Consider the following 144,179-nt stretch of genomic DNA (forward strand, 5'->3'; position numbering starts at 1 on the left):
GACTTTAGTGCAGTGGTATTCAAACTGTGGGTCGCGACCCCCTAGGGGTCCGCGGGTGCATCCCAGGGGGGCCCTGAGAGCTCAGCATGAAAAAAGATTTTTTTTTTTTTTTTTTTTTAGATTGGAAGAAATGGGCAGGGGTGGCCCACATGGGCGGGCTGAAGCATGAAACTGTCTCAGGCAACAATGAAAAAGTGGCCCACAGTTGTAAATGGATATTCATTCCTTTAGTCACAGACTGGGCCTCATTACTACTATGGCGGACCAGTAACAACGGTGCTGGTAAGCTACCGGCACCGTTGCTACCGTTCCGCCATAGTAAGAGTTGTGCTCGTGGGTGCTTGACAGCCCCCGCCAGGTCTGACCTCAGCTCGTCGGATGCACCGGCACCGTTATTAACGGTGCCGGTGCATCCGAGCTCCCCATTCCCATTTGAGCCATATGGGGCTCAAATGGGAATGGGGATCTACCGGCACCTTCGAAAGGGCAATTATCATGTCCGCCTAACTCGGCATGACCTAGTAATTGCCCATTCGCGGGTGCCAGACCCGGATGCAACTCCAGTGGCAGCCGTGCCGGTTTTACCGGCACAGCCACCGCCAGAGTAGTTATGAAGCCCACTGTTTCAATAGTACCCAAAGGGGTGCTTTGTGTTAAAATGTAAGTAAATTGTGATATATTCAGCAACAATGGTCAACATTACTAACTGCATAGTTAAGTAACTCATCAAAATGGTCCACATTTGCCGAAATGGTGGCCCATTTTGATTGGCCCAAACTAGCATTTTACATTTTTGGTACAGGCATTGCCCTATAGGCCTGTCCGAGCCTGGCGGCTCATCCATAATGGCAAGAGGCACCCACCCAGTGGCCCCTCACCCATTATGGAGGAGCTAAGGAGCCAGCCCAGTGAAACAGTGAGCACTCCCTCAGCTAATGGAGTGCTCCTGGGCTGGCTGAACAGTCAAAGGGAAACACTGTTTCCCTTTGACAGTTCAGTTTAGTTCCCCAGCCGCACATGCTCACTGAGCCATGCAAGTGCTGGGGCGTTTTGCTTCGCCAGCATTGCATAGCTCATTGGAAATGCTGGCTGGGGCACTGCATGTCTGTATGTCCGAGGGGGAGCTCCTGCGCCTCCTCGCACATACGGACAGAGCAGCTGGAGCAGGCCGTTTCAGCACCCACACACAGGCCAATGCAGAAGGTACGTTTATGTTCATTGTTTTTATTTAAACATGTGTATGGATGCGTTATGAGTGAGTGTATCGTGATGGATGCTCATGTGAATGATAGAGTGATTGCTGTATGAATGTGCAGCGCCTTGCATATACACATAATCATGTTCATTGTGTTAGGACCAGTGGGGCCCAGGGGACAGGGATGGTATCTTTTTACCGGACATCTATCATTCAAAACCCTCTGCCTTGTCCACAAGGCTTTCTGGGGCCTGGGTCCAAAATACCTTCAGCTATTCCTCCGCAAATACCTCCCCTCTCGAGCTCTTCACTCCTCTACCTCCAACTCCCTCAGGGTCAGTCGTTTATCAAAGAAACGAGCTGGGGGTAGATCTCCGTCTTCGGCTGGGGCCTCCCTCTGGAACAGCGCCCTGCCACTCTAAAACTTGAGGAGAACCATCTTTCTTCCTGCACTTATCAGACCTACCCTGTCTGCTGCCTTAAACGTAGCACTTGCAAATTGCTGGCTGCACTACCACTGTTTGTTGCCTTTATTATTTATTTATTGTTATTTATCTGTTTCTCCTCTGCTTCGCACTTTCCACTTCTCCCCCCTTCCATGCACTTTTCCCCTCACACTTGCGCGTTCTCAATGTCACTGGGCCTAGTAAGATCGCTGTTTTATTCTCCTCTGTTCCCCTCCCTTGCCTTGTCACGCTCTGAAACACTTGTGTACGAGCGCGATAGAAATAAAATATCAATGCCTGCCCCCTGGACTCCCAGCAACAATTGCAAACTGTTTGGCTATTTACCCATTTTTTGTTAAAAGTATGCTCTACAATGCAACATTTTAACCTATTATTTAAAAAAAAATTCACAGGGGGAACCCCCCCCGAACCTCCCCTTAATGCCCCTCCACTTAAAAAAGATTCACCAGCCGCCACTGGCCCTCAGACTGTGTTGGGAACGGGATGGGGGAACCGAGGGACTATGGTGGGAGCACAATGGGCGGGAACCATGGGATAGTGATGGGAGCAGAGTGGGGAGAGCCCTGGGTGCGTGATGGGGTGGGGAGAGACCAGCGACTGGGTAGGAGTGGGATGAGGGAGCCCAGCGACTTTGATGGGAGCAGGTGACGGCGCGAAATATATACTGTCCATTTGGCATTTCTGGGGGGTCCCGACCTGCCCAAATTTTGCTCAGGGGGGCCCTGCCCAAAAAAGTTTGAAGACCACTGCTTTAGTGGGTTCGTGGTACATAAGTCACAGGTAATAGGTTACAAGCAGGATGAGTGCATAAGGGAGGGAAGCATCCACCGGTCCCCCCTCTGTTCAGCTCATTTTCCAACTGAACAGGGAGAACCTTGGCACTCACACCAAAACATACTAGATGGAACACTATAATACAAGCATTCCAGGCACAGGCTCACATATACTTAGGAAACAGCTAATGAACCAGGATAGGTAAGACATAACACATCTCCCCCCTTACATGACAATACAATGAAGGAAGGAAACAGAGGGAAAAGTCATAAATGGACAATATATCTAAAAAAAACTATCCTTCCATATCCCATCCAGCAAACCACTAATAGTCATATGCTATTCCCTTCCAATTCCATGATATAGCTAAAAATAGCTAATCCACTACAAGACACTCGCCAGAACCATAATGGCCATTTATTGAACTCAGCTACAGGGAACCAGCCCACAATCTAATAAACAAACCTGACCACCTACATCATATCATTAACCCTGTTACAACATTCCCCAACATCAAAAGCTTCTTGAAAGAAACTACAGGGTTAATACCCTCTATCTGCTTGATGCATATCATTTAGAGACACAAATTGCCTCCACATAACATCCTGCTGAGCACCAACCACATTAACGGTGACAAATAGCACCAATGTTGATACCCAACCAAATGATCAATCATTAACTAACTAACACATTGACACAAAAATGTGCCAACATAAAACCAGGTCTGTAACCTAGCTACTAACCTTGAAACACCAATGCTCACCACTGAGCACATTAACATTTGAACCTATGTAAGTTCACTACCTGAACAAGAGAATGCTCACCACAACTAAGCATATTAAACATAGGCATGCTTAAAGGTCAAAGAACTAACCTATTACTAGACAATGAGCAAACCATGCTCTCATACTGGCAAGCAGACGTTCACACAACCACAATCACACAGCTGACTTATTAATAACCTACACAGTTTGTTAAATAAACTAATGAACGAATTCCGCTTGAAAAATTTGGGAATATAAAACGTCTTAAGTTACACCACCATAGCGAGTCCCAAAAATCATGCTTGCAAAGTTCAGTTTTGACATATACCTGTGGAAAAATTGTTAGGTTAATAAAAACATTGTCAAGGTGAACATATCAAAGAAATGCAGTAGTTCTATGACACTCACAATATCCACACAAAAACAACAAGACAAATTCAGCATAACAAATTTTGATAATCCGAAAATTAGGTGCGCCGCAATAAAAGTTCAAAATGTTATGCCTGCAGAGTCTTTGTTGATATGTAACTGTGGGTTAGTTACTGCAAACTACACTATACATTTTATTACCTGCCATTTCTTTTGGTTGCATTAATTCCATTCCATTACCACTTAAAACCTGCTAAAAACATTGGTGCCATAGCCATTTCCAATTAAAACTTGCCAATAACCAACATTGGCACCATAACTTTAGGTCCAATGCAATTACTAAAACACTTGCCAAACAAAACACATTGGCACCATAATAAAACACTGCTTATTGGCACATAGCCACCATATGGCTCCAAAAAATAATTCAATTGCCCACCCTTGGGTAACACTCATGCTTACAGTTTGGCACACACCAATAACTATATTCACACCAATAAAGAGACCCACAGCACATGGCCACTGTAAATCAACACTCCTGCCAACGCTATTGGCACAAAAAACAGGAAACTCCTTTCCCAGAAGCATGTTATAGAATGCCATATAGCAAACCATAAAAACTACACCACAATGCCTACAAAATGTGACCCATGTTTTCATATATCACATTCCCAAAGTGATGCATTGCCTTCATTTTCATTTTCCAAACAACATTTTAGCATGTGATGGCCTTTGCATTTACAATATAAAGAAACGTTGCATGGGTACATTGCATGTTGCTTTTTAACTCTTAAATATCAGCTCAATAAAATGGCAATGTCACAAAAAAAAATTGCAATGTACATAAGGCAAAACATTTTGAGTTTGCACATTACACTTTCAAGAAAATCGAAAGGCAGAAACACTTTCCTGAAGATCCGATCAGACAAAATGGAAATGCTAATAGAAAATAAATGCCTGCCGCTTTCATTTTGATAGCCTTGAAATGCATCCTCCAGTCATTGCAGTACATGTAACGTTCCAGTAATGCCGAAGGTAATGAACAGTCAATCCAGCTGCGCCTTTAACTCCTACTCAGTGTTAATATGACTTGCAGCCGCTCCTTTTTACAGCATGTTCAAGCGCAGCTTGTAAAAGTCTTATGAACGTGGGCGTGCTGTCAAATGCCCGGCTACTTCTATGTGCTCTCTCGCTGGAGCCATTTGCACTGCTGATAAGCAGAGTCTCTCTTTTGTTCCCCCGACCCCTTGCTCTGCCAATAACACGCCATTGACTTCTTGTGAAGCGCCAAACTAAAATGCGCCTATGCCTTCATATATTAAGAAGCCATTGCTGTGGCAGATGCAGAACAAATGAAAGTGAGCAGCGCTGCCCCCCCAAAATCACTATAAATGTCCCTCACTGATCAGTCATGCAGGACATGGGGCGCGCTCACCTTGGGTCTGGGGGGACGGGGGGACGGTGGATGCTTCTGGTTCCTCACTCCTTTTTGGTGGGCAACTTCCTGTGCACCATATTCCTTCTGGCACAAGTTTGCTTCTTTTCTGTCCTTTCTTGCTGCTTTTCAGCCCCAGGTACACCTCAATCACCAAAATCCTCGTTGCCAGTGTTACAACGCAAGTTGAGGGGTTGCAATGATGAGCCAGGAGACCAGGTTGGGTTAAGAGACTTTAGTGGGTTTGTGGTACATAAGTCACAGGTAATAAGTTACAAGCAGGATAAGTGCATAAGGGAGGGAAGCATCCACCGGTCCCCCCGCTGTTCAGCTCATTTTCCAACTGAACAGGGAGAACCTAGGCACTCACACCAAAACATTCTAGATGGAACACTATAATACAAGCATTCCAGGCACAGGCTCACATATACTTAGGAAACAGCTAATAAACCAGGATAGGTAAGCCATAACACAAGTCTGTCAGCGAGAATGACACCAAAGACGTAGGCCAGTCCTTGGCGTAGAGCATTGTAGTGATAAGCAGTACCCGCACCTCCCTGGGATCCAGCCCTTTGTGCAAAGTAAATCAGTCCTAATTACCTTCCCACACAAATAAGGTTTAAGACGCACGATGATCTCAGTCTGTAAAAAAGCCAATCACACAGAATATATGATGCTTGCATTTATTATCTACAGTGGCTAATGAAAACTAAGCAGCAATTTATAATAATGTGGAAATAGAAAGTGCAAGCTATATAATGCCAATTATCAATCACAGATGAATATGCAATTATTTGGTCTTACGCTCCCAATGAAATGTAGATGAAGGTACGATCTGATCACACCCAGGACCCTCGCCGCTACAGGTGCCCGGCACTCCTCAGAAGAGGAGGGGAGGACTGGCCAAGCCCCCACAGTCCTACACCAGAGCGGGGATGTGATGTTAGGAGTCTCGGCCCTGATAGTGCACAGCTGGTCGTCCAGGCACTGTTCTTCTTGATACGCGCGTCTTTCCAACAGCCCAGGATGAGTTCCCCCTTCCCTGGTCCAAGTATAGTTCTCTTATTAGGAGCTGCACGTCAATCATCATGACGTGTCAGCTCTTCGAGAAGCATCTAGGCTCTCCCTTCCCGGCAGTAAACATGTTTTTTGCTTGGAAAGTTACAAGACTGGAAACAGCCAGTCTTGGCTCCCAGGCTTCGGGCACTATGTTTTGAAAAGATCAGACATTCTTGCCTTATCAGTGCACCTGACTCGCAGAGCGAAGACGAGCAAAGCTGTGCATGGCTCCCAAGGGCTGCATAGAGCCTCTTGCAAATGCTAGATGTTTTATGTCTTCAGAAAAGGCCTTTGCAATTAACCCCTTGCAAGCATGCAGGCTCACCCAGTTTGAGAGTCCTGGTTGATGTCAGCATTTTCCTCCACGCTTCGAATAGGCTCTAATACACACAAGATAGCACAGTGGGTTAGTGCAAATGCAGGTTACTGCAAGCGCCTAGCAGCTTATCACGACATTCCACCCCTTTCGAAGTGAGGCCTGAAAATGCTGACTCAGTTCCATGATCTGGAAGCATGCACAGTGTGCTGTAGGCCAATTAAGCGTTTCTCTAGCGCAGTCATTCTAGTATAAAGGAAAGACATTCTGCGCAAGAGCCCAATGAAGACGATAAGTATGAATATTAGGGAAATCAGCAACCACAGCAATGGGTGCAGTATTATATTAAGCAGCTTAGTGGAGGAGGGAGACCATCCAGTGAATATATCCCACCAGTGGTGAGTAGTAACTGATTGCAGCTGGTCAGCAGTTTTGATCAATTGGTTTCTGTCTATTATTAGCTTGTACTCTGCAGAAATAACTGAGGTAGCTAGCGTCTGGAAATCTTTCCAAGCAGTTTGAGCAAACTGTCTAATAGCTTGAAGCCGGGCAGTAATCACTCCATAGGATAGAGTCCAGTTAAGCAAATGCGTGAGCTCAGCATGCATAGTAGTGTGAGACCACTGGGTTAAAGAATATAGGGTATGAGTAACAATGTCTAAGATAGTCACAACTTGATCTACGCAAAATACTTGAGGATTCCCTAATAACCTATAATTGTTAATAAGCAAGGAATGATTAGTAACTATGCAAGCTTTATGCTGATCTATCTGGAAGATGTCAGTCCCATTTATGTGGTATTGTATCCAGGTGCACTCCCCTGCTACGGGATGTATGCATGGGTCCGGAACCCTCCCAGTTAGGGGACACACCCACCCCTGATCCCAGGGCATGCAGGTGTGACTGTGGATGGTGTAGTTTTGGCTGTCTAACCATTCCCCTCGTATTTGCGGAACCCACCAGGAACCATTGATTTTCATAGGCAATACTATAAAAGGGCACCATATTTCTAGAGCATAAGCGGTCCTACTAACTTGCATTAACGCATGGCAGGTGTTATTCATGCAATCAAAAGCAAGCGGCTTAATACATATGTTTGCTGGTAACTGTAGCTCTGTGTGCCAGTGGGTTGAAGATAGTCGCCCCCATTCGGAGCGGAAAGCCAACACCTGCTGATTTAGCAAAGTTTGCCATAAAATGCATCGTGTGTCTTTAGCAGTTTTGTTGACCTGTCCTATGGCAGAGAAAATGTCTTCATAGCTGAAATTCTGCCACTTCCAATGGTTGCCAATACTTGTAGCAGTGTTGCACAGGGTAGGACTAATCAATGGGCCCCACTGGGCCAGAAGTTTTATAGCGCCGCTGGCATCAGAACCCATAGTGGCTAACTTGTTACGCACAGTTTCTAAGTCAAAAGCATTTAAAGCCCCCGTTCCCACTCCCGCTGCACCCGCAATCAATGAATCTAAACCCCTAGCTACGCGCAATTTGGTGATGGGCCATAGAAATCGACTCCATTTATAGCAGCTTGGTAGTACTAAGGAGACATTGCCCCGTGACAAGTCTATGTCTAAGTGTACCTCTGAAATGATGGAAGCGTGCATCACATGTCTGCAATTTAAATGTTGTCTTACTACTGGAAAATCTAGCATGTTCACAGTTTCTACTTTGTGTGATTTGAAAAACACCATCCTCCAAGTGGGATGCCTACCATGTACAATATTGGTTTTTGATACAAACACCATACTACCATCTGGTAGAGGCTGTTTCAACATACAATTGTATAAAAGGCATTTGGTCAAGTTATAGTCCAGAAAATCTTGGCGAGTACACTCATTGCAGTTCTTGGGGCAAAAGAAACATGAAACATCAAACAAATTATTTGATCCATTCACTGAAACCTTTGGACCTAAGATTTCATAAGCGCCAGTCATATGAGTTAGTGATAAAAGGTGTCCATCAATGTGCCAATCTAGAACTCTTGCAGTTCCATGTGGATACTCATTTGTAACGCTTTTCTCACAGTTTACGGTGCGGTTGTAGTTATCAAGCAGGACTGGAGCATCAGGTGTAGTGCATGCGATTCTGAGTCCATGTAGTGTCTTGCAATAACCCACTCTTTACAGAGAAAGCGTTGGTTTGGCAGGCCAGGAGCACCCACAGCAAGGCAAGTCCCATCCCCTTCATACTGCTCTACATTTGTGGTGTGAGCCTAGTAGCGGGAATATAAACAGGCACATCAGAATTATGCAAAAGTACAACATAAGTACTTCCAACACCTTGTCTTAACACTTCCCCAGCCTCAGGCTTTTTGTTAGGATGGTGCACCCACACCTTTTTTCCCGTGCTACCGAAGCCCCCTTTCCCCCTCAATGTAGTGTCTGGGGATTGCTTGCTTTCTACTACTAGGGGGACAACTGCTCGTTCACAAATCAATTGTGCAATTCGGTCATATTTGGTTAATGGTACTGCAGATGCACCAGCATTATGTAAAAGTACCGAAACAGTCCCTCTATAATCAGGATCAATCACACCTCCCAATATGTCAATGCCTTGTTTTGCCAGGCTGGATCGTGCAGCAATGCGTCCATCAGTGCCAGCCGGCAATTTGATGCCAATACCCAGCGAGATGGATTTGGTTTGCCCCGCCGGTATAACATCATCTTCACAGGGAGATAGATCAAGTCCAATGCTGCCTGCAGTCGCTTGCACAGGCAGCTTAGCTTCTTTGTCGGTTTTCCACACAACAAGAGTCTTTGTAGATTCCACTTTCGCACTTGTCAGTCTCACAAAGGGTGTCTGGCGATTTCCCAGTGGACGATTGTTCAGTTCAAACAGTGCTTGTGCCAGATGTTTGGACCACCCCTTGAGAGTGTGAGTCTTAGTCAGCTTCTTTATTTGTTGCTTGAGCAGCCCATTGCTACGTTCCACCAGAGCAGAGGATTCTGGGTATCGGCTGATGTGCAGTGTCCATTTTATGCCTTGCTCTAGTGCCCAGTCTTGCACATTGTGTCCAGCAAAATGGCTGCCTTGGTCTGATTGGATTTCATCCGGGATGCCATAGTGTCTGATGAGGTATTCCATGCCTTGCAAGGTAGCCCGTTGATATGCATGGGCGACTGGATAAGCTAACAGCAGTCCAGAGTATGTGTCTACCATGGTCAACACATAATGCTTTCCATTCTCGGGCGGTAAAGGGCCAATGTAGTCAACTTGCCATACGCCAGCAGCTCTTTCACCTCTTCTCAAAGGGCCTTGAGGCTTCCTCTCCAGAGGGTAGTGCTTCCCTTCACTGCACACGGAACATTGGGAGGCAGCTTGTATGGCTTGATCCATGGTAATGGGCAATTGTCTCTTTTTTGCCCATTGATAAGTTCCTGTTTGCCCTAGATGCCCTGAGGTTTGGTGTGCCCAATCCGCCATCCCTTGCAGCACCTCAGCTTCTTGCGGTGTTGTCACTGGGCGAATCTTTGCCATTTGGTCCACTTCATTGTTGAACAGGGCAGCCAGTGGGGTGTCAGGGGGCATGTGTGCATCGACATGCCCAATGCAGATTTTGCACCTCTCACCTTTGCACCACATCTCTTCCCAGATGTCTGGCCCTCCCCAGATCGGTGTGTTCTTGATCTGCCAACCATCTCTTCTCCATGCCGGTGCCCAATGTGTCAGGCCTTGATATGTGGCCCAACTGTCTGTGTATATGTATGCAGTCTCTGTTTCCTTCACCTGTTCAATCACGGAGGCCACTGCCTGCAGTTCAGCATACTGACTTGATCCTCCCACACCTTCTCTCATTAGCAGTGTTTCTCGGTGGGGCTGGAATGCGACAGCTTGCCAGTGTCTTTGCCCTTTATCATACTTTGCGGTGCTGTCCGTGAACCATGCAGACTTTTGTTCTTCTTCTGCCAATGTATCATAGGCGGGTGCGACTTTGAAGGGAGATTCTGGCAACGCCACAGGGGTGTTTGGTTCAGGCATCGCTTCCAGATCTACCGCCTCCAGCATTTGTTCTTGCAGTCTGGAAATCCCTGTGCGGCCAGCTTTCGCACGTTGCTGTAAATACCATTTCCATTTGACATGAGTGGCGTCTTGTGCTCTGCCACTTTTCCCATTTGCAGCAGTGTCACGCACCCAGCCCATGATTGGAATTTCTGTGCAAATTGTCACGGGTTGCTCGCCTGTGATTCTTTCAGTTTCAACTAGAGCCCAGTACACTGCAGCAACTTGTTTCTCAAGCGGAGTGTATCTTGTCATAGGATCTGTGAGTTTCCTTGACCAGAACCCCTGTGGCACTCTTTTCTGTCCTTGCTTTTGCCATAAGCTCCACACAGCCACGTCATTGTAGACAAGAATTTCCAATTCAAAAGGATCAGTTTTTGTCAGGGGCCCCAGCGTGATGTAATTTTGCAATGCGTCTTTAGCCTGTTGGAAGGAAGTCTGTTGCTCTAGGCCCCATGTAAAGTCATGTTTCTTTCTGGTGACTTTGTAAATGGGTTTCAATATCAGGCTTAAATGAGGTATGTGATTTCTCCAAAACCCCATTAACCCAATGAATCTTTGTGCCTCTTTTTTATCTGCTGGTGGAGCCATCTGCTGAACCATATCAATTACCGGGTCAGGAATGTTCTTAACTGACCCAGACCAGATTGCACCTAGAAATTTCACCTCTTGAGCAGGCCCCTGTACCTTTTTGGGATTTATGGCCCACCCCCGATTTTGCATGTGTGTGATCAACTTTTCAGCAGCGTTTTCTACATGTTCTTTCTCAACACTGGTCAGCATGATGTCATCAATGTAATGAGCAATAAATACATTATCCAATTGCACCATCTTTAAGTCTCTGGCAATTAATCCATGACACAGAGTGGGACTATGCACATACCCCTGGGGCAATTTAGTAAAGGTAAATTGTCTGTCTCCCCAAGTGATAGCAAATTGGTCTTGTGATTCAGTGTCAATATCAATGGAGAAAAATGCATTGGCCAGGTCAAGGACCACATGCCATTCACCCACTTCTCTCGTAAGGTTTTCAATCAGGGTGATGATGTCTGGCACCGCCGCAGCTAAGGGCGACACCTTCTTGTCCAAAATGCGGTAATCAATTGTCAGACGCCATGCCCCATCCGGGCGGCGGACAGGCCAGATCGGCGAGTTGAATGGACTGACTGCCGGCCTCATTATGCCAGCTTTCACCAATGACTCAATAGTTTCACCAATCTCTTTATGTCCTCCTGGCAACCGGTACTGTTTCACGCACACTGGGTCAGCAGGAGGAGGTAAATGCAAGGGGGACCATTTGGCATGCCCAACCACAACGGGGTTAATAACTCTCACATGGATTTTTCGATTGCCAAAAACAAATTTGCCTAAATCTGTAGTCACACTTTTGCCCAACAACACATCCATGTCAAGGACGTACTCTGGTATATCTGCAATCAAAACATTTGCTGTGAAAGGCAATCCCTCGCCAATTGACATTTTTACATTAAAGGCTTTTGCAACAGTTTCTGCTCCCCCATAACCATTGACCAAAACTCTGGGACCAGATAATTTACTGGGATTGCCATTCAGAATGGTTACCTCAGCTCCTGTGTCTAGTAGAGCCAAAACATGTTTTACTTTCTCATCCAAGTACAAGGTAAGTGGCACAAAAGGGCGTCTGTCTCTGGGACTAGTTCTCTTTATTAACTGTACCTCAAAGACAGAGCCAGCCCTTCAATCAAAAATGGGGTCTGGGACCTCGCACTTGTCCTTTGCCAAATCAGGGTAACCTTTTGCTCGCACTTTGGGCTTCAACACCTCCTCTTCAGAGGGTGCAGAGGGCTTAGTTTTTTCCAATCCCTGTCTTTTTAATTTTTTCTATTTCTCAAGCAGCACAGATGTGGGTTTACCATCTATCTCTTCCCTTGGAATTCCTGCTTTTAGCAGGTCCACCCACATTTGTCTGCGTGTGATCTCGACAGTATCAGCTTTCTCTTTAGACTTTACATTTTTACCACGCTTTTTCTCTGAATCATTGTTTGCAGCCACTAGGCGCGCTGCTTTACGCACATCCAGCCCTTCTAATTGCCCTAACAGAAGTGCCACTTCACCAATGGCTTTGCCCTGCGCTGGACCCAGCAATGAAAGCAATGCACCCTTCATGTGACTCGGTGCATTTCTTAGCAAACGTGCGCGCATGCCAGCTGTAAACAACTCCATGTCAGGCCCTGCAAAATTTGCACTGTACAGTGCACACTGCAAACCCATCTCTCTAAGCTGATCTGTTGCTTCAGTTAGTGATTGCCAACCGCCCCAACTCTCTTCCATATCCATTGGACTCCCATACAGAGTCATTAAGGCAGTCTGAAGCCAATTAAACAAGGAATGAGAACCTTGCTGTCCGAGCGCGCCGTGCACTATCTGTCCCAACATCACATTAGTAGTGAGTGAACCCATCTTTAACAGTTCCTCTGGGGTTAAGAAGATACTATTGGCACCCCTGTCCCAGAGGCGAAGGAACCATCTCAGAAGTGCTTCACCTGGCTTCTGTCTAAATAACTTAGCAATCTCTAAAAGCTCTGTCTGTGTATAATCGCGGACAATCCTTGTATTCTGAATATTTGCACCGCCAGCTTGGCCTTTTGACTTGTTAGTGATTAACGGGCGCGCTGGATAAACACATTTCTTTGGAGCACATTCCAGCTCCTCTTCATCAGAACAATTTAATTCAGCAAGTCTAATTTCAACAGACTCATTCCAGTCATATGCTTGCTCAGTTTCGCTATCACTGACTTCACCCGACCATAAATTTGGGTCCCAGTTATCTTTCCTAATTAGCGCGCGAATCCTTATCTTTGACGGATTGCCCCGCCGCTGTCTGCGCTTGTGCGTGGCTACACGCACAGCTAAAGAGGCACACCTGTCCTCCATCTGATCAGCCCGTTTAACGGACGATTCAAGGGTCTCTCTCATAATAATTTGTTGCTCTTGGAGCAGGGAAATCTCATCTGTTAATTTGCGAATCTGCGCATCTTTAAGCAATTCATTCTCATGCACCTTTCTGGGCGCCTGCAGGAATAACCAGCCTATGTTTCCTGCTGCCTTTAGCTCCCTACTGCATCTCTCAAGCGGTAAACTCTCCAAGCACTTACTAATTACCGCCGGGGAAACATCATTTTCAAGCATGTCCCATGCCCTCGGTGCCGAGTACCGATGCAAAATATCTGCCACACCCGACCAAGCATTTGATGCAGGCCATCCTGGAATGTGACAGAGTGCACTATCTTCCCCATTGCATTCATCTTTTGCATGTTTTTTCCAGAATGGCATCGTGCTCGTAAGCCCTGCTCACAGCGCCAAATGTAGTGATAAGCAGTACCCGCACCTCCCTGGGATCCAGCCCTTTGTGCAAAGTAAATCACTCCTAATTACCTTCCCACACAAATAAGGTTTAAGACGCACGATGATCTCAGTCTGGAAAAAAGCCAATCACACAGAATATACGATGCTTGCATTTATTATCTACAATGGCTAATGAAAACTAAGCAGCAATTTATAATAATGTGGAAATAGAAAGTGCAAGCTATATAATGGCAATTATCAATCACAGATGAATATGCAATTATTTGGTCTTACGCTCCTAATGAAATGTAGATGAAGGTACGATCTGATCACACCCAGGACCCTCGCCGCTACAGGTGCCTGGCACTCCTCGGAAGAGGAGGGGAGGACTGGCCAAGCCCCCACAGCCCTACACCAGAGCGGGGATGTGATGTTAGGAGTCTCGGCCCTGATAGTGCACAGCCGGTCGTCCAGGCACTGTTCTTCTTGATACGCCCGTCTTTCCAACAGCCCAGGATGAGTCCCCCCTTCCCTGGTCCAAGTATAGTTCTCTTATTAGGAGCTGCACGTCAATCATCAGGACGTGTCAGCTCTTCGAGAAGCTTCTAGGCTCTCCCTTCCCGGCAGTAAACATGTTTTTTGCTTGGAAAGTTACAAGACTGGAAACAGCCAGTCTTGGCTCCCAGGCTTCGGGCACTATGTTTTGAAAAGATCAGACATTCTTGCCTTATCAGTGCACCTGACTCGCAGAGCGAAGACGAGCAAAGCTGTGCCTGGCTCCCAAGGGCTGCATAGAGCCTCTTGCAAATGCTAGATGTTTTATGTCTTCAGAAAAGGCCTTCGCAATTAACCCCTTGCAAGCATGCAGGCTCACCCAGTTTGAGAGTCCTGGTTGATGTCAGCATTTTCCTCCACGCTTCGAATAGGCTCTAATACACACAAGATAGCTCAGTGGGTTAGTGCAAATGCAGGTTACTGCAAGCGCCTAGCAGCTTATCACGACAAGCATCATGACCTCTTCCAACTCAAGACATAGGGACTGGCGATGAGAAGTTGGAAGGCTGACAGAAGAGAGTCCGAATGAGTGGAGAATAGTAGAGGAAGAAGCAGGCACAAGTCGGAGACCAAGGATAATACTGCAAAGATCCCCAGAGACTATTGGAAGGAATATCAACCCCACGAAAGATGTCAAGCAGAGGGGAGATGTTGTATGTGGAATGTCAGAGGACTACCTTAAGGAAGAGACGACCTTAAGGTTAAGATGGAAAGGAGCAGTACGGGGGAGAAGGGAGGAAGAGGAGGGGCTACTAGAACCCAGACAGAGAATGTTAGAGGAAGATTAAAGAGAAGCTATCTTTCTCTGTGTCTCCGTTCGTGTTCCTTTGTTTCAGTATTATTGGCTCCCAGAGCCTCCGCTTTGTTCCTCTTTTCCAGTCCGTACACCCTAACAATATGGATAAAACAGTCATTAAACCATAAGTGAGGATTTTTTTAATAATTGCTTATTATAACATAACATAAGCTATGCACTGAGTCCCTTACAGGGACTGTACAAAAGACAGTGAGATTAAGTGATTGGCCAAGTATCACCCGCTTCAGTTAGGGCAGCAGTATTCAAACTGTGGGGCGCACCCATCTGTTGGGCCGCAGCCTTATGCCCAGGGGCGTGTGCATCCACAGCCTGAAAAGCTGCCGGACAACAGATTGAGAAGCCTGCTGTGCCGACGAGCGCTGCTCTGCGATTTGCGGACGCTGCTCTCTGCCGACTTGTAGATGGCACTGATGCGTTTGGAATATGCAAACAAAGGAATGCATACATATTCCAAACGCAGCGTGTGAGATGCTCTGGAGTCACACAACCTGCGCCCCTCATTCTTTGTGTTGACAGCCTTTGAAGTGGGGCAATGTATAAGTAAGGGCTCACTTAACAAGCCATTGTTTTTACACAGTATGTGCTTAACATTTCAGTGTTAAGAACTGAACATGGGGCATTTTTATTCACCAGGCCAGAACAAGTATCAGTTAGATGACCAAACCTATGCATTCTTCAAATAGAATTTAAAATGCCATACAGAAAATGTTTTAAACTATTTTCTTTATTTTCATGTCTCTTTATTTGACACACAAAAACTTTTCTTCTTTATATTACTTTTTAGTTGCATTTGGCACATCCCTGGAAAGTTTAACTGTCATTTTCTTGCTTAAGTATTCTAGTGGCTGCTTTGGGACATGGACTAAATGCATCCTCCAACATCAAAAGTCTTTTAATTGTCTAAACAAGCCAGCCACTACCTAGCGAGCACACCAGATGGCAACTCAATGTCATTTGGCACCTTGATTAGGAAAGTGGAGTTCATTGTGTGGCACCATGCAGACAGTAGTCCATGGCAAATCAATGCAGTGATGTGTGCAGCAATGATTTGTGCACTGCACACGTCGCCACCCTGTTGGTTAATGGTGTCCATGTGGTTCTCCCTTATGTAACAGCACATATACCTGTTTTTGTCTGATGTGCCCAATGTCCATACAAGAGCACACTGGACTGGTTTGTGTATGTGACTCTGACGAACATGCCATACTGTGCCCACACTTAAACACATAAAGCACATTTTAATGTTAGGGTGAGGATTGTGAACCATGATGTGAGCACCAAGCTATGCATCAGTTATGCATTTAGAGATTCACACTTACAATCCTTTTATCACATACTTGTTTATCAAATGTAGAGATCTCTGATCACTGTTATAGTCCTGAAATGCTGTGATGTAATGCACAGTATAAAGGAATCCTCATTGGTGCTATTTGTCCCCTTTCCCACTCACAGAGGGGTATTTTGAAAGAGTACAATAAGAGTGTACCAGACAGACCATTTTGGAACGATAACCTTCTATCAGAAAATAATTCATATGGTTAGTCTAGTATTGCCACTCGCGAAATACAAGTGAGGTGGTACGAACACAACACCTGCAAAACAGGACCAGGTCAGTAGGCCGTCAGACCCCGATAGGCTGTTCACACCGAGGTGTGCCAGTACGGACAGTTTGAAACTGCATTCAGACAAGGCCTTCCCTAAGAGCAGGTGACAGAAAAACCATGCACTTGGGTAGCAACAGCTGTGTTTTCACATTAGAATGCTTCTGTAAAGTACTTGCATTACAATGTAACGAAACCAGCTTCATTTATATAGCAATTATTTATTAATATTGAGGCAGGGTTTGGTCGCACGACAGAGGTGTAGTTTGGAGTGACTTGTGCCAGTCAGTGGGGCACATTCTGATGTTTCGCCCTGGCCACAGAGTTGGCTAGAAACTGCCATGATTACAGCACACACCTTCCTTTGCAGGGATGACCCAGCTCCTCCCATCTGAATGCAGAGCAGGAAATCACTAATGAGGCCTCATTAGTGACATACTGCCCTACTTTCAGATGGGAGGAGGTTGCAGGGGGGGAGCAACTGCCCCCATGTTGCCAGTCAGAATTCATTTAGCTTAGCAATGTAGTCAATTCTCTCTTTTTTTGTCCTGGTGCTTACAATGTGCGCTTTGCATTACAAGCTGTGTGCCGCAGACTGGTTCCACTCTAAACGGGGGAGAAATGAGGACGGTGGGGACTCTGTACAAGTGAATAGAACAAAGACCCCATGGTCCTCATTTCTGCTGCAGCAGCAGTGGCCAGGGCATTTCATCCTTTTCAAATTAGAGGCACAAGGGCATTTCAGGGGCCTTCACTGTACCTGATAATCCCAAAATTCTCTTTAATTTTATGCAAAGCTGCATTTTATTTTTACAAGGTTATTTTACTCACTGAATACTGATCAAGTCACCTAACAACATTAAGGTCCAGCTTTGATTAATACTTCCCTGAAGAAAATGCTGGCATTAATGACTGGGTGATGCAGCATTTTCTGGCAGAGGAGGTGGTGCATCTTCCATTTGATGTCCAGGAGGAGCTGATTGAGATTCAGTCAGACACTACTCTGCAATCTGAATTAAGGAACATTGCAGTGGGTGACTTTTGGCTGAGGGTAATCCTGGAGTATCCCACATTGGCACGGTTTGCTATATAGTCTCTCTTACCCTGTGGGTCTTTGTACTTGTGCGAAACAGGCTTTTTAGCTTTGGCTGTACTGAAAACGAAATACTGCACAAGGCTGGAAATGGAGGACAAACTCAGAGTGGCGGTCTCCAAAATAAAGCCACAGATTGACTCACTTTCTGCAGAGAGACAGGCCCACCCTTCCCATTAGTACTTGCTCTGTAAAATCAAATTGCCTTCTGTTGAATATAATATAACACTTGTTAAATTGGCAGATTGAGGGGACACCCTTAAAGATGGTACCACATTACGTCTATTTGGGCCTTATCTTTGAGGGTGGTCCAACATTAGACTCACATCTAAATAAAATTAAGCAGAAGGTAACCACGGCAATCTGTCAGACAAGAGTAATTGTTTCTAAATATGGCAAATTCTCCATCAAAGCTGCCATCACTTATTGGGACCAGAATGTTGTAGCAACCATTCTTTATGGTTTGGAAACACTAATTGTCCCCCCAGGGTTTCTCAATTTACTAGAAGCCAAGTTTTGGCGTGCAATCTTAAATCTACCACAATGTATTCCTGGTGTGTTAATACGATATGAATTGGGACTCATTTCTTTAACTGCATTATATAACTGGCGCCTATGCGCCTTATTTCGCAAATGCTTATTATCTACACATGATAATTCTACATTATCAAACATCTCAAGTTACTTGCTCAACTCTACAGATGTATTTCCGAAATGTTGGTCTACGGAAATATTAACAATCATGGTGCATGCAGACATATCACTTAATCTTCTTACGGTTCATCCGGAGCAAGCAAAGAAGGTGGTGTATATGATGGACTGGATTGATACCAGAACTCAGTGTTTAAATTATAAAGACTTTGATTCTACAATCTTTGGTCCAAAGAGTTTTTAAAAACATTGCCTCTTGTCTATGCTTGGCACCATCTGCTGCCTTAAGAACTGCCATTCTTCGCTTGAGGCTTAACATCGGGCCCACCCGTGAGGTTAAAACAAGAAGAAAACAAATCTCTTCTGACCTCAACTGGTGTAGGTTTTGTAAAAATGTACTGATTGTAGAAACTCTTCAACACCTAATATTGGAGTGTTCAGCACTTAGCACTTTAAGAAAATTGCACTTTGTTAATCACTTTGCATATTTTGCACAACTTGATCCGAGAAATAGATGGGTCGCCTTGGCAGCCACTGAATGTATGAGTATAAGAATTGCAACGATTAATTTTCTACAGGCCTTTAACTTAGAATGATGGTTTTACAGTATTCTGTGAATTTACATGGTTTTTTCTTATGTGGATTGTATGTTTATGAACTTTTCTATTCTATATAAATTGAAAAAGTTGATGTAATTTCAACTATATTCAATAAATAAAAAATAAAAAAAATATATATAATAGGAATGTATTTTGAGCAGAAAAAAGCCCTATCAGAGAATTTTGTGTTTGCTTGCACGGTTTCTATGTTTGAATTGGAAGTGATTGTCCTATTGTCTTGGAATGTCACCCCAACAACGAATCCCTTCAAAAATATTGCACCACACATTCTGGAGCCATCTCTATAAAAAAAAACACCAAAACAGAGGGGCGGGGCAAGATGGTCCCGAACAATTTATTTTTTGCTCAGGGGGCCTTGGCATAAAAAGTTTGAAGACAACTGAGTTAGGGGGTAAAACTGGATGTGGGCAATTTAAGCAGTGGACCACATATCTTTCCAGGTTTAGGTGATCTAAATATTTATTAAGGCTGGTTTAAAGAAATGCCTTGAAAATAACACACACAATATCATAAACTAGCATATATTAAAGTAAACTTGCACTATGTATGTGTAATGTATGTAGATATGTCCTGCGCTTTAAATGAAAGCGCTAAATTGTCATAGAAACATGTTGAGCAGTATGGCTTTAGTTCTATTTTCTCCGTCCTGCATTTAAGGTGACAGCAGCACCAGGCAAAGTAATGTGAGGCAAAACAAATCTCACTTTGGTTTAAAAAAAAAAAAAAAGTCTTATTTCACACAGCATGCTGTGCACCCTTCCCATTTCTCATCACCGCCATTCACATTCCCTAAGGGACAAAAGTCCCTGCTAATTAACAGTCCCCCCAACCCCATCTTTCCTTCTCACCAGTGACTAATTGCTCCCATTGTAATGCTCTATTGACATAGAGCAATGTGTTAAGGTGCTGTACGTACTGGGGAGGAGATATCACACTGAATGAAGTGGCAGCCCAGTGCAGAAAAGGTTTTCAGCAATACGGGCAAGTCCTGCAAAATACGGGACGGTTCTCCAAACTTGGCCAATGTGGACTACTCGCTGTTAAAAGAAAACCCAGTGAGCATTTAGTGGCTCTGCTCGCTGTTTCCAGGGGCTGCATTTGTCTCTATATAACGCATACAGCCCGTGGGTGTCCCAGGCTGTTTTCTGCTCTGAGCAAAGAGGGTGGGGGGGGTTAGGGTGAGAGAGAGGGGGGGGGATATCATATTGAAATTGGACACCACACTTCTTCAGGCGGGCCTGAGTGCAGCCTTCAGTGTACGTAAAGTGACGTATATAGATCATGTGGTATGGTAGGACGTACATTTCATAAAACGTAACGCGTAGGTCACGTGAAAAGAACGTATTGGAAGGACTCTTCCTTGATGGGAATTAGTGACTCTTTGGCTCCAGCATGGTAGTTTGCAACTGACTTTGGGGAGGTGGGTGTGTGAAATCTAAGACCTGCCCAAAGGGGCACCGAGATAAGCTTTCCGCAGCATCAACTAATGGCTGAGCAGGTAATGGCATGCAGTTCTTGGAGTAGCATTTGTCTGCCAGGGCTGGTGCTTGAATCCGTATGAAGCAGTCCCCTTTCTGCAGTAGAGTGCAAGTACTGCACTGTTTGTAGTATACGCGCATGGTCTGCCCTCCTTTGTGAATTACCAGTACTAGTCGTTATACGTGTGTTGGCGAACCTGATCTGGACCGTATGCTTTGAATGTACTCCTAATACCGATCAATATAAGAGCACGAGCTTCCACGACTGATCTCTATTTGCAGAGACGCAAACGAGTCCAATGTCGTTCGGTAGATGTTCTTCCAGTCCTGTTTTTTCTTTGTATTCTGGGAGGTCTGTCCTGGATTTAAAATGGGACAAGCAAAACTATAAGGCCCAGAGTTCAAAGAAAAACATGTAACTGGTTGTGGTTAAGCTAAACTTTCTTGCTAGGGTGGGCTGGCACGTATGGCATTGGGTTTGATATAAGTGGACCTAGAGCAGGGGGTTTCTGCGCTTAATCAAATGTATATCATGTAGCTGGTCGTTTTCTTTAGCGTACACTATTAACTAGTTAAGACGGAGTTAACTAAATAACCACTTTAATTGTACCTGAAAGCAAAGTGATGTAAGCACATCAAAATGTGTGACCAGGCAGGGCTTTTGCGTGTAGTTATTGTTCAACAAAGGGATGTGACTCGTGATGCGGGAAAAGACTTGAGGTACTGGAAAAAGCCAGCCGTTTTTGGATTTCTTAACAAGCGCAAATTAATCAAATAAACTAGTCTGCATAAAAAGAAATGATTTTTTCTTTGTGATTCATTTTATCTTAAAAGTTTCGATTGTCAACTGTGGTGTGTAGCTGCTTTGAGGCCAGATGCACCCATTGCAGTGTGAATCATTGAAAGATTAACATTTACTGGCAATACTTTGTCACTGTTCTGCGGTGAGTACCAGTACTTTTATGACATTTTAATTATGGTGATATTACCCGAGAAGTTGTCTTGAAGAGACGCAGGGCTAGGGAAATGCGCACATCACACCGTAAGTAATGTATACAGACATCTACTCAGGAACCAAGAAACATGCATGCTAACACTAGGATGTGCAAGTAGAACATGATACAACTATATGGAAATGTATATGGGGTAAGCATATAGAAGCTTCTTATGATTTCAAAGATAGATTGCAAGCTCCCCATCCACAATTGCTGTTACAGCTACTGTCAGTGCTAAGCTCTCATACCAGTCAAGCAGTGACTGGCTCTGTGACCTGACACTGGATGGCATGATATGAGATAACTTAAAGACAATACTCACAAGGACTGGAAACCCCACCTCTAATGTGAGCAAAGCCCACAAGCCCTGCTGATCAAACGGTACCAAAAAAGGCTATAACTGAAGAGGGAGGATGACTTAATAAATTAGACTCCTGACCAGTAGTACTTGCAGAATAGTGAGGACAATCTAAGTAGTCACACAGGAGCTGGACACAACTGGACACCAGGCCTAACAATTAGTTAACCAATGGAGAAGTGCAAGGGAAACCCCCATCCCAGGTAGGGAAAGGAAAAGGGTACAACAATAGAAATTATCTCAACGATCGGTGTCTAAAGGATAAATTTTACATTGCAGAACAGAGCAAGGCCAAAGAAATTTAGAGCACAGGCAAACTGGGCTGCACAGGGAACCTAAAGCACTGGGAAGTGCTGACTGCAAATCGGAGGCAGCAAGAAAAAGGGCATTGTGGAAGCTGAAAATACTCCTAGGCCCACTAATTCGAAAACCAGGAGCTACACATTAAGAATCGGGATTGGCTAAACACCTAGCCAATGACCAACATTGGACAGAAGGAAACTTTAAAGCTGCCAAATAATCCTGTGCCTCGGGTGTGTTTCTTGCTAGCGCCTTGCAGCCACAGGTGTTCCTTATTTTCCACCCAAAGCAGTGGGCAACAAGGAATGCTGTGAATCAGTCTTTTGAAAAGAAGCATACTGACTGTAGAAAACCTGGAAGGGAAGTCAAAAGGAAAATATGATTTTTAGAGCACCACAGTACTGTGGTGTAATGTTCGGAAGCATAGTCCAATAGGAAATGAACCCCCAAATCATGGCCCAAAGAAGTTGGAATGAGAGTGCAAGGAGCCCATTTTGACAATAGGATTTGTGCAGCTGCATAAAGATGAATAAAAAGATGTGCCTGTCATATTTCGAGCATATGCATGTTTTTTTCTGCAGCACAGCAGTATACATTCATGCAGAGTAGCTTGATTATGAATGTTCTAAAATATGCAAAAGTAGTAATGCAGAATACTCTCTGCTTTTCCTACCTAACCTCTCCACTTCATGCAGAATTCTGTTTCTTAATCTTATACCGAAAGAGAGCTCTAGAATTTCTAACGCATTTATAGCATGACATTTTGCATTCATGTACTTTATAAATGCAGGACAACGTACACGAATGCAGGTTGATGTCAGTCATCCTAAAAACCGGGCCTGGTTTCCTTAAATCTTTGTGAACTATTAAAGGTGTTAAACGCCTTTCAACCGAAGACCAGCAAAGAATACTGTTTGGGTCTGACTTGGGAATGTTCAATTGTTATCAGGTTTTTTGTGTTTGTTTTAACAGCCGAGCCTCTTTGTGGAGCCTCCCGGCGCTTTTCTTTGTGGCAGCAGGCTCTTAGCATTGGTATAGGCGCTTGACCATTGTAGAATGAACATGCTGCTGTAAGATGGCAAATGCTGCCCCGGTTCCATTTGCATCGACTGAAGTCGGTGCTAGATGCAATCATTACATTTTATGAAATGTAGGAAAGCAATCTGCAGACATAGCCATGTGGCTGTTGGGGCTCTAGTGTGTTTTTCCCTCTTTGTATTGCCCTCTGCAACCTGTGAGATGGTCTCCGACCTTTTAAGTGTGCTCTCTTAACACACTGACCAATATTTCAGGCACTCATGAACTGCAGCTGCACACTTGGCTCTCATCCCCTCCCCTACGCAAAATATGGTAGGTTGTGCCCTCGCAAAGAGCCTTGCTCCTCCGGCCACTGCCTTTCATGTCACTGGCACATGATAAACATATTCCAAATCAAATTACATCGGGCGTGTTGGCATATATGCATAGAGTAGCCAATACTGATACTTTATATGAATATGACAGCCTGCAATGGTGATCACTTATCAATGGGTTTGCTAACACCAGTCACATTGTGAATGGGATTGCTGGGTCTCCTCACTTGTGTGTGGGACTCCCAGCAGTGGTCTAGTCGTGAAACTGCTAGGGCTGCCAGCACCAGTTACCGCCAGCACCAGTTACCGTTATCTGTACCCGAAACAAACAGCAATTGTTACTGTCTGCATGAAAGAGCCAGGACTGAACATGCTCTTTGGGAGCACAGCTTCACTGAGGAGGCCCAACAGAGCCGAAACACGTGTCTGGGGTTGCTGTTGGTACTCTTGTTCAGAGGATAATTGCCTAGCATTTCGGTGCTGGACTGCCCAGTTTGGTGGGACTAGACAGATATGCAAATAGATACTTCTGTGAATGGTACAGTGAGCTAAAAAGTGTCTGTAGAACCTCCTTAGTGGGGACCTACCCATAGGACAGGCTATTTGGCTGTGTTTGTTTTCGGTAGAGGAGCTCCAAGACCTTTTGTTAAGCGACTTGGGGTTTCACCCCAAGTTACCCAGGGTAATCCAGACGTGGACCCCGTCACAATCACTGTGCTTAGAGAGGCACAGGCCCAACAAGACCAAAACACATGTCTGTGGTTGCTGTTGGTACTCTTCTCAGAAGAGAATTGCTTACTGTTTTGGTGATGGACTGGCCAGGTGGGTGGGACCAGACTGATATGCAAATGGTTATTTCTTCTCTGTGAAAGGTACACTGAGCTAAAACATGGTTGTAGACCCTCCCGAGTGGGAACCTGCCCATAGTTCAGGTTATTAGGCTGTGTTCATTTTCAGTAGAGGGGCTCACAGATCTATGTTGAAATCTTTGCATGGTTCAATTGTTAGAGATCATAGGGTGGGCAGCTTTACAAAATTATTTCTCAGTAGTACACTTTACAATGGGGGAGGTGCATCAGAAGCAGTCTGCGGTGCGTGCAGTCCCATATAGTGTTGTTTAACCCGCCCTCCCCACCACAGTAATCGACTGTTATTGCATTATAAGCGGCAAATGGCATTTTAACACACCAAGAGCAACAACAAATGTTATATTTTGCATTTATATAGCGCCTTATGTACCATTGGTATGTTCTCAAGGCGCTGGTAGGTTGAACGCCCTCGGGATACAAAGTTCAGGTCATTAGAGAGAGAGAGAGAGCCCCATAAGGTGCGTGTGAGCACCGGATATGTGTGCGCAGCAGGTGTGCCATTCGTGTGATGGCTGCTTCTTAGCGGTAGGTGTGGTGGTTGGGAGATCAAGAGTATGTGTTTGTTCTGGCAGGTTGTTATCCAGACCGATTCTGGCTGCGTTAGGCCTGAGGAGAACGCCTAGGCTGGAGGGTGTGTAACCAGCTGTGTTTATTAGGATGATGGGGAGTATGAGGCTAGTGATGGTATGAGAACAGCTATACCGAATGGTGTCATAGTATCGCTATGTTCTAGTTGTGTGATGGTGTAAAGAAGAGAGTAAGTGTGGAGATGTGATATGGTTGTTTACCTTTGTGCTTGAGATCGAGCACACTCCTATAGTTCCGTGCACCCCGACCGTTTCTGCACTTCGATTATTTATGCTCTATCTTCGGTTCCACCCACTTCATCTAGCTTCGTCATCCCTTCAACCCACTTCACCTGTTTCATCCACACATTCTTCCGTTCTACCCACTTTGCCCATACTTTGCCTGTTCCACCCCCATACTTTGCCCGTTCCACCCCCATACTTTGCCTGTTCCATTCTACACCCGAAACCCGCTCCAGACCCTACATATGCTCCACACCCTAATCTGCTCAACATCCGCTCACCACCCTACATCCGCTCCACGCTATCATCCGCATCACACCCTACATCCGCTCCACGCTCTCATCTGCTCCACCCACATTCATCCGCTCCACCGACTTCATCCATTCGTCATGTATTATCGGTTCAACTCATGTCATTTGACACACGCACTCGATCCGTCCCATGTTCTCTATCTGTCCCAAGCACTACACCCGTCTCATGCACTTGAATAGTCTATTCATTTCGTTCCATTTATACCATGCACTCTTACATTCCATGCCATCTGTTTCATGCGCTCTACCAGTTCTTTGTACTCTATGCACTCAACCGTATCATGTAATCATCTTTCCATCCTCTCCACTTTATTCCTCTCGTTCATTTTGTTCCTCTCGTCCATTACATTAATTTAATTGATTTCAAGCACTTTGATCCACTTCTATTCAGTTTGTCCTTTTAGTTTACATTAGAGGTTATTAGTTCTCGATTTCTCGCTAGAAATCATGGTGTTGGATTATTATTTGTTATTTATGATCTAGTAGTTCTGGCTAATTGAATTGCTGTTATGCACTTTATTCCTCTCATCCACTTTGATCCTCTTGTCCATTACATTTGTTTAATCTATTTCATTGCTTTCAACCACTTTATTCCTCTCATCCAACTTATCCTTTTTTATCCACTTCACTGCTTTGATCCTTTTTGCTCATTCTATTTTGTTTGTCCTTTTTAGTTTACCTTAGAGGTTATTAGTTTTCGATTTCTTGCTCTGATCCATTTTGGGCAAATGTCATTGAGTTGCTGTTATCCAGTTCGAATTAGGGGTCAGTTTTAGAAGAGCCATGTTTTCAGAAATTTGCGGAAAGACATGAGGTCCTCGGTGAGTCGGATGTGGGGTGGGAGTGCGTTCCACACAGTGGGGGCCAAGGCTGAGAATGATGATCCACCTAACCTGACTAAGTTTGTTTTTGGTATGACTAGGAGGCCGGCTGAGCTTGATCTTAGAGTACGTGCAGGGTGATGGTGGTTTTAGTTTGTCTTGAAGATATTGAGGTCCGGTTTTATGCAGTGCTCGGTGAGAAATGCATAAGGTTTTGAAGGTCACCCTTCGGGCAACTGGAAGCCAGTGCAGAGTTTTGAGGGCTGGGGAGACGTGGTCTCTCGGGCCAAGCTCTAGTAGCAGTTTGGCTGCAGCGTTTTGTGCTCTTTTGTAGTTAGTTGGTATGCGTGCACTCCGAGGTAGAGGGAGTTAGCATAGTCCAGCCATGATATAAAAATTGATTGGACCGCGGAGAGTCTGTTGGGAAAGGAGAGGTATGGAAAAATGCGCCTAAGAGTTTTAAGGTGGTAGTGGCAGGATTTTGAGACGTTGGCGTGAAAGGGATAGGTCTGAGTCTAGGGTGCATCCAAGGTTTTTTACTGAATTGGAGGGTGTCGGTGAGTTGCCCATTGTAGATGGCCAGGGTTGTGGGTGTGGAAGAAGTTCGGTGTTGCCACATTACATGATTTCGGTTTTGGAGGGGTTTAGCAAGAGTTGGTTTGTGGTCATCCAGAGATCTATGTCGAGGAGGCAGGATGCAAGGTCAGGTCGGAAGTTGGGTTTTGAGTTCAGGAGTTTTAGAATTAGTTGAGTGTCATCGGCGTAGTTGTAGCACAGGATGTTGTGCGAGCGAATTATTCATGGGAGGGTGGCCATGTAGAGGTTAGAGGGCTGATAGGCATGCTCCTTGTGGAACTCCAGTGTCGACTGGTCGACTGGTCGGGCTTGGGAGGAGTAGGTGGAGAGTAGGGTTATTTGGTTCCTATTATTGAGGAAGGATGCTATCCATTTGAGAGCGGTTCCACAAATTCCTAGGGAATGGAGGCGGTCAAGGAGGATTGAGTGGTTGATTGTGTCGAAGGCGGCGGATAGGTCAAGAAGGATTAATGCGGCGCATCCCGCAGAGTCTGCCGTGTTTTTAAGGTCATGCCAGATTGAGGTTAGGGTGGTTTCGGTTGTGTGTCGGGCTCTGAAACCTCATTGAGTGGGGTCTAGGAGATTGTTGGCTTCGACAAAGGTATTTAGTTGGGAGTAGGCGGTTCGGTCAATGAGTTTGGTAAGGAATCTGGTGTTTGAGATGTGGCGGTAGTTTTTGGGCTCAAGAGGGTCGAGGGAAGTTTTTTTTTTTTTTTTTTTTTTTTTTTTGTAAGAGGTTTGACATGAACAGTTTTGAATGCGTCGGGAAAGATTCCATAGGAAAGGGAGTCATTTATGATGGTTCTTGCGTGTTCTCCCACGCAGGTAGATGCAAACATTTCTTTAAGGGTTGTGGCTGGGCAAGGGTCCAGCGGAGAACCGGATGGTTTGCGGGAAGAGAGAAGTGTGAGAAATTGGTCGGTTGATATTGGACTGGAGGAGTCGAATGTTGGTTGGGTAGTGGTCGCAGGCAGTGGTTTGGCTGGTATGGACGGTGGATTGTTTGCACAAAAAGTTGGGCAACACACAACTGTGTAGAAGCTACTAGCAGCTATCTAAAAACCCAAGACTAGGTCCAGTTCGTAAAACCAAACCCAAAAAGTTTTTTTTACTGTGGGGTAGACTCAATTCTATTCATAAAGAGAAGGAATAGACCAAGGTTGTGGCTGAGGACAGAAGGATAGAGCGAAATAGGAGTGCTACCCCTGCCTAAAGTGCACTGTTAGCTAGGTTGCAGTGTTACAACGCCTGTCTGTCTAATAGTGATAGAATAAAAATAAAATTACCACTTCTATGATATGTAATACGTTCAACCTTGCGAGTCCCAACCCACTCTTCCAGATTACTATGATCGGGAGGGACTACCAGTAAAAACAAGGGAAAGGAAAAGAGGGTAAGCCCAGGAAAGCGAAGAGAATCAATTTATCTCTTCAAAACCAACCATGTGTCATCTAATGGGGTAAACAGTTTTTTAATAGCCCACTAATTGTCACACTGCTCCTGGGGTACTCAATTTTAAAATTGACACAACTTAGGGAAATAGGATAAATTCCCATTCCCAAAAAACACAAACAAAGACAATACAATCACCGCTTCCCATGTGGAATCAACTATTTACTCATGGAAAGTGGGACAATGTAAAAAGGTTTGCTCAAACTAAAATGGAGGCAGATTGGAGCCCTTTTAGATGTAACAAACACCGTCGACCGGTTTCAGTGGCCTGAATTTAGTTACGCCACATTCATCAGGACAGTCTAAGCTCCTCAACAGCTGGTGTATTTCATTGTTCAACAACCAGTTTTATGAGGAAAAGGTTAAAAACGGTAGATGGCATAGTACATTACCACCCTGTCGTAGGTGTCATTGATCTGAAACAGTCTGGCAAGGAACCTGTGGGATCAAAAAAAAAGGATGAACCACAGTTACTAGGTAGCTGCTAAATTCCACATATTGGATTTAGGATGGCGCAACACTAGTGTGCCATCCAAAACAATCACATGGCTATCTCAAGACACCACCTCATGTCCCAATCTCGATATCAAAATCACATCTCCTTGGTGTCAAACGCCACCTGTATTAGTTAACCACAATGTTATCCAAAAATTCAACACACCATATGTGGTAATTTTAACATTGGTATGGGGTGCTCTTACAATGCTCTTAAAATTGTGTTGGAAAATGGATGACACATGGTTGGTTTTGAAGAGATACATTGATTCTCTTCGCTTTCCTGGGCTTACCCTCTTTTCATTTCCCTTGTTTTTCCTGGTAGTCCCTCCCGATCAAAGTAATCTGGAAGAGAGTGGGTTGGGACTCGCAAGGTTGAAGGTATTACATGGCATAGAAGTGGTAATTTTATTCTTATTCTATCACTATTAGACAGGCGTTGTAACACTGCAACCTAGCTAACAGTGCACTTTAGGCAGGGATAGCACTCCTATTTCGCTCTATCCTTCTGTCCTCAGCCACAACCTTGTTCTATTCCTTCTCTTTATGAATAGAATTGAGTCCACCCCACAGTAAAAAAAAAAAACTTTTTCGTGTTTGGAACTGGACCTAGTCTTGGGTTTTTAGATAGCTGCTAGTAGCTTCTACACAGTTTTGTGTTGCCCAACTTTTTGTGTGAACATTACTTACTTGGGGAAATACCCTGTCAATTTATAGAAATTGCCCCATTGTTTGTTAATGGAGGGTGGATTGCCTGGTGGGTGTAAGAGAGCTAGTTTGTTGGTTAGAGCATTTGTTCTTTCGAGAGCTATGGTGTAAAAGTGGAGTGAGAGTGAGTCGCACAGCGATTGTGAGGGGGTCGGGAGGGTGGTGATGCATGATGGTTTGTTTTGCTTTCTGGATTTCAGCCTTGTACTGACGAAGGTTCCGGGCCAAAAGCAGTCTGCTCAGGGGGGGTTTGTCTTTTCGCCATTTGCGTTCTAGGGATTTATATAGTTGTTTAGTGGTCCTCAGTTTAGGTGTGAACCATCTAGGGAAAAGGCCCCAGCGGGCTGATGGTTTGCAAGAGGGTGTGAGCCGCATTAGTGAGGTGTTGAGCCATGAGTCAAAGGCTTCGGAGGTTAGCTGTTCATTGAGTAGGCAGGTAAGTGGAGGAGACTGAAGGAGTGCGTCGGCTAGGTCAGGAAGGATTATTAGTTTCTTCCAGCATTTGCGTAGATTCAGAGGTTCAGGTTTGGGTAAGGGGAGCGGTTTGGGTGAGCGAATGGCGAAAGACACAATGAAGTGATCGGACCAGATGATAGGGGTGGGGGGGTTTAGATGTATCAGGTTGTGGGAGCTGAAGATGGCATCAAGTGTGTGTCCTTTATAGTGAGTCGGGCTGTTTATGTGGGGTAGGAGGTTAGTCGCGTCTAGGCCGTCAACCAGACAGTGTGTCATAGGGTTGGTGGTCAAGCCATGTTGAAATCTCCTAGAAGGGTGAGGTTGGGATGGTTTAGAGGGTGGCAATAGTCGCAGAGGTTGTTTGAGAATTGTCTATCGTAGCCAGGGGGTCTGTAGATTATTAGGAAGCTGTGGGAGAACGAAGGGAGGAGGGGAGAGTTTTACTAGGAGCGATTCGCAGGAAGGAATGGATGGCTGGTTGTCGATGATTGAGGTGTAGAAGTGAGACTTGAAGGCGATTGCTATTCCTCCTCCTCTAGAGGGATGGTTCAGTGGGATGAGGGAGTAGTCTGGGGGGAAGGCTTTGTTGGCGATCGGGGCAAAGTCGTCGGAGAACCAGGTTTCCGTGATAAAGACCAGGTCCGGTTTGTCAGAGGCGAGGAGGTCAAAGATGCTGTGTCTGCTTTTTGCTACTGATTGGGTATTAAAAAGGATGCAATTTACTTTGGTACAGGAGGGTGATGAGGGAGTTGCAGGGGTTGGGGGAGGGGGTGGAGATTGGGGAGGTAGAGGGGTGCATGGTGGTCGATGGGAAGAGTAGGCGGGCGGTTGAGTTGGTGGGTTTGGGGGGGAAGGGTTGGACTGGTGTGACGGGTTGGCTGGATTTGGGTCGGAGGAGTTGAGGGTGGGGTGTGAGGGGTTAGGAGTTTTGGTTGTGGTCGGTGAGAATTCGAGGGAGAGGGGTTTCAGGTAGGGTGAGGCAGGGGGGGAGGGTGGTGATGATCGAGATTGGGAGGATGAGGATGTGGGTCTAGACAGGAGTGTCGATGAGTACTTGAGACAGACCAAGTATGTTTTCTCTTCAGTGTTTTTGTTGTGGTTGGAGTGTGAGAGAGGGTAGGGGGGGCCGGAGGGGGAAAGGGAAGCGGCTACTGTTCTTGCCAGCGCGAGGCATGCAATTTTTAGGGAGGGGAAGGAGTGGGCTCGGTGGCGGATGATGGTGGGAGTTGATGAGGGAAGTGGGGGGTGGATGGTAGCAGGGATGGGAGTGCTTGGGAGGTGTTAGGCTGGCCGTTGGTCGGGGGTGGAGGAAGCGGGTATGATAGTAGGTGGCTGGGAGGAGGGGACAGGAGGAGGAGTGGACTTAGGATGGTTGGCTCGCCATCTTGCTCCTCTGGCTTGGTGTTTGGATAGGGGATGGGTAGGGGATGTGGTGGAGGGCTGGATGGGTTGCTGAAGGGGGGGTATGGACGGTAGAGTGGGTGAGAAGGGAGGCGGGCGCGAGGGCGTAATTTTCGGTAGACTTTGGTGGGTTGGGAAGACTCATGATTTTAGTTAGTTTGTGTTGTTATAGTTGGCATTGGATGGTTTCGTTCACAACTTCCCACTACAACTATACCACCGGCTGTTAGTTGTACACACTCTCAATGGTTAGCTGTACTACCGCTGTACCACAGCAATAATTTGCACTTTCTAAATTCAACTATACTGCCGGGTGAGATTATTCTCAGTTTCTAAGTTTGACAAACCACAGGGTGATATTATTCACACATTCTAAATTCAACTATACCATAGGGTGATGATATTCACATTTCTAGGTTGAGCTATACCACAGGGTGAGATTATTCACCGTTTCAGAATTCGACTATACCACAGGGTAGGATTATTTACAGTTTCTCAATTCACCTATACTACAGGGTGAGACTATTCACAGTTTCTAACTTCAACTATGCCACAGGGATATATTATTCAGTTTCTAGGTACAGCTATACCACAAGTGGGATTATTCACTGCTTCTACGTACAACTGTATCACAGTTTCTATTTAGATTTTCAGAATGCAACCTGACCAGATATGCTAATAGGCCGACTTACTAAATGCAATTACACTGCGGATATGCTATTAGGCAGACTTTCTAAGTTGAACTAAACCATGGACCTGCTATTCAGCAGATTTTCTGAGTGTAACCAAACCACTGCTATGCTATTAGTAGACTTTCTGAATGCAACTAGACCACAGATATGCTACTAGACCACAGATATGCTACTAGGTGGACTTTCCAGATGCAGCCACATCACAGATGTGCTATTAGGCAGACTTTCTAGAAGTAGACTACACCGCAGGTATGCTATTGGGCGGACTTTCTGAATGCAATTATACCACAGATATGCTGCTAGGGACACTTTCAAATGTAGATTACACCACAGATAAGTTATTGGTGGGACTTTCTAAATGCAATTACACCCCAGATTTGCTTATTAGGCATACTTTCTAAATGCATTTATACCACAGATGTCAGCACTGGATCTTCTCCAAACGTCCATGCCAGGGACTTCCATTAACTTCTTCTGTGCAGCCCAAGCATACAGCTCCACCCTGGCTTTCCGACTTGCTAGCGCTGCTTATAAGAAGCCACACCCTCAGCCTTCCGGTTCTTTCCTTGAATTCTTAACATTGTGAAGCTCAGACCAATTTGGAATCGCTGCCTTGCTGCCCATTCTGAATTGTGCTTTGTCTGTGGCTCTTCCCTGCTCCTCTGCTGCCTTGCTCCAATTCCTACAGCCCTGCCTTGCAGTCTCAGTCCTATCCCTTCTGCCCGCCGTCAGCGTGTTCACTTCTTCCCTTTGTGTGGGGTCCCGGCAGCCATTTACTTGTTTCTTGTGCCAATTTCCTGCAGCTTCCAGCCCTTGCTTATTGTGCCGGGTCCATACAGCCTACTGTCCACCACTTGCAGTTTTCCTTAAGTCTACTACACTGCTCTGCTCCCTCAGGTTTATTCAGTCTCAAGCTTTACCCAGTTTAGTCAGTCCCCTGTTTCGGGTCTGTACCTTTTCCCTTAGTTATAGTCCAGTGTTCCATAGCCTTGTATAGTGTGTGTGTATCCAGACCATATTCCCGGCCTGCTTTGGTCACCAGAGCACTGTTCAGTTACCTTATATTAGTTCTGTGCTACATCTTTCTGCATTCATAGTCTCCTGTTCTGAATTTTTGTTTTCCTTTCGGGGTCTTAACAGTCTGGTTTTCTATGGTGTCTGCACCCATGCCTCTGTGTATTCCTTTGTACAGAGATTGGGTTGTGAACCTTAGGAGTGGATCTCTGCCATTTCCATCGTCCTACCTGTAGGTCATAGTGTATTTCATCTAACGGTGTGTTTGCAGTTCCCACAGTAGGCACCCACTGTATGTTCCAGCTGTAACCACAGTCTTGTATCCTATAAGTGTACTCCTGGCTTGTTCCTTAAGGTCCAGACACAGACGTCACTCTTGCTGTCCTTCCCACATGGGTCTGCATTGTGAAAGTCTGTTACAGAACCTTTCACAGAGGCATTGAACTTTTCTTATTATTGGGGTAGTCTAGATCAATCAGTGTACACTCGTAATGGGATTCCTCATTGTTTGTCCAGTACATGATTACCATCCGTTCCAGTTAGTGGCCTGGCTTTTCTTCTAGTTCCGTTAATATTCACCTGTTCTTCCTTTTGTTTGCTCTCCTGCTGTATGCACTTGCCTGTCCCTTTTATATAATCGGCATAGCAGCCCCTAAATTTACATAGGTTGCCTTGTGCACATCCTCAACCATAAACGTTTTTTTCCCAATGCAAGACCTACACCACACGTGGGATGTGTTTCAGGATCGCTCAACCCCCGGCACTCCCATTCCCGTCACACAGCAGCAGTAAATTTGAAAGCACAATTAAATACTTCTACACTTCCGCTATTGAATATCAACTTGAGAAGCTCACGGTCTCCAGGGCTCTGGTTCTCTCTAGGCTGGATTACTGCAACAGCCTCTTTCTAAATCTGCCTGCCTCTACTCTCTGTCCTCTACAACTCCTCCGGAACAGGACTGCAAGACTTGTCCTTGTCCTCAAGCCCGGGATTGTATCTATCGAACCCTGAAGATCTCTCCATTGACTCCCAGTGCCTGCAAGGATCAAGTTCAAGACCTCTGCATTGTCCACAAGGCCTTCTGGGGCCGGGGACTGAATTACCTCCAACTCTCTCTTCAGAAATATCTTCTTACTCAAGCTCTTTGCTCCTCCAACTCCTTGAGGGTTAGTCGTTTCTCCAAGCAACGAGTTGGGGGCAGATGGATCTCCTTCGGCTGGCACCTTCTTCTGGAACTGCGTTTCTGAAAATTGAGCAGAACCATCTCGGGTTCTGGAAGCACCTCCAGACCTTCCTCTTTGCTTCTGCATTCTCTCTTCCTCTCCCCTTCTGATCTCCTGTCTGAAACTGCACTGGTCACCTGGTTTCCCTCTGAACTCTGGCCCAGGTCCCTGCCCACCCAGCTGCACATCTGTACTGCCTCCTGGCAACCCCTGCACTTGTGGTTTGTATCTGCAACCCTACAATCCCCTTACCTGCACTTATTGTTGTCTGCACTCTTTAACACTTGCACTTGCCACCTGTTGGCCACACTACTTGTTTGTTTTGATCCCATGTCCTGCACTTGCCCTCCTCCCGTCCCCTGCACTTGCGTGATCTCAATGTCACTAGGCCTAGTAAGATCGTTTCTTTGTCCTCTCTCTGTTTCCCCTCCCTTGCCTTGAAATACTTGTGTATAGGCGCATTATGAATGCCATATCATATATGCGAAGGCATGGAAAGTGACGTTACAAGAAGGTGCCAAGAGGCAATTAACTTTGGAATGCAAACTATGTATGGTCTCTATTGGTAAGCAATACCATAGTAAACCATAATTGAGGATTTTGTAATAGCATAAGTTGGGAAATTAATTCCTTATAGGGCGATAGGGAGATAGTGGGCTATCTAATGGCTAATTCCGTTTTCTAAACGCTACTCGTTTAGAGAAATGTCAGAGTAAATATGTGTTCATGAAGGAACAGTACACAAATGCTCCAGTACAACATGTGATATTTCTATACCTGTTGAATCTGACCGCCATCTGGGTGAGTGGATTATGGCTGTGCTGCATTTGGATTTCCAACATGAACCTGCACCTTGGGGTGGGCTGTTATAGAAAATGTCTAGAGTTGTTTGTCATTGTGGGACTGTTGCTTCAGGGGTCGAGTTTGGTAACCTTTTATGAGACCGGAGTGTGATCGGTCAGTGTTGTATGCGTGCATGGAGAAGGATAGGATAGGGTTTTCGGGTGTTTGAGGGTATATGGAACTGTCAGCGCTAGGTTACCCTATCAGCCTGATCCTCATGGAGGTGTTATGCACCCTTCTGCAATACGTTCTTGTGTGGTTTTTCAGAGTCTGCCGGCTCCCTCAGTGCAGTCTGTTTCAATGATGTTCCAAGACGCCCGAGTGCGGGTTGTCTGTGTCTTTGATCTCAAGGTGGTTATAGTGTACCCCTACGGTGGCACCACAGCGTGAAAGGTCCGTGTGGTCTTTTCTACACTATATTGTTGGTTAATGCAAATATGTGGACTTCAATAGTGATTTGTCAAGGAAGGGGTGTACCACGTTTCACAATGCATGATCATTTGTTGGAATTGATCTCTTCCCACTTGGAGGTTGTGAAGTGCCACATGAGAACAATCTTTCACTGCCATCCACTTGGAAGAGGATGAAGGGTGCTGTTGCCACTGATTGGCTTTACAACCTGTTTTGTGATGCTTGAGTGTTGAACTCATTTAACAGTGTATGAGTGTTTTGTCAATCTGGAGCTCTTCCCACTTGGAGGTTATGGAGCCACCCAGGGGAGTCTGGCTTATTTTGTGGGACATGGTTTGAAATTGCAGGTATGTTTTTAGCCCCTGGTCGTAGCCTAGAAGGGCCTGGTCAGCTTGACACAATTTGCTACCAGGAGCTACTTTTGACTCAGCAAGCCAACTGGTGCCATACAAACATACCAATGTGACATTAACTCTGTGTTTTTGGGAATGTGAACAAAAGAGCATTTGAACACACATAAAAGACAGTTAAAGTAGGGTGCAAATTGTGCACTCTGCAGTATCCATTGGCTAGTGATATTTGACTCTTGGTGAGTAAACAAATGGTGTGCTGTGTGTACGTATAGAATTGAGGTAGCAAGTGACTTCTTTATGGCTGACTAGGAGTTTGCAACTGGATTCTTTGCTCAATGTTCGTATAGAGGGGTAACTATGTCAAGTTGTAGCCAGGGATAAACATCACTTGCCCCGAGCATGAAAGCCAGCCCTCTCTCTAAATGCAAACTACACAATTTCTTACTCAAAAGCGAATTACAACATGCCAATGGCTAGTTGCAAGGGCATATTTTATGGCCTGTATAATCGGTGCCAAGTATCCATGTGCATGTTTAATTTGCGGCAGACTGTTTACTGGCTTCTTTTTCACCTGCGGTCGTCCATGCTTGCTTGGTGATGCCTTCTGCCCACGAACATCTTTAAGCTCCTACTCATCAAATCTAATTTCTATTTTTGTGCAGTGCTGTTCTTGTTGGTCGGCTGAAATTCATCTCAACAGTGGGTTTATGTGGTGGTGTTTGGCATGTGATGGATGTTTCTTGTGCGCAAAGTGGGTTTTATGTCATTATTTCGATTTTAGGCGGCCTACAAAAATAGAAATTTTGAAATTTGTTTGCCCCCCCACCCTCTCTTCCCGGGCACGCACGCACGCACGCACGCACGCACACACCCGCCCCCCCCCCCCTCCCTCCTGTGTGCGTTGCAGGTGCGGACAGTTAGAATTTCTTTTCTTGCTTTGAAAATAAATCTTGATCTAATACCACATAGTGACTCCTCAGTGTGTCTCTGTACCGCATACTTTTACTCTAGCATTTGGCCACACCCACGGGTCAAATGTGGTGTGGTTGGCTGGATTTCCTAGTGTGTCAGCATAAGGAGTTGGAGGGCAAATGTAATTTAAGTGATGGATACAATATTGCTTGTTTGCCACGTGTTTTGTCTGATTCTCTGCAGTATGTGCTTGGGTGAAGTGCCTCGGGAGGTGTGCTTGTTCAGTGGGTTGTGTACAGTTTTTGGAGCCGATATTGTGTTGCTGGATTTCATCTAAGTGGTGCATGCAGGGGTATGCTGTTTGGTGTGATTTGGAAATGCCTAAAGATGATATTGGTATCTTGTGGTGTCATTGGTCAACTCTGGACTTGGTAAATCTGCTTAATGTCATATAAGCATCCCTGTCTTTCCCCCTTTAAAAAAGGTTTTAATTTCCTGGTAAGTTGGATTGGGGAATATCTCAGAGAAACCAGAGGAGTCCTATAGGTTCTAGCCCAGTGTGAAAGTACCCGTGCTCCCGTGCGAATGGTCAAATCCCTCACAGGGGAGTGTGCGCTCGCCTATGCTCTTCTATCTTTTTATTTATTTATTTTTTTATTTTATTTTTTAGGAAATGGAATGATGGGAGATCAACCTCTGAAAATGTGTGGGGCTAATCTGCACACATTTCCTAATGTTCACCGCACAACAAACACAAACCCATAGTCCAGTGTACTCTGGGGGACACAGCATACAGGCGCAGTCCTCCCTGTCACATTTACTTGACAAATGACGGCAAGGGGTGCACTAAAACATCCAGAGGAGAAGGGCAACACCTTCCTCCTCCCATGGCCAGCCTAATTAAATATCAAAGGCTCCACGGATCCGCCCTAGTCTATTGCTGCGCAAACTGATGCTTTAATTGAAGCAGGCCTGCAAATAGGCTTGGTCACAGAACTTAACAATGAGCAGGAAAACTAACACTGCTGACTAGTTCCCACTCCTCTGTATGAAGGACAGTGTCTGGTCTGGGTCCACGATTTACAATGGGCAATCCCTGAAGTGAGGGCACCTTTCAAAGGGAGAAGTATGTGATTTAAGAGAGATAAGTTGCCTGTTCTCATCACAAACTGCAAGGGAGACCTGCGCTTTGATTTTTTTTTTTTTTTAGTATAAAGGATTCAGTTAAATCTGAAACCATGACCGGTTTTACTTTTCTTCCTCTTTTCTTGGTAGCTTTTCAGGACTCTTCTTTAAGTTATTTATTTTTGTTCTTCCCTGTTGTGTGCCCCGATTTGCTTTTGTCTGTTCAGACTGTTGGCATAACCTAAACGGGTGATAATGTGACAAGAAATTGACCTTTAGCGCCGACAGGCCTTAGCCCCATCAAACCTTACCTGTTATGGTTCCATGTATCTTGCCCTGACCAACTATCATGCACACCAACTCGGGGCCCATTCCAAACTGTGCTGCTAGACACTTCATTGGTGTTAATGTGTTGGACGCCATCTCACCTGCTCTCAAGGTTGGCTCCCATTTGAATCAGGGGTCCAAGTACATTAGAGCCCTGCTAACCCAACACTCGCCAGTGTGGAACTTCAGGTCATCGGGTGAAACTCTTGAACTACCCCAACTACAAAAGGCTAAGACGTGACAGGGAGGGGGAGACTTCACCCATAACCTGACCACTTTCTTCTACAAAAATCAGTCTTGCTGAAGGCAGCCTTCCCAGGTGCTTTGCTTTTCCACCTGAAACTTCACATCCAGCCCTCTCCTCCTGAGAGTCCCCACCACTTGGCCCCAGAGAATCACACATTTAAGATTCCCCTAAACCACAAGCTACCGTGTGATGAGGCGCTGTCCGTTCATGTCAGATATGATTTGTCAAATAGGAATTCACTGCGCTACGTATGGTACCTGGATTGTTTGATTGCACTACTCTATTATTGTTTTCGGTCATGTGATGTGAAACACTTCTATTGTAAGTTGTCACTATGCGAAACGCCAATAAAGTACAATGTGATTCCTTTCTCTACTTAACCGTTTTATGACGTGCTGGTAAGTACCCCAAACCGGAATGAGGGACGGAGGACCGGGCATCTCGAGTAAGGAGTGGAAATATGAAGGGCCTGTCTGAGCGGGCATATGTAGTTTTAGACTTGTTAAAGAAGAATAGGGCTTCTATCAGTAACATTGTACAGGAGTATAATAACAGCAAGCTGAGCAATCCCACTGATGGGTGCTTTACTAAGATAAACATATTGAAGCTGTCGCTTGGCCAGTTAGTTTCAGAATAGGCAAATGCTGAAGACCTTTCTGAGGGCAGGGCCATCTTGTGTGCCCATATATTGAACGGTAGCCATTTAGAGTATTGCAACCTTAACCAAAAACGAACACAGGGATTATCAATTCCAAGCCTAAGGATTTACATCTCCAGCACCAAAAATATACAAGGTTCGTCGCACACCAAGGGACCTAGAGAAAAAGCTGCTCGCCACTTGGATTACTCCTCTAACGATAAACTAGTGCTGTCCCTAAATCTGAAACACTAGCTTTAGGCAAACGGTGGCTCAAACCCAGTCTAAAAGAAAAGAAGAAAATCTCCCTCCACTAACCTACAACTAACAAAACTGTGATCGCAGTAAGTGCCCATACTAATGAAACAAGGGGAGGAGGAGGAGGAGGAGGAGGAGGAGGAGGGGGGGGGGATATATAAAACAATGTACTATTAAAAGCACCTTGCATTGTTTGTGCATTCCAATACGGATTTTCGTATTTATTCACCCAGGCTGCAAGACTGCAATATGCTCAATGAGCCTGGTGCATATTTAAAAAATAAAATAAAAATAAAATGTAAACCCTCACTGTCGGACACCATGCATCAAAACACAACAATCCTATTGGTATGCTAACTTAATAAAAGGATATCCACTGTAACTAACAAAGGATGACCATTTCTATGACATATGTCTCAATCCGCCATCTTCTGCAGATCCAGGGGAAAAGTACTGTCGACTTTGAGAAGGGATTTCACTGTCCTTATTGATTTAGCATAATGGCATCCTGTGACCTATACAGAGGACAAAAGGGCAAAAAAGCATTGGCTTCTCTGCTGATCACTTGCAACAACCTTTTTAAAGAAATTACTATTCAAATACATCATACTGGGTCCCCAACCCTTAGTATACCCTGAAGGTGATGTTCAGTTTGTGGCTAAACATGTCAAAGTGCTTCAGTAGACATTGGCTGGGCGACACCATGGGTCCAGGGGAGTTTTACCAATTCTTGCGTCATATACTTGATAACTTGTCCATGCGCATTGAGATATATATTGGCATGCCCGCGGTCAATCATTAAACACACATCCTGCATTCGTTCTCCCAAGCTGACCACCCTTGTGGTGGTGCGCTTTGTGGAATTTGAGTATAGGATTTGAAATGGACAATACTGGAGAAAGTACATCTTCCAAGATGTGGAGGAGATTTTGAGGCCAGCAGTGGATTATTCGATTGGGCACACACAAGTTGTCTCAACGAGGACATCCAGTGGCATGAGGTGGCAAAATTATAGCCAGTATTGTCATGCAGTTGAGATTGTCCTCTTGGTCTGGTTTGTGGAGGGCACACAGTGCTTGATTTGCCAGCAGGAACTCTGAATCCGATAAAGTACCACCAGGACAATCTTGTTATGTTGATTATGCAACATTATTATAATAGATTTGAGGAAACCATGATTCAGGTTAGTCGCTATAATTTGATGTATTAGACACCGTCACTGATGGGCCCGCAGGGTCCTTACCTTTATTAGGAACATGTGTGATTTCTTAATGACAGTGGCCGTATACTATAGTGTTTAAAATTGTGGGAGAGTTTTATGTATGGAAACACATTTTTTGAGCCTGCTGCTCGCCATAATTAAAGTGAACAGCCACACGATTGTGTGTTTCATTATATTGTTACCTTCAGCTGAAAACCATTTCAACATGGTGGTCGACAATGCAAGCTCGGCAGGGATTTGTGACGATCACATCACGTTTCTCTGTTAATAAAAACGCCCTGAATATTTGCTGCGGCTCAGTCTGACTGATTTTGCAAACGAGCAGGCATCCCAAAATTGAATAAGTAGTTGTTACCGAAAAGGTATGAATAATGGCCAATCGCATGGGACATGTGTTTTTAGGTGCCATATATTACGTTTTAGAGCAGAATATATACCCAAAACGGACTATAGTACATAATTTTATTCTCATTGGTTGTCTGTGTAGGTAGAATGTTGGGACTTCTCGGAAAAAATGGACATGCTCAAGTATGGTACATAAGTGGAAGATCTGCAAAAGGTATCCAGGGTACACTAGCGGTTGGGGACCCTGTCCAATTGTTTTTAAATACTCCTTTTGATAAAAAAAAAGGTTGTTGCAAGTGATCAGCAGACAAGCCAATTTTGGGCTCCGTTATGGACATTTGCTTTTTTTGCTCTTTTGTCCTCTCTATATGTCACGGGATGCTATTGCGCTTAAATCTATAAGGAGAGCGAGTTCCCTTCTCCAAGGCAGTACTTTTTTCCTTGGTCCTGAAGACGATGACAGATTGACACGTCATTGAAAATCAGTCGACCTTTGTTACAGTGGATATCCTTTTTATTAGGTTAGGATACCAATAGGATTGTGTGTTGTTTTGATGTGTGTTGTCCGACACTGGGTGGTTACATGTTGGTATTTAATATGCACCAGGCTCATTCGTTGTAGCATATTGCAGTGTGGGTGAATAAATATGATAATCCCAATCGGAATGCTCCAATGCTGAGCAACGCAAGGTGCTTTTATTAGTACATTGTACAATAATACATCTGCAGGAGCATTCAGCCATTTGGGTGGGCAGGAGCCCAACCCCTGACTTCTGCGTGCAATATTACAGATCACTTGATATGCCCGATGCAACTTTGATGCACCATTAGCAGTGATCAGGGTAAACTGACCCATACTGCCTGATGCTTGCAGCCTGATATGATTTTATTTTAATGAATCAGCGTCCCGTTTCTTTGCCAGTGCAGATCCGCCACGCGACAAGGCCCAAAATGGCAGCCGGACCAGTTGTTTACTGGTTGCCTAGCAACCACAGCCAGTGTATGCTGCACCCCATTGGCTGCCAATAGAACTTCCTGCTTGTGACGACGCCGGAAGACGTGAGCCGGTACCTATTCGAAGGCACTCATTACAAGGCACAATCCTGTCTGTGCCCATCATGGCCTGCGGAGCCTTGTGCCAGTGATGCTGCTGGTCCACTTATCCTCACAGAAGGTAAGAGATTGCCGATCTGCCAAGTGACTACCACTGCTCTAAAGGCCTAATCGTTCCCATTGAACACACTTGATCTAAATATCCGTTGAGTAGCCATCGCTGAGCCAGCCCACTCCATGCCACTTTACGTCCAATGCCTGCAGGTCCTGATTTAACCCACCCTTGCCAATACTACGGGACCCATACGGCTAAAAACACTTACTCTGCCGACTGATGCAGTTTGAGCTGTACCCTAATGTTAATTTGTATTAGACTAGCCTACTATGGTAATTGCATTTTTGAAGTAGCCTATTGTGGTAATTGCAGTAGCCTACTGGGCATATCACTTCTAAACCCGGCCACACTAAGAAGAGTGACACTCACTATGGCCACCATCCTCCCCCTCTTCCACAATATATCACACTCCAACCTCCCACCCAATACGTAGTACAAATCACCTCCCTTGACACTGACTGTATCCCCCCCCCCCTCCTCGAACCGCTCTGTCACCAACTGAATGGAACTCCAAATTCGCCACGCTCCCTACACCTCTCATCCAATGCCCCATACAGCTAAGAAATGCAAGACTAGGCTCTCGCTTTAGCACGCCCAATGACACTAATCCCTACGTCACATGTCCCACACTCTTGAGAAATGCAAGACCAGGCTCCCACACAGTCCACATCAAGCCCAAATCTCCTAGAATTCCCACACCGCACACAGGGGATAACAAATCGCTGCCCCCTCTCCTCTAGTAGCACTTACTGACACTCTTAACAACCATAGTCTCCCCACGCCATCTGAGCGCCCACTAGATGATTCAGCGACTCCTGCCTCCACTACACGGACCCCTACTACTATCAAGGGCATCCTTATCAATGCACGATCACTAGTTGCTCACACTCCTGATATTGCAGATGTGATCACTAGGGTGCCCTTATCAATGCACGATCACTAGTTGCTCACACTCCTGATATTGCAGACGTGATCACTTCCAATAATTTGGACTTCCTTGCAGTCACAGAAACATGGCCACCCCGCTGCCGGCCCCTCACTCTCAGTTGCCATCCCAGAGAACTACTGTATCATCCGAGCAGACAGAAAATCCGGGATAGGGGCTGGTGTGGCCATCATTGCAAAATCCAACCTAAACATCAGAGAAGTCGCCAATATAGATATGTAATCTGCAGAACTCCTATCTTTTAAACTCCCACTGTCCAACTCGCAAACCATTCTATTACACCTCATATACAGACCCGCAGGTGCTATTACCTCCTTTTGAGGAAGACATTTCACATCTACTGACAGCTAATACTAGACCAGGCTTGCAAATCATCCTAATGGGTGACTTTAACTATATGACCCTAAGGATGTAAATGCTGCTGTGCTCAATGATACTATCACGCAACTAGGTCTCACACAACGCATTAACAAACCTACACACGCTAAAGGTAGAACGCTTGGCTGGCCGAAGTCAACTGTGACATCTCCTTGAAGGACATCACACCACAATGTAAAATCTGGCACGAAAGAGCTATTCTCTATTCTAAGAGAATTGGAGTCACCAGTGCCCCCTACTGACGACTGCGTCAAGGACAAAGTATGGTGTAACAACATCCAACAAGCTCTCTCAAATAAAATAGCTCTCTTGCAAGCCAAGATGGAATCTAAAAGCCAATCTCGCCACCAAAGACCATCCTGGCAATTCACAAAGCTCACCCCATCCCAACTGCCCCCTCTTCCACTTCTCTCCTGTCACAGAAGACAAAGTAGTTAACATAATTACTAGCCTAAAGCCATCTAACTGTTAAGGCGACGTGTGTCCAGCCACAGTTATCAAGGATGGGGCCAAAGACCTAGCTCCCTTCATCAACGCTCTGATCAACTCATGTGTCCCATATAACCTCAAAGAGGCATGGGATCTACCTCTTTGCCATAAACCTAAATTAGATCCCAATACCCCGCCCAACTATAGGCCCATCGCGACTGTCCCCTTTCTCCTGAAAATACTGGATAGAGTAGCTTACCTCCAAATACAGCAACGTTTGGAAGATAACCTTCTAGGCCTGCAACAGTCCGGCTTTAGATCCATGCACGGGACAGAAACAGCCCTGCTGGACATAAAAATCCAAATGGATGAAGCCAAAGATAAGGGCAATCTGGCCATCTTGCTCCTGTTGGATCTGTCTGCATCCTTCGACCTAGTCGACCACCAAATACTGACCAAGCACCTCTCCTTGGCTGCCGCATTCTCCCAGAATACCACCAATTGGATTCAGTCTTTCTTGTCTGACAGAACGACCAGGGTCTTCGCCCTCTCTGCGGCGGCGGACCCTGTCCCTATCCAATGTGGGGTCCCGCAAGGCTCTTGTGTTTCTCTGAAGCTTTACAACATCTTCACCAAGCTCCTCTTTGACTGCCTTGATGACTTTGGTGTCACCCTCACAAATTATGCTGACTACACCCAGGTCCACATCACGCTCACAGGGAGTTATGAAGAAGATGTTGCAAAACTAAATTAAATCTACCTCGAAATCCAAGCATGGATGGCCACCCATAGCCTCTGCTTAAATGATGACAAGACGAAACTACTCCTCGTCGATTCACAGGCCCGTCTCATCAAACTCGACCCTAGATACCAGTCTTTCACCATTGATGGTAACATTATAAAAGTCTCAAAAGAAGTCAAAACACTGGGTGTGTATCTCGACTCCACACTCTCGCTCAAAAAACTATTTAACGCAAATATCTCATCCACGGCCTATACCAATAAACTTATTAATGCCTGTAGACCTTTCCTATCTACCAATAGCTGCCTTACACTGGCCAGGGCCCTGATATTATCCAAACTGGACTATTGCAACACACCTTTCCTTGGCTCCACCAACCTCAATCTGAATAAACTACAGATTCTCCAAAACTACTCCCTCAGGTGTGCCCTCAACCTCCCCCACAAGGCCCTCATCTCCACCATCAGAAAGGAAATTCACTGGCTTCCTATCCGCAAGAGAATCAAACTACGCTCACTCGTCATCACATACAAATGCCTCTCTCTGACAGCCCCACGTTACTTATCAGACAAATTTACTAGACAAAACACGTCCAGACCTACTAGATCCCCATATCTGCACCAACTTAACATCACAAAGTTTAACTTGAAAATGGCAGGAGGAGCAAGATTCCCTGTGTTAGTAGCAAAATGCTAGAACGCACTTCACGTGGTAATTGGAGCCGACACTTCGTTCTGGTCCTTCAGAGCTAAAGTGAAGGAGCTGCTCACTACTGAACAATAGATTACTACCTGCTCTTAGCTCGCTCCTACATCCGGTTAACCATTGCTCCCCATAAACTGTGGACCAATTTGTAACCCGGTCCTTTATAGAACTGTCCTATGCCGCGTTATCATGGACTACTATGTAACCTGGTCCCTCACGTTATTTATTGTACTGTATCATAATTGACTCTGTCTGGCATGTGCAACTGTCTGTAACTTTAATGTTGTTCTCAAGGACTAAGCGCCCAGTTACCCCAGGGTTTGGCTGCGCGATACAAATAAACAAAATAAACTAAAAATTGTTGTGCAGATTGTTATATATATATATTTTGTCCCCCTTTGTTTCATTAGTGTGGCTACTTATTGGCATCACAGTTTGTTAGCGGTAGTAGAGTGGAGGGAGATTTTTTTTTTTCTCCTTTCCCTTCCCAGGTCACAAATAGCTAATTGTTGCACTTTATATGTCCTTGCTCAGAATTGATAAACCAATAGCCAGACTGGGCTGTGGTTGTTGTTTACTAGGGGCAGTCGGAACATATATGTATCTGTCCATAACACTGTAGTTAAAAAAAAAAAAAAAAATATATATATATATATATATATATATATATATATATATATATATATATATATATATATATATATATATATATATATATTTTTTTTTTTAAAAGCCTGGTCTGTTCTACCTCCTATTGCCTCTGCCGATGCTTATAAAGCTGCACAGTTGGATAGTGTTTTCAGATTAAGGTTAAAGGTTGATTGACGGTCTTCCTTTTTTGTTTTACTTTTTTTAAATTAATTTATTTGTGCAAAAGTGGTTTTAAACAGACTGTACACAAAATTGCTTACATACAACACATTCATAAATCCACCCAAAGATAAAAGCTACACATTACAACAGTCTAATATAAAATGCACAATGAGCGCTTATGAATGTTCAATAAGATGAATGTCTTTCACAAAGTGCAATAATCAAAGCTACTGAAGTTTTAAAAAATCGATCCCAAAGGTACTAAACGAGTGGAATTCTCAAAACGACCGCTCAAAATTATTTTCTCGTATAAACATCTGCAGTCGAGGAGCACATGGTTTTATACAAATCTTTTTTATTATCTTCGGCAGCAGCAGCCAACACACAAACTGTAGTTTCCTCATAATTGAGTGATCTATGCATTTTTTTCTTGCAGTTGTTGCTGGATAAACGATCTCTGCAAATGGTTGTCGCTTTATGCCTCTCAAGCCGCTCCCTCTGTCTTGTTCATCCAAGAAAATATGTTTGATTGATATGCAATTTGATCGTTTTACTTCCATTACTCATCCGGCAGAAGAATGCAGGTAGACCTACAGGAGGTTTGGCAATTTTAATCGGCAACAATATGCGATTCGTAGTTAAACATACCTACGCGTCTAACTTGTTTCTCATTATAGAATTGGGTCTTGATATACAATACTGCAGAAATCTGATGCTTATTTTGCTCTATTGGACTCTTATTTCCTTCTCTATTACTCGGGCTATTCAAGCACTGAACACTGCTCTTCTTGAAGCATTTATCCGCAGTCCAAATGCTGAAATTATAATTGGTGGTGACTTTAACGCCACAATTTCCTCATCGTCAATGCTCGTTTCTAAACCCATCTTGTCTGCATATAACAAGCTTTCGTTTAAGCATGGGCACTCTTGGACTCGTTTTTTTGAAAGAGTGGGATATTCATGTATTGCTCCCTAACACACCTTTAACCTTTTATACATGGCAGAGAGGGTCAGTATATTTCACCATTGAGTAAATCGCTGCTTCAAGGGGTTTATCGGGGCTCCTTCTGCCGACGGTCACTCACAATTCTCAGCTCAGTGACCACTTGCCGATTTGTTCATTTTTGAGAGTTATTGTTAAGGAGTTTTCGTCATCTACAGCTTTGTCTCTTGTACAAGTAGATCCCTTTATGCTTTCCATTAATTGGAACGCAGCGACATGTAGAAGACTAACGTTTCTAGTCAATCGTGACCTATGGGCCCCTACAAGTGTATATGCTCATTTCCCTGAGAAAATCATGCAGTGGAACTTACAAATGATAAAATCTCATCTTAGCACCATTGCGCTCTCTGCTAGAGCTCCTTTGCCTCTCTCTACACCTACTTTTTCTTTCTCTTTTTTCATAGCTCGCTTAAAACAAAGGAAAAATTACAAGCTCTGACTTAAAAAAAAAAAGTATACAGAGTGTAGATTTAGATGTATACATTTGTGCTAAAAAATGAATGAATTATTTTGCGCCAAAAATCGGAGGCTAAAAGAATGCGCTATCAGATATTGTTAGAAGGCAATCAAAAAATGGTGCTTAATTTGTGTAAACATAACGAGACATTTGGAAACAATTACAAACTCCTTGTAAACCAGCGAATGCTTCACTGGATTCCTCCATTGACGGCTCTACTTGGTTTACCTTTTTTGAGAATAAATACTCTCTCCCTCCATCCTTTATTTCCTTTGATGTTTCTTCTGTACTTCATCACATTCCTGATTTGTGTCCATGGTCATACACAGATATTGTCCACGCTATTCACAAGCTAAAACACTCTAAATGTGCAGGCCCGGACAGTCTTACACCTTACGTAATTAAGGATGATCCACTCTTCTGGGCAAAAATATTCTTGGAACTTTTTCATTCCATCTTTAGTTCCAAAATTGTTCCTGTTTTGTGGCTAACCTCTGTTATTCTATTACGTAAAAAAGGTCCTCTTAACGACCCCAATAATTTTCGTCCGATTGCGTTAATCGATGTTGCCGCAAAGATTTTTGCCTTATTAATCCTTAGTGAAGTGGAAACCTTCATTACAGCAAACTCTTTGTAAAGCACAAGTGGGTTTTCGAAAATCAATGGGGACACAATTAAATGCAAGCATCTTAGCTCTCGTCGTCTCGTCACTCTGCCATTGGTCCTATTTATATAGCCTCTTTAAATCTTTTGTCAGCTTTTGACAGTGTGGTAAGAGGTGTGCTTTGGCAGAATTATTTTTATTACAAATTCCCACCATATTTAGTTGCACTCATTGCTTTGCTCCACCACAATACCAACTTCAAGGTGCGGATTACTCGTGATCCGGATCAGTGTCAAACAAGGGTGTAACCTTGCTGCGGTTTTGTTCAATCTGTACCTCGCTGACATCGATCGCATCTGGGATTCATTAAAGTCAAATGCGACTTGCCTGGGTACCTCGCATATTTCTTGGTTTACTTGCGTGGACGTTGCGTGGACGATGTCCTTCTGTTTGATCGTACACAATCAGGTCTTCAAAATAAGCTTGAGAGTTTCATTTTGTATTTTAACCAAAATAATCTTTCTATCAACCCCCTAAAGTCTAATATTTTCATCTTTTCCTTCCGCCAAAAGTTGCTTAAATTTAGATGGTCAATTAATCTAAACGAATTCAATCTTCTCCCTAACACCTCTTATTGAATTCTACTTAAGAAAGTAGAAGCAGTTATCCTTTATGTCTTGTTGGAATTGACACCCATTTAAATAAGCTTCAAGGTAAAACCTGGAAAGCCTTGCCTGGTCTTCCCAATTATCTTCCAAATGCGATGGTGAGGCATGAACTTGGGCTTAATTCTTTGGCCTCTCGATTCAATTGGAGACTGCTTACTAACTTTACGAAAATGCTATTTCCTCCGTTGAATTCTCTGAGGATTTTTCCATAATGCTCGCCAAGTCTCAGCCTGTTTCAATTGTGCATTTTCAAAAACGTATGCTTAATTTATTGGAACAGATTAATTTGCAGCCTGATGACCTTAAATTGCAGATGGGTCTTGCCAAAAAGACATTTTTTGAATGACTGGGCTGCTACTTGTGATCTAATTTCTGCGTATGCTTCTTTTTCTGAGTATGCGCAATTTAGACACGCTCAATATCCCCGTCTTTCATACTCGACCTTATTTCCCTGCAATGAATCACGTAAAAGATACATGAGGTTTCGTTTTGATTTATTGCACACAAAGATGCGGACCAAGCATTGGTTTTCTAATGACAAGTTTATTCATGATACGATATGTCGATTCTCTTGTTGTACAGATGCCAACGAAACACAAAACGTCTTTCTTTTCTGTCCACATTTTGAGCAAATCAGATTATATATGTTGAAAGATTTTAAAAATGCAAACACAGCTTCAGCTAGACATCTCATTTGGATCGGATGCATGTGGGGCAGGAGCAATGCCATCATTCTAGCTGTCAGTTTATTACGTCATATTGAAGCCGAATTAGATGCTTCTACCTTTTTATCTTCTTGAAAACTATAATGAAATAGAAGAATCTCATAATCTGAGCTGATGTAGAACCTGGGAAAATTCCATCTTGTGTTTATAGGAGTTTTATTAAGATGTTATGCGAGTAATGTCTCATGTTTTATTCTTTTTATGGTGATTGTTTTTTTACTGTTATTTATTTTGTTTGTATATTTTCTTTTTTTACTAAGTAGAAATAGTTTTTTATACTTTTTAGATGAACTGTTTTTTCTCTTTTTGTCATATGTATTGTGTTGTAAAAACGTTTAATTCTTTTTTGTAAACTATTTAATTTGTAAAGGTGCGTAAGCACTACACACAAATGTTGCATCTTAAATTATCTTCCCCTCCTTTCCCCACTCCTCCTTGTATTCCTCATTCCCTTTATTTTGTTAGTCTAAATCTTTTTTTATTCCCCCAATTGTTCTGTTCTGTTCCTCCTTTTTCTTATCTTCATCTCACTCCCTCTCCTCTCTCCCTTTTTTATTTCAAGGATGTCTGTATCTGAAGAGAAGCAGTAAAACAACAAAGTAAAAATAATGGTGGAGGCCAAGAGCAAGGTCAAAGAGTGAGGGAGGAAGAGGGGGAACAATGATTATTTTTTTTTAAATGTCTCAATTTCGAACAAACAACCTGCAATAGGCCAGCACCCCTGGGTCATTTATTTTCATTATTGGATTATCCCTCGTTTTCAGCAAATTCGGGCGAAATAGCATGTACACCGCTCTCCCAGCAGGCAAAAGGAATTGTTACAAATGGGGTGAAAGCACTTCCATTTTTATTTTATGTGGACCCGGGCAAGATTTTCCAGTGGTTTATAACTAGCCATGGTCTACCGTATCGCACCAGTCCTGAGAATGCAACTTTTTTACAATGCTAGGGATCAGATAAACCCTTAATCAAATGTAGGCTCCCCTTAGAGCTTTTACACACACCACAACAAAAGGGTTCTTTTCACCAGATGCCCCATTGCCAAAGGAACGGGCAGGAGGGGGGTCACACATTCACCACATATTAGCATACACTTATGTTAGGACAGTTTAGTACAAAGACTTCATAAAACCATACATCTGAGGCAGTACTTAAGCTCCACAAGTATAGGGCTGCACCACCTGAGCATGAGATTGCATGGGCAGATCAGCCATGCTTATCTTAGGAGGGAGAGAGTTCTGTAGCTTGGCACAAAGACATTGGCGCATACATCTGGTCCAAAGAAACTCTGAAACACTATGTATTGTAAGAATAAATGGTTTATAGATGAATCTTGGGTAAATGAGTACTATCACATTATCAATAGACAAAATTATAAAAACGAACTCAATACTTAGGGGCTACAACCCAAAGTATCACCTTGTTAAGAATGGCCGTCAGCAGTTCAAGGTTAGGTAAACCTATAACACATTTAGAATGCAATTGCCTATTCTTGGGGTAAAACCAGGTTACATATTCCTTTTTTAATACAGTCAGTAATTCAAGGGTAGTAGACCCTGTCATTCATGCAGTGACACTCGGTTAAGGAATCGCTTGGTAAACCTACCCTGTTTCCAGGATACCTTTCTGAATAGTGGAACACAAATTCATGGAACATTATGAACCTAATACTACATTCAGGATAACCATCGCTTATACTGGGTGAATAAGACCTAATGTTGCAATAAACGATCACAGTTGCTTTTCAGATCAGTGGAACACAGACTAAGGTAAGCAAGAACTCTTTACACCATTTTAGGACTGCACTAGGCAGACCAAGGTCAGCGAAACCACAGTACACTTTTTCAGAATGGCACACAGCTATTCAAGGAGAGAAAGACCTATCTACTTTTTTAAAGGCTCTAGCAGCAACTTAAAGGTATGTATAAACCGAAGACTGATTTAGAATCTGTATAAAGCAGTCCGGGGACTTCAGAGAAAACACCCTAGAAGGATTCCAGCAGTGGGCCTGGGTGAATTGGATGAGAGGACACCCAATCAAAGGAAACGCCCCAAAATCTGTACAGGAATCGCACAAAGCTATAATACCCAGCCAAAACAGTACCTCGGCACAGAAGAAGTTTGCAGCAGGACGTCTTCAGGATCTGCAACCAAAAGCCTGGTTGATGAATTCCTTGTTGTGAAGACTGAAGACCGGATTCTGGAAGGGGTTTTGCAGCAGTGATCAACAGAGAAGGCCCCAAGCAAGAGTTTCTTTGTAGCTGGATGTGGCTGTGTGGTTTTGGCGACCCTTTTCAGGAGCCAGGAGAAAACAGAATATCGCTGGTTGGATTCTCGTCATTTATCGGGTTCAGCACTCTGGTGATGGGACTTTTTGTACTCCAATCCAGTCTCTGGAGTACAGTCTCTGAGTTCAGCAGGATGCCACCAAGTTTCAGCGTGATTCGGAAGACCGTGCACTGCACAATGGCTCGAGGTATTATGGTATTGCAGCCCCGCAAGGTCACAGCACGCTGTGGGATGGCTCAAAATGCAGGTCGTCTTCAGTCTAGTGGATGTCCCCAGGCTCTGGGTCATCGTTTTCGGGACCTCCAGATCGATTTAGAAAGGAAGGGTTACAGCAGCTCCTGTTACACAGCAGGCTCTCCCAGTTGAAATCTCTACCGCGGTCTTCTCTTCATCTTCCTCTTCAGTTTCCGCTCCAGTGGTCAACTTGCAGCTTCCAGGTTCAGAGTTTTTATCCTGAACTACAGCACAACTTCTGCAATCTCCCCCTACATTTTACAGAAGGGTCCGGTTTGGCTGTCCAATTAGGACAGCCAGCCCTCCACTGGGAGTTGGTTCCTTTCAGGCAAGGCGAAGGACAAAGGGCTGCAGAGGTTTGGACTCCTCTCTCGCTTCCTGCCTTTCCAGACACTCTGGTGCCTGGTTGGTAAATACCAAGGATTCCAGCTGAAAACAAAACATCCGCTGAGGTTGTTCCTGCCTAGAATAGCAGGGGAAAACCTCAGAAGCAAGCACACAAGAAAGGGAGAAAAAAGGAGGAGCCACCATTTTAGCAAAATGGTGTCCTTTCCATGCATTACGGTGGCTGAATTAACAGCCTGTGAGTAATGGAGACTAAACAATCATAAAAAAAAGTAAAACTGCCACCAGCCATTCAAGTAAACTTGCAACTGTAACAAAATGTTACCAGGTAAGTAGGAAAAGGGGATCATTGTATCTCCCCAGCACTCGCCATTAGGTTGGGGTGCTAGCTCACTTATATGCAAAATGTAAAGGTGATGGAAATCCCTCTATACTACTTGGGAACAGTAGTTCATCCAAGTATATGAAAGTGAAATTAACAGGGGAGCTCAAAGGGGCAACCCAGCCTAAGCCCAAAAGATATAGGAAACTATAACTTCAACCATACTCTATGGAGAGACATAAAAAGGTCACCCCTAAAGAGTAAAAGTCCAAGTGAGAGGGCAAAAAGATGCCCACTCACCTAGGGACAAGGTAAAATAATTACCAAATCCAACCAAAACGTTCTTGGGTTGACACAGGTCAGGAAGATTTATCATAATTCTGAAAATCATCATAAAATCTTCATTTCGGCAGAAAAAACCATAAAAGTACATATAAATGATGACGCACACACATTATAAAATGTCACCTTTGCTAGTACAATTTGATCAGACAAGAAAAATTGGTTGTTGTTGGGGGGGGAGGGGGGAATATTGGTTAGGCGGCCCTATATCAAAATACATGATTTTAGTTAGACTATATACATATAAAAAAAAATATACATATAATAAAAAATCAAGGTAGGTCTATAATACAGTAATCTAAAAATCTACTGATGCATTATGAAAACGTGAACCCATTAAAATCCTCAGGGCTGCTTCATGTAAATAACGAGGTATAGCATGTGGACGAGGAGAGAAAGTCTTGCAGCCTCGCCCACATCACTATACTTCAATACGATCTCCCGTCAGCCCCATAAACTTCATTCGTAGTAACTAAGCCCTATATATAGATTGAGCATTCACAAGAAGGAAAGGATATTAAACGGGCCCTTTTAGAAGTGCATGAATTTTAGTTACACAATGTACATGTCAGTCACAAGAATAGAAATTCGAGGCAAGATCTGGACACGTTTATGACCCAGTGGCATAGTAAAATCTACTGATGCATTAGATGAAAAACGTAGACCCGTCTAGAATCATCTGGGCTGTAGCACATACACGATGAAGTATGGTAATGTAGGGCGAGGAGAGAAAGTCTCGCAGCCTCGTCTGCATCAATCTAATACCTCCCGTCGGCACCAAGCACTTTCTTCATAGTAGCCAATCCCTGTGCATAAATCGGGCAGTTGCAAAGATTACATGCATGTTGTCACATTGGCTCAGGAATCCTTCAGCCACTGCTTTTTTGTGAATCCCCATCTCTCTCAAAATTGCCTTTTTTATATAGTTCTTTCTTAAATTAATAGATCCAACACAAATTAACAACAAAGTGTATGGTCGTCTCATTTGCAGCCGCACACATGGGACACACACTTGTTTTGGATACTCGCCAATTTTTTGTGAAGGACGCGACTGGTAGGGTGCCCGGTCTGAATCTTAAATATAAAGATCTTTCAAAAGGGGGTGAAATAATATCCAGATAGGATTTAAAGCTTGAACACAGCCTATGCTCAAGATAGTCTGAAACAATAAATCAGCAGCATCAAGCACAAGAATTTCACTGATGTTCGACTTCAATGTGTGTTTCATATACAATATATCAGTAGTAGTTTGCGCTATCGGGATTGGCCATAAAGCAGCTGCATCCAGATCCTTGAGGACAGGCTTAACATTTACAACCCACACTCGCTCTAATGCAAGAATGCAGTAATGCTGCCCGGTAAGATTCTAGGCCAGGCTGTTTCCATAGCTTGGCCCAAAAAAATGCTGATCTTGCCCGATCAATTGGACAGCCGGAGTGATATTGAGTTCTAAATAGACCAATGCTAACGGCTTCTTTAGAAACGTATGTGCGCGTTTGTGTTTATTTTGGAAATATCGCAGTGACCCCAAAGCTCTGAACCATATGTGGTGACTGGAAGGGCCTGTTTCTGGAAGAGGCCCAGTGCTTGGGAAATGGCCCCACTGCCATGTTTCACATGTAACGATAGTATGGCCCCACTGACCTTTTCCAAAACAGTAGCAGAGTTTTTTTATTTGTTCAGACCATCCACCATTTTCTTGAAATCTCATCCTTAAATAATCATAATACTTGACCTGATCAAGCACCTGCCAACTTGCTTCCAAGCTTATTCGATATGGGTTCGCATAGGGGGATTTCAACACCATGGTCTTTGATTTATCAATATTTAACTCAAGGTGGAGCTCATTGCACTTGTTTAGAAAAATGGAAAGGGCTTTCTTTAGACCTTTTGGGGCGGGTGGTAGAAATGAGGACAGCATCGTCTGCATAGAAAAGAGCTGGGTATATATCAAAGGGGTGTGTTAGTTCACCTCCCAGCCCGAATCGAACACTGGCCCCACTATAAGTGTAAAGCTGGCAAATTATATAGATTAGATTTTGGAGTGCCATGTACATTGTGAGGATTTGCACACTTGTTCTGCAGACCGAATCGAACGCCATTCTCCAGTCTAAAAAGGCTACATATAAGGGCTTTTTATTTTAAAGTGTATTTCTGAATCAATAAAAAAACATAAAACATTGATCAATTTTGCCTCGATTTTTCTCTAAAATCTGCCTGCAAATCATGGATTCTATATTCCCTATTGGCCCAGTCTTGATGGTGTTTTAAAATAACTTTGCCAAATAATTTCCCTATAATGTCTAAAAGAGAAATCGGGCGGTAGTTACCCAGACAGTCTCCACCACATTTCCTATATATTGGTAAAATGATGGCTCTTTGCCATGATGGAGGGCTGACGCCAGTGTTAAGTATTGCATTCAATACTTTTGCTATGACGGGTGCCCAGATCGCCACGTCCTCCTTTAGCAAATTGTTCGGGATGAAGTCGCAGGGGGGCAAGCGGGAATTCAAGGCTATTACCACCTCAACAGACCCCAACAGTGTTCCTGTTTCGGAAGAGAAGGGCTGGGCTGGCAAGATAGAAAATGGGGTCGAGGCCTGATGCAATTTATAGAAATGTGACCACCAAACGTCCTCACGGTCACAACATTGTAACTCTTTGACCACCACTCGAGGCTCTTATTGGAAACCAATTTCCAAAATGGTCTCCTGATTTGAGGTTGTTCAAAAGCTCAGACCATTTCCCCTGGACAAACTCCTTCTTAGTTGCAAGCAATCTCTTCTACTCCGCACGAAGAGTCTGGTGTTTTGGCCTATCTATTCCTTGCACGGTTTTTGAGCATTCAATAATTCTGGTTTTGGCACTATGGCAGTCTCGATCATACCAACTAGGACTAGTTAAGATAGATTTTATTTTCTACACTGCGACAAATGAAATCGATTTAGTGACCAATTTCTCGTATTCACTGAGAATTTGTGGTTTGTTAGCGTCAATATTGCAAATAGCTTGGACATTTTCTAGAACTGAAGAAAAAGCTTTATTTATTTTTTCCTTTTTTTAAAACCGGCTTTTTTGAAGTTTTACATGTTACTACACCATATTATACAGTCATATACATATTGTTTGTACAATCACATTTGGTAATTATAAAGGTGCTGCCCACCCGCCCCTCCCTCAACCTCCCACCTCCCTTTAATTGCCATGGTATCTGTTATCACGAAATTGCCCTTAACCGTCTACTGTGGTGGGTAAGTTTCAGTGTCTGTAAGGGTTCCTATACCGCCATCGGCACTGATTTGGGTAGAGCTAAACAGAGTCTGTATCAGTGTTCCATCCAGTTATGTCTGCACTTGCTTCAGAGAGGCTCATGTGTGCTGCGCGGCTCCAGACTGTTTCTGCCAGAGTCCATTTATTTAAGGTCTTGCCAGCAGTCTGCGACATTGGGGCCATTTTGGGACTTGCACGTCATTTCTATCCTGCGCTTAGCTAATATAAATGCTAAGTCCTTCATCTTGGCTAAGTAGAGTGTGCGTGTTAGGGGCCATGCGTCTTTGGCATAATCAGAACATACATATCCGCTTCTGTGTTTGGGCATGTGGGGCATTGTTGTTGGGTCGCCCCTGGGAATTTTGGATATCCTAAGAGAAGTTAGGTATGCCATATGTGTCAAACAATTCAATTGTAGCCTAGCGCTCCAGGATACTTGCTTATGATAGCGCAATATCTCCGACCAGTTTTTATCTTGGAACGGATCACCTAGGTTTTTTCCCCATTTGGTCCTCATGGCCATGTATGTGGGGGGGGGGGGTTGGTTGACTAGGAGAACATTATATAGTCTAGAGATCTTCTGCATACTTTCGGCTAGGTCGGATCAGCTCCTTCCTGGACAACAGACACATGAGTATTCTCACCCACCTCATCTGCAGATCCAACTCCGGTCTCCTGTGGAGTGCCACAAGGGTCCTGTGTATCTCCTACACTTTACAATGTATTTACCAAACCTTTGTTTTATGTGCTTGACTATCTGGGTGTTACCTACACCAACTACACTGATGACACCCAGATACTCATTCCTTTCACTGGTGACTACATGGCCGATTCCAAAGCTCTGAATGATATCTACCAAGTCATCCAAGCTTGGATGGCCCAACATGAGCTCTGTCTCAATGATGACAAGACAGAGCTTCTCATCTTGGGCACCCAACAGAGACTCAACAAGCTTGACCCTTCTTTCAACACCTTCAACACTGATGGCAATTCCATCGAAGTGTCCAAAGATAAAAAAAACTCTGTGAATCTATCTCAATTCCACACTCTCCATTAATAGACAAACCAATGCGGTGGTCGCTGCCTCTGCTTACACATATAAGCTTATCACAGCCGGCCGCCCATTCCTTTCCCCACAGAATTGCATCATTCTAGCCAGGACACTGGTCATGTCCAAACTTGATTACTCCAATGCACTTTATCAAGGTACTAACCAACGCAAACAAACTCCAGGTCATTCAAAATAATGCTATTAGAGTGGCCCTTAATATTCCCAGATCTGCACACATCTCTGAAACAAGGAAGAGTCTACATTGGCTTCCAGTGGTCCAAAAGATATCGCTGAAATCCCTGGCCCTCACACACAAATGTGTAAACAACCAGGCCCTCATCTACTTAGCCTCTCGGTTCTCTCAGTACATACCTTCACGGTCACTCGGATCCACCCAAGCACACTGCCTCACCGTTCCCAGATACACCTCCGGCTTTCTGAAGTTTGTAAGCTTCCCACTTCTAGCCGCTAAACTCTGGAACTCGCTGCCACTCGCCATTAGATGATCCTTGCTGTCTCCAATTCTATTCAAACAAAAAGCTAAGATCTGGCTATCCGCCACGTTTGACTAAACTGCCACCACTACTTGCCATTCTGACTCTTGTCGCCTTATCACTTGACGACAACCACCTTGCCATGCACTGCTATGTACTTTACTTAACTTGTCCTTTGTATGATTGTAACTGTAACCATTGCCTTTATATGTACCTGTTGTTCTAAGATACGTGCCCGGTTGCCTTCGGGTCTGGTGTGCTATACAAATAAATAAAATACAAATGTCATATAGGGTATAGATTATGGCGTGTGTCTATATTAGTTCACCGTACGTAGGCCATCTCTGTACAATCGCGTTCCTAATGGTGCCATACAGCAAATACTGGCCCTGGTGAAGGCCTGTGTTGTCCACCATTTCTTGGAAGGGTATAAAGGTAGTATCACAAAGCAAATCCCCAATCGTGGCCATGCTCTTTGATTCCCAGTGTGTTCGAATCCCCATTTGGACTTGGGTTGCAGATGGAAATAGTGACGGTAAAGGGATTTGCATAGATGGTGGGGGGGAGGGGCAGCAGGGTCTTTTATCCTAATGAGTGTTAACGCCTGGTCCCATACTTGCAACCCCAGCCATATGAGGTATGTGTGCTGTCCAAGGTAAGGCCTTTTATACCATAATTCCTTAAGGAAGAAGCGCAGTTCTGTGGGTTGAAATCGCTGTCTGAATTAGGTTAATCTGCCAGCCCGTGCACTATATGCAGTGTTTGCCCCACCAGGTAGTAACGTTCATAGCAAGGTACCCTAATGCCACCCTCTTCATATGGTCTTTGCAATGAGGTCAATGCTGATCTTCATCTGCCACTTTTCCACAAGAATTCTCTACATCGGGAGTCCATAGTTTTGAAAAGGGACTTGGGTATATTATATGGTATGTGTGCGAAATAATGTAAAGGCCTCGGGCGGGCCACCATTTTTAGTAGCACTGCTCTGCCCATTAGTGAGAGGGGTAGTTTGTTCCAGAACCTCGATGAGCACTGTATGCCATCAAGGCCCTTTAGGGTATTATGTTCCTGAGAGGACTCATGGTATACATTGATCCCTAGGTAGTGGAATGTGGAGATGGACCATTTCAAGGCTGGTGTTGGGATTTTGTGTAGTTGTATCGTGGCCAGTCCCGCTATTGGAAACAGGGATGATTTTTCCAAACTAATCCTAATGCCTGAAAGGTGTGAGAAATGCATTAGGGTCTCTAGTATAAGCTTGAGGTTATCTTCCGGGGTTTGCACCTATACAAGCATATCATCTGTGTACATGGAGAGCAGGTGGTGCGTTCCAAGAACCAGTATGCCTGTTTCCCTATAATCTGTCCTCATATATGTTGCCACCGGTTCCATAGCCAGTGTATATATAGCAGCGGGGTTAAGGGGCAGCCTTGCCCAGTGCCCTTCTCCATTACCCAGGAACTTATTTACCCGTCTTAACTCTGGCTGTGGGTTTAGTATATATTAATTCGACCGATCTTGGGTAATTTGGGCCCAATCCAAACCTGCAAAGCATAGCATGTAACCAATCCCATTTGATAGAATTGAATGCTTTCACTGCATCCAGGAAGTGGTGCTATATATGATATGGTGTAGGCGTTTTAGGTTCCACTACCTGGTACATAAATGGTTTGATCCGGGTGCACCAGGGTATGCACAACTCTTTTCAACCTATTGGCCAGTGTCGCCGTGAGGATTTTGAAGTCCTGATTAAGCATGGACAGGGGCCTGTTAGAACTATACTCTTGTGGATATTTTTTGGGTTTCAGAAGAGGTATAATTAGCGATTCTCTTAGGCTTGGTGGGAGGAAACCAGATTCGTAAGCGTTGTGCAACATGTTTAGAAGGTGTGGGGCCAATTCAGTGGCGAATTCTTTATAAAATTCACTGGGCAAGCCGTCGGTTACCATTTCATCTACTGTGATTGGGCATTCTATTTCACTTATCTCCTAATGTAGGAAGGTGTACATCCCCTAGCACTTCCCCGATTTCCTCTCTGTTGGGTTTGAAGTGTTCATGATAAAGATTGCAGTAGAAGTTTTGGAACATCTCGTTGATGCCCTGCTGTGTATTACATGGGGTGCCCTGCTGTATAAGAATTGAATAGATTGGTGTTCGATGTTCTTCGCTCTTGTATAGCCAAGCTAGTAATCTTCCTGGCTTATCTCCCTCTGCATGCTGTCTCTCTGTATTTGTTATAATTGTACTTGCCCAGTCTGCCCCAATTGTCTAGGCATTGTTGGCGTAGTGTTATTTCTTCCCCATTCCTTTTTTTTTTCCTTGTCTAAATGGGATTGTGAGTCTCTGCAGAGCCTCCTCCATAGATTTAAGTTCCCTGCAGATTGTGGCTTGGACACTCCCTGAACGGCTTTAGCAGTACCACTATTTACTACTTTTAAAGCTTCCCGTAATGTACTTGCTCTGGCCACACTACCCTCATTGTGTTGGAAGTACTCGGTAATACTTTTCTTAATGTGATCACAAAAAGGATGTCTTGTAGGGCTTTTCTCCTCAACTTCCACATCGGAATTAGGGGCCTAGGGGATGCATATTGCCATGCCTGCAACAAGGGGGAATGGTTCCGACAGTACAGTATTTTTATATTCTACCCATGATGGCTCGTTCAGTAGTTCCCTACTTCCAAAAAAATAATCCAACCTGGTTTGGACTTTATGCGGAGCAGGTGTAGTGCCTAGAGTGCGGGTGTAAGGTTCTTGGGGTTCATGACCCAATTGAAATCTCTCCCAACCCCCCTCCCCCATATGATCCCGTTTCGATACGGGTCTAGCCTCGGGTAGAGTGTTTGGAAGAAGGCTGCTGTGCCTTGATTGGGGGCATCTGTGTTTATTAAACAGGTTTCCACATTCTTCAAGAATCCCTGTGTGAGTATCATTCTACCATCATCGTCTGTTTTACACTTAGTTACCCTAAAAGGTACTGGTGGGGTGATCCACGTCAATACTCCCCTTGCATACGCTGAATATGTGGAACCCCAGGTTTGCCCTTTCCATTTTTCTGTAATTAGTGCTTGCTTCTCCTTAGTGAGGTGAGTCTCTTGTAACAGCCCTATATCAATTTTGTCTGCGTAGCTACGTGTAAACTCTGTTACTTTTGACATCATTATTCAAGCCCCAGACATTCCAGGTCAATAATGTTTTTGTTAGCCATTACTATCAACTGCAGAATAAAATTTAGCTTTCAGATCTGGGTTTAGAAGGTTTGACCGTTTTGCAGATTTCCGGGCATTACCGCAGACCTCCACTATTTATTAGCGAGTTTGTCCTCATTCTGGAGTCCTCTAATTGCAAATTGTTCCAGCAAAACTCATAGTAAGCAGAAGGTGGTCACTTTTAACTACTGCAAAGTCAACCGCTTGCTCCCAGTTGGGTCCTGAGATGAGAATCGTCAGTTGCATGGTCTTCAATTTAAATTGAAGTCCATGCAGGCCGTGTCAATGACCCCTGGATGTGCTGTAAGAGGATTATCAACCCTTGATTGCGGGATTCCCTGGCCTGGTTCTGAATCTCAGAGCCCTGATATATCTAAGTGGTTCCAACTGAAGGTTGCAATCGCCTGCCACAATAATGGGGCAGGCCATTAAGGCTCATGGAGATATGCTAAGGTTATAGTGGCTATGCCATGGGGTGCTGAGGGGTCTATTGTAAATGTTGTATAATCGCAGTGCGTCGTTCCCACCCAGCCAAATGACCAATGCTTGGAGGTCTGGGGAGCCAGTGAAGCTCTCCTCAATCCTTCTACGTAGAGAAATGTCGATCCATATCAGGAGACCACCACTGGGTCGCCCCCTGGGTCCTTTAACTGCTGGAATACCGAGTGTCTGGAACCCTTGTAGCAGCGATGGGTCAACTGCCCATGTCTCTTGCAACAGTATTATATGGAAGCTGCGCACATATTCACATCAATTGTTGGTATTTGGCAATCTATTTACTCCTGCAATATTCCATGACCATAATCTAATGGCTCCACTATTGTGAGGGTCCCATCAAAATTGCCAGATTCTGCAGTACTGTTCAAAATGAAGCTTGATGCTTGTTTTATTAGTCTGGCTGGGATGGGTGGGGGTGGGGGGGTGATGTTCCAAAAAAGGAATTGGTAGACCTAAATTGATCAGGACTGCATCAGTGTGGGATACGTTCTGCGATCGACAATGAAAAGACCTTCAACCAGCATCCATGAAGAGAAGAAAACCTGTATGCAGTCAGTTAGTACTGGATAGAGAAACCCTACACAATGTGTGCTATCGTCCCTGTTGATAAACAGCCCTTAGTATAAAGGAACCAATGGGTACATTTTGTTCTTTAGTGACTGTTTCTTCTTAAGAGTGGGGACTGAGTTTAGGCACACCAGTCAAAATTGCTGATGGTCTACACTCGCCCATTTTTAAGATTGGCATTTTCTCTAATTTGCCTGGTGTTAATAGAAATGTGGCCGCCAAGGGGGAGAATGTTGGGGCCTGTTGCAGGTGAAATCCAAACCCCGGGGCAGTGTGCCCTCCGAGTATGGGTCCCCTCCGTTTGCTTCAGGACAGGGGGGGGGGATTGAGTTACATTGCTGTGTTGAGCGAGCCCCCCATCTCTGCACGTTCCATATTTCCAGGCGATCTAGGCAAAAGCGAGCCCGGGGCACGAAAGACATTAGCATTACATGTATTCACTACACCAGAGCTGATGGTAGGGTCTGCTACATAATGGGCCGACACACTTGGTTTCAGGGATTCAACTTTTTCCCCAAATGATCTTGATTTCTTCCATCATCTCCCTCCCCAACATATCCATGCTCCAAGCAATAGATTCCTTCAGAACCAAAAATATTTCATCTACATTCACGACGGGCTGATTTCCCTGATTACCCTCTTTACCTATGTTAAAATCGTTACTATCAAACAAGTCTGTGAGCCTCCATCATTGTAGGATTTAGCTATAGCAGGTTGCGGCCCTCCCTGTATTTTGAGCACCATGTTGGTCTCCACCCAGGATCTTACAACCCATTAGCGGACAGGGGGTGGGGTAGGCTAACTTAGTAATAAGGGGATCAAAACGATTTCTTATAGGTATTGCGGGGGACTCGCAAATAAATGCTAGGTAAGAGCCAGGGGGCTGCAGAACTTTCTCATCGGAGGCACTTGTTGGCAGGTATAACTGTGGAGGGAAAGGAGGTACAAGGTTGTGTTGAAAGGTAAAGGTGATGAGTCTGGCATGGCTTTAGCGTGACGAGCCTCGGTCTGTGGGTGAAGTTCGATAATGGTGGGACCTTTTTCCAAAATGTCTCTTGTGGTATCACTAGAAATATCAAATACAAAATGTCTGCCTCCAGTCTGTGTGGGTTTATGAGCAGTTTCAAATTAGCCCAAAATGTCGTCTTTAGAGATGTTGCGAGGCCCAGCGCACTTAGGAACAACCTCTTCGTTAGTGTCTCAGGATATCAAATCCACACTGTCCCTCTGTGCCACACAATTAAAACCTGGGGCCTTCCAAGACATCGTAACGAGCTTCTTAGTATGGTTTTCCTTGGGCAGGGTCCTTCTGCCCCTGATTAGCTTTTTGTGGCGTTAAAAGGGTCTTGTGCTGTAGAACACAAGATTCTAAGGGTGTCATGGTCCCGACTGGGCCAACTGAGCCATCGCATCCACCTATGTCGGAAAGTAAGTCCTGGATCTCTTATCAGGATGTTAACATCTTTAATTGGCTTAAGTAGCCTAAAAATCGTTTGCTGGCTGGCCCCGGGAGAGCCGGCACCCTCTGCTTTTCTTTTAACCATTATTTGGCTATGGGGTGCATCAGACTGTGTCAAGTGTCTGGTGTCATCAGGGGTCAACAACCACAAAGCCACGCAAGCTCTGTTACTCTTATGCCCTTTCTCCAATCCTTCCAAGCTTCACTGCCTCCCCCCCCGCCCCCCACCTCCTCTGGCGTGCCCCTCCTCCCAGCACTGGTTGCAGGGATATGAAAATAACAGATTACCGTCTGATAAGGATTAGCAGTTAATCCAAGGAAAGTAAACCGCGTTTAGCGTGCGTGAGGGATCTCCACCACAATGGGTGGAATAATAACAAGCCACTTAACTGCAATATCCTCGGTAGCTTGAACAGAGCTCCCAACCGCTTTCAGAAAGCGGTAGGCCGCGCCCTTCCAGCAGTGGGTTTACGCCGCAAGGGTCTCCCCAGTCTGCTTTTAAACTGCCTCGCTTCCTTCCTCTTCCTCGGAAAAGTGGGCAGAACCAAGTCCCTCGTTGTGAACTGGGGAGCGGGCAGCACAGCAGTAGACGGTGCCCTTCCAGCAGCTTCCACAAGATGTTCATGTTTAGGGAACTAAACCAAATTCAAATTTCAAAGTGACCATCGGCATACACTTGGAAAGAGATGAGGCTAGCGACCATCGGCATACACTTGGGAAGAGATGAGGCTAGCGACCATCGGCATACACTTGGGAAGAGATGAGGCTATTTCCCACACCAGTCCTTCAATAATAGTAGAATTGAACTGAGATAAAGACTGGTATGTCAACAAACAGTATGTGAATGTCGGGACGACTTTTGCCAAATATTACCTCACAGAGGTGACTGTAAATTTCCCAAACTTCGTCAGAAAATGCCTCCTCTGAAAACCAAATGCTCTGGCTTTAACCTTGATCATATATACCAAGGTTTGACAATTCGGACGGGTCAAGAGTTTAAATCCAAGATATGTTAGATCTTCTACACATTCAGTGTCACCGGCCCTTGCCTTCCCCTCCTTGCCTGTGACCCCTCCCCTTCACTCACTGTTCCCTCCCGCCCTGCCTTGGGTCCCCAACTGACTCCCGCTCCCTTTGTTTCCTTGACTCCTGCCCCGCCCCATGGGCTCTCAAGCCCCCACCCCTGTTTGCCAATCACTGCCTCAATCCCCCCTCCTCAACACCTCCACACATCTGACCTCTCCTACGCCCTCAACGTTCCCTTCTACAATAATCCCAAAGTGATACATTTAGAGTGAAAATTACCTATACAGAATTTGACTCGCTATATTTTCAGCTGACGAAAACCTGGTGTTTGAGACCACAAACAACCTTTCATCAGCGTCTGAAAAGAAATACAAAACCATTTGCCAGAAGCGCGTTGGCTTCATACCCTTCGACTCTATGAATGTAATATTGCATCTTTCCAAGATGAAGGCAGCGTTTATTTTTTTCTAAAAGTGTTGTAGGGATCAGTGTATTCAGCGTCTGCTCTGGAGATCTGGCACAGAGGGCTAGCGTTGCTTGAACTTTGGGGCAGGTGGTCCAGGGTGGCATCTATTAATGCATGTGCAATCTGTAGAATCTAAATTGTCATTGCTATGCCAACCTGTCTTGTGTGAGGTATGAGTAGCAGCACCTTTTCCTCTATGCTAACCAATTCAATTTTTAAGGGTGTCCTATTTGTACAGTTTTTATATGGGAGGGGCTTTGGTGCTGTGTGGTTGAGGTAGATCATAAGGTGCTTAAGGACTTCTTTAAAGCAGCTCTTGAACGTCTTCCCTATTTTGATTAGGAAAGCATGGCAAGAGATGGGCACTAATGTGCATGAATGGATTGGTCATTTGTGCAGAGGCTTGGGTGGGGGGCGGTTGGAGGGGTGGGGGTCACAATTCCTGCACTAGAAGGCCAGCAGCAAAATAATGCCTTAACATGATTTACCCACCAGATAGGTGGTTACGAAGAAAGAGTATAGATGGTGGGCAGCTTGAAGCAATAGGTGGAGTAAAAACTAATGTTGTGGGTTTGTTTGTTTTGTTTGTTTATTTATAGGGCGTCAGAAAACCCTTAGGTAGCTGGGGGCACAGAATAACAAGAATGTTTAGAACTTGGTTACAGGTTGCATAATACAGGTTGTTGGTAACATAAATTGTATACAGTAATTACATTATGTACATTCTATACATGTAAGGGTGGAAAGGTAACAAATTATATACAGTAAATGCATTATGTACATTTTTACATGTAAGAGTGGAGGGGTACATGTGTCATCAGATCACAGTGCTCAGGGTCACTGGTTTCAGAGGTTGTTGCGTCAAAGCCAGGTGCGGGTATGGTGCCTGAAGCTGTTGTAGGGCTAGTCCCTTCTTAGTTCAACTGGTAGGGCGTTCCATTACTGGGCTGCTTGCACAGGGAAGCTATTACCTCCTGTTTTTTTTTTTGTCGGAATCTAGGGGTTTGGAGGCAGAAAGAGTTGGCTGTTCTGGTTGGTCGTGAAGTGGTTTTTATTATTATTATATCCCTAAGGTATGGGGGGGCTGCATTATTCAGACATTTGAATGTTAGTGTGAGAATTTTGAAGGTGATCTATCGCTAATTTTTAGCCAGTTGTATTTTCTCCGCACATTCGAGATATGCTCTCTAGCTGGGAGGTTCAGTGCCGTTCTGAGCGTGTTTTGTAGGGTTTGAAGTTTGATGATGTATTTATTTGTGCCTGCATAAAGTGCATTGCAGTAATCCAGTTTTGAGAGGATTAGTGCATTGGCTAGGATAATGCAGCTAGATGGTGAGAGGAAGGGTCTGCATGGTTTAATAAGTTTACCGGTATAGGCTGTGGATGAGGCCAGGGAGTTCACTTGTTTCCTTAGGGACAAAGTGGAGTCCAAATAGAAACCGAGGGTTTTCACCTCTTTTGTGACGGGGATTATATTGCCATCGATATTGAAGGAGCTGTAGTTGGAATCAAGTTTTTTTTTTTTTAGATTGTTGGGTGAGCCTAGAATGAGGATCTCTGTTTTTTCATCATTCAAGCAGAGGCCATGGGTTGCCATCCAGGCCTGAATGAGGGTGTACATTTTGTTTACTAAAGCTGTATCCATAGTGAAATTGCCCTAAAGGGGGGGGATGAGGATCTGGGTGTCTGCATAATTTGTGTAGGTGACACCCAATCTGTCGAATAGAGGTTTAGTAAAGATATTATACATCATTGGCGAGATACAAGAGCCCTGTGGGACTCCACATGTTGTCTGGATAGGGTCTGCAGAGTCTAAGGTGGAGAAGACTTGCATGCTTCTGTTGTCGAAAAAGGATTGGATCCATGCTATGGCTTTACTTGAGAAGTGGGCGGCTGACGCTAGGTGTTTGCAGAGTAATGCTTGGTCCACTAGGTCAAAAGCCGCCGACAGATCAAGGAGGAGTAGCATAGCTGTGTTTCCTTTATCGTTGAGCAAAATATGTAATGCAGTTTCAGCCAACCATGTTGATGTGATGTTATAATTGCCATTTTCAAATTGACCCGTTGAAGCGTGACCTGCCGATAGGGTAGGTCCCTTGACTAGTTTCCTTAGGCTAAGTGTACGAAGGCTGGCTGCAAGCTGCCTTGGGGTAGGCTTGTTAGCAGAGTTTATCCTGTCTTTCGTTCCCAAATGTAGTCCATTCAGATACAGTTGCACCAGTTAATTCTCTCCCTCATTGTGATGTTTGGATGATCAAGGATGGTGTGGACTACTGCATCACTAACATGTCTAAACCTGGAATGCAACACCCAATGTTTGTTGGACCAGAAACTTTCAAGCATCTTTTCAGTTAAACCACCTTTCAATTGCACACCTTTGCTGTGGTTTCCCCATTGCCAGGATAACTAGTATAAGGTTCTAAATCCAGGCAGGATCCCTTGCTGGAGGCAGAAATTTTACATTTGAAAATGTCAGCGCAAGGCCAGATGTGTCCATATCGCCCTCCTATGCGCAATGCCGGAAGTTTGGAAAAAAATGTATATGCACGCAACGTTGCTAGGCTGTGTATTTTGTCTTCGAAGGTTCTTTCATTTGTTTTTGTTTTTACTTTTTATTTAAAAGCGTCATACAAACTTTACGCTCGATATCATCTTAACGCCTCTAGACATTCTTTGTTCTCAACCATCATTAAAAATCCCAGTTTGAACCATATACGTCCAAGTTTCTTTTTAGGCGCAATTCCTAAGTTCTATAGTAAAACATATTTTTGACAGAGAAACTTGTATCAAATGACATTGTCTTGGATGTCTGCAATGCTGCAAAATAAAGATGCAGGTTTCTAGTATTAGTAAACACTCAATGCAAGGTTTATTTCCCCTCTTCCCCTCCTGTTTACCTAGTTCAGAAACGCAAGCAAAGAACTTGTGCCTTTTATCACCGGTAAACTGGTGGAATGAGCAGAGAAAGAGAGGAGTGATTGGCTCATTTGACAGGGTCTTTACAGTAAACCTGATGCAGGATTTCCCCCCACCCACCCTGCCTCCCATCTTTCCCCACAAGCTGGAACTGTGACCAGTTGTCCACCAGGGTCCATGGTTGACTGAAACTGCATTCAATGTTTTGCAAGTCCATCATTTCCATAGAATCCAAGTCTAACTTGGGTCCCCTTGCTCTCATTGTCTACTTACATTGCTGTGTGGGCCAGGATATCTTTGGTAGCCAGAACCACATAGTCAATCCCGGACCCCTCCATGGCACAATTCACTCTGCTGCTCCTCTTGTTTGTGCACCTCCAATAGTAGTAAATACTACTCTATTGTGACAAGTCCATTTTGTGCCACATGCTCACAGGTTAAGCAGATCAGGTCAGTACCATCCTTTGTTCCTTACTCCTGCATTAGAGATCGGTCTGGCGCCTTCTATAGCCTGTCAGTGCTCTATGTATAAGGCTCCTGAATTAGGTATTTTCCTGCAGATGTTAATAATCTCCCAATCAATGCGACCAGAAGGTCCCATCCTCCAGCCACTCCGGCAGAGAGGGCCCAACTACCTGCTTGCAGTAAGTTCCCATCCATTTGATCCGTGTAAACTCCCCCCCCCCCCCCCCCATATCGTGGAGAGTAATTAACTCCTCCCCTTTCCTATTGGTTGCAAATTCATTCCAAATCTTCGTGCACTAGGCAATACGGTCCTCTGCAGTGAGTTCCCCTCATTTCTGCAGGCAGTATGTTCTCCACAGGCATGTTTTCGGGTGATACGTTCTCCCTCTAACCTTCCAGCAGATTGTAAGGTCTTTTTTTCCTGGATTGCTGTGTCCCATTCTTGTAAACCTTAAGTGACTATTTCTTTTTCCATGTCTAGGGCTCTTTCGCTGGACCGAAGGATACATCTAAACATCTTCCGACCACACAAATGGACCCTGGCCTCCACCCCAGACACTTTGAGGCTGGATTCACCACTGGGCAGTTGGATGCTGAACCCTCGTTCACTTACATGAACGCTGAAGAGGTGGATACCAGGCCCTCTGTACAGATGGATGCCCGCCTCCTGCAGGCTCAACTATTTAAGGAAGCTGGCAACCTTAGCTATAAAGAGCTGAGATTCCGAGAAGCTATTGGCAAGTACCATCGGGCCTTGCTGCAGCTGAAAGGGCTTGACCCCAGCGTGCCCTCCCCCCTTCAGGCTTTTGGGGCTGAGCGTCCTGTTGTGACTCCAGAGCAGGAAAAAGCTTTGCAAAGTATGCAGCGAGACTGTTATAATAACCTGGCAGGTAAATTATCACACTACTAAAGAAGGGAGTAAACTGTTAACACAAAGGAGGGAGGGTAATGGTTTAACACAGAGGATAGGTGGTTACCTCTCTTCTTTCTTCAACATTTGTCTCCTTCCTCAGCTTGTCTCTTGCAGTATGAACCTGTTCCCTATGACCGGGTGAAGCACTACAGCCTTCTGGTCCTGGAACGGGAACCTGGCAACATTAAGGCCCTGTACCGCGCCGGTGTTGCCTGCTATCACCTGCGGGACTTGGACCATGCCAAGCACTACCTCTCTGAGGCTCAAAGCTTACAGCCCTCAGGTGAGCAGCCGTGTCAGGCATATTCTCTAAAAACACGCTCGACTGTTCTCTGCTGCCTGGTAGACTGCTGGGTCAACATAAAGGTAGCATACTTGCATCAACTTAAAAGTGGTGAATGGTTTGGGTTCTGTAATCGGTAGATGCCCTTTCAGATGTTCGCAGGTTTGAGGACCTGAGCCTGAAGTATTACATTTGGCTAAAAAAATAAAAAATTCCAAACCAGACGCATGCCTTTTTTAAAAAAATAAATAAATAAAAAAAAAGAGATGCGGTAGAGAAATGGAGTGACCATGTTGGTCCTTTGTTGAGCTCCAGGTTCGCAAGAGGGGGCTGTAGAAATACTGTTTTGGAACTAAGCTTCAAGGTGCGAATCCAGTCCCATCTACATTGGAATCGTTATGCCAAACAACCACACTGATGCATTTTTAGAGACGCTTCCCATAATATTCCCCAAGCAAGTCAGTGCCCGCCATGTCATTTCTTTGAGCTGAAGATTCTTTCTCGAAAATTCTGTATTCGACTTTATGCTTCTATGGGTAGATCATGCTATTTGGTGCCAAATGTATTCCTGCAATGTTTTGGCAGCTGGCCATATGTGCCTCAGTATGCATGGGATTCATAAGTGCAGAACTAGCTGGCAGGCAACAGCACTGTTCAAAGGGGACATACCCAGGGGTTAAAAGAATGTTGCAAGGTAGCAGAGCAGCTGGGATGGGTAGGTAGAGCAGGGTAGGGCAACTGCAGAAAGGTGGGGCGGCGTAGTGGAGTGATGGGTGAGTACATCAGTGTCTGAAAAACGGACACTTTTAATCCTGAACAGCGAGGTGCTGCTTTAACTGAGGTAGCAGTTAGTTAAAAAAGCAAGTTAGTTTAGCATTGATGTTTTCTAATTTTCCTTTTCTTGTTCTCCAGATCCCAACGTGAGGAAGTACATGAAGCTGACTGAATCTGAGCTCAATGGGTATCACCAGCAGGAGAAACAACTATATCGAGGCATGTTCAAGTAGAGACCAATCGTAGGGAGCCAGAGATTGCACCAAATGGGGAGGGCAGTGTACTTCAAAAGGGCAGTATTTGCATGTGCACTGGGTGTAAGGACACTGGGCGTCGGATCATGGGCAGTGTACACATACATTGGGTGCAGGTGCGTGTTCCTTTGTGTGAATATGTGCTTGGTCAAAGTACCCTGACGGCAGAACATGTACAATAAAAGTGCGACCAAGAATGGTGTGTGCCCACGCCCACTAGGTAAAAGTATATTGGTTGTGAACATGTATGTTTTATATACACCAGGGGTGAGTATTTTGATATTGGGACCAGAGGAGATGAGTGCATATGTGCAGTGAGTGCAAGCATAGCTATTGGAGCAGTGCAGTCTGGTGCACACATGTACTGGGTTCAAGCACACTGGCCATGGGAAGAGGGTAGTTTGTGCACTTGGTGCAACTGCACGTTATGTTTCCATTCAAGACAAGAATTGTTATATTTCCAATAAAAGACTTTAACTTTATCAAGCATGATTACTTTCAAATGGAGAGGCTTCGCACAGATTTATCTGAGAGGCGAGGGTTGGGACGAGGTTTTGTGTGCGTTTTGGTAAGGTGGGTTGTAGGGATTGATTTCAATTTCTCAGTGTGGCTTAGAGGTTGGTCACCGACTTCTTAACTAAGTAGTTGGTTTGTGTGGCTGTATGTCAGCAAGTTGTCAGTTTCAGTGACCAGCAGCGGCACTGTTTGAGGCTTATTTAAATCTTCGTATCCAAGATCAGTTTCCAGCTTTGCAGGGCTCCTAGGTTCCTGCCATCATATCGGACTTCATTTCTAAACGTTTGTGCCAAATACAGAACTGAAACTGCAACCATCACAAGTAGTGGATGATGCGCTGGAAATCACCAACACAGGAGATTCGTGCCTTCTAATCCTTTTAAACCTCTCTTCTCTCCGTTGTATCCTCAAGGATCACTAAGGTCATGCAATAAACTATCCATTTAAATATCCGTACCATTCAATGATACTCACCAATGGGTTTTGGACATGTGACTTATTTGTGTTCTTTTGTCCCTCTCGATCTTCTTTACCTTTCTACTTCTCTTCCTCTTACATGACCAAGATTAATTAGACAATTATGTTTTACCACACTACAGTGTGAGATAACAAGGAAGCTAACAAAGCATACACATCATGGGATTAAAATAATTTTGCTCATTCTTGGACTATATAACTTTTTTGAGGAGTGCTAGCACTGGAGCCTTCACAACAAGTCGCAATTTAATTCAATTTAGACAATTTAATTTAGAATAGGGTTGTATGCGAAGATTTCCAGCACTTGGCTGCCCTCTAAAGAATTCAATACCCTGCCACTAGTCCATATGTCTTGCATCCCATTTAAGTTTCTCTTAAATCTATTGCTTGTCTTTGACACAGTTGATCTAAAACTCCTCTTCGCTACCAAAATGGGCTCTTCCAGAACCGTTCTAAAATGGTGTGTCCTTCCTTTCCAACATACACCAGGCTGTACAGATGGGCACATTCAGATCCAACCAACTCCCAGCCACGTGTGTGATTTCACCCCAAGGTACCACCCTGTTCACCAATCCTTTTCATTCTATACATGGGACCCTTGGCAACTTTCCTAAATGACCCGACCAAAGGCATCCCATAGTACGCTTGCGGCCCACAGGGCATTGCTCACCTCCGCGAATGACTGCTTACTGTTAAACATGGACGCCAAATGCCTACCTCAAACTAAATCCTACCAAGTCTAAAGTCGTCTTCATCACCCCCCCTCCCCCATGTAACACCCCACACTAAAACAATAACTTGTGCAGCAATGGCTGGACAACATGTACCTTGAAGGATTCACCCCTCAGCTATCAAACTCTGCCAGATTCCTGGGCTTCATTGATGACCGTAGGCTTTTCTTCCAAAAGCGCATACCCATATTGCTTGCTTCTGCTGATCTATTCTACATTAGCATTTCGACAGGTTATTTGCATCATTCTAGGACCATTGTTCACCTCTCCCGACACGCTACATCGTATTTTTTTTTTTTTTTTGGGAAGGGTTCTAAGGTGATCATGACATGATATGTTGATTTATTCCGCATCACCGCTGCATGCTCCTTGAATCCCGAGTTTCAAGTAGTGTGATCCTTGATGTTGCATTCCAGCTAACTAAGGTTGCGATTACTGCTCCTTCTGCCCAGACATTCTTTTTTGACAAAGCGCTGGGCTGTGTCTGCATTCTTGTACACCAGCACAGAAGGACTTGAAATGCTTTATTTTAAGAGAGCACCTTCTGTACTGACTAGCATTGCCCGTTTGTAGCTTTGGTATATTTCCTGTCCCAAAATCATGCACCCATGTTTTATTTCAATTTCTCATTTGATGCATTGTTTTCAGTTTTTAACGCATGCATCCCTGCGCCACTTCTGTTTTTATTCTGTCCAATTGTTTAATTTTTAAGTGCTTCAAACCTTTTCTCTAAACCTTCATAGCTTCTTTGTTCTGTGTATACATGTCGCTTCTTAGAGTTCCTTACTTTTCTTTGATAGTAGGGGGTAACCTAAGCATTCTGTTCCTACCTACCCTTGTGAAGAGCATGACCGCGTCGGCACTCGACAAGAGGGGATTGAACCCCTCTCGGCATGCATTGAGGCCTGCCATGGTGGAAGTCACAGCAAGTCTTACCACAAAAAGGGAAGGTCAGAGGGCACCAATTTATGTCGCTTCTAGTTCCATCAGACTTGTGCAGAGTACCATCGCTTCACTAGGCACGGCATACTCCTGGTCATTCTGCTTGTCAGTAACTGCAGGTAAAACTTCATACCCATATCAGTAGGACACAATACACTGTTGAAAAACACGGCAGTATAAGACTTTGTGCCAGTACATTGGATGAGGACACCACTAATATAGGTTTTTTCCCCAAAAGGTGAACAATATGAATCTGGGAATAATGGCAAGAAATGTGCAGATATGCAAGTAACCTTAATGACACTTTTTATTTTTTTGGTGTGGAAAATAGTACAGATTACCCACCCCACCCAATTTCATGTGCTGATACCACATGTTACTTACCTAATGTGCTGTAATGTCTAGATAATTATTTAGCTCCTAATCCTCTTCCCTTCTGCTTCTCTTGTGTCTCCCTCTTGCAAGGAGGTGGCATGCCTAATGCTCATGAAATATAGCCATAAGGGTCCTGCCTGCAGGGGGAATCATAGGACACTTGTCAGAGAAATGGGTGACCCTACATATATCACTGGTGTAGGGATAATCACATATGGCCTTTGTCTCTTTGCAACAGGTAATGCTGCCTAGGTCACTGGAGTGGGAAGAATCAAAGGGACTCCTACCTTTGTGGGACCAATGAAGTAGACTGTATGGATTAGCAAAATCAGAAAAACAAAAATGAATGTTGACATACATATAATCTGCACCAATACATCAATCCCCAACACTTCACGTCTTTCAGTTTGCTCACTTTCCAGAGCTGCATTATTCTCGCCAGTCCACATTATGCCTGTGTGCTGTTTTAAGGAAGGAAAAAACCTTTTTAATCGGGCAACTCTGTTAGATGGTCAGGTAGCTGCAAGATTTGTTCAAATGTCGGCGCATGTATCCTTCTAATTGCAGGGCCATTTTTAGGCTCTTGCAGAAATGTATGTATGTTAGTACTACACCCAACAAGAGCAGGATAAGCTCAGAGTATAAAGAAATGAAAACGGCAAGAAGCAGCCTATGAGCATCAGCATCTGACAGGACCATGGGGTTAACCAAAGAAAAACTTGGTGAGGAATGAATCAGGAAGCTGCTCTATTTTCAAGTTGTCGAACTCTAGATTTGGCACATCAACACTTTCTAAAGTCCAAATTCCTGCAGCTCCAAACTTAGCTTGCACTCCTGCTAAAATATCTATAAAGAGTGTCCTGGGTGAGCCACAGTCAAATGCACACTTGCACTTATTTAATCGGCACTCCTAGTGTCGTCCTTCTTGCCATCGATCGAGCCTGCACATGCTGAACAACTTCTTGTCTTACTTCCGAATCAACGGTTGGGGGACAGGGGGGGTGCATCGGTCTCAACATACGGTTTCACGTCGCCCAAGTGGATCCAGGTGCGTCTTTCTTGAACTTTCACTGCTGAGGGTGTAATATTCTCACCAATAAACTGTCCACTAAAACAGAGCTTGCGCCACTTCCTTGTGAAGTGGCGCACTAGGATTCCATCTCCCACAAATAGTCTGGATAAAGGAAGTCATTCTTGAAGTCTGTTTTAATGAATAGTCTTCAACTGTGTCCTGACACCGCTTGCAGTTGAGTTGATCTGAAATGACAGATACTAGCGGTCGTACATGTCAAATATGTACGCAACTCATTTCCTAACAATTCTGCAGTCTACTGGGCATCACTTCTGCTCCCCGATGGAGGAGACAAAGGTGTTCTCATTCGTCTCCCTGTAACTAGCTAGTGGGGTGTGAGGTGGTGGTCCGACCCAGGCTAATTCCTTAATGCATATAATGCTAGGGGCAGGCAGTAAAGCCATCCCTTCTTCAGTGTACATTTCAATTTAGCAATTCTCTCTCTGAGAAGACCGTTGAGTCTCTCACATATCCCTTTCGCTTGCTGGTGAGAAGCAGTTTTATGCTAAACAATAAGCTAATCTGTTCAACACTTCATTAACAAAATAGGGTCCATTTTCGGATCTCAGCACCTCTCATACTCCCCATCTAGGAAAGACTTCTCGAACTAAAAACTTTGCAGCGCTAGGGGCATCAGGGTGTGTACATGGACCTGCTTTGATCCATCTCGAAAAGGGGCACACCACCACTGTCGTATACCTGTGTCCACTACATACTTGCAGCAGATCAACGTAGTCCATATGTAAATGCTGAAAAGAACCGTGGAGTCAAGGAATCGCTCCTCCGATTGTTCGCAGTGTGTGCCCAGCGGTAAAGTTTTGACATACCATGCAATTTACTACATAAAATGCAACATGTTCTAAAGGGTTCGGTATGAACCATTCCTCCGCAATAGCTGCTGCAAGGCTTTCCCTAGTTACATGCGCAGGGTAGTGCAGCTGCTCAAGCGCTAACCCTTAACAAGGCTACAGGCATCACCGGCTTTCAAGTGCTGTCTTGTCGCCACAATGCTTCAGAGGGGGATAAAGAACACCCCCTCCGTTTCCACAATTATTGCTCTTCCTATAGAGCACTGCCTTGAACCTCCATAAACTGAGTTCTTGACAAATGATTAAACCCTTCATTCACAATTATTGTTGTGACTACTTTCTCTTTTAGATTTGGAGTATCAAAACTTGAAATATCTGGTGAATTTGTCACCCTTTTTGCCTCTTCATCTGCGGCTTCGTTTCCGCGAGAGATAGTCAGTTTGCTTAGTATGTACTGTGCATTTAACTATTGCGATGACTACTGGGAGTTGTAGTGCCTTGATAAGCATGTCCAATAATGCTGCGTGTTGCACTGGAGTGCCTTCCGCTCAGAGGTAGCCCCTCCTTTTCCAGCGTGCTAGCCCTGCGTGCACAATTAACATCACATAGGCAGAGTCAATGTACACCAGCACTTCCTGCCCTGTGTGTTTCTTGAGCGTGACAATAAGCACCAATAATTCTGCTACTTGTGCCGAAAAATGAGACTGTAGTCTTGCACTTGCTACAACCTCAAATTCACCATTGCCTCTGTCTTACCAGAGCTGAACCTGAATGCCTTTCCCCATCAGTTTGATAAATGTTTGAAGACCCATCAATAAAAAGAACCCCCCCTCCTGCTAGTGCATTCTCCTTTATGCGAGGAATATCATGGTAGAACTCCTCATAATTAGTGCAATCATGCACGTGCTCACCCTCTGCCACAGGCTCAGCTACAAACGTGGCAGGGTTCACTATTTTGCACCTTACTATTTTCATTGCTGGATTTGATATAACTACCTCATATGCGGAAGCCCTCTGAGATGTCAATGTACCCTTAGGTGTCTCCAAAATGGCAAATGATGCATGCTCAACAAACGTCATAGAACACCCCATCACAACGCGGGTAGACTTCTCATTGGCGAACGCGGCTGCTGCCAGCGATTGTTCGCAAGGAAAGTGTCCTTTCTTAACTGGATCTAAAATCCCACTATAATATGCTGGAGGGTTGTACCCTTCTGTGCAAGCACCACTTTCATAACTGTCCCATTCGTATATAGTTGGGAATTCCTAAAACTGGAGCTGTACAGATTGCTTTCGTCAATTCTTCAAACCCTCCCATTTCCTCAGTCCATTCTGTTTTTTCCTTGTTGACTTGTGCCTTCTTCACAGACTGCAAAGAGGGTCTTGTATATGAACTATAATCAACTTCAGCATTTGTTTTATCGTATGTGGTTTTGCTGTTTTCATAATCGCTGCAGCTCTTTCAGGTATAAGTTTCTTCCCTTCATGTGAGATTAACTGGCCTACTTGCAACACCCCTTCTTAACAATATATTCCTTGTCTGCTAGAATAATCATTAACTGAATCAAGTCTTGCCTGCACTCATCTTCTGTTGTGCTACAAACTAAATTGTCATCTACGTACTGCAGCAAAACACTTGCAAATCAGTATTGCCTAGGTCCATCTGCAAGACCCTATTAAAGATCGATGGAGATTCACAGTACCCTTGGGGCAAACGAGTGCTCGTCAGCGTAGTCTGACGAAACGTAAATGACATGAGGGTTTGGGAGTCCTTATGCAACGGGATTGAGGAAAAATGCATTTTTCAAGTCAAACACAGTGAAATATCATGCCTGTGTGGGGATACTACATAGTATCATCGCTGGATTTGGAACTGCAATCTGGTTAATTGGTCTCATGTCCTGAATTAGTCTCCACGACCCCCTTTTGATTTTTATCACAGCGTACACCACGGTATTACACAGTAACTGACATCACCCTGTTCCAGCAGGGCTGATTTAGTCTTGAAAATGCCCTCATCCGCCTCTCGAGACATTGGGTACTGCCTTGCTCGAGGTAAAATTGCTCCTGGCTTCAGCTTAAGCTTAACCTCCTCTACCCCCTTCAATAGGCCTACATCATAGGGGCCTGTAGTCCATAAAGAATTTGGCACTTTTTCCAAATCTTCATCAAGAAATGCTGGGCGCTGCCGCACTATCACCATTCGCAGTGGGATTTCCCTTTTCTGTATTCTGATCCAATATGTAATGTTCATCTTGAATATTACTTCATCATCTGATGGATCATCTCTGAACATTTCCTCATCAGTGATGGATGTCAATCTATATCCTTCCCCAATGGCAATCGCTGTTCTCCATGGCCTGCCCTCTTCATCTGTTCCTTCGAGCATAGCCAATTCCCCTCGCACTATTCACCCTAGGGGAATAGTTTGTCCCCGTCTCTTCATCCATAGGTAACTGTGGCCTGAACAGAAACTCATCCGGTATTATAATCTTTCCCACTGGGCCGGGTAGCCATGCCAACAAAATGCGTACCCTGTAAGGAAAGACTTCTGGCTCTAATGGCATTCCTCGCTGAGCCATTTGCCCTTTAAACGCCAATATAAATTCGCCCATGTTCATATAATGTATCCCTTGAGTGGAACACTCTATACCTTCACCAGCAAGAAATTGTCATATTTGGCTTTGTCATTAAATTTCGCCCCAGAATATTAACCGGTGTCTGCCTTGAATACAATAATGGAACAGACCCGTCTCACACTCCTATGGAAACTGGTAATTCATCCGTAAAAGGAACTCTGCTTGTGGCTCCAGAGAAACCTTGCGCATTCATGGCATTTCCTGACATTGGATATTTTCCCTCTCGTATACATGAACGAGTAGCCCCAGTGACTACTAAAAAAAAGAATCTTTGCTGGAGGATAAGCTATGCCCCGTCTTGAGAATTGCCCATTCTGTACATACCCTTGGCTTCCACATGTTCGCATGATCTGCCCTGTCATTCCACATGCCCAACATATAGGAGCAGCTCTTCTGACTAGACCTCCTTGGTTGAATCCTTCTTGCCCATTCTGATTATCATTCTGCATATTCTGAAGCCTGCCTTGGTTATTTTGAAAACCACTCCTTCCTCTGTAACCCATTCCTCTGCTTCATGGCATAAACAGATTCCCTCCTTGATCCTCTGGCATTGATTATTCGTTTGCGATGTACCCACTGCTTGCTGTATTCCCAATCCCTCTGTTTGTCAATGCCGCCCCTTCTATGGTGTACTTCGACAATTTCTTCTGAACTAACTTAACTTCCTCAAGTTTTCTAGCATCTTCCTTCTTATTTTTCTCTTGCAACAGCCGGCAGTGATGTGCAATAGTCAACTGTATCTCTGCCCATTGCTTCGCTTCCATTCCCACTAGTTTCTTGAGCTGTCTCTGTACCTGTTCTGACAATCCCTGACACAAAATATGGTAAAAAACTGCCACTGATTTTCCCCATGGCTCCCTCCTTTCCCTCATCAGACATATCGGGATACTGTACCCTAAGTGCACTCCACATCTGCTCTACAATTGGCGCTCCGTCATGAGGGTTGTATACTAATTGACCTCAGGAGTATTGACCTACTTTAGAAGGTCAATTAGGACATATATGCGGGAGGAACCCCCTGTGACCCCTACCCAATCCAACACCCCATGCAAAACCCTGCCCAGTCCCCTTATATTATTTATAATCCAAAACCAACCCAATACATGTATAAAATAACTAAAATAATATAGGGGTCAATTGTGCAGCGGGTCAATTAGATATTTACTCCTGTTATCTTTTCTAGCTCATCAATGCATTTCCCCACCCCAGCCATTAAACTGGGGAGTTTGCATTTGAAATTATCCTTCTCCATCTGTGGCCAGGGAATATACTGGGGTCTGGTCCCTTTCTCCAATCGAGGGAATTACGTGAACTGAAACCCGCAATCAGCTCCCATCGTCTGCCTATCCATAGTGGGTACAATGGTTCCTGATTGCCTCCTTCCTGGCAATGACCTCAGCCTGCTCACTCTCTCCCTTCTCACTATGCAATCGTCTTTTAGGGTGCTCTGGATAAGTCGTAGGATCTGGCATCCTATCTTTAGGCTGCTCTAAATCAGACCATCTCACTTCCTTGTCTGTGTGCAGATATCCCTCCATCGAAACCGCATGCACTTTCTCCCTCCTCTCCTGAGAAGGTTTCTCTTCCTTCAGCTGACATATCTAGTCCCCAACTAGGTTGGCTTTCATCCCCATCACCCTTATTTAAAATCAGTCTAAGGACAAGGCTCTATGCTCGAGACTAAATGGGTCTCTTTCCTCGGTTTGTGATTTGACAGGCAGGGACTGTTCTCCCTTCCCTCGGCTTCCCAGTTTGCCCCTTTCTCAAGTTTTAATGGGCTCTATCGATCCTCTCCTGATGCTCCCTATGTCAAAATTCTCCTCTAGGGTTACCCTAGATGGCCCTGGCTTTGCTCGCTGCGACGGGAGAACTTCTCTATATGGCCCCATGATATTAGCGGACTTGGTTCCATTAGCTCTTTCTGAATGCGATAAATGCAATAAATGTCTCGTTCCCTTTGTCTTATTTCTTCGTCTAATTCCCTTTGCTTTCCCTTTGCTTTCTTGCTTCCGATCTAACCCTTTCCGCTTATCTTTTTTTCTTCCCTTCTTTCATTCGCTCTACACTCTTCTTCCCTTCATCTTTGTATTCTTTTATCCCTTAATTTCTGCGCTTCCACCTCTTCTCCTTCTCTTGCCTGTCTCGTTCTTCGATTGCTCTCTGCCGTTTGTCATACTTCCTTTGCTCCTCTGCCCTTTCTTCCTTCTTTTGCTGCTCCTCTTGATGCATCTGTTCTCGTTTTGTCTATTCTTTCTTATATTCATCCTCTTTCAATCTTTTCTCTCGTTCCCTGTCTTTTCTATCCTGTTCGTCTTGATCTTCCTTTTGCCTCACTTCCTTGATCTGTCCACCCATCATTCGTTCTCCTTTCCATCTCTTCATCTCTCGTTCTATGTCTGCAAATATATTTGGTCGTTCACTTTTCTCCTTTGTCTATAAGCAGGCGGTTCATATATTGGATTACTATATCCTGTCGCCGTCTTTAGTTCCCTCAATGGATACAATTCTACATCTTCTGTACCATCGCCATTTACTTCGGGCAAGGTAAGGGGAGCAGAAGGCTCAACACCTTCCTCCCTACACTGATTAAGCAACCAGTCCTCAGGAGGCGGGTCTTCCTGTTCCTCCTGGTACATTTTCCAGAGCTCTAAAATAGCTAACCTAGTTTCCAATTTCTTCCCTGTGTACGCAGCGTGCAAGTATGTGGTCATGTGTTGCAAAACCACCATTGACATTGATTTCCCCCTTGTAGCCATGGCATGAACATTTTATCTGCTGTGCCCTTTACCCACTCCGCACTATACTGTCTGAGCTGAGGCGCATGCTTTGGCAGCGTCGTGCATAGATGCATCAGTGGAGTAACATCCCTCATTATGACAAGTTTCAATTGACTGTCAATACTTACCGCTACAACCTCGCCACTCAAAGCCTCTACTTCTCAATTATCTCAGCCTATCTGTTCAGTTGGCACAGACAATGACAAAAAAATAGGTAACAACTTTTTATCTCTTCTTTAACCTTACAGTTTGCTCTTGTTGCTCTTTGACACCTCTTTTCAATTACAAAATACACTGACTAGTAGACTTAACACATTTTCACCATGGTACTCCTTTTCTCCTAGCCCCTAAAATACCATGATTGGAGTTTGAGACATTCCCTATCATAAACCGGTTTATGTACCGCCTAAGTACCCACTTGTGTTTTGAAATAACTCCTTCTAAAGCTCCTTGAGCTAGGAAACTGGGCTCTATGGAATGCTCCTCGTTTATACCAAACAACCCCCCGTTACTTTTCTTCATTACCACAATCCCATCAGCTTTATTTTGCCAATCCCCTCACTCTACTCACCATTAATTTTTCAGCTCTAGACCCTTCCGGATCGTCCCCCTCCAATCGACCACCGTCGCCTTCAGTCCGCTCGGCGCCTGTGGAAACCAGGAGGGATTTTGTCAGAGACCCGTCCCACCTGTATCGATTTGCTTGCAAGAGTTCTATGTCGGCTGCTCCCCACAGGAAACTTCGCGATCCTTGGGCTAGATGGCGGAGGGTGTCCAATTTTTCCAAAATCACTGAGGACCAGAACATCCTCCTTCAGCTACCATGTAGGCCCTTTAAGAGAGATGGCGCTCTATAGGATGGATGGGGATGCAGATCTTACTCTTGCACCAATAATCGGACTGACTCAGGAAGTTAGCAAATCTTTAGCTGTTTAATTAACACGTATCTAAAACAGGGAGTTCAACGGACGCCGTACAAGCATTTTCTCTCAACTCGTCACATTTCATTAAAAAAACACACTTTTGTAATGAAAACTCGTCATACGTGACATCATACTACGCATTGTGGTTGGTCTATGGGGAACATCTAAGTATACTTCTATGGGGTATGGGATCGTGATTGGGTCTCTAGGTGAACAGCCATGCCCACCCCTAGGGCAAGTCATCTTCCGTGTCATAAAAATACACAACGTTTCATTGGCTTTCAAACTATAGGGCTCTTTGCTACGTGGCCCTCTACAATTGGTTGGCATGCTTGTACCCTTCTGGAATATTGCACTCGCTAGCAGCACGCAAGCTGGTACCCCAGGTGCAGGAGGGTTGGACTTGACTATACCTCCCCACCCAATTAGCCCAACATCCATCATCACTCCTACTATCTGCCATTGAATTAGTCCTTTGAACTTGGCCATGCAGGTATCACTGCGCCTGAGAATAGAAGGAAGTGTGAGCATGGTCTTATCTTCTCGTCTCGGTGCAGCTCACCCAAAGTCTATTCTCATCTGACCATGTGACAAAAGACTGTGTTCTGAGCTCCTTTTTTTGCATTTAACACTATTAAATGAATAAAACCTGGCACGTCTAGAGTTTTCCAATTACACCTCAACAGAAGCTTGTCTCTCTTCTCATGTTCATTGTATCTTCTCGAATAGATAACCAGTTGCTTGGTTGCCCCAACCCTTGATACCGGGCCAGACAAGCCTGCTCGAATCGTCCTTCGCCATCAGCTGTTTTCTTTAACTGCGCCACACTTTCAGCCCTTCTGTTCACGCGGTCCAAGTTTGCTCAGATGTGTCGTGGAACATCCAGATTCTGTACAGCCAGCCTTATGATTTCTTAGTCTACTTGCGTTACTGCATCTGTACAATTATAAAACGGGTTTGCATTTTCTTCAGTGCTCTCTGCATGTGCAATCTTTACCCCGCACATGAAATGTTGCTAAATTCTTCACTTCGCCATCAGATGCTATAAGGTCTATGTACTCTCTGCATCAGCATCTCTTCTGGGTGCGTCCTCTCTGCTTCATGTGAAGTTACCAGTGTTTTCTTTCATTCATCTACATGCTTCTTCCAGACCTTCCTTCAGAAGATTTCTTCGTGGGTACATCATCTAGGGTTTTCTCAATGAATACCTTGTTTCAAGGACTCTTCACGGTATAGGTACCATTAGGGGCTTTGCGCATGTTGCAATTTCCGGGTTCCAACACATAGGCCAAATGGGGGCGGGACTTCCGGTAGAGGCACTTGACTCCTCCTCTACAGCCACTTGCTGAATGTGCATGTTTAGACAAGCCTGCGAACTCCTGAGCGCGTGCCACAGAGGACATTTTGCAGGTTTTTAAGCATTTGACATGCTTCTCTTAAACACAAGCAACAGTGATACTGATTACTGTGTCTGTTTTTGCAAATGTGATGGCAGTGCTGACAGATTGATTAAACCATACAAATGGTTGTCGTGATGTAAAACATACAAAGTGTTTCTGGCTGTTTTAGCCATTAGCAGGAAATGCTGCCACACCCCATTGTTAAAGTAGAGTAACTTGATGTGTCTATCAAAATACTTTTCAAAGAAATTCAGCTGTCCGAACCCTACCAGAGTTTCTGTCGGAAGCCCCAGGTCCTCATGCACTTGCAAAGCTTTTACACATATAGCTGCATCTGTTGGGCTCTTCGGTTCGAGTAAACCTATGAGACTATACTCCACTCCAGGCAGAGATTTAAGGGCCTTTGATCGTAATGTAACGGCCATCTGCCTTTGGATTTTGTGATGTGGCTGTGCTGAATTCTGGTTAAAGGTTTATAAGCGCCGCCGGAGCGTGGCCTGACAACTAGCGCCATGATTCTTAGCGGCGCAAAACGCAGGATCTGTCTTACTCTGTAGAAGCCTCTGCAAATTCTCCAAAAACTGCAGAACGCGGAAAAGTATCATGAGGGGATCACTTTGTAAACAAGGGTCTGTTTAAACACTCAGCCGCCATTCTTATTTGAATAAAATCATTGGGCCCGTCAGTTTCCAATATCTGATGGATCAGTGTTTCCACAGCATGCCCCAGGGAGCGCAAGTGGTCCAAGTTCACAAATCTAAATTCCTCATAATGCTCTACGGATGAGAATGTTTTATAAATCCTTCGATAAGTTTGCACCCTTTGCAAATAAATTGCTGCGTCTGGGGGGGGGGGGGGGGGTTGGTGTCTGCGGTGTGCTAGGTCCATTGCTTCTGGATATAACCAAGCAGGCCTTTTTTAAGTTTTTAAATTTCTGACTCCATTGAGCTCGTGCTCTGCTCCATTTGAAGTTATGCGCTGTGTCTTTAGGACATTGTTGAAATGAAAACCTACCCCCGCTCTGGACAATCGCCTCATCTGTGACAATACCAGTGTTTATTTCACTAGTGCCCCTGGGGCACGGGGGGGATGTGTGCATGTTCTTGATTTTGTTTTAGGTTTTCTAATAACACTGGTTTGAGGGGGGTCGCTATTTACTAGTCACAAGTCTTTGCGCTCATCTGGTATGTTTGATAATAGGTCCAGGGAGGGTATTGACAGGGGGGGAGGTGTACTAGAAACAATGGGTCTCTGTAGGTTAGCGGTTGCGGTGTGATTTTTCGAATCTCCATGTGGCTCGAGGGTTAGTGTGCTGTTGTCAACCTATGGAGACGTGCCTAGTGCAGTGTCAGGCTGCGCCCCTGTGGATGTTTCACAAGAAACATTACAAAAAACCCTGTGCCTGTCGTGTTCGGCTCAACAACTGCCCCGTTGGCTACCGTAATATCGGTATGTACCCCTATGGCTGACTCAAGTCCCCGTCGATAAGCAGCTAGTATCGCCCCTCAAATGCTTTAGTAGCCTAAACACCCTCCATTCTATGTCTTCAAATGTGCCTGAACCACAGAATGCACAATCACTTTCTTCTTGCAGTATGGTTTTAAACTTTTGACAATGGTCAGCATTTTCCTAAAACTTAAGTGGGATCTTGTTTTCTTATTCTTTTGAATAACCAATACACGTGTAAGGAAAAGGGGACTGAAGGCATGCTAAAGTCGTGCAAAGGAGTGTTTTTTTGCCAAAACAGGTAAAAGACTACAATCCCCATGGTCCGGAATGAGGCAGGTGCAGCCAACTGCTATTTAAGTACTTCCTCTGCCCGTGCTGCCTGTTGTTGATAGTTGGCATGGCAGGCACGGGCCGGAGGAAGCGGGTGTATGGATGAGGGTGTGGAGGATCCCCCTTCACCCAGGACCCGGGCCAGTCGGTGAAAACGCTGCATTTTCAAGCAGCTCTCCGTCCCACACGGGGAAGGAGCTGGAGCACAGCAGGAAACCGTTCAACGCTGGAGTATCCACAACCTGTCCCTAAACCTCTTCCACCATTGCCTGCCTCGTGGTGGCTGTATGTACTAAAATCGGGAGCCCGTGCCATCCAAGGTGGAAAGGGTCAACTGCCTTTAGCTTCCGTGGCTAGGAAGGGGTTGTGTGATACTCCAGGGGTGTGAAAATGCACGTACATGTAGATACAGTAATTTTATTCGGGTTGACAGCGCTTGAAATGTTAATGTCACCAACATTGTGACTCATCCCCACATCATGACCACTGCCATTCTGATTGCATTGGCAATCATACATACACCTGTTTCACTGTCCATATTACTAATCCTCGGCTCTTGAACATCAAATACAGGCAGTGTCTCACAACCCTGCTATGCAGTTATCCCAACAGTATCACTAGCCAGGGTTGGTGGGGGTTCGTTAGGTGGTTTAACTGCTAATGTAGGATGTTGATGCAAACTCGGAGAGAGCATCGGCCTGAGGTTGGCCATTTTAGTCTGGTATTTTGCAATATTGATAACATCAGCAATGTACCCCTCCCCATAATCCCTTTTGAGCATCAAAAGACAATATCCCTGAACAACAACAGCGACTACCTCCAAGTCAAAATAACCCTCTCTCTCCACTGCACCATTACTATGCACACTGTCTACCGCCCTCCGGGCCCAACAGGAGACTTTCAAGCCTCTCTCATCCACCTCATCTCTGACAACCTCAAAAAACAGTCCAAAGCCATTCTCCTTGGGGATGTCAACCTAGGGCTCCTGGAGAGTAAGGACGTAGCAGCCAAATCCCTTGACTCAGCCCTCAAGGCTCTAGGCTTCAAGAACACCATCCTTAGCCCAACTCACACCCAGGGCAGAACGTTCGACTGGATCGCACAGCACAACTGCCCACTCATCACAGGAAACACTCCCACCCCATGGTCTGACCACCACATCATCACCTTTAGCATCCTCACCACTAGCTCCCCTGCTGCCCCCTCACCACCCTGCCTCGCCAGAAGCTCCCGCCAGCTCACTAAGGAAAGGCTACTGCCCTTCCTCCACGGTCCAGCCTTCAGACCACCTTTTTCTTCAGACCCAGAAATACTCGCAACAACCTATGATGCTGCCATCAAAGCAGCTATCCACTCCATTGCCCCTCTCAAACCTCGCAAATCCAAGCCCACTACCCACTCCAACTCTTGGTTCACCCCTGAACTCCTCACACTCCGCAACGAGAAAAAAGCTGTACTCACACAGTGGCAAACGTCCCACTCTGACAAAGATAAGATGATCTTTAAAGCCCTATCCACCAAATACAAAAAGGCAATCACCCACGCAAAGGCCAAATCTTTTGAATCCAGAATCTCGGAAGCCCAATCTAGCACAAAAGAAATCTTCGCCATTTTCAGGGAGCTCGAGACACCCACTCCCGCGCACCCAGAATTTCACCAAAGACAAAGACTGGTGTGATGAAATACAAACGGCCATGCAAACCAAATTAAGCCTCCTCAAAAACGAAATACTAGCCACCAAACAAGCCCTACCTAGTAGCATATACCTTTCCCACCACCTACCCCGGAACTCCCCTACCCTTCTCCTTCAAACCCATTCAGGAAAAAGACATCAACATAATGAACATCAAACCCTCTAACTGCAAAGGTGATGTATGCTCAGCCTCCATTATCAAAGACTGCACGGAAGTATGATGTTTTGTAGTATTCATAATGTGTCAACAACCGCTATCATGCCTGTACCCTGTAACCAAGTTATTGCAAGTAACAGCGCCTCAATGCCCCTGGGCTGCTTGCGCGCTATATAAATAAATAAATTGACACCAGCGTCTTGAGCATCAATAGTATAGATACATGCACCTGTTTCACTGTCAATATTAACAATGACAGCATCCTTAAACGCATCAATGGTTATATAACAGCTAGTATACATATGTAAGGAACGAATGGTGGCAACAGTAAAGACAGACACCCAAGTGATCACAGTTCAGGGGTGTTTATTTAATGTTATAATGGGCGAGATAAACGCCTAATCTAAACCTAAATCTAAGAAGAGAGCAAGCTACAACCATCAAATAATAAGTCGGTCCTAGTGGCGTATTGTCAAATAGAAAGGGCCTATACTAAACTATTGCCAGTCGTTACTACTAAATTTCAAAGAGTGTGGGATAATGTTCACCAGAAAAGAAGTGTTCACCAAATGATAAGTCAGGCCGGTATGGCTGGGTCTCCCTTCCTGACGTTTGAAGCACGGGACAATGCGGGACTCTTGAGCACAACACACTCCTTGGCCTCGTCAGCACGAGGTTAACAGTTCAGTTCAACGATATCAAAAACCTTTAGAGGCTAAGTCTTCTTCTTGCAAAAGTCTCTTGCTTTAAAAGGTCTGTGGCGCTTCACAATGACAAACCAACAAAGTTATTTCGGTGATCTTGCATCTTGGGCGATTGCTCTTCGCCCCCAGGATCTCCCTCCGTCGGGCTTGGATCCTTCTCACAGTTTGCGTCTCCCTCCGTCAGGTTCACCACAGCCTTTCTTTAACACAGTTCATGTATTTTAACACAGTTCATGCATTACTCATTTTCATCATAAAGCAGGGTTTTCTTTCTCCTAGCTTTATTTTGGCATCCCTCTGTCTGGTTCACACTTGCCTTATTTCACAGTTCACAATCTTATCGGAAAGCAGTGTTCCCTTCCCCTAACTTTCCTTTAGCATCCCTCTGTCTGGTTCACACTTGCCTGTATTAAATCTGTTGCATTTGCATGTTGGTGGGGTGATGGTTTTTCACCTCTGGATCCCCCCTCTTCCGGGCTCAGACCCTTCTCAAATGTTTGCCTCCCTCTGTTGGGGTCACTACGGCTTTTGTCAACTCAATTTCACTTAGGGCATTCACAAATCTTGATGTCTTTTTAAATAGTTCACTGTGGACATCCCTCTGTCGGTTTCACCTTTGTCAAAACACTGTTCATTGCGATTTTAGTCTTCGCCCCTTTTCCTTCGGCAACGGGTCAGAGACTTTCGATTGTACAAGGGATATGACGTAACCCTTGTAGGACCACTCTGACACCTTATGCCCCCCTGTTCTTGTAGTTTCAAAAACGGGTCACGGTCAGAGTCTTTCGAATGAGCGCCCACATGGCGCTGGACCCCTCTGCACCTGCACCTGAACCTGCACTGACTTTCTTTAAAGTTCAAACACAATGTCTGTCTCTTGCAAATTCTTTACTTTCAAAATGTTGCTACTTGCAACCTTGGGCTCAACACAGTTCGGCCTGCCATCAGGTTCCTCTGACTCACCGGATGTGCTGAACCTGTTGGCTTCTTTGATCTCTGGAGTCGAGGATATGGTAGCCAGCTTGCCTCTCCGCCTGCGTTATCAATACGGGAGGCCCCTGTGTACCGTTGACGTCTGCTGCTTCGCACGCCAGCTGCAACTCCCAGTCTTATGATTCCCTTATCGGAGGCTTTGCAGGTCTGAAGGTCTGAGTTGAAAAGGGATAAGGTAACCCCTACCCCCCACACCCTCCTTCGTCGTCCTTCCAAGTCTCACTGGTTTTGTTCTCCATTTGAACTGCCAGTTTGATATAGCTGTCTTCTCGTGTATTCGGCCTTGCTGGAAGTTTGCTTTCTTGCTCCCTTTTATCCCTGTGGGGAAAGTAAATGGCTGCCAGGTGTGCGTGATTGTCCATTACCTGACTCTCCCAGACCTGTGTGTTGGGACATGTGAGATAAATAGCTCTGTTGTTAATTTGTTGTCTTAGTGTAAGAAAGTGTTCATGCGGGAAAAGGGGGGTAGAGCTTATCAATACCCTACACAGTATGATGGGGAAAGGGTGTTACAGGGAAGGGGATACCATGTCTCGATCCTCAGTGTCCCACTTCCACTCCCCGAAGACCCCTCGCCCAGATGATCCTCCCCCCACTGGTCCACCCCCAGGAACTGGATCCAATAGCGATGGCTGTGTCCTGGACACCTGGGCGACAGATCCGCAGGGACTACTAAGCCACCTGGCAATACATTGTACCCCATTCCCCTGTAAAGGGATCATGAACACATCTAACTCGCTCATTGTGTCACTATGGGTAGCAGGTATAACGCCCGGTTGTACACACCCCACAACCCCCTCATTCACCACCACCCGAGACTTCCTGCAGATGCGTTACAAGCTCGCCCCAGTGAATAGATGGGGAATTAACAGATGAGTTGTCGACCGGTTTAACTACTGTATTTAATAGCTTTTCTAAAATGTTAACAACGGCTGAGCCAGCTGTATTATTCTCACCGTCAAAACTAGCAACAGTTACATTTTCAGGGGAAAGGGGCAGACCTATGGATTTCTGGTGCGCACAGCCATCTCAGTGGGGCTGGGCAGGCAGGGAAATAAAGCTATAAAGCTTGTTTCCCCAACCGGGAATTTAACCTGTGCAATGCTCTGTTGTTGGCTCAGTAAGATGAATGTTACTATCTCACACGTATAATAAGAGGTCAAGTCCCTACCTGGTGGACTGGTTGCAAATCCTAGCTCCATCCTTTAACTAAATTAAGGCCAAAACAGTTTGTCCTTCTGTGCCTTATCTGCTACACATCTAATGTGAACTAAAGAAGCCCTTTTTTTGCATCAAATAAAGGAAGATTGAATGTATATATATTTAGATTTGCACAGATGGAGTGAAATAACTGATGATTGTAACTAACAATTGTTACATTATTTTCTAATTAGTTTGAAATGTTGGTATGGGTGTGTGTATGTCATTATACCCTCCTAAGCAGACTCGGGAATCTAATTCCTCAGAACTGGTGACTCCCTTTGTAGCAATCGCTACTGCATTCTTGATTCAATAATGTGATTATACCCACCCCTGTTTTACCTTGAGATAAGGTAATGACAGCATTTTTAATACCTATAAGTGGTGTCGGGTGTGCAGCGCAAACAGAAACTTAAGAGGTTTTTTTCTCCCAACTATAGGCAGATCTTACGTGACATAATTGGATCCATTTTTGTCAGAACCGGTGCAGCTAGTTAAAGAGCAATGTTTTTTTACTTTTGCAGAAAGCCCAGAACGACTGCTCTGCTCGGGCGGTAGGGAGTTCCATAGCAGCGGTGACTGGGAAGCTGGCGACTTTGGTTAGTCTGAATTTTGGTAAAGTCTGTTTGCATAGGCAGCTCTGGTAGGTCTTGATGCTTGGGATCTGGAGAATTTCTCGATGAGGTGAGGGGGGCGTCTTGGAGAGGCATTTTTGGGTGATGGTCAGTGTTTTGAAGTTGATCCTTTCTTGAATGGGCAGCCAGTGTGCTGCTCTCCTTGGAGCAGATATGTGCTCCCGTTTGGGGATGTTCAGGGCAGAGCGGAGGGCATTGTTTTGTATCACTTGTAGTTTGTGAATATTACGCTGAGAGTTGCCGCAAATAGGGTGTTGGAATATTCTACCCTTGCTCCTATGATTGCCTGCACGATAGTGAGGCGGCTTTCGGTGGAGAGGAAGGACTGCAGGCATTGATCAGTTTGGTGTGTGCTGCAGAAGAGGAGATTGTGTTGACTTGGATATATATATATATATATATATATATATATATATATATATATATATATATATAAAGACACTCTCCAGGAAGACTCCTAGTGTTTTTACAGACTGAAATTGGGATGGAGATGCGGTCTATAGAGAAGGCGGCTTATTGGGCATCGGGTTTTTTTTTTTAGGGTCGAAGGTGAGCCGACTATTAGTAGCTCGGCCTTGTCGTTTAGACAGGGCATTTGTTGTCATCCACGTTTGGATGATCTAATAAAAAAGTTGAGCTTGTACGAGTCTAGGGTGTAGTTGCCAGATAGTGGGAGGAGGATCTGGGTGTCATCAGCATAATTGGTGTAGATAATGCTGATCGAGTCTAGGAGGTCGTAGAAGGGTTTTGTTAAGATATTGTAGAATGTGGGGGAAATGCAGGGGCCTTGGGTGACGCCGCAGGCGATGCAGTATGTGGAGAACTTGCATTTTCTGCGGAAGCAACCCAATGAGTGGCATCGTAGGATAGGTTGGCAGCTGTGGAGAGGTGTCTGCAGAGAATGTCATGGTCGAAAGCTGCTGAGAGGTCAAGGAGGAGCGGGAAGGCAGATTTCCCTGAATCTTTGATTTCATCTAAGTTGTTTTTCAAGTCCAGAGGGGCTAATTCCATGCCGGGACCTAGGCAGAATACAGATTTTGCGGGTGCCCAGGATGTGGTAGGTTTCAAGGTATTTCTGTATCTGGATGTATGCGCCCCTGTCAAGGATTTTGAGGAGGAAGGGGACTTTTGTGATGGGTCCAGAGGTCGAAGTGGACGGGAGCGGTGCTCCTATACTTTTTATTTTTAAGTTTCACCGTTCCTATACTTTTATTTTAAAAAGAAACTGTTCTGGAACGGTTTAGTTTTAAAAATAAAAGTGTAGGAAGAAGTGCACTGCACTGAATATACCCTTAAATAACAGGTGTTTGGGGGTTTGGATTGTGTGTGAGAGGGGGTGCAGCGATGGGACCAGCAGGGAACCTAGTTCCACTACTTCTTTTCGTACACTTCGACCACTGGATGGGTCGGTAGTTGGAAGGGCATGTGGGGTCCAGTGTGGACTTCTTTAGCAGTGGGAGAACCCAGGTTTGCTAAAGGCTGGATGGGACTAGATTTGATGAGAAGGGAGGCATTGATGAAAGTGTTCAGAAAGGGAGTCAGCACTTCAGCGCAGTCCTTGATAAGAAAAAGCTGGGCATGCATCTCCTGCACATCTGGTGGGTTTTAGTCCATTTAATATAGTATTGACCTCATCCTCTGTGACCAATTTGAAGGCAAAAAAGGGGGAAGTCGGGTGGTGCGGATTGGTGGCGAGAGTGGCGAGTGGGGGCTACCAGAGGTATCAATGGTGCTTTTTCTTTTGCTGTATTTTGGATTGAAGTGTGACAGTTTTCCCTAGGAGGGTGTTTCGCTTTCAGTGCACCATGATTAATCTTTTGGCTTCTGGAGTGGGTGCGGTGGGCGATTCCAGTTCGCGCAAAATTGTGAAGATCTCTTTAGGTTTGGAGCTGGTGTTGGCGATTCTGGAATTGTATGCCGTGGCATTGGCTAGGAGGATTGCTTGCTTGTAGGTTTTAGCGGTGCTGGCAAATTTGATTTTGAGGTCTGAGGGGGTGACTTTCTCCAGGAGGTCTCAGTGGCATGTTTGAAGGTGCGGAGGGTCAGGAGGTCTGGTGTAAACCATGTGGTCCGGTGTAGGGTGGGTTTGGTTTTGCGGGAGGGGGTGGGGGCTAGAGGTGTAATGGTGTGTGAACACGGCTCGCGTTCAAGCGAACGGCACTTCTCTCCGCATGGACAGCAGTGCGCATCGGTAAGTAATAGATTAGAATTCATGCCACTCCACACATTGAACTTAGACTATGATAGACCATTTTTAAAGGGAAATAAATGTTTGGTTCTTTACAGCACATTTATTTGAGGAAGACATCCTATACAGAAAAGAAGGGAAGCAAAAGTAAATATGGCGTTCGTTCAAACGAGCACCGAACCATTAATTCACTACAACCATGTGATAAATGGATCTTGTTAACGATAACAACAAAGAGATGCATAAATTCAATAACCAAATTAATGGATAATGCAATACTTGCATACACCAACTTGTCGATCGTCTGTTGTGGAGACTTTAACTGTACCTGGTTCGAATACAATGCAGAAAGGCTAATGAACCACAAAATCCCAGAACATGAGACTAGTGTAAGAGCTCAAATGTGGCAAGCAGCCATGACGAACAGGAATTGCGTAATGCTAAATGGCAGCTTGAAAGGTGACCAAACGCCAATGGCCACTTGGAAAGGCTCCTACAACCAAAAAAACAAAATTCTGGACTACATCTGGGTCTCTCGACCCATGTTTCATAAAGTTATCGACATGGAAGTTTTGGAGATGTCAAATAGTGACCATGAATTACTATGCCTTCGATGGAAAATGGACTGGGCTAATTGTCCTCCAAACAACGTCTTGGTCACAGTAAACCCAGGAGGAAACAGATTGAGGATTAACGGATCACAAATAGTGTCTCAGTGAAATTTGCCGATGTCGATTATTTGCTAAAAATTGACTATGCCCCGTTGCTTATAGATCTTATAAAGCCATCAGGTGACAGGTTTACAGAAAGCAACATACACAAGCATAGTTTCAGTAGCATTCTTCACAAAGCTAAAAAGAACATGAGAAATGACTTGAAACAACTAAAAAAACACCTCCTGGCGGCTGATGCAGTTGTAGGAATTAAAATGCGACTCAAACAATATAGGCATGGGATAAAATCGCAGGCTATCGTAATAGACCAGAACCGCGCTGAGCTCATGATGGAACTACTGGTAAAACAAAACTCGAAAGACATATGGGCAATTCGCAATGCTGGGCACTCAAAATGTGTGCCCACGATTACCAACGAGATAGCAGGTAATGTCTGGGAAAAACACTTTGCAGAGATCTACAAAAAAACAGCAGTTAAACCATCAGTATCTCCTGGACCAACAAAAACTACTTGGGATATGGTAATCCCAGCAGACAACATCAATTTTGCAATTAAACCTCAGAAAAACTCTCGGGCACCAGGTCCCGATTTGATTACCAACGTCATGCTAAAAAAACACGCAGCAGATTGGACACTGTTCCTTGAGGTCCTATTTGGTCGACTATCAGTCCTAAAACAAATTCCCGAATCATGGCAAACCGCCATTGTGGTCCCGATCTACAAGAAGGGCAATTGGGATCACCCTACCAACTATCGGCCGATTCCCGATTGTGTCGAGAAGGGCAAAGTGTTCGGATCATTTTTGAGGCAAAAGTTGGCAAATTGGGCACAGTTGGAAAAGATTGTCGATATACGACAAACTGGATTCACGGCTGGCGTTGGAGTGGACGTAAATCTTGTAATCCTAAACATACTAAAATTGGAAGCCTTGAAGGCAGGCCACAAACTATACCTGGACTTCATAGACATGAAACAGGCTTTCAATGGTATCAATTGTGGCAAGCTGTGGACAAAACTAGCAGACTGGGGATCCCCTGTCGAGTTGCTTGAGCCAATTATAGCCCTACACACGAATACCTCCATACGTGTCCGAATAAACAACCAGGGTGATCTGTCGGACAACATAAGAACTGAAAAGGGGGGGCGTGGCTTGGCGCCATGGTGAACGGTTTGGTCCGGTGAGAGCTCCCGGCCGCGACCGTGTCTTTACCGAAAATGACCCAGTAAAATCGAGTTTCCAGCAAGCAAAAATGGCGTTCTGCAGAGTCAGGGGGCTGCTCCAGCTTGTGCCTCAGTCTCGATGCCCTAATCCGTAGGGGGACCGAGTTATGCCCAGGACTCCCGGCGAGAAGACTCGCCAATAATGCGGCCCTAAAATGGCAGATCGGTGAGCTGTGCTGCCCGGTCTCCCCCCCTGTCGATCACTCGACCTGGGCGGGAGCTGCAGGAGCGCCCCCGAGGTCTGGCAACGAGAGATTCTGTGGAGCTGAAGGGAAACGGAGCCAGCTGGCAACCACCCTTGAGAGTGTGGTGCACTAGCGGGCGGCAGGAATGACACCCTACGACGAGAGCAGTGAGTGCCCCGCCCCCCTCTTCCGCTGGGACCCATCGGGTGTCCTGGGCAGTGCAATGCCGGAGGACCGGGAGCAGATCCGGCCACCAGCGGCGGGCGGAGCCCTGCCATAGGGGGGTGGCAGCGCATGGCTCCGCGCGGCTCCTCTGTCCCCTCCGCCGAATCCAACAACTTCCAGCCACCTGCTGGGGAGACGAGAAGCGGAGCTGGTCCCCATCCCCCTGCGGGAGTGAGGCACACCATGGGCAACAGCTACATCTTCCCACAACAAGAACATTGGGAGAACCTCGCCTGCTGGCGGGTTCCCTCGAGTGTCCTGGGGCTGCCGGTGCCTACCTCGGGGCCGGGGACGCTGCGTGCAGCGAGCGGTAGTCCCTCCACGACCTGTCTTCGGTCGGGCCCAGAGCCTGGGAGGGAGGAGATACCCAGTAATACGGAGACCGGTTCCCGACCCGGAGGAAGGTGGGGCGGCACCAGCTGCAGATCACGAACCCTCACGAACCTTCCCCATGAGCCTACGCCTCTGAACCCAAGACCCAGCTCTCGGGGGAGGGCCCGGTGCGTTCAAGGGGGTGTGGTGCACCCAGAAGCGGGGACTTTGCCCAGACTCAAAAAGGGACCATGTCCCTCTTCCCCTACCCACCACTGCAGCTCCGAGGGGCCCAGCATGCCTCCTTTCGGGGGACCGACGATCCCGCCCAGGCCCTGGAGGAGCAGGGCAAAACAGATGCAACCAACAGCTCGCCCGCTCCCTACCAGAGTGCTAAAAATAACATCAGGGTAAGGCGGCCAACTAAGCCAAGTACCCCACAGCAGAACCGCGAGGAGGGGCAGACCAGCCCGTGGGCCCCCCGGTGAATAGCCCGCACTGGGAGAGGGGTACCCGAGCTCCCCACTAAAAATACAGGGAACAATGTCCAGGAACCCAAAAACCCCTAAACAAACTGACATAGTGACCCTGCTTGCTGCCACCACGGAGGAGAAAACGAAGAAAGGGGAGTGCCACGACACTGTAGGAGCTCTCCCGGACCCTAATACCGAGATGCCAATCCAAGCCGTCACTAAAGCAGACCTCCAGGAGCTCCTATCCGCCATAACCAAAGAATACCAAAAAGGGACAGAAGAATTAAAAGGCAAAATCTCATCCCTTGACAAGACAGTAGGGGAAGTCGAAACCAGGACAGGAGAAATAGAAACAACCCTATTCGAGCAAAACTTAGAGTTTGGAGAGGGGACGGATAGACTCGCTGCACTGGAGGCCAGATGCGAAGCCCTTGAAAATAAGCAAGAAGAAGCGGAAAACAGATCCAGGCGCAATAATATCTGACTGCGAGGAATCCCGAGTTCCATCCCCGAGGAAGAACTCGACCACTATGTCAACGACTTATTCCACTTCATACTAACGCTCTCAGACGGAGCCCCCCTGGAACTGGACAGGGTCCACAGGGTTAGAGCTAAACAAAATACAACCTCCCCGCCAGACGTCCTAGCAAGAGTTCATTTTTACAAAGTCAAGGAAGAAATCATGAGGGAAGCTAGAAGCTCAGCCCGAATTGGCTTCAGAGATGCCGAAATATCCTTATACCAGGACCTTGCAGCGGCCACTCTCGCCAAAATAAAAGCCCTCAAACCACTCACCGAATGGCTAAGGGTTAGAAAAATGACCTACCGATGGGGGTTCCCCACAGCTCTAATCTTCAACTGGGAGGGCAAGCCACGGGTTATCCCCTCCCCTCCCCTAGAGAAGCTGACCGATTTATGAACCCTGATGCCGAGGCGGAGGGCCCGGGAAGACCCCACAGAGACCCTTCTAGGTCCTGGACCAAAGCGACAGGCTGCTGCAGACCCCGAGGTCCACCGGGCAAAACGAAAAGGGACAACAACCTCTAAATAAGAAGCCCACCGCCAGTCGCAACCTTGATACATGGAGGGGGGGGAGCTCTGCACCCCTCCCCAAACTGAGCGCCAACCCAGCGGATGGTGGAACCGAAATAGCCTAAGCTCCATCAGAGGCCCAGCTATCCCCCGGGCCCAAGCTTAGTCGCCCAGGCGACCTATCTGCCCACCCAGGCCTACCTGCGCTAGGGTGAGACAGTTGCACAAGGCGGAAGGGGAGCTCAACCCCACCAACGAACAAAAGCTGAACATTTTCATCCTGCATTTTACTGGTCAACAGATGAGGCACAGTTTGCCTCTACTGAAGCTGTTACACCGGTCCGGCCGATTGCCCCGTTGGTCGAAGGCTGGTCCGGATACCTTGTTATTGTTTGTTAGGAGGGGAGGAGTTCCTTGAGAGGAGGAGGAGGAGGAGGAGGAGGGGGGGGGGGCTTGGTGTAAGAAGGCGCTGAAAAACTTGGATCATTCAACCTTTAGGGAAGACCATGAACTGAACTACTCTGGGCTTAAAGGATGGGTTTGCTAAATAAAACACTCACCATCACGACTTGGAATGTACAGTGCCTCAGTGCGCCAAGAAAACGGAAGTCGGCGGAACACAGACTGGACCAATTAGCAGCCGATATTTTCCTCCAGGAAACCCATCTGGTAGCAGAAGACGAAAAGCAGATTCATTTCCGACGTTACCCTAAATGCTACTAGGTCTCAGCCGCACAGAAAAAAAAGAGTCGCCGCAATACTGCTGAGTCAAGACCTGCCATTAGCCCGGATTACCGTCAGAAGGGACCCGGAGGGGAGATTCCTGCTCCTGAAAGGCCTCCTAGTTGAACTACTGATCACCCTAGTAGCACTTTACAGTTCAAACAAAGACAAAGACCAATTTCTTTGCAACCTCCTCCCTACCATTTCTGCCTTCTCTGCTGGCCACTTACTAATCGGAGGAGACTTTAACCTCACCCCAGACCTGAGTGTAGACAAGACTCTTCCAGCCTCAAGGGACGACTTCAGCAGATCCCTAGCCATGGCCGAATTCCTCCGGGAAACCGAAACAATAGACATCTGGAGACTTCGCAACCAGGGAGAAAGGGACTATATCTTCTTCTCTCATGTCCACAGCGGATACTCGCGGATTGACCTCTTGTTAGCCGCAAACGCCATTGCCCCCTGCGTGGAAGAAATCCAAATTGGGCACATAGCGAACTCCGATCACGCGCCGGTCACATTGACGCTACTTCTACACGGAGCCCCAGAACCTACCCAACGACAATGGAAAATGCAGGAATACATCCTGGCCGACGTAGCGGCCAGCTCCGACCTCGCCGAGGCAATCAAGAATTACTTCACTGAGAACACAACCCCAGACTCCTCGACGGCAACGGTGTGGGACGCCATGAAACCGGTGATCCGAGGGGTGGCAATGGATACCACAGCCAGACTCAGACGTCAAAACCTGCTGAAGCAACGAAAGCTAGAGGAACGGCTAGTGGAATTGGAAAACAAGCTTAAACAACGCTATACGAAAACAACGAACCGAGAACTTAAAAAAAGCAAAAAGAGAGCTGGAGATGCACGTAGCAGACCGAGCCGCCAGAACATTAACCTACACTAAACACTTTTACTATCTTAACAGCAACAAAGCGAACCGGCTCCTAGCACGCAAACTGAAAAAGCTCCAAACCCGGAACCATATCCAAGCCCTGCTGGATAAAAACGGCTCCCTACATCACCTGGACTCAGAAAAGCTTGAGATAATGGTTCAGCACCATGAGGAAATCATGGCGAGACCTCCAACTCCAAGCCCCGCCATCGCTCAATTCTTAGCCCCTATCTCAAAGACACAGCCACCCCCCCTATTGTCTGACTTGAAAGGCTCAATCTCTGCGGAGGAAGTCGGTGAAACAATCCGCCACCTGAAGAATACTACGCCCGGGCGGGATGGGCTGACCTCAAAATTCTATAAGAAGTTTGCTCACCTGTTAGCACCCCATCTGGCAAGCCTATACAACTCGTTACTCTCCACCGGCTCCACTACTATATCCATGAACGAATCCATAACGATGTTAATACAGAAACCTGGGAAAGGGAAAGACTGAACGCAATGCGAATCATATAGGCCCATAACTCTCTTAAATAACGATGCGAAGATATTCGCCAAAATACTGGCGAACAGGCTTGCTCTGCTCCTCCCAGAGATCATCCACCCGGACCAAGCAGGCTTCATCCCAGGGTGGGGCATGCAGGACAATATCCGTAGAACCATCAACATTATAGACTCGGCAAACAGAATGGGCTCGAAGATGAGTCCTCTCCCTGGATGCGCACAAGGCATTCGATATGCTGGACTGGGGTATGTGAAGGAAACCCTACGACATTTCGGCTTTGGCCCAAACTTCGTAAAGTGGGTCCTGGCCATCTACCAAAGCCCACACACGAGACTGCGGCTAAATGGGGCCAAATCCAGCAAAATCAAAATTACCAGAGACACGAGACTGGCATGCCCTCTCTCCCCCCCTCATCTTTGCCCTATCAATGGAGCCATTCGCGGACAGGATCCGACGGAACCCATCGATACACGGCCTCACGGTCAAAAGGGAATCCTATAAAATAGCGCAATACGCGGACGATGTGCTGCTTGCACTCACTCGAACTGCAGAATCCTTAAGAGCCCTATGGCAAACCCTCGAGGAATTCCGAGCAGCCTCAGGGTTCACAGTTAACATCCACAAATCTGTGGCAATGGGCATCAATATCCCAAAGAAGCTCAAGACCACACTAGAAGCCGAACTCCAGATCCCCTGGGCAAAAAGCAGCATCGGCTACCTAGGAGTCCAGCTACCCAACAAAACTGAGAAGCTGTATAAGGCAAACTTCCCGGCACAGAGAACTGAAAAAAGACATTGGACACTGGAGAAACCAAGAAATCTCATGGTTCAGCCAGATCACGGCGATAAAAATGAATTTGACCCCACGACTGCTGTACTTTGCACACGCCCTAAGCAAAGGCTCTACGTAAGCTGCGAGGGGAGGTGCTGAGCCTCGTCTGGGAAGGGAAGAAGTCGAGGATCCCGAAACGCATCATGCTCCGGAGTGCTGCACTGGGAGGCCTAGGGGTCCTGGATGTAGCGAGGTACTGTCTGGCAGCTCAGCTGGCCCCAGCATTCGCCTGGAACCTCCAAGCCAACCGCCCCCGGTGGCTGCAGCTGGAAGAGGACTGGAGCAAAACCCCGATCGAAGCGCTGCCCCACCTCAAAGAACCCAAAGGGACCCAAGATGAGGGCCCGCTACCAGCAACAAGGAATACAGTGGCTAGCTGGAGAAAGGCAGCCTGCCTATGGAAATGCAGAAGTACAATGGGACCCCTCACGCCAATCTGGGACAACCCAGACTTCTCCCCGGGAATCACACCAAACCAATTCGCAGAGTGGAAAGCTGGGGGCCTGAAGACCATGGCAAACTTCTTTGAGAACGGTCGTCCTCTAAACTTCGATGAGTGCAAAGAAAAATGTAAGATCCCGGAAACGGAAAGGTTTCGCTACACACAACTGAGACACTGGATGTCCAACAAACAGGTTAGGAAGCACGGCAGCAGAGAACTAACGGCATTAGAGCATACTCTGTCAGCAAGCACCCTGCGAGGAAAAATCTCCACGCTGTATAAAATGCTGGACAGGACTGATCCCTCTACAAAAGTGCCATATATGCTAAAATGGGAAGACGATATTGGTAGACCGATTGAACCTGAGGAATGGAAACACATCTGGTCCTGGGCACAAAAAAAGTTCAAAATGCGTGACAAACAAAGTGCGTTCAAAGTTTACTATAGGTGGTACCGCACCCCCGAAATCCTGAACAAATGCAATGCAGCCATACCCGCTCAGTGTTGGAGGGGCTGTCCGGACCAGGGAACCCTGTTCCACCTCTTTTGGACCTGCCCGAAAGCCACTCAATTCTGGGAAAAGGTCCTGGACCAGATCAAAGGAATCACCAGGTTTACCATACCATGGAACCCAGGAATTGTATTGCTGGGGGCGACTGGAGACGGTCAATTCCCTTTAACAGGCGCTCTGGCGGACCTTTGCTCCCATCTTCTCACAGCCGCCAAAATATCCATCGCCGGACTTTGGAAAAACCCGGAGGGCCCGTCTACGCAAATGTGGTGGTCCAAGTGCTGGGACATTGTGGCAGCTGAAAAAGTCACGGCCATCAGACTTGGCAATAGGCCCAAATTCGAACGCACCTGGGCCCCCTTTCTAGACTTCGTGCAGCAATTCCCTGGCTTGGCAAGACAGCCCCCGACGCTACGCTGGATGGCGACTCAGGACTGAAAAGAATGAGATGGAATAAAGGATCGAAATGCGGAAAGGCCCCTGTACATATCCAAGTCACTAAAAGCTAAACAGACTAGATACACTAACCTAGCAAAACCTCAACTGAAGAAACCCATCCTAGGCACAGCTACAAGGAAATACTGAAACATTGATGCCACGCCAACGTTGAATTAAGCAGTCTTCCATCTCTAATCTCCACACCGCTCCTTTCCCCCTCCCCCCCCCCCCCCCGTTGTTCTTTGGGACTCTACTCACGATGAAATCTCATGATTCATGATGACCCAGTTATGTTCAGTGATGTTTTCTTTTTCGTTGTTCTCTTTTTTTCCTAAATGCTTTAACAAGTGAAAAACATATGTAACATCAGAAGCTCTGTATAACTTGTCAAGCCAAAATAACAATAAAAACAATGTTGGAAAAAAAAATAACTGAAAAGGGGGTAAAACAAGGTTGCCCGCTTGCTTCTGAACTTTTCAAATTGTTCATATCAGACTTACCAGTCCAACTATCTAAAGTCGAGTGTTTTCCGCCAAAGATGAACAACGTCCCCATAACATATGCAGATGATTTAGTCTTGTTAGATGGTACACAAGTAGACCTCCAACGACTACTGAACAAACTATTGGAATACCTCAATAACAACGACCTTGAATTAAATAAAACAAAAACAAAGATAATGGTTATAGGGCCACGTGGTAACAAAAAAAGACAAAATATTTTGTTGGATTATTGCAGGCGATGTACTATCTAAAGTTCCCTCAATAAGATATCTGGGAATTCAATATAACAACTCAATCTAAGAAGGGCCTTGTATCCAAGATCTAAAAAATCAAATCAAAAGATTTGCATTACAAGGAACGAAAATAAATAGGGACTTTGGAAAGTTTACGCTGGCACCTGTGTTAACATTTTATTTGCAAAAAGTGGTACCTACAATTACATTTGCCGCCGAAGCCAGATGGAATATTCCAGAACGGGATGGACCTTGTTAGAGGGCATCTTTTGGCGTTGTGTTCTGAACTTGCCTCGACATACACATCTCCATGACAGCTTTAAGATACGAGTTAGCCGTGAACTCAATGCATGCAAAGGTCATGTGGAAATCACTTGCCACGTGAAGAAAAATGCATTTTAGTACTTCATCATCAGCATACGAGATCTTCATGCCAAGAAGCAGTGAGCCCATGGATCTATTAAAAACATGGAATTTGAAAATAGAGGAAATTTTAGTAGCTGCTGACAAAAAATGCGACTTATACGATCGTCAGCAGGTTGCAAAGAAAAAATTTGAGCAATGGATCTGGATCCTGAACATGGAAAAAAGGGACCGATTGAAAACAACCTTAAGCTCAAATGCAAGCAGAAATATGCTAAATGTGCCTCCACGATTCATGCTACACTGCCCTTCTAGGCACCACAGAGCACAATTCCTACGACTCAGATTAAATGCACTGAACACAAGACATTTTGTGGATGAGAGCTGATAGACACAGCTGAGAGCCAATGCCGATTTTGCAAACAGGAGATAGAATCCTTAAAACATCTGATAACTGGATGTACTGAAACTATCAAGCAACGCCAAATTCATCTAGGGAACTTTGCACCCAAGAACAGAAACGTGGAAGAATGGTGGCATTATGTCATATCGGGGCACAACGTAAAGTTAACCTGTGCAGTTGTCGATTACTTGGACATGATTCTGAGGAAATGACAGATGGAAAGAAATAATGTGGAAAATTCAGGATGAAAGACAGTTGCTCAAAGGATTGAAACAATGAAGAAATTGTAACAAAAGTTTCATGTTTTCTGGCTTAAACTGTAGTCTTTTACACATAAATAAATGGATATTACGATATATGAGTTCTAACACACTTTGAATTTCGTGATCCTCCGTTATTCATTTAATTTCTATATCCCTTTTTTCAATCAATATTGGCGATTAAAAATGGGGAATTCAGCAAGGACATTCAAAGAATGAAGGTACACCATATTAACTATTATATGCTTCTCTGCATAATGAACCTTTTTGTTTTTTAATAACTTTGTGAAGACCTAAATGATTCCTAATTATCAATCAAATTCACAGATTAATTTTCTTAAGAATTGATTGAGAATTGATTGAGCTTCCAGACGACTTACACCAGAGAATTTCATCACTAACCTACTTCTTAGAAGCACAAAAGCTCATACCGAGCTATTATGTGAGCGCCAGACTTAGTTGGATAGAACTATCCAACTTTTTCTTGGAGATACTTTAGGGTTTTTGGGTCCAGGTGTCATAGGACCTAAAATCAGTCTGGCTGCTCCAACAACAGCGAATACTATATTATTAGAAGAAATCCGACGGAAATACAGGGTGGTGTTCACCTTTATTTGTTTTTTCAGTAATGGTGTCCATTGCCAGCTGGAGTGTTTTGGCATAGAGGTTGGCCATGGATTCTGTGTCGGTGAGTATGGGGCGGTATGTCTGTATAGTGGTGAGTAGAGGTAGGAGGCGATCTCTTATCAGCTTGTGTGAGCTACATGCAAGGGTAGGAGGGAGGGGTGGACTCGATGGGGCTTGTGTCTTGTTGTGAGGGATTGCAAAGGTGATAATCTGTCCAGGGGAAGGGTAGGTTTGAGAGAATTATAACTTGAAATGAAATGATATTTTATTTATATTGCGCTCGTACACAAGTGTTTCAGAGCACGACCAGGCAAAAAGGGAGGGGAACAAGGGAGAGAAAACACAGAAAAAACAGCGATCCTACTAGGCCCAGTGACATTTAAGAAAGCGCAAGCGCATGGGAAAGGAAAATGGGGGCAAAGTGCGAAGCAAAGGAGAGCAAAACAAATAAATATTAAATAGAATAAATAATAAGGGCTTTAAACCATTGTAGTGCAGCCAGCAAGTGGCAGGTGAAAGTTAGTCAGAAAGGTATATCTGATAAGTGCAGATGAAACGTGGGAGGGGGACTGTATGGGTACAGATACAGAACCCTAGTGCGGATGGTGGCCTGGAGGCACCTTAACTTGACTTGGCAGTTAAGGTTGACTAGCCAGTCCAGTGTGCAGCCCTTTAAATGCGTTGGGTCTGTGATGTGTTGGTGGGAGCCCAGGGTGTTGAGGCTATCTGCAACGGAGGTTGCGTTGTAGTCGTTGGCGGCATGTAGGCCTAGGTTGAGGTCGCTGAGTAAGATTATTCTAGAGGTGGGTTTGGTATTTGATGATAGCAGGTGTGTGATGTCTTCTTTGAACGAGAGAAGGGATCCTGTGGGGTGATAGATGAGGTGCAATGTGATGGTGTCGGTGTGGGAGATTTGGAATTTGGTGGAAAGGATGTCATCGTTTTGTGGTTATGCAGACTCAAGTTTCCTGACGATGAGTGTCTCTGGTTATTAGTGAGACTCCTCCTCTGCCGCTTCTGTCTGGTCAGTCACAATGCGCAATGGAGTAGCCTGAGGGGATGGCGATAGAGAGGGAGTGGCCTGACGTGGCTTTGAGCCAGGTTTCTGTGACTGCTAGAGAGTCTAGGTCGTTGGACGAGATGAGGTTGTGGATGTCCAGGGGGTGTGGATGGAGCGGGCATTGATTAGCGCGCAGCTAAGATTAGGTGTAGGGGGTTTGCTGACAGGGATGCTGCTTGGTGCAGTCACAGGGCAGCGTGGCACAGGGGCTGCAGCGAATAATTCTAGTGTTGGAGTCAGGTGTTGTGGCTGTGATGGTGTCAGGAGATTTGTGGGTATGGGAGGACAAGGAGGGTTTGCGTTTCTGGGCAGGGGGAGTGCTGTACAGCCGAAGAAATGTAGCGTGCATTTGAGGGACCGCTTTTGTGTGAATGCAGGTACATTTTCTATGCTTCACGGTGGAGTAGTGGGAGCGGCAGCCGAGACGATAGTTGCGGCATGCTGTAGGTTGGTGTTATGTGAGCTGGCATTGGGTGTGGGATTGGTCTGGGGAGTAGAGGGCGAGCGTGGGTGGTGACTCTTGATCGGGGAAGCATAACATGTGAGGGTAGGCAGAAATGGGGTGCATTTGTAGACCGTCTCGTGCTGAAAAACGGACCTTGATTGCAGTAAAGGTCCTGGGACTTTCCGGGCGGACAGGAATAGTGTGCCTTTGGTTGGTGCCTTTGGAGGGGACCAGCTTTGCCATCCGGCTCCCCTTGATAGGCTTAGAAGTATGAAGCTGCGGCCAATCCGCTGTGTGCTATGGTCAGTCGGAGACCGAGCATCTCTGTGCCATATGGTGGTGGGGGGGGGGAGAAATGGCGGTGACCATTTTGGAATGGAGCTGCTGCTCTGCATCTTGCCAGCCTAGCCAGGCCAGGCAGGCCCTGCAGCCTCAGCGCTTGTGTGGGGCTGTTCCACAACTTGCTACACTTGCAAAGCATTCTTCGTTGTTGCAGGATTAAGAGAACAAATATAGGTCTGTTAGGAAAATAACTGCTAGCGTGATTTTTGTCTTTCCCCTTGCTATTGCAGTACAGTTTTTGACTCTGTGAAAGGGGTGTGTCATGGGGCGGGCCTTTTAAATATCGGCGTGACTTCACATCCGGTTTTGCTTCAGACAAGGCGGCACCCTTATAAGTGACTGACTTTAGGCCAGGTAATACTCGATCAGGGATGGACTGGCCTATAGGGAACTCTGGAGATTTCCCGGTGGGCCTCTGCACCCTGGGCCTCTTTTCTGTGGTATTTTCAAATTTTCTCATAGGAAAAGCATTGGGCTTGCTGAAAATGTGTCATATGGGGCCACTTTGAACTTTATTTCCAGGGCCTCTTTTGGTCCCCAGTACATTTTTCCAGCGCCTTTTTTAGTTCCCAGTCCAGCCCTGTACTCGATCATTAAACTCATTTGACTTGGAGGGCCATAAACAATGTCCTGATGTGCACCGCTGCCCTAGGGTGATCAGATGTCCTGGTTTAGCCGGAATTAGGCCCTATGTCTGCCTGTCCCCAGAGTTTTTTTTTTTAATTGAAACCCCCATCCCGGTTTTGGAGAAGGGGAGGGTGATAACTATTTAATCATAATTGCCAACAATTAAAAACTAAATATACATCATAAGACTCTTAGAATGTTGGTGATTTTTGGGTCTCGTACCCCCAACCTTTCAGGTACCACCACTCACATGCATAAACTGGTTGTGCCACAGAGACCCATTGAGAAATGAACGACCTGTCGCATCAATCCGAGCTCACTGTCTCCCGCCTGAAAAAGCTGTAGCCCCAATGCATTCCTATGGGGAAATGTTGGTCTCCGATTTCCCTTTGGAAATCGTAATGGCTGTTTTTTTTTATTTTTATTAACATGCATACATCCTGATTCAAAACCATGCATTTTATAAGCAGCATCAGTGCTGGAAATACTGTGGGACGGGAGCATGAGGGGGGGTGGAGGATTGAGGGGCGGGTTGTGAGGGGGGCTTAGTCCTTCGTTTATGTTGTTGGCAGTCCCGGTTTTTCTTCTTGCAAATCTGGCCACCCTACCTTAGCATTTATTCAAGAAAGGCCTGGATAGAAACCACTCTGAGAGATCGATAGTACAGCCCTACTGTAGGCCCTATTTTTTAGTGATTAGACAACGAGTGAAAAATAGAACTGCACTCCCTTACTGTGTTTACTGACTGCAATTAGAGTGCTCTTAAATTACAGATATGGTGCGCTTCATCGTGGACAATGGTAGTCCCCGAGAGCAGTGTTTACTCTCAGACAGCAGCAGGTATTGTCTGTCATCACTGCGGAATGTGTGACCTCGAGTCGTCATTCTATTACTGAAACCCGCCCCAGTGCAATTGTTTGTAAACAAGGCGGCCTATGGTATTTGCTACCTGTAAAATGGCTTCCAACATGAGTGAATTTGAATGCTTGCTTTGCAGACCAACAAACGATTATTTATACGTTTTTCGTATTTTTCTAGGTTCCACTAATAATTACATAAATGCTTTATAAACAGGATGCCTGGAACTTCCGCCACCCCTCTCCCTCCTTACCCAACAAACACAGCTCCCAATCAGCGAATGCTTAATAGTGTAACAGAAAATACGACGTAAAAGGCAAAAAGAAGACGTACTATATACATCATTAATTGCGGCAAAACAAACCATAAAGTTGCTTTGGAGAAAAACCAGACCGCCGTCATTGATGTGGCTGCCGTGGGTCTGACACATACTGGCTGCGTAGCAGATTGTGGCAACCCTAGGTGGCTGCAGTCAAATGTTTAACAAATCATAGACCACATTTCTGAGGTTTGCCCGCAATGAGATGGGCATACTGACATGCCCCACCAGACTGAGAGCTTTGAACCTATGTGGGATAATAGACCTTTAAACGCGCGTAATTTAAGATAAGGTTGTGTAAACTTGTGTGGTATCGTGAAACAGAGCTCCCTTTTTCAAGTGGTGGTCATTTTGTTCATCCTCTGTTCGGTGGCCGGATGGTGGAATAAAAAGAAAGGGCTATTTTGTTTTTCATTTTCAGTGTCGTGGAAGGAGGTGCAGGCTAAATGCACTGGGGTGGAGAGCTTTCAGGTACAAATCTGACCATTGAGTTCTCATCACTTAATGTTCACGCTTGAACAACAAACAATGACTGACTCCTGCCAGCCCATGGTGAGCACACACAGCCCTTCAGTGAAATGGGCTCTGGAAATAATTCCCTGCCCTCTTTCTGCCTGCCTTCTGTCGGTATTACTCCTGGATGTGTAGCACCGCTCTGAGACTCTGCTGGGGGCAGGTTCAGAAGTCAGTCTGACTCCACTTTTCACTGGCCAAAAAGGAATTTCTATTTTCTGCATCGGCAAGCGAAGCACAGCCAGTGTTTTGGGCAGCTAGTGTCTTTAAAGTAGAGTCAAACTCAAGCCAGACACTTGGCCCGGCCTGATCGGCTGGTGCCTCTGAAATGCCACTTGTTCTGGGCTAGGGTCCTGGCAGACCAGGAGGATGGCATGTGACTGATGCAACCCTAGGACTGCTGGCTGTTCAGATGCACCAATGTTCGGGAGAGATTTGCGGGTGCTTGGACTTTGAGACTGGGGGCGAGTGGGAAGCATCTTGACTTGTTGAGTGCTCTGCCTCCTCCTCTGCAGTCATGATTATGGGCAAGTGCCAAAGTAATGCTGCAGCAGAGGCCCGGGCTTACCTGGAAGACATGTCAACATGCTGGACTGGTGTCAAGAGAGCCAACGACTGACAGAAGGACTCTGCTGCTGGACACTAGAATTGTGCCGGAAAGGGTCGCTTCTTCACAGAACCTTCCTTGTGCTCTTTCAAAGATGTGTTGGATCTCAAGTACTGCTGCCAAATGTATAATTTAAAATGATTTTCTAGGTAGAAGGTTTGATTTTAAAAAATATCAAAATGCACCATTTGTTAAAAAAAAAAAATACATCCACCAGTTTCTCTCGTCCCACCACCCACTCCCCGGTTCAAGTATTCAAATTTCTTAAGAGGCTTTTAAAAATCCAAGCAGGTCTACTGTATCCTCAGTGGAAGACCAATGATTCCAGGGAAGTCTGAAGATCTGGCTGAGAGAACATGAACCTATGTGGGATAAACCTTTAAACGCATGTCATTTAAGATTGGGCTGGGTAAACTTGTGTGGTTTCCTGAAATAGGGCTCCCTTTTCCAAGTGGTAGTGAAGGGGGACCCCAGCAAAAACAAATGTAGGTAACTTTTTTTTTTTATTTGGGCCCCTGCCGAAAGCCTCCTCTTCCTTATTATTTAATTCATATTTCTAATATCCCCATACCCATTGTATCCCCTTACCCAACCCCCTTTATTTTTTGATGAGTTTTTCAATTAATATTTTTTGTAAAAAAACTTAAGAAAAAACCTGGCGGTAAAAACAACTGTATACCCTGCCCACGAATCCAATTACATCGAACTTATTTCATTTGTTGAAATGACATGGACCCAACATGCTGCTACAGCGTTGGCAACTATGACGAGATGATGGATTTAAGCTCTGATGGGCTAACTCAGTCTGGGCGCCATGAGCAGCATAGCCATGAGGATAATGGCTCTCGATGCGGTCGCACCGCACAGTCCGCGTGCGGTACGTCAGCCATGTGTCCAGATGAAAAATGGGGGTGTCCACTGAGGATGAGGAGAGAGAGATGGGAGCACATCAAATGAAGAGCAGAACAGAGTACCATGTGTGTTCTCTCTTTCAGGGGATGGAGACACTTGTGGTAGGCTTCACCGTACGGGAGTTGGTTTGGCAAATGGCAGCTGTGCCTTGTCCCAGCATCCTCCAAGATCTTCTCAGTGCTTCCAACAATCCAATGCTGAGATTCATTGGAAACAGATGGTTTAGATATAGTTGGTAAGGGTGAGTTTTCTGTAAATTACTCTTTAGGAAGACAGTTTTACTTATGCCCGGGAGAAGGATAGAGAGTTTATCCGAAAACGCGTTGGAAAAGAACCGAGCAGATGAATGAAAAGGAATTCTTGTTTGCTCTCTAGTGAAAACTGTTGGAAAGAATTAATTGCAAAAATGTTCGGTTCACACATTTGTTGAATTTTCTTAAATGTTTTTTGTAAATATTGTTTTGTATTTACACTTGATTTGAAGAATATCGTAAACTACACAATTGACACTATTTTCTTGGAATGTATTAAAACATATTTAGGAAGGCATGTCTGTTAATGAGTGCCATTGAGGTCTACATTAGCAATAATGGGCGTTATTTGAGATGGCCGGTTCGTCCCATTATGGACTGCGCCCCACATGCAAAAGCTAGAGGAAGCCCGGTAAAGCAGTTAGGATGCCGAAGAAATGTGTTCTCGAATGGTCCTTTGCTGGACATGCTCCAGCCTCCTGCTATACTTCCACCACATGCAGGAACGTGCGCCCGGCTTTGGAAAATATTGTCCACTTACTGGGTTATTTTTGTTTCCGGGTGTCCTTACAAAGCTGGAGATTGCATTTGGAACTTAGGTTGTTTTGCTAAAATGAGGCTGTCTTTGCAGTGATTGTGAGTGACTCCACGGCGAGAGAAGGCGAGGAGGTTGTGTAAAATAACCTTATTTGAGTGTGTTTTGATTTATTTATTACCAGTTTGCCCACTTCCCGGTACTCCCCCCCCCCCCACTGCTGGCAAATGTCTGCGGGACCAATCCTTGTTTTGGCAATCACCACAGAGTCACCTGTTTAAAGTTGGAACAGAACTGGATTTCGGGAACATCTGCTTTCGCTGTTAGCGCGCTGTCACACATATCGCGCTGTCACACATATCGCGCATGGCAAGAGGGGAGCCCGCCCCCCCCACCCCTCCCGCACCTGCCCCCCCTCCCCCACCCCTCCCGCACCTGCCCCCCCTCCCCCACCCCTCCCGCACCTGCCCCCCCTCCCCCCTGGGGAAGCAGAAAGGGTCTTGCTTGTGTGGAGCTGTTTTTTTTAGTTTTATTTCAGTGTGCTTCCATTTACTCCACACGGTATCTGTCGACCAGATCGAATGCCCTAGAACATTCTTCGCAGGCAGCCTAGATGGAAGACTGATTGTTTGGTGTATTTCTGTGTAATGGGGGGCAGGAGCACAATATGCCCATAATTCAGACAAGGTGTATGTGCTTTGAGAACACTATGCTGGTGTGCAGCCACGGTATAAAAACCCATGAATGAATGAATATGCACTTTAGAACAAATAATTTGGTCCATGGTGGGAAGAAGCTTGCATGGAAGTGTCACAGCACTGGATTCAGAACACCCTGGTCGCCATTCGGTGAGATCCTCGGATGGCAAGACTACCCCCACCAACGCTGACGACTAGTGCCAAGCATGTCATAGCTGTGGAAACAAATACCCGTGGAAAACCGAGGAGGGTCCCAGAAGTTCTGAGCCCAAAGTTAGAATTCCCTGTACCCATGTTAAGGGCTCAGAATTGGAACCATTTCCTGCACTTCCTCAGCTGCAAACCTGTATAAGAAAGGATTATTTTTAAACAGATACACAGATTCCATGTGCTCACAGAGAAGGAACAAATGACGCGAGACGCAGAAATGGGATAAAACGCATCTTCTTTGTATGTCACGTGACCCACACTTCCGGCTGCAGATAAAGGTAGGCTATGGAAGGGGCAGCTTTATGTAGGATGGGATCAAGGCGGATGGAACAAAGTCATTCCGTCATTGAGGGAGTTCCCTTTCTTTCTGGCAGGCCCGGTCACAAGGCTTATGGCCAAGTTGGAAAATCCACTATAGGTTCTACTGTATGCTAAGGAGCACACAAAAGGGAGCATCTTGAACAATGGTGTCATGAGTGAGGAGTAACTCATGTCCGTGCAAGGGATGATTGAGCTAAAAGGCTCCAGGGTCCATAGTCCCAAATGTCTGATATGTACTCTACTTCACGTACTTCCAGGGGGGTTCTCTCCTGCTTTCTAATGGATTCCTTCCCATCACAGAGGCCTCATCTATGATAGTCCTATCCCAGCACAGCTGCTCTTTGGACACTTTTCCATCATCTACGTTCCCTGCCCCGGACATGCTGTCGGGCCAGTATATATTGAGGCACCACACCCTGTGACCCCAGTTCCTTTTTTCCACACACTCTGTTCACTAATGGTAACACATTCTTTGAATTTTTTCTCAAGCTACGCCATGCCTTCTCCGCCGAAGGACTGGGGCTTCAAGCCGTGAGCAGATTGTGTCTGGCAGGTAACCGTTTTGGATCTGCACAGTTTTTTATTTTTATTTTTTTTCGGAGCACAATACCCATGATTGCGGTTCATGCCAGTTCATGCACTCCAGAAACGGGCAGCGAAACTGTTCACTTTCCTCCATTTTGCGAAGAGTGAGGCTCTGCAGTCTCGGTCGAGGCCTCACGCCGCAGAACGTTGGACCCTGGAGAGGTCACCCCCGTGCAAAGAAAAGGAAAAGAAGCAGCAGCATCAGAAGAGGTCCTGCTCACAAAGGGAGTCCTCCCACAGACACTCTTCATCTTCTTCCAAGAAACAAAGCCACCGCTGCAGGGGAGGAATATCAGGCTTTTTTTGCCATCTTCATCAAGGAACCGGCGGTCCCTGCCTAGGCTCCGGTTCTTTCGGCCCCGGCGCCGATGAGCCCCACTGCATCTTTTGCAACCGGCAGGATTCCCGTGGGGGACCACTTGCATGCCTACTGGCTCGGATCTGGACCCATTACCCACTGAAGTCTCTTGGTGCTATCAGGCCGTGCCTATTGGTGTTGGGCTTTAAGCCATCCCTGACCTCGCCCTCAATGTCATCGGCTCCAGTCGGCGCAGTGTCCATGGAAGCTCTGCGTGAGTACGCTCCTCTACCCTTTAAGCCCTTAATATCCTGGATGTATGACATGTATACAACGAGGAGGGTAGCCATATGCCCTTTGGGTTTGAACCACTGGTTTCCAGGGACGAAAGAGATTTCACAGGAGATATATTTTATTTATATAGCGCTCGTACAAAGGTGTTTCAGAGCGTGACCAGGTGAAGGGAGGGGAACAGGGGAGAAACAAAAAAACGATCTTACAAGGCCCAGTGACATTGAGAACGTGCAAGTGCATGGGGGAGGGAAAAAGGGGGAAGTGCAAGGGACGGGGGAGAAATTGGAAAGTGCAGAGCATAGGAGAGAACAAAATTAAATAATAACTCAAATTAAATAAAGGTGATAAACCGTGGTAGTGCAGCTGGTAGGTGGCAAAGTGCTAGGTTAGTCAGGGTGTATTTGATAAGTGCAGAAGAAGAGTAGGTGGGGGACTGTATGGGTACATATACAGACCCCAGTGCAAGGGGTGGCCCGGAGGCAGTGCAGGAGGGTGGCAGAGTGAGCAGGTACCTTGGCCCGAAGGATAGAGGGTGGCCAGGTGCACAGTGCCGAGAGAGAAAAGCAGATCAGCAGGGGAGAATCAGGGCAAAGGCAGAAGCAAAGAGGAAGGTCTTGAGGAGCTTTCAGAACCATAGATGGTTCTCCTCAAGTTTCAAGGTGGCAGTGAGGCAGTTCCAAAGGGAGGCCCCATCCAAAGACGGAGATCTAACCCCAGCTAGTTTCTTTGAAAAACGACTGACCCCAAGGGAGTTAGAGGTAGGGGAGCGAAGGGCTCGAGAGGGGATGTATTTACGGACGGATAGTTGAAGGTATTTTGGACCCAGGCCCAAGAAAGCCTTGTGGACAATGCAATCCTTGCATCCAATGGGAGCCAGTGAAGTGATTTCAGAGCTGGAGAGATACGATCCCAGGGCTTGAGGGGAGATTTACGAGTTTTACGAGGAAGGTAGGGAGGTGATGGGGTTGGCCGATGGGCCTACAGGATAATACTTCCCCCTTGCTATACATCGTTCCAACACCTACCCCTGGTAAACCACAAGCCACTTTTCAGCACATGATTGCTGAGGTGGTTGATACTTTGGGTCTTTCTGCCTCGTTCAGGTCAACAATTCAATACGAATTATGTGATATTCTGGACGATGCCCGAAGGAGACAGTCCTGCCCTTCAATGTGATGGTGGAAACCCCTGTTCTGGAGGTCTGGGAAAAGCCTGCTTCTGCTCTGCCAGTGGAGAGAAAGCTGCCTAACACCATCCCGCCCTTTGGATCTGGTGTTTCTGTCCACGTATGCCTCCCTCGAGAGCTTGATGGTTCAGGCAGCGGTGGCCAATTTGAAGACTTTCACCTTCGAGTGTCTCTCACCTGGTAGGGAGAGTAAGAGGCTTGATGCCAGGGGACGAAGGTATTTGCTTCAGACGGCCTCACCTTGCATGCTGTAAATGCCTCTTGCGCCATAGCCAAGTACTCTTTCAGCCTTTGTTGTGCTGTGGCTAATGAACACAGTCGAACACATCCCTGAAGGGGATATGCGGGAAGGCTTCCTGGCTTTGGTCACGGATGGCAAAGAGACTTCCAGACCAGTGTTGCATTGGGACTGGACACTGAGGATTGTGGGGCACATTCATTGCCAGGGGCACTGTGGTCAGATGTCGGTCATGGATGAGGACGTCTGGATTTGCGCTTGACGTCCAGGCTAGGCTTCTAGACATGCTATTTGATGGGCTGAATCTTTTTGGAGCTAAGGCTGATATCGCCCTCCAGAAATTCCAATCGTCAAAGGTTATGGCCAAGTCTTTGGGACCAGCCGTGCAGCAGCCCTCCACACAGTCAGCTAGAGGTAGGGGTTTATGTCCCTCCCAGACCTATGCCCAGTGAGTTTGGGGTCAGTCTGCCCCAGTAAGGCTGCAAGGCAGACACTTCTACAGGGGAGGAGGTAGAGGTTCCCAGCGAGGAGGTGTGGTCCCAGAGAGCAAAACATCCGTGAAGGACTCTGTCACTCAACGCTGGTGGCAGGAGGCTTTCCTTGTTGAGGCAAATAACCACAGACTAGTCCGGTGGTTTGGTGAATGGTTTTATTAGCAATAGCAAAGCTACAGAAGAACAAGAAACTAATGGCAGTACGAGACTCGGTGCAAGCAACCCCCCAGTCCGTCAATGCGCTGGATCATGGACTGGAAGGTACACCTGCATTTCAATGTAAGTGTGGACATGAGATCAAAACAATGTTGCAGGTGGAGCACAATGTCATAGCATACAAGTGTCAGGCAGTAGCTGCATTTTCACGCGCAGGACAATATAATCAGGCTAGAAAACATATAATGATAGTTATTCATGCAAAGTAAGCTACTCCTACAGTTCCTACATGGTTCACATAGGCAAGCTTGCTTACTATATGGTAAAGGTATCTACTAAAGCTTCCTTGCCTAGAAAAGTGTAAAGCATGCTTACTTATGCCAAAAGGGAAATGCATCAGAGGCGAGAGCTGTGGAGGCGAGCGCTGATATACACTAGGCGATGAAGCTGTTAATGTTAAAACATGCGCAATAGGACATACGGCTCACCTCACAAAGGCAATAAGGCACTTGTTAAACAAGGCAGTTTGCATTAGGAACTGTGAAGAATTGAGAGGATTTGCCCCTTCTTTCCAGGGGGGAGCCACCCCATTTGAGGCTAGAGAGGTGAGCCCGCTCCGCAAGGCCCTCCATAGGGGTCTGGGCAAGTGGGACCTCACTGAGAGTGACTCCCCCTTAGGGGACAATGACTCTGATTCCCACAAGGAACTCTCTAGCCAAACGTACCTTATCTGCATATATGGGACTATCTACAACAAGGAATAAAATACCTTTTGTTCCCTTGGCTTCTGACAATGCTAGTTTCATTAAGAATCCTGAAGCAAAGAGAATTGTGCATTTAACAGAAAACCTGTATATAAAGAAGACTAGTGGATCAGAAGGCGGAAGAGATCCATATGCACGGGAAGCCCTGCAAGCTTGCAACGTCTTAGATGGGTAGAGCACCGTCGAGCCATGGAGCCAATGGCAATCACAGAAGTGAAGAACACCAAGCGACGAAGCCAGAGACCCGGCTAAACTAGCAACAGGTAAACCGTTGATTGAAAGGAGGATGGAGGACCATCCAAGCTGGTGCCATGACTACGGAAGCACTGTGGTTGGCCGGGCGCACAGAGAACTACGCCGATACCAGCACCAATAAGAACTCTGGTACCTCTCCTCAGAGAGTGGTCGCTGAACCATACCCTGCGCAGAGACGGTGAGAACAGGACATAGCTGCAGCCCGATGCAGAGGGAAAAGAAACAGAAGGAAACCTGAGCAAGTGACTAGCTCCAGAAAGTCAGTCACACTGAAGGTACCAGGGAGATTTACGTAAGGGGAAGGCTGCCGGGGAAAGTTAAGAAAAGTGACGAAAGTTGTGAACACTGGTATATTAATTCTGGAACACAGAAAAGGCCAAACAGTGTTGGTTATATAATACAAATGGATGCTGAATGTAACTTAGAGACTAAAACCTTAAGAAAACTGGAACGTCTCACTTGGGAAGGCGAGAAGAAGCCCCAAAGAGGATGCGAGAACCAAAGTGGAAATGCTTTAAAGAGAGAAAGTGAGAAATAGAATGTATCACTAAACTATCTAGAAACAAGACACCACCAGAGACCCAGCACAGCAGAGAGAACACATGGGTGGCAGTGTTCGGTCCCTGGCCAAAACATAATAGAAGACCAAGGGCTTGAATGGAGAGAGAGTAAAATACTCAGAGGAAGGACTATAAGAGAATATCACCAGAAGACAATTAAAGAAATCCCTCAGAACGCTGACACATCTTATCAAGTATGGTACATTACGCCCATGATCCTCTTACAGGTGTTAGAAGACTTTAACATTAAGGCAAGGAAAATTAAAAGGTAATCACCTTTGTGAACTGGTATCTGGAAAGTGACTTAGATACAGTTGATAAAAATGCAAACCAAGCACACCCTGTTGAGAAGCTGAGGAGATGCAGACGGCCGAAGACATTCTTTTGGCCCATTTATTTCAGTTGTTATACTTAGTGGTAGGGTCAGGTAGAATTAGGTTTTGAACTGTGGGTATTTTTTATTTGAGATCCTGATGACCAATGAGCACCTTAGTTAGTCTAGATAGGCAGGGAATACCCCCATAGCAATAGGGCAGGATAGGCATTCTCTGCATTATTTTAAATACAATTTTGAGAAATGTGTCTGACTCCTTCTTCCGACCTACTGCACAACACAGAATTATATTGCAACCAGGGTCGATTATTACTTCCTATGAGACCTTCACTCCAGTCTAATCTATTACATCACATTCAAACATGAGGAGCAGTCATCACATTCAAACATGTCACAGCATTGGACTTCTTCTCTTGTGTGGCAGTAAAAACTTGTCATGATCTGTGGAACCACAGCGCAGAAAAAAAACATTTATGGCTCGATAGAAAAATGTATGGCTCATTATTAGAATTTACAGAATTAGGATCAGAAGTAAGATTATGAGCAGAATCTGACCGATAAATGCATCCAGGGGTGCCAAGATATCTAGGATACAGGAACCGAACATCCAAGTTGCCTCATGACTGGTGTGAAGGAGGCTTGCAGTGCTATGGATGTGAGTTATGAGGTTGGTGATCTTGCTATTATAACTGGGTATGAAAGTGCAGCATTCATTCTTCACAATTGCACACACAACCCTTGTGAGGGTAGGAGTGTGCCCAGCGCCATACGGTTCTGGAGAACCATGGTACATATGGATATCTGTTCTCGGGACAATAGGGTGAGTGAGGATGCAATGTCATTTGCAATATCTTTGATCAATCGGAACAGTCGGGTCAGTAGGTCCTGGTGTACCTTGCTTCCCAGGGCTGGTAAGAGATACCCTATCCTGTCGTCAAATCCCTCCTAGGTGGATTTTATTTTAGAGTGGGGCTGAGCTAAGAATGACATGTATGGTGCATGGCAGGCAGGACATGTCCCATGTAACGGCCCTCCCTGGCCCCCCAGTTGGTGAGCAGATAGGGATAAGCCCTTTCCCCATAGATAAAGTAGGTCCTGGAATAAGTGGCACACCCAGATTGGGTGAAGGAGGAATCTGGATCAAAAGCAAAGATAACCTTGTAAATGATCACACTAGTGGTGGTGAACAGATAGTATTGGCATTTGCAGTTTCCCATGATTAGCGGACCCCAGTTGACATGGCACACAAGGCCAGTAGCCTGAGCTTAAAGAAGAAGGCCGGCTGGCTTCTTGAGCACCTGGGTTGGAGTGGGGAAATTTCGTGGACCAGTAAACCATATTCTGGAGTGCGTATCACTGCAGGGACCTGGTAACCGGCTCTTATGCAGACAGCACCCCGTAGTAAGGGAATGGGGGCTATGGGAAACTTGGAGGATAAGTCCTGAGGTAGATGGGCGTATACCCAACAATCCGTAATGTTAAAGATACAGGCATACTGCCAGGTGAGGTGCAGGTAAGCTTTCTCACTGTGAACACGGGTGTCATGATTCCTGCCCCTCATCTCGCCAGCCCTCCAAGATGTCAGGCTGGAGCCAGGCCACGATCACCTACATGGCCCTCAAGGGCCTCTCCATCCCTCCGAAGACCCACTTGGAGTCAGACTTGGTGCTTGTGGCACCAGACTCACTCACTCCCATAGGATAACATTGGGGATTGGACTTGTAGTGCATTGATGGGGACAAGATGAATGCCCCCACATATTTCGGTTCCCAGAACTGCATGTGCAGTCTAGTCTTTTGGGTGTGGTTCAGCCCAGAGACACCTGGGATACCCAGAGACTATTTAAGCCAGGCCCAGGCTGAGAAACATGCTTTGTGTTTTCTGCACCTGCAGCGTGACACTCACCGTGTTCGGATCGGTCTCCAGTAGGCCTGCATCTTTCTTCTGCGCTCAGCTCCTGCAAAAACAAGAACACTGTTAGGAACAGCCTTACCTTGCAGCGCTTCTGCCCATCATTCATCGCTTCTTCTGTTCTGCGGGCATCTTCGGCGGTGTCATTCCCATCCCGGCACGCCGCTTCCTAAGGAAAAGGGAAAAGAACAGACAAAAGGCATTAGTAGGCATTCAGCAAATCTTCGCTTATTTTTAAAGACTGTACAAGCTTCAAACGCTTACCTGAATCCCAGCCGCTCTGGGGGAACTCTGTCTCCGGAACTTCTCATCCATCTGCAAGAGGGAAAAGACACTCCAGGTTGGCGTGAAAACATCTAGAGGCGCTGCATACCGCGCTTACTCACCGCATTTCTTCTTCATAACCGGCATCCATGCTGAAAACGTTGCGGCACCTAAAAGACACAGAAAAAGAACTCCGTTCAATACAAATACGAAAGGGTTGCATCGTGCTCTCACTCACCTTCAGCGCTACTCATCTCAGCAGCACGTCGCCATCCCCGGATGCCGGCCTTCATCTAAGGAAGGAAAGGAACGAAGTTAGAGAACTGTTCAAAAGACTCATTATACTTACCTGTCAGACTCTTGCCAGTGAAGTAACTAGGCAGCAACGAGCCTGCATCAATCAACGTGACCCTGCCCTGAAAGTAGGATTGAGAGCACACTTTCCAAGAAAACAAGGTGAGCTGTGGATCAAAGGGAAGGGTTGGACCCCGGGGAAGAAGGGGTTCAAGCACACAGAGACAATAGGGAGTTAAACTCTACCAATCCTGTGTTTCAGGCCCAGTCTCCAGTCGAGTAGACTCCAGGGAAGGGTTTGAGGTCGTAAGAGGTCAGAACAGGCTGAGTGACGTCCCCGTGGATATCAGGTGAGCGTTACAACGGGCAAGCGTGTAGGCCATCATTCTCATGACGGGTGTTTCAGAAAGCAGCAGTCACAGTGAGATGGTAGCAAACCAAAGAACTAATAACAGTAGCCAAATGACCAAACATGATGTATGCCTGGAGCCTGAGTGTGGAGTTCCAGAGAGCCTAGCCAGTGACACAATGCCAGTGGTCGATACTGACGAATAAAGTTCAGTCCACAAAGCGTCTGCAGCATGCAGCATGGCCACCGTCCGGAGCTTAACAGTCCAAGGTTCTTGTGGGTGATGGTGTCTAAAGGTAGGCAAAATCTAAGTTCCTAGCGGGGTCAGGTGCTGGCCAAAAGTTCACAGTTCACGGTAATGGCAGTACTCCCAGAGCCAGAGGCTTATGATGGTCATCGGGGCAAAGAGGATGACAAAGAGGTGTTGGCGACAGGGACCAAAACCAGCAGGCACTGGCATATCAGTGGTAGCAGCTTCCAGCTTTTGCCAGTGTACCACCACATTCAGTGGATTTGTCATTTAGGGGACAGATCCAGGGGCAAGTGTGGGCTAACCAGTTACCACTCTGGCCTGGGTCACTGACACTGTGGCAGCCTCCCGCGGCACTACAGAGCATACCTTCCTGGGCCTGCATTGGGAGATCCAGCAGTGTCAGACACTGGAGGCAGTATGCCAGGAGCGGGATCTGAATTGGGGATGTGCTCTCCAGGGCCTCGACTGCTTGAGGAAGGAACCTGCGCAGAAATCCCACAGGGACCTCACCACCTGAAACCGGTGGTGCAGCCACAGGTCTTGTTCCAGTACCAGCATGTACTGGTGGACTGAGATCAGCGGACTCTGCCTCTGGCGTTGCTCATGCAGAGTGTGCAGTGCTTGAAGGGACTGGCACTGGCAGGCTTGAGCTGGGGCCAATGGCGAAGGTGACAGTAGTCACAGTGGGGCAGAGGCCAGGCCGTCGAAGATCGAGCAAAGTGGAGGCGGTGTCTTCGGGGGTGCAGAGACCTTGCAGCATTGGGCATCATGGACCCATGGTGTCAGTTCAGCGCACTTGAGGGCGGTTTCGGTAGTCAGCAAGAATTGATATGGTCCACACCACCTGGGCTGAAGTGCCGATTTCCGCTGATGGACTTTTACCAAGATCCAGTCACCAGGCTGTAGAGGATGGGAGAGTTCAGTCACCAGTTCTTGCAGGTCAGCTTGGACCTGAGAATGAAGAGCGTGAACAGTTTTAACTAACGTGACAGTACTCAAGCGCAGTGTCATCCTCTAGATGCATGTTCTGGAGGTGCAGACATGCAGGGGGAGCAGTTCCTACTTGCATGGGGTGACCTATGAGTATCTCCTGTACAGACAGTTTATGCTTGCGTTACGGATTATGCATGGCAAACAGAGCTAGTAGTGATACCTGGGACCATTTCAGCCCGGTTTCTTGACACTCTTTTGACAGGTGATGTTTGAGGTCACTGTTTCAGCAGTCTACAGGAATGCTTGACTGGGGTGGTAGGTGCAATGGAACTGCTGAGCTATACTTAGTGCTTTGCACACTTCCGTAATTATCTGACCAGTAAAGTGGGTGCCTCGGTCACTGTATATGACGCTTTGTGGGCACCCTCACCCAACATTGTGAGGTAAACATATGGTACACCTTTCACAGTAGTCTTGTGCTATCGTGGCAAGACCACTAGTGATCCAGTCTCGATTTACAGTAACAGTCATTGCATTTCTACCTGAATGAGCAATGCTGTGAGCCTCACGGGCCAGGTAGGGAAGGAGTACATTCTGTGCCACCAGGTGGCCTTCTGGGGAGCACCAAAGGGAGTCAACCCCCAACTTGCATCGTAGCTGAGTCCAGGTCACCTTTTCTACTTTGCGGGCATGGAGTTTGGCCAGGCTGGAAAGGGAGGCAATTGGTGACTGCTGGACTGCAACACAAACAAGAGTTTCATTAGGACCCAAGTGCCCATTTGACGCCCATTTGAAGCCGCCAAACAAGCTACATAGTCTACTGGGGCATTTCCGTGGGCAGTGAAGGACTGAGAGGGATCATGTCCCTTGCATCTAATGATGCCTAGTTTGGCAGGGAGTAGCAAGTCATGCAATAGGGCTGATATATACTTTACATTCAATATAGGGGCCTCAGTGAATATCAGGTACCCGCGCTGCTTCCAGAGGACTATGAAATTGTGCACAACACCATGCGCATACCAGGGGTCGGTGTAGATCTATCCCGAGCCAGGGTACATGCCCTGGTGAGTTCCGCGTCCTGGGCAGGTTTAGCCGTGGTGCACTTCTAGAGCTGGATACAGAATACTCTGAGACTAATTCTCCAGTTTCTGGTACCGGAGAGATTAACCGTCTATAAACAGGACCAGGTCTGGGTTCTACAAGGGGGTGTTGGACAAATCAATGCAGGGAGACAAGCGTTTCCACAACAGGGATGCAATAGTATTGTTCCCCGTCCTGCAGGGTAGGCAACAGAGAGGGAGGGTTCAAGATAGGGCATCGGTTCTGAGTAACATCGGCTGCTAAGAAAAGCAATTCTTCATATCAGATAAGTCTGGAGTTGGACACATGCTGTGTCTTTCCTTTGAGCAGTAGGGACAGCAAGGCATGTAGGACTGCGATGGTGACCTTGTACTAGGGAGTTGGTCTTTTCTATCAAAAGGGTAGCAGTAGCAACAGCTCTTAGGCAATCTGGAAGTCTGTCTGCCACTGGGTCTAGGGCTACTCTGTGGTATGATATGGGCCGGTGCTTATCACCGTGCAACTGCGTCAACACTCCTTGGACAAACGCATTACACTCATCACAGTACAACACAAATGGCTTGCTGTGATCTCAGAACATAAAGCCGGGGCCGTTGTGAGCACCTGCTTTATGGTGGAAAAGGAATCTTCAGCTTCCTGGGACCATGGTAGGGGCTCCGGTGTGGAATCATGTGTTAGGGTCTTACCTGTGGTAACTTATCTCTTTAAAATCTGCAAGGAACTGGCCAATCCTGCTGCAGTCTCTACCTCTCCTGTCCCTTCCCAGGCCCTCTGCACGGCACTGGCTTCATACTTCATCTCTAAAACTCAGGACATCCAGCCCTCACTCTCCTCCTATCCCCTCCCTGCCCCTACTCATTGCTCTTCCTCTGGCCCTTCTGCAGCCACCTCTCCTCCCTCCTTCTCTGCCTTTCCCCTGTTCTCCGCTGATGAGGTTTCTAGACAAGTCCGATCCATGAAAGTCTCTTCAAAACAGGTTCACCCCTGTTCCTCCAAAACTATCAAGGACCACATCGACTCCCTGGCTCCTGCCCTGGCTGATTTCTATAATAACTCCTTCACCACTGGAGTCTTCCCATCCCCCCTGAAGCACTCCCTTGTGCACCCTCTTCTTAAGAAACCCGCTGCCAACCCCTCCTGCCTGGCTAACTATCTCCCAATCTCCATCACTCCCTTCCTGGGCAAGCTCCTGGAGAAACTGGCCATCTCCCAGCTTAATCTCTGTAAAGGACCGGTAGGGGGTGTCTGTACTTCTGCTCTCTATATGGTAGAAGAGAGGCACAGCAGACCCCAGCCAAGATTCTCTATTACGGTAGCAATGGACGAGCAATCAAGGCCTAGCTTCTCAGGAGGTGATGCAGGCTGGTTCTTAAGTACAGTGTAGTCCCCAAGCCCCCACAAAGGAATGTCCACACACTGTATTGGTTAGAACACAGTCTTTATATAATCAATATTCAAGGTTATGTACACTTATCATAATAACTCACTTTGTACTTAGGAAAATCAACAATGGCAAATATATACAATTCTAAAGTGGTACCACCCTTTGTATTAGATCTCATTAAAGTGCATCAACAATACTGTAACAATGTCACACAGATCAATAGAGTGAAACCAGCAATAGAGAGAGGAGAGAAAATAAGGTGGTTGAGCAATAGGCAGAATACTGGCCTCTACCACTAGACACAGTTCTGTGTGGAGATCCCCCCACCTGGGCAACCTGTAAAATAAAGATATAGCACAAGCCCAGTCCATATATTGTTCTGCAAGTCTTATTCCCTCCTATAATGTTTTTACCCCCCCAATGTACCTGGTGGAGTCGAGTTCTTCGAAGAGGCGTCGACAGATCCTTCTTGAGCGACCCCTTTTCAAGCGGGAGTCACGGATCGTCGAGAGGCGTCGAGAAGCGTCGAGGAACTCGGCGTTCGGCGGCGGGGAATCGACGGCCCTTCTTGACTGCCTTCCCTTTCAAGCGGGAGACACGGGGCGTCGAACGTCCGTCGACAAACAGGGTAGAACGGCGTTGATGAGACGGCAGCTTCGTCCGAGCGGTGCTTGTCGGCGTCGGAGCGTCGGCGTCCTGCAAGGCAGAGGCGTGCGGGGCACCTCGGTGACAATAGTTCTGGACCGCAAAGATTGTGGAGACGGAGGCCCAGCAAGGGCGTCGAGTCGTTCGAGTCTTTGTGGTCTTCGGGTGGCGGGAAACCCACCGGCAGGTTTCTCCTCGGCGCGTTGGTCGTCCTCGACTTTCTCCGGCAGGATAAAGCGGTCGACGGTGCGGACGAGGGAGTCCTTCGATTCGAATGTTCTTAGGCAAAGGAGCGGGCGGCTCCGGTCGTCGGCGGCACGGCGTCAAGTGGTTCCCACGGCGGGGCAACACAACTTCGACGGGCCTCCAGCGGTTACACAAACCTGCGAACCCTGGTCGACGGCAATGGACTTCGACGGCGGCGATGTCCGGGTGCTTCACTTCGATCTCCTCGGCGGTCCCGTCTCGGGTCGGCAGCCTTTCGAGGGTCTGTCTTCCAGGGCGCTTCGGCGAAGATGGAGCGGTGCTCGATGGTCCCTCGGAGCACGGGAAGAGGGCGCCTTACCAGGTCCTCTCTCGGGTCAGTCTTCGACGATTTCGGCAGCCTTCGGATCGGTCGAAGCAAATGCGGCAGCAAGTCTTCTTCTTCCAGCTGGACGTCGAGGATCAGCAGTTCCAGTTACTCTTAGAGTGAAGACTCAGCTTCTGAACGCTTCTGAACAATCACCAGTGGTGAGAGGTCCCCAGATATACTATTTTGTCTCTCATCCACACTGCTGGCACACACTCAGCAGCCAATCATACAGAAGGGCATTCATGCAGTCAGTCAGCCAATCAGGCACACAGTGCATTCAGGCCACACTCCTCCCTTTCAGACACTCACAACAAGGAATGTGGATTGGGACAAGTACCCAGCCATTCAACACTACACACTGCATTCAGGCCAGTTTGGTCACACACTCCATTCACCCAGGTCCCACCCACAGGAGGTACCCACAACATACAGTCACTGAGAAGGCTCCAGTCAGTCTAGCTGGGCCTTCCCAACAACACCATATATGGAACTTCCACCCAACAGCCAGTCAGGGGGAAGGGACAGAGTCAGGGCTTCCCAGGACTTTGGGAAACAAGGTAACAGGCAATAGAAAGAAAGAGGCCACAGGGGCCATCTTGTTTCCTATCAGGAATCAACTGATCCCAATGGCAGGGCCTGGGTATCCCAAAATGGAGGACACCCAGAGCACCTGTCAAATTCAGTATGGAGCTGCCACCAGCCCATACCCTGCTCTGTGGGCCACCCACAGGTGCCCAAAAACATACACTAGGGGCACAGGGTTGTACCCCTACCCATGGGTGCCATAAGGGTATCCCACGGGTCTGTTCACCAAACCAAAAGAGAGAGCTGCACTGCCAGGAGTCCCACATGGACTCCTGGGCAGAAAACATGACAGAACACACGATAAAAAACAGTAAAGGACAAGGATTCGGAGGCCCTGTCCCTCTGATGCATTTCCAGCATCACAGTCGTCCCCCCCAGACTGAGGTGGAGGGTGTCTAATCTCCCACGGGATAGACACCCTCATCCAGACGGTCAACATACCTTCTGGAAAGGCCATCTGCATTATCGTGACTCTTCCCTGGTCTGTGCTCTATGGTGAAGTCTAGCCCTTGCAGGCTAATGGACCACCTGAGCAATTTCGGATTCTCACCCTTCATCTGCATAAGCCACTTCAGGGGCTTATGATCTGTTTGGACCGTGAAGGTAGACCCCGTAAGGTAGGGCCTAAAACGCCTAAGGCTCCAAACTATGCTAAAACACTCCTTTTCAACAGTAGCCCACCTAAGTTCTCTACCCTTGAGTTGTCTACTGATGAATATGATAGGATGTTCTCTCCCTTTGTCATCTAACTGGGACAAGACAGCTCCAATTCCGGTGTCGCAGGCAACCGTCTGGACGATAAAGGGTCGGCTGTAGTCAGGCGCACACAACACAGGTGCCCTACACAGACTTTCTATCAAGCCATCAAAGGCCCTCTGACAGTCTTCGGTCCAATTAACCTTCCTAGGCTGTTTGGGTGAAGTTAGAGCTGTCAGGGGTGCAGCTATGGTTCCATAGTCTGCCATGAAATTGCGATAGTACCCAGTGAGGCCCAAAAAGGCTCTCACCTGGGTTTGAGTAGTGGGAGTCTCCCAGTTCTGTACATCCTGACCTTTACTGGAGAGAGGTTGGATTTGACCCCCTCCTACCTCATGACCAAGATAGGTAACTTTCCCCTGAGCTATCTGGCACTTGGTGGCCTTGATAGTGAGGTTAGCCCTTTTCAAGGCCTGCAACACCTTATCCAGATGTGTCAAATGCTCTTCCCAGGTGGAACTGTAGACGGCAATGTCGTCTAAGTAAGCCACACCAAAGGCTTCCAGCCCACAGAGCGCATTGTTGACCAATCTCTGGAAGGTGGCAGGGGCATTCTTCAACCCAAAAGGCATGACCCTAAACTGGTAGAGTCCCTCAGGTGTTGAGAAGGCCGTCTTTTCCTTGGCATGGTCCGTCAGAGCTATTTGCCAATAGCCTGAGGTAAGGTCAAAGGTGCTCACAAATTTGGCAGCACCTATGGTGTCCACGAGCTCATCAGCCCTGGGCAATGGGTGCGCGTCAGTTTTGGTGACGGCATTGACTCCTCGGTAGTCCACACAGAACCTCCAATCCTTGGTACCCGCCTGGGAACTTGCCCTGGGGACAAGGACCACTGGACTGGACCAGGGACTGGTTGAGGGTTCAATAACACCCAGATCCAACATCTTGGCGACCTCAGCCTGGATGTGGTTCTTGACGGTATCTGACATACGGTAGCACCTGCTTTTGACAGGCACACTGTCACCAGTGTCAATTTCATGCCTACACCACGGTGTAAGGCCTGGCGTCAGTGAAAACAGAGAGGCATACTGTTGGAGTAAAGCCCTGCAGGCCCTCTGTTGCTCTGTTGTCAAATCCGGAGAGCGATGTACTCCCTCCACTGAGCCATCCTGAGGGTTGCTATGCAGCAAATCAGGAAGGGGCTCACTCTCATCCTCTTCTTGCCCTGAAGCTAGCAAGAGACATGAGACTTCTGCTCGCCGGTGGAAAGGCTTGAGCCTGTTGACATGGAATATCTGAGGGGCTACCCCAGAGGCTCCCATGTCAACCAGATAATTGACTTCGCCCATCTTGGAGATGATCCTGAAGGGTCGAGTCCACTTGTCTGCCAAAGCTCTAGGCTTGGTAGGCTCCATCACAAGGATTTCCTGTCCCGGAGTCCAATCCACTTGCGAGGCTTTAAGGTCATGCCAGTACTTATTCAATTCCCGGCTGGCCTTGAGATTTGCTGTTGCCTGACCCATCATCTGTGTCATCCTCCGTCTGAGGCCTAACACATAGTCCCCCACTTGCTTGGCGGGACCTGGAGGGGTGGCTTCCAAGCCTTCTCTGATCAAGGCGAGGGGCCCCCTCACGGGATGTCCAAAGAGGAACTCAAAGGGGCTGAAACCAACACCCTCTTGAGGTACCTCTCTGTAAGCAAACAGCAGGCATGGCAGGAGGAGATCCCATTTCCTCCTTAGGGGTTCTTCCAAAGCCCCTAGCATGCCCTTGAGAGTTTTATTAAATCTCTCAACCAGACCATTGGTCTGGGGGTGGTAAGAGGTGGAGAACTTGTAGGTTACCCCGCACTCGTTCCACATGGTTTTCATGTAACTAGACATGAAGTTGGATCCTCTGTCAGAGACAACCTCCTTGGGGAATCCAACACGGGTGAAAATGCCCAGGAGAGCCCTGGCAACCACCTTGGCAGTAACAGTCCGAAGGGGTATTGCCTCAGGGTACCTGGTGGCCTGATCTACCAAGACCAGGATGAACCGATGTCCACCTGAAGTGGGAGGGTCAAGGGGACCGACGATGTCGATGCCCACCCTCTCAAATGGTGTGCCAACCACTGGCAATGGCTGCAGTGGGGCAATGACACTACCTCCAGTCTTGCCAGACAACTGACAAGTTGGGCAGGTCCTGCAGTGGGACTCCACCTCTACTCCCCTCCGTGGCCAGTAGAAATGGGCAGAGAGCCTCTGCTTAGTCTTCTTGGTCCCAAGATGACCAGCCAAGGGCACCTCATGCGCCAACTGCAATAGGAAGGGCCTGTAAACCTGGGGTACCACCAACCTCTTGAGGGCACCAGGTTCAGGCTTAGTGGGCTCACTAACAAGGAGCTCACCCTCCCAATAAATCCGGAATGTCCTAGGCACTTCTCCTTGTGCCTGGGACAGGGCCTGTTTCCTCAGTCCCTCGAGAGAGTGGCACTCTCTCTGTCCCTTACAGAAGTCTGCCCGGGAGGGTCCCCCTTCAGCTAACAAGCATTGAAGGTCGGGATGATCCTCCGGGTTGAGAACCTCTCCCACAGGAGAGTCTTCTGTCTCTTCTCCCACAGGAGTTGAGTTTGGGTTTTCCACTGGACCCAGCCCGTCCGGAGCATGGATCCCAATGGGTGCTGTCGGAACAGCAGGAAGAGAAGGTGTTCCCTCCACAGAGGTGGCCTTCTTGCTCTTCCTTCTTCTCGCCTTCGGCCTCGCCTTTGGCTCGGGTACCTGACCCACAGCCAGACCCGGTGTCACCTGTGACCTAGTGACTGCAGCAGCAGTCATGGGAAGACCATCCGAGATCAACCCCAACTCTACTAGATCATTTCCTTACAGAATGTTAGCAGGGACATTGTCCTGAACCAGGACAGGAAGCTTTGCTGTCTTGTCTCCAATCATGAGTGTGACTAAGGCTACAGGTGATAATTTGGGAGGCCCACCAGCTAACCTGGTGGTTCTCAGAGGAGCACCTACATAGTCCTCTGGCTTGAGCAGGGTCCTGTCCACCACTGTCATGCTTGCCCCAGTGTCTCTCAAACCAGTAGAAGGCTGGCCATTCAAGAGGACACTTCTCAAAAACCTACGGGTGTTCTGTGGGATAGCCGCCAGTACTTCTGCATACTGGTCCCAGGCCCCAAGGGACACTAAGGAAATCTCTACCGGAGTACCAAATGTGATACCGGTAGAGGAGGGGATGACAGTGGCCTCCACCTCAGACACGGGGTAAGGGTAGGTCAGGCTGACAGCCTGTACTCCAAGTGCCTTACCTTTACACTTGGAGTCACCCCTTTTGTGATCCAGAGCCCCACAGTCCCAACAAGCGCCAGGAGTGCGGGGTACGGTACTGGAACCACTGGGAGCCTGCTTTGCAGCAGGTGGACCACTACTCTTATTCCCACCCACAGATGACTTATCCCCACTAGATTTTTGGGTCTTGGGAGAGGAAGGTTTAGGTTTACCCGACTGTGACTGCTTGTGGGACTCCTCAGCTTTCTGAGAGGCTCCCTTTTCTTTGTCCTTGTCCTTCCCACTGGAGTCCTTAGGGGACACCCGGTGGGAGACCCACTTGTCAGCCAACCTAGCCAGCTTAAAGGGGTCCAAAATGTTCTGGTCAGCCACATACTGACGCAGCTCTGGTGAACAGGCTTCAGAAAAATGCTCAAAAAACAAGAGGTGGGACAATTCAACAAAAGTCTTAACCTTGTATCCATCGATCCACCCCATCATGTTCATGTGCGCAGCACTCACCCAGTCAACCCAAGACACATTCTCTCTTTTCTTAAAATCCCTGAACCTTCTAAGGTATTGGGTAGGTGTCTTGCCAAACTTGGCAATCAAAGCAGATTTCATACACTCATACTGCCCCCTTTCTTCCACACTCAGCTTCAGAATACAGTCATATCCAGTTTGAGGCACTCTGCTTAACAAACACTTAGCCCAATCTCTTTTATCAACATCATGAATCGCACAAGCCATTTCAAACGCTTCAATCCATTGGAGGATATCTGAACCCTCCACAAATACACCAACCAAATCTTTCATAAACTTGGTGGCTGGGGACCTGACACTCTCACTGGTTTTAGCTGAAGTCTCCACTCTAGCTTTCTCTAGCTGGATTCTCTGACATTCAGTGTCCTGGCTCTTGAGTTCAAGGTCCTTATTTCTGAGTTCAAGATCCCTATTCTTGAGCTCCACTTGTTGAGCCAACTCCTCTTTCTTAAATTCAGCATCTATTTCCAACTTGCGGTATTCAAAGGCCAATTTCATCCTTAATAACTCAAGCTCCAAGGAATTGCTGGGGTTTGGAACAGAGGCAGCAGGAATGGCGGCATTCCCAGAAACAGATTCAGCAGAAACCCCAGGGGCAGAGTCCTCATTGGTTGCATTCCCCCCCTCATCAAGAGTTTCACCATCAGTCTGGTGGTCCACCAGGGCAGCTATCAGCTCAGCCCTAGACTTATCCACAAAGTCTAACTCCCTAGCTTCACAAGCACTCTGGAGAGCCTCCAAGCTCATCCGAGTCAATTTGCCATTTGCAATAGACTCCATTGTTTGTAATGCAGTTATCTTATACACAACTAAACCTTAATTAAATAAAGTGCAGATATCTTTTGTAAGTGGCACGGTTATACACTGATTCTTAAAACCATAAGCATCCCACCGCTGCCACCAGTGTAAAGGACCGGTAGGGGGTGTCTGTACTTCTGCTCTCTATATGGTAGAAGAGAGGCACAGAAGACCCCAGCCAAGATTCTCTATTACGGTAGAAATGGACGAGCAATCAAGGCCTAGCTTCTCAGGAGGTGATGCAGGCTGGTTCTTAAGTACAGTGTAGTCCCCAAGCCCCCACAAAGGAATGTCCACACACTGTATTGGTTAGAACACAGTCTTTATATAATCAATATTCAAGGTTATGTACACTTATCATAATAACTCACTTTGTACTTAGGAAAATCAACAATGGCAAATATATACAATTCTAAAGTGGTACCACCCTTTGTATTAGATCCCATTAAAGTGCATCAACAATACTGTAACAATGTCACACAGATCAATAGAGTGAAACCAGCAATAGAGAGAGGAGAGAAAATAAGGTGGTTGAGCAATAGGCAGAATACTGGCCCCTACCACTAGACACAGTTCTGTGTGGAGATCCCCCCCCACCTGGGCAACCTGTAAAATAAAGATATAGCACAAGCCCAGTCCATATATTGTTCTGCAAGTCTTATTCCCTCCTATAATGTTTTTACCCCCCCAATGTACCTGGTGGAGTCGAGTTCTTCGAAGAGGCGTTGACAGATCCTTCTTGAGCGACCCCCTTTCAAGCGGGGGTCACGGATCGTCGAGAGGCGTCGAGAAGCGTCGAGGAACTCGGCGTTCGGCGGCGGGGAATCGACGGCCCTTCTTGAATGCCTTCCCTTTCAAGCGGGAGACACGGGGCGTCGAACGTCCGTCGACAAACAGCATAGAACGGCGTCGATGAGGCGGCAGCTTCGTCCGAGCGGTGCTCGTCGGCGTAGGAGCGTCTGCGTCCTGCAAGGCCGAGGCGTGCGGGGCACCTCGGTGACAATAGTTCTGGACCGCAAAGATTGTGGAGACGGAGGCCCAGCAAGGGCGTCGAGTCGTTCGAGTCTTTGTGGTCTTCGGGTGGCGGGAAACCCACCGGCAGGTTTCTCCTCGGCGCGTTGGTCGTCCTCGACTTTCTCCGGCAGGATAGAGCGGTCGACGGTGCGGACGAGGGAGTCCTTCGATTCGAATGTTCTTAGGCAAAGGAGCGGGCGGCTCCGGTCGTCGGCGGCACGGCGTCAAGTGGTTTCCACGGCGGGGCAACACAACTTCGACGGGCCTCCAGCGGTTACACAAACCTGCGAACCCTGGTCGACGGCAATGGACTTCGACGGCGGCGATGTCCGGGTGCTTCACTTCGATCTCCTCGGCGGTCCCGTCTCGGGTCGGCAGCCTTTTGAGGGTCTGTCTTCCAGGGCGCTTTGGCGAAGATGGAGTGGTGCTCGATGGTCCCTCGGAGCACGGGAAGAGGGCGCCTTACCAGGTCCTCTCTCGGGTCAGTCTTCGACAATTTCGGCAGCCTTCGGATCGGTCGAAGCAAATGCGGCAGCAAGTCTTCTTCTTCCAGCTGGACGTCGAGGATCAGCAGTTCCAGTTACTCTTAGAGTGAAGACTCAGCTTCTGAACGCTTCTGAACAATCACCAGTGGTGAGAGGTCCCCAGATATACTATTCTGTCTCTCATCCACACTGCTGGCACACACTCAGCAGCCAATCATACAGAAGGGCATTCATGCAGTCAGTCAGCCAATCAGGCACACAGTGCATTCAGGCCACACTCCTCCCTTTCAGACACTCACAACAAGGAATGTGGATTGGGACAAGTACCCAGCCATTCAACACTACACACTGCATTCAGGCCAGTTTCGGGCAGGGCTGTCTCAGTCTTTGTCTCTCATGCCAGAAACCAGACAACCACAACAAGGAGTGTATATTGGTCACACACTCCATTCACCCAGGTCCCACCCACAGGAGGTACCCACAACATACAGTCACTGGGAAGGCTCCAGTCAGTCTAGCTGGGCCTTCCCAACAACACCATATATGGAACTTCCACCCAACAGCCAGTCAGGGGGAAGGGACAGAGTCAGGGCTTCCCAGGACTTTTGGAAACACGGTAACAGGCAATAGAAAGCAAGAGGCCACAGGGGCCATCTTGTTTCCTATCAGGAATTAACTGATCCCAATGGCAGGGCCTGGGTATCCCAAAATGGAGGACACCCAGAGCACCTGTCAAATTCAGCATGGAGCTGCCACCAGCCCATACCCTGCTCTGTGGGCCACCCACAGGTGCCCAAAAACATACACTAGGGGCACAGGGTTGTACCCCCACCCATGGGTGCCATAAGGGTATCCCATGGGTCTGTTCACCAAACCAAAAGAGAGAGCTGCACTGCCAGGAGTCCCACATGGAATCCTGGGCAGTAAACATGACAGAACACACGATAAAAAACAGTAAAGGACAAGGATTGGGAGGCCCTGTCCCTCTGATGCATTTCCAGCATCACAATCTCCACACTGAATCTGTTGGTTGTCTTCATGACCATCAGTCTGGCTTCAGAGCTGCCAGAAGCAGGAAAACTGCTTTCCTGAACATGCATGAAGACCTGCTCTCCAACCTTGACTAGAACACCCCTTGCGTCCTCATCTTGCTTGATCTCTCTTCTGCCTTTGACACTGTCAACCATGACATCCTGCTCAACCGTCTCTGATAACCTGGGTATCACTGTTCAGGCTCTGGCGTGGCTGACTTCTTTCCTCGCGACTGACCCTCCCAGGTCCAACTTGGGTCCTTCCACTCTGCTATCGTTTTCTCTACCTGTGGTGTCCCCCCCAGGGGTCTAACCTCTCTCCCTGGCTGTTCAACCAATACCTGGCACTCCTTGCCCACAGCATGGCTGCTCTATTCCCCAACATTCAGTGCTATGCAGATAACACTCGGCTCATTTTCAGGTTACCCTTGTCGTCCTCCTCTCCTTCGCTCATCTCTGACTGTCTGTCTGCTATCCAGGAGTGGTGTGCTGCCAATGACCTCTGCCTTAATGCCAGTAAAACTGAGATTCTCCTCATTGGCACACCCACTTCCTCCTTCCCTGTAGCTCTCTGGGGGCCTCTCTTGGCCCTCTTCCTGCTCCCACCTGCGAGGCTAAAAACCTTGGGGTCATCTTCGACTCCACACTCCTTCTCTCCTCACATCTCTGACGTCTCTAAGAAGCCACACTATCAGCTGCACCTCCTCAGAGGTATTCTTCCTTTCCTCTCCTTCCCCCAGAAGCTCACGGTCTCCAGAGCTCTGGTTCTCTCTAGGCTGGACTATTGTAACAGCCTCTTTCTAAATCTGCCTGCTTCTACTCTCCGCCCTTTGCAACTTATCCAGAACAGGACTGTGAGACTTGTCGTTGGCACCAAGCCCAGGGATTGTATGTCTCCAGGACTGAAATCTCTGCACTGGCTCCCAGTAGCTGTGAGGATGAAGTTCAAAACCCTCTGCATTGTTCACAAGGCCTTCTGCGTCCTGGGGCCTCAATACCTTCAACTCTCTCTTCCTAAATATCTTCCTTCTCGAGCTCTTCGCTCATCTGCCTCCAACTCCCTCAGGGTCAGTTGCTTCTCCAAGCAACGAGTTGGTGGTAGATCTCTCTCTTCGGCTGGTGCCTCCCTCTGGAACAGCCTCTCTGCCTCCCTTAAACTTGTGGAGAACCATCTCTGGTTCTGGAAGCACCTCAAAACCTTTCTCTTTGCTTCTGCCTTTTCTCCTCCTCTCCTCTGCTGACCTCCTGGCTGCAACTGGAACTGCACTGGCTACCTGGACACTCTCTGATTTGGGGCCCAGGTCCTTTTCCCCCCCCCCCAGCGTTTTCTCAGTGGGCATGGGGGGATGTCAAGGAATATACCTTCCGGGGAACAACAGATGCAACAGCTCTATTTACATAACAAATCTAACCCAAACAAGTTAATGGAAGAGCAGGGACTCAACAGTAATGCATGGTGGTAAGAGATAGGACACAACATGACCATAAGGGGGGGGGGAGACTCAGGGTCTGGTTTTGGAGTACCTCCACTTCCAACAGCATTGACAATGTCATTAGAGTGGCCAATATGTGGGAAGTCTGAAGCCTTTAGTGCTGAGTGCAATGCGCCACTGACAACCAAACGTGATACCTTTTGACTAGCAATAGTACAATCAACATAAGGAGCAGCAGGATTAAGCGTCATAAGTGGTGCAATCACTCGTCGTTCTGTCCCTGTGCTTGGGGAGCTACTGTTCCCCATCTCCAGACGCACACTTCTGGCGTGGAGTGGAATCCTTCCCTTCCTTGGGAAGGCCATATCTGTAATACCATAAGCTCGACTTCAGTGCTTTCTTTCTGTTTCTCGATCCTTTCATGGAAGTTTTGTGCGGCAAGTGAAACCTCTACCAAGTTCTTCCCCTCCTACCCAATTAGCACAGATTGTATAATGTCTGATATCTTGGGTTGCAACCCCATGACAAAATGTGGCACCGCATCCTGTGGTTCTACAATGGCGCCATCAATGATCTCAGAATACTGTTCAAAACATTGTTTCAGTCGCTCAGGATATTCTGCTGGATTTTAACCCTTAGTTTGTTTACAGACATTTATTTTGGACCCATCAGTTTTCTGGGGACACATTTCGAGGAGGTCTGTAAGACCCTATCAGTGAATGCTTTTAGCCCTCCTGTGATGGAGGTTATTCGGCTGGCCAGTTAGAGCACACCTTTAACAGAGTGAAGGTGTCAGTGGGCAGGGCTGCCCATCGGGGGTGTTGCTAGGTCTGGAAAAGACCCGGGGCTACGCTGATGTCAGAACTGTCGGGACTAGGGGCTAGCTAGCCTTTTGGTTGTAGCTCCTGAGATTCTATCCGGGGCTACAACCAAAAGACCAGGGGCTCTAGCCCCCTTAGCCGACCCCTAGCAACGCCTCTGCTGCCCAAAGTAATTGGTTTAGTTCAGCAGATCTACGTCAGTAGCAGTCCATAATAACCTGAAGTTCTTCCTCATATTTACCAGGATCTTCTCGTATCTTTGGGAATTTCTGAACAATATTCAATAAGTCAGTGGCACTCCAGGGTGCATGGACCGTGACTATGGTACCCTCCTCTGCAGGACGCTGTCTAAGCAGATATACGCCTGCACTGGTATTGTTGTGAGTAACTTGGAACCCGTCAAATGTTCATGTGGTGGATGACAGTGACTGAAAGAGGCTGGAGATTTGGGTTTGTAGCTCAGCTGAGATACGGCCCGTCGTAGAGCTCATCCCGGTGGATTGGAGATTAGGTTGGTGGTTGGACAGAGTGTGGGCTATGGAACTGGTGGTTTTGTGCAGTATTAAAAATGGCTGGATTGTAAGAGCCCGGAATGTTTTTAGGAGATTCCATCGGTGAGGACCCTTCTTGGATGATCTGCTCTTGGAGCTTCTCTTGGGTATTTTTCAGGGCTCAAGTCTTTGATTCGTACTGTCTCTTAGTAGCTTCGGTACCAGTCTAGGTGACTATTCCATTGTTGGTGCACACAGGCACCTTTCTTCTCTTGTGCTTCAGGGACAGCCGCAGGTGTTGGTCGAATTCATATGACTCATTTGCAGTCATTGCCCACAGTTATGCTACCCATAGTGCAGAGCAGTGTTCAGCTTCCTCAGAGACAAGAATAGGAAAGGGTTGGAAACCCGACACACAAACGGTGACATTTCCTATACTAGGATAGAGGAGAGGGTGAATACAAATTTGGGGTGACGCACACAGGGTTACAATAGTGCGGATGGGGCTTTTCGAGACAATCATAGAGCTCTCATCGCATATATCCAGAAAAGTACAGGCTTTGAGTGAGTAGTGTGTAGACCTAAAAAGAGCTGGACTGGTAGTGGCACTTCTCGAGACTGGCCTGAACCCATTCTTGCAGGGGCTATGACAAGGTTTGACTTATGGTGGAGCTAGGTCCATGCATAACTTCGTCCACGCCGGGGCACTATTGTGTCCCGGGGCTGGCGTAGCTGGCTCGACTCATAGCTGACCGCTCTGCCATGTCTATCCAGAGGCTCAAGTAGAGGCGGAGTCCTGCCACAAGACCAGTCTGCCTCAGTCTCTAACCTGTGTTCTACAAGAGAGGAGCTGCAGCGACACTACTCTTGGATTGCTTTGTGTTACTTTAAATCAGAGACGCCACCTATTTAAATTGACTCCAGGCGCGGAGTCCTGCGACGAGTCCAGTCTACCTCAACCAACGAGGCGGACAAGTAATGGCGAACGCACCCAGACCTCTGACTCGGCAGAAGCTGTTACAACACAGGCGTCGGCTGATAAGTACAAAGCTACCTGACTTGCATCTTAAATTAAGCAGTAATAAAGGCTTACCAGAACTGACTCAACATACATTGGCAAAAAGCGTTTTTTCGTTAGCTTACCTTGCAGATGCTAAAATAAAAGCCACAAGGGGCTTAATAACGAAGTCACAAACACACGCTACGCCACTCATTCAGGACGTGGAGATGCGGGCATCTCCATTAAATGTAACAGACACTGAGTTGCTACAGATAAGATTTCCAGGTGACCTTCGATCCTTTCGGGTTGCAAATGGCGCCGTGGAAAGTGAAAATCAAATACACACTGCTTTGAGCGTAGAAATTGACAAACATTTAACATGTAAACCTGCAAAATTTCCGGTCATATCGGACGCAAAGACTCAAGAAAATTATTTACAGCCTGAGCAGCTGGCACAGAACACTGCCCAAAATAGTGTGTCCGTGCACTCTGCACCACAAGATATTCCACAAGAAGTACAAATGGAACATCACGATTGCAACTCAATGGATGAAATGAGCAACGTTATGAACACTTCAAAATTTCAGGCAGAAGGGGCGAACACGCCCATATCACAAATAGTCATAAGACCCATGGCACACTGCACAGAGCGAGATGACAACAGCGTTCCAAATTCCTCATTAGCGCTGTCCCCGTGTATAGTGCTGCAACGCGGCAAACGGTTATCCGTTTACGACTCTGCAGTCCGTGAAGCATGCTTGACCGAGCGGCTAAAAACGGATTTCCTGTTGATAGGACCGCCTCAATGACAGTTATGCCGACAGGGCCAGGACTCTTTGTGAGAAGCAGCTCCGAGTAAACATGCTGACTTAGAAGTCGACCTTGTTGTCCAACACTCACAAGGAAATTAAACCAAATAGACTGACAAGCACACCAGTCTCAAAAAATATATCGAATACAATGTCGGCAGCAAAAAACGCCGCCATGTGGAAAGCAGCGGATCAAGCATCTGACGTGCTCACAAGCAATAAATCAGGTCATTCAGATGTATTGCAACGTGAGTCTGCAGGTTCGAGTACAATTAACCCTCTGCAGGCACCCATACAAACCGAGAATGATGTTGAGAACCACGAGAGAGGAAATATATCTACTGCTGCAAGCATTCAAATTCATAATAATGTTCTTGCAGCAACCGCACTAGCCCTTCACGAAGCTATCTATACAAGTCTCTTAATGACTCATTAAAAGATTAAGGGTCAATGCTACATACTTTGATATCTAAAATCTGGAACCTTGAAAATGTCACTTTTCACCTGAATCGGAGACTGGACCAAGAAGCAGAAACTTCATTGAGATGGCAAAATCGATCAAGCGACTTGGCCAGAAACAACATTTCGGACAAATCTGTCTTAATTGACCCTGTACTCGAGTCCACTAAATGGATGAGGCATAATACAATGTTAGACAAATGCACACAATCTCAGCCATGCACAGGAAGCTGCAATAACTTAGTTCCAATTGCAATGACAACATCAAAATTGACACCGGTTCAAACTTCATGATCGCAATCAGTGAATTTTGAAGTTGATTCACGTCGTGCTGACGAAATTAAACAACCGCAGGCGTCAAAATCTGTTACTTCAACTTTTAATGTTGCTAGAGCTGGGAGCCCTACCTCGAGACAAGTTCCGGCCCTTGTAAATCCCAAATCGCAGCAAGTCCCTAACTCAAGTAAAACAAAGAAAGCAACTGAAGCTTCGAACATTTCTAAACTGGTGGGAACATGCGAGGGGAGTGTAACCATAAATGGTTCCCAGCAATCAAAACAGCAATCGACACAGGAAATAAAAAAAGCCTTGTTTAGAATTTTCACTGGTATTGCTAAAACTGTAGTCGTGTCATTGAAGAAAAATGTACACAGACAACATCAAACAAATGGAAATGCAAAGTCAAAGAAAACAACGAATGCAGCAAAGACACACTCAAGTAAAACAAAAAAATTCACAAGAAATTTAACAACCCCACCTCGGACAGAGTTATTCGACCAACAAGCAAAGCGCCAAAGTGCATCTGTAAATTGTGCAGAAAAGGAAGCCCTGGTCGACCCTATTAATCCAAACAAAAGATCAAGAGTCAAATTTGAAAATTCAGCAAATACAGACTGAGAGGCGACGCTTGAATCATGCGAATTCTCTGTGTACTCTGTAGATGACAAGGAAGAGCAACCGAACGATAACAGCATAGCCAGTGATGAGAGGTCTAGTCCAATCCACCCACCAGAAAAAACTATCGCTCCAAGAGGGCAAGTGACTGATCATCCCAGAGCTGATGTCGAACGAAAAAACGTCACACACAAATCTCAGAAACAATCGCCCCAAAGTCCACCTCAGTGGATAAAGTACACTATATTTCAGAGATTCATGCAACTAACGGACATGTTTCACATTCTACTATGAATCCTAAACTCACCTCAGCCCAAATGGCGAAACAAAAAGTGACAGCAGAGCCTCCAATGACCAGGCAACAGAAACCAGCAATACTCTCTCCTTGGAAAGTACAGCTATTGAATGTTCAACAAGATACCATTGAAGTAAATTTGAACAGGAGAAACATCATGAAGTTGATTCAGTGCATCTCCGCTCTCGCCACAATCAGATCCGAAGATATAGCAATTGTGGAATATGCATCTGAAAATAGATCAGACTGGGTGATCTTGCACATCCAGTCTCGATGCATTGCGACAACCTTGTTAAATGCGAAAGAGGTACTGCTATTCTACGGGTTTGAGATATTACCAATTCTTGACAATAATATCAACCTTACATTCCCCGGCCACGGTAAAAACAACCTAACTACTAACACGCAAAGAAAAAACTAGCTGAGGGAACAACTGGGTAGATCAGGACCAACATATGCCAAAGCAGCTCAGATGACTGCTCAACACAAAACAAAAAACAAACTGATCTACTGTGTCAGCACAATCCACATCATTAGCAAATAAAGGACTCAAAGGAGGAGCACTGTTCACAGATTTGATGGAATACCCGGGGTTTCATGCACTTATTTCACGAATCATGTAAAAAAATAGATAATAACTTCACATAGCCAAGTCTCTTGGAGACAGATGATGAACTCCCTGTGAGAGACGGTTATACCATCTATTTAAATGCTGCTTGGAAAAACTCATCAGGTCGTCCCTTCTCGGGACTAATAACAATGATTAAGAACAATAACGGATGGATGGCAGAAAAATCCACAAATCCAAATTTATTTGTTCAAGTCACCACACTGAAACACACCAGACAAGGATTATTATTGAACAAACAGCTATTAATAATAAACACCTACTGGAATCCCGCAAAGATCTCATCTGAACAATTTATAAGTTCAGTTATGTCAGCTGTCGACGAATGTATGTTGGACCCTAATGACCCTTTCATACTCATATGTGGAGATCTCAACTATTCATGGATAGATGGAAATGGGCTAGTAAAAAAGCCTGACCGTTCACAAAAAACCTTGAAATTAGATCGAGGAAAGAGGTGGAAACAAGAATTAAAGAATAGAAACTGCTCAATTTTGAACGGCACCACATGCAGAGATATTCCTGCATCACAGACCTGGCATCGAAATCAGAGCCACAGAACTTTAGATTATATATGGGCTTCAGGAAATCGCCTTCCGAAGATTATCCACGTAACAACTACTAAAGCACTTAACAACGATCATGACATGCTAAAACTAACGTGGTCAATGCATTTCGGAAACACCACAACTAAACATCTAGCAAACGTCGAAATCAACCAAGGTCTAAATAGACTAAATATCCGAGCTAGTCAAATTACAATGCTGAACACAACAATGTTTGCTGATGATGCACTTATGGTGGATGTGAACTAAGCTCCTCTTTTAGCCTAGTATACAACAACTCGAAGCTGGAAAAATAGAGGAAATCAATTGAACAAATATCATTTCAGTGCGCAAGTGAGCGCTGCAAAAAAAATTCTACACAGACATAAGGTGGCTGAGACAAACCAGTCTAGTCAGCCCTGCCAACGCAATCAAAAAAAGACGGCAAAAATATCAAAACTGGTTAAAAGCTTTTGCCTCTTAAAGCGATCAAGAAAGAGTGGAATATATACTTCATCTCTTAGCAAAGAACGATAGTCGACAAATGTGGTCAATAATAAACGACAGCGTCGCAAATCAAAGCACAGCTATGACCAACATAATAAATGCCAGTGTCTGGTTCTGCCCCTTTTCTAAAGTATTCGACTCCCCAAATGAAACAGATGACAATACAGAGAAAAGGTGTGGGAAGCAACACGAAGAATGGAATGTATGTGAAACAACGGATAACATCTTGGTTGCAATCCAAAAGCTAAATAATTCAAGAGCAGCTGGCCCTGATGGCATAACAAATATCATGCTAAAAACACACAAAAATGAATGGGCACCGTTCATAACAGCTCTACTTCAACGAATTGCAACCAAAAACGAACTCCCGACATCATGGCTATCGGTGATCATACCTATTTTCAAGAAGGGCAATCGGGACAAGCCATCCAATTATCGCCCGATTGCCCTTCTAGATACAATTGGGAAGATCTTTGCTTTTTGCCTACAAAAAAACTTGCCTAGTGGGCCATTGACGCTTCAATGGTCGACATGAGACAAACAGGATTCACAAAAGGTGTGGGCACCTGTCATGATGCCTACCCCCGGGGACCCAGACCAAGTCCAGCAACCCCGGAATCGGGCATCAAGTCATTCCAAGCAAGCCCAACAACCCCTGCTAGGGGCTATTTGGGTGCAGTCCTGGCGTCTATGGCGCCAGGCTCATATGGAGAGTCAGTCCTGGCGCCAGGCGCATAGATTAAAACTTACCTGATGTAGACCATGCTGCAAACTTACCTGATGTAGACCATGCTGCAAGAGCTCCAAGCCAAAAGAGGCTTGGAAGGGACTACTTTATTTAGGGACTATTTTTTTACTCGGGTGGGGAGGAATACTTACCTGGGACTACTTTGGAGGCTATTTAAACCACCCTCGAAGAGAAGCACACGCATTCTGCATCCAGCAGTATAACGCTCACCGTGCCTGCAAGTCTGCATCCAGTCTTCTGCCACGCCCGCCTCGAGTCCGGAGCTCCTAGAAAAAGGGAGAAAGAAGGAGAAAAGGTTAGAACAAGAGCAATACCTTTGATCCTTACCTGAATTCCCGATCCATCGGGCCTTCGAGCTAGAAGTTATTTTATGTGCGTCGCCTCGCCTGCTGCAGCGCCGCGCTGAACTCACCGGCCTTCGCAGCATCTTCACATTGCACCGCATCTTTCTGCATGTTCCCGCCGCACTCCGGCACCTGAGGGGGAGACGAGAACAGCAAGGCGAGCCAAGGGAATACACAGAGGCAATATTAGTTACCCCCCAGAGACTTACCTGATTTTACCACCGGGGGTACTATCCCTCTTCACGGGTCGGCGCAGCTTCCACTGCATTCTCGCCGAACCCCGGCCCCTAGGGGGAAACAAAAGGACAGCAAGGTGAAACAAAGGGACAAACAAGGGGAAACCTCATCACCACAATAGACTTACCTGATTTTACCGCCGGAGGCATTATTCCCCGAGACTTCATACTTTCTCTCAGCACCTGAATAAGGGAGAAAGCAACAGGTTACATATTGACATTATTTTATCAAACTGTGTTGGATAATACAAATCCTTACCTGAATATTACCGGTTGCCACGAGGAACTCTTCGCTAGGGTCAAGCTGCAACCTGCAAGGCATCGGACAGAGTGAAAGTCAGACATTTGAACACTTACGAACTACCTACTTACGGCGTCTTGCCGGGAATCTCATAGTCAATATTATTCTGGAACTCACCAATTCCTTCGAGCCAGTGAAGCAACTGGTTATCTATGCGCCCCTGCGCTCAATGCAGGATGGAGAGCTCATCTTTTCAAACCATCAGGTGAGACCATAAGAGGGGACATCAAAGGTGATCTCTGGGGAGAACAGCGGGAGTGGGGGGTAGTTAACGCTCAACTCCACGGGTGGTTAATTCCCTTTCTCCATTTGCAGAAGAATATTTCTACGGGTCAAGCAAACGAAGCTAGGTGGGCCAGTCCAGTCCGTCATCTCAGCACTACACGTCACATTGGTGGAGACCGCAGCTGTCCAGTTCAGATCGACACCCCTGTGGGAGCCAGGTGAGCGTAACAGTACCAAACTGAATCTAATTCTTCTCAACATTTTGAAATTGGAAGCCTTGAAAGGTGGTAGTAAGCTCTTTCTTGCCTTCGTAGACCAGCGGCAAGCGTTTGATACTATTAACAGAAGGCTACTTTGGGAGCAACTGCAAAGTTTGTCCTGTCCGAGCGACCGCCTCAATCCTTTGAAGGCTCTCCATACAAACACGACTGTAAGAGTTCGATTGAATGCACAAGGTGACCTGTCAGACGAAATACCCACAAAGAAAGGAGTTAAACAAGGATGTCCATTGGCCACCCTATTATTTAAACTATTCATTTCCGACTTGCCAATAACTCTGAAAGCAACAAATTCATTCCCACCATGGTTAAACGGACAGCATATCAGCTGGGTCACATATGCAGACGACATTGTGTTAATAGATGCTACACAAATAGGGCTTCAACGTCTACTCTCAAACCTGCATATATATTTACAGAAAAATGACCTAGAAATAAATGTACAACAATCCAAAATTATTTCATTCGGGACAAAAGAGATAAGACTTTTAAGTGGTCAATAGCTGGCGAGATACTTCAAACTGTCGGTTCCATATGCTATTTGGGGATCGTATTCAATAAATCGATTTGAGAATGGAATTGGGTACAACAAATAACAACTAGAATGAAAATGCTATCATTACAAGGTGTAAAATTACATGCACCGTATGGCAAATTCACACTGAAACCGCTACTAAGTTTCTACCAACAGAATGTAAAACCAATCATTACATTTGGATGTGAAGCAGGGTGGAACATAAGTGATGCCTTTTGGAGTCAACTAGAGGGCCAATTCTGGTGGAAAATACTAAGACTGCCTACTAATGTGTCAATTTGTGCAATACGATGTGAACTATGCCTGGAATCATTGCAAAGCCTAGTGATCTGGAAATCAGTTGCCGTGTTGAGAAAAATACGCCTGTCACCTGCCCCGCCACCGTATCGTCTGCTGAATATGGAAAACAAGACCTCTCATAAAGGGCTACTTGACATGTGGATAGCGAAAATCGATAAAATCTTAAAGGAAGCTGATGTCACAATGAATACTCTTTTGACAAACCCTCTCGCCGCAAGAGAAAAACTAAAGTGGTGGCAGTGGATTCTAAATACTGAAAAATGAAACAATTTAGCTTCATCCTTATCCAATGGCCCCACATCGCAAGGAGTCGATCAACCACCAAACTATTTTATACAATTTCCTACCCGCTACCATAGAGACCAGTTCCTAAGATTTCGGCTAAACCTGTACAAAACAAAGGAAATGTTAATGTTAAAACATGACAATGGCACATTAAACTCTCAATGTAGATTTTGTAAGAGGGAAGTCGAAACACTAAAGCACTTGGTCATTGAATGCCTGGAATTGTCATCATTGCAGATCAAATTCTTGGGCAATGTGCCCCTACAAATGGTGACATGGATGAGTGGTGGGTTAAAGTGCTTACAGGAAACAATGCAATGTTATCTTGTACCTGAATTAACTATATGGACACAATCTTGAAAGAGACGTAAACA

At 46.1% G+C, this 144,179-nt stretch overlaps 1 protein-coding gene across 2 annotated transcripts; it reads left to right on the forward strand.

Annotated features, from left to right (window-relative positions):
- The first annotated feature begins 20,372 nt into the window (after positions 1–20,372).
- Positions 20,373–71,327, forward strand: TTC9C (tetratricopeptide repeat domain 9C). 2 transcript variants are annotated; one of them, XM_069645201.1, is made up of 5 exons: positions 20,383–20,537; positions 41,953–42,204; positions 69,103–69,511; positions 69,635–69,817; positions 70,730–71,327. In XM_069645201.1, exons 2-5 carry the CDS (start codon positions 42,175–42,177, stop codon positions 70,822–70,824), a joined length of 717 nt encoding a protein of 238 aa, XP_069501302.1. In that variant the 5' UTR covers positions 20,383–20,537; positions 41,953–42,174; the 3' UTR covers positions 70,825–71,327. The 2 variants fall into 2 exon arrangements, with proteins under 2 accessions (XP_069501303.1, XP_069501302.1); XM_069645202.1 differs by lacking the exon at positions 41,953–42,204 and having other exon boundaries at positions 20,373–20,537.
- The last annotated feature ends 72,852 nt before the right edge of the window (positions 71,328–144,179 follow it).

Source organism: Ambystoma mexicanum, chromosome 2p, assembly GCF_040938575.1.
Source record: "Ambystoma mexicanum isolate Mex_15411 chromosome 2p, UKY_AmexF1_1, whole genome shotgun sequence".
Taxonomy (NCBI): Eukaryota; Metazoa; Chordata; class Amphibia; order Caudata; family Ambystomatidae; genus Ambystoma; species Ambystoma mexicanum.

Excerpts from the sequence above, each read along its gene's own strand:
- TTC9C (XM_069645201.1), top strand. The coding sequence starts at position 42,175 with ATGCTGCTGGTCCACTTATCCTCACAGAAG. Across the intron at positions 42,205-69,102 it reads TCCACTTATCCTCACAGAAG|GGCTCTTTCGCTGGACCGAA; the intron begins GTAAGAGATTGC and ends TTCCATGTCTAG. Across the intron at positions 69,818-70,729 it reads TCAAAGCTTACAGCCCTCAG|ATCCCAACGTGAGGAAGTAC; the intron begins GTGAGCAGCCGT and ends CTTGTTCTCCAG.